This window comes from Macaca fascicularis, chromosome 7, assembly GCF_037993035.2.
Source record: "Macaca fascicularis isolate 582-1 chromosome 7, T2T-MFA8v1.1".
NCBI classification, from domain to species: domain Eukaryota; kingdom Metazoa; phylum Chordata; class Mammalia; order Primates; family Cercopithecidae; genus Macaca; species Macaca fascicularis.
This window is the reverse complement of record NC_088381.1, coordinates 22,109,580-22,253,758: the sequence shown is the minus strand read 5'-3', so window position 1 is coordinate 22,253,758 and position 144,179 is coordinate 22,109,580. Positions and strand designations below refer to the sequence as shown.

The window sequence follows — 144,179 nt, the reverse complement described above, 5'->3', positions numbered from 1 at the left end:
TTGCTGCCCCATTAGCACACGGCCGTCTCAATGCCCCATGGGTACAGATTTGCGGTGGACACACAAAGCATCAGCAAGACTCAAGGTGGGAAGCAGACGAGCGTGCCAGGTCTACCACTCAGTATGCAGTGTGCTGACAGCTCCAAGAGGCCACACTTCCCTTCAAACCAGAGTTTGCTTTGAACACAGAAGAGAGGCAACGATGTTATAGGAAACATAAATGACCAAGGAACTCTCTCGTATTCTTGTGTCACTTACTTGTGTTACTGTCCGAGACCAGCCTGGCCAACATGGTGAAACCCCGTCTCTACTAAAAATACAAAAATTAGCCAGGCATGATGGCGCACACCTGTAATCCCAGCTACTCGGAGGCTGAGGCAGGAGAATTCCTTGAACCCGGGAGGCAGAGGTTGCAGTGAACGGAGATTGCGCCACTGCACTCCAGCCTGGGCGACAGAGCGAGACTCCGTCTCAAGAAAAAAAAAAAAGATGACATAAAAGAAAAGGAAGAGAGCAGGCAATCCATATTTCCTTTCCTTTCCATCCTTTTTTACTCCTCAGGAAAGCAAAGGTAGAGAGAGTCAGTGAAATGTGCACATATTACAAAGTGAAATAAAAAGTTGAGTTAGTTGTGTGCAGCATGTCTACTGTTCTGGTAAGAACAAAACATACATGTATTCATGAGCTACGAAATACAAATTGTGTAATTTCAGTGATTCTGCATATGACTTGAGTGCTTCTTATATTTGCATTTAAAACTAGCATTGCACAATACTAAGTTGCACAGTATAATTCAAGCTAATAATTTAAAATCTCAATTTTTCTTTACTTAGAAACACATTAAATAGCAAATAAAAATGACCATGACAAGTTGTGGGAGAGACCATGGAAGAAAGGAAAAAGCTTTACAGTTTAGTACTTTGCACATCACTTTTTTGGGTTTGGTTTGGTTTTGTTTTTTGTTTTTGTTTTGTTTTGTTTTTGAGCAACAGGCCCAGAATTTTCATTTTACACTAGGCCCCACAAATTACATGCTTGGGATCCGGCTAGTTGGGCAAGCTGAGAATAACCTCCTCAGGCAGCCCAGACTTCAGGAGGGCCGTCTGCGGCAGCCTGCTTCTCCAAGCCTGTGTGCTCATCTCCACATCTGCATCTTCCTTCTGGGCCCCCAGTGCTGTGGTTCCTCTGCCTCTGGGTTCCCAACTCTGGTCTGATAGGCTGACCTTGAGTCCTTACATGGCTGACTGGTTTGGCACAATTTTAACCTGAATCCTAACCTCCAGGCCACTAATGCCTGAGACCAAGCCCACACCCCTTCTCCACCACTGCTCACCCACTCATCACCCTGTTCTTCTACATCCTCCACCCTGCCGACTTTACTCTGTAGCTTTGCCTCCCCCAAACAACCCTGCCCTCTCAGAGGGCCCTCATCCAAGCATTAGAACAAGTTCCTGGCCACATGACACTCTCTATTGGTTCAATTCCTCTCTTGGGTCTCCTGTCACCAGGGATATGCCACTTGGCACTACCTGGCCCTCTGTCAAACTGCTGACCTCTGCGGATGATCAGATGTTGGAGGACAGGGGGCCAATGCCAGCTGGGGCCAGCTACCACAGCAAAGGGATGGCGGCTCAGCCCCATGGGAGCAGCGTTATTGTCCCTCAGACATTACCAGGTTGTCTTTGATAGGAACAAAGTCCAATTGCTCAAGGCAGGTTACATCAGCGGCTCTCCTCATTAGAAACACCTGAGGAGCTTTTATAATAATAAAAAACTGGCCGGGTTTGGTGGCTCATGCCTGTATTCCCAGCAATTTGGGAGGCCGAGGCGGGTGGATCATGAGGTCAGGAGATCGAGACCATCCTGGCTAACATGATGAAACCCTGTCTCTACTAAAAATACAAAAAATTAGCCGGGCGAGGTGGTGGGCGCCTGTAGTCCCAGCTAATTGGGAGGCTGAGGCAGGAGAACGGCGTGAACCTGGGAGGCAGAGCTTGCAGTGAGCCGAGATCGCGCACTGCACTCCAGCCTGGGCGATAGAGTGAGACCTCATCTCAAAAAAGAAAGAAAGAAAGAAAGAAAGAAAGAAAGAAAGAAAGAAAGAAAGAAAGAAAGAAAGAAAGAAAGAAAGAAAGAAAGAAAGAAAGAAAGAAAGAAAGAAAGAAAGAAAGAAAGAAAGAAAGAAAGAAAGAAAGAAAGAAAGAAAGAAAGAAAGAAAGAAAGAAAGAAAGAAAGAAAGAAAGAAAGAAAGAAAGAAAGAAAGAAAGAAAGAAAGAAAGAAAGAAAGAAAGAAAGAAAGAAAGAAAGAAAGGAAGGAAGAAAGGAAGGAAGAAAGGAAGGAAGAAAGGAAGAAAGGAAGAAAGGAAGAAAGGAAGAAAGGAAGAAAGGAAGAAAGGAAGGAAGGAAGGAAGGAAGGAAGGAAGGAAGGAAGGAAGGAAGGAAGGAAGGAAGGAAGAAGAAAGAAAGGAAGAAAGAAAGGAAGAAAGAAAGGAAGAAAGGAAGAAAGGAAGAAAGGAAGAAAGAAAGAAAGAAAGAGAAAAAGAAAAAAAATAAAATAAAAAACCGATGCTGGGGTCCCATCCCCAGAGTTCTGGTTGAATTGATCTGGGGTGGGGCCTGACACTGGTATTTTTGTACATCCCGCTCAAAGAACTCCAGTGCACACCGAAGGCTGAGAACTAATCATAACATAAAGAGCTGAGCCGGGGCTGAGGAGCAGGGCTCAGCATGGAAGATGGGACCGATATGGCTCCCTCAGATCACTGCCTGCTTCTACCTCTTGTGTGGCAATGAACCTGTAACACAGAAATAATGTTTGATCCTGCCATCCACACCGTAAAACAGGATTACAGCAAGACATGCCTCACATTTGCCTAGTAACTGTAGTGTGCCCCAGGATTGCCCACTCTTTTCCTGTCCTGACCAAGAAATACAGCATACCATCAATGCTCTGTTACCTGGGCAGCTGCATTTTTTCCCTGTAGGCTTGAACCCAGGCATTGAGCCCTGAACATTCCCAGGCACTCAAAAAGGCATTTAGTTGCTGCCCAAAACGTGAAAGAAACTAGCCTCAGCCCTGAGCCAAATTCCTTAAACCCTCATGTGAGCTCCATACCCCACTCCCCGGCTGGAACATACCTCAGTGGAGCAGCCCTTTCTCACTGTCTGTGGCGAGGGCTGCTGCAGGACTCCACTAGTCCCCCTGATGAATGCTTTCGACTGATCACCCTGCCACTGAGGGCCTCTTTCTTTGGAATCCTAACCGACTCCACTTGGGCACAGATTGGGGCACTCCCTTGTGGGAACTCCCCTGACGCCACTTGTGGGGTGACTGCAGCCATGGGTTCGGTGGAATGAAACAGTAACAAATATTTTTATAAATGAGTATGTTACTAAGACACAAACCCAAATTTGTCTGCAATTATTTGTTTCCTATTTTATTTATATATTCACTTTTTTGTTCATAGAGAGTTGCTTCTATCAAAGTATAATCATCCCTTAACTGAGCGAACTGCCCGATCCTGTTCTTTAATTGGAAACATTCTTGTCCAAAACTTTAAGGAGACTGGTACATCTTCTATCTTGTCACCAGGGTCTCGCTTTTTCTCTTTTTTCTTTCCTCCTCCTCCCTCCCCTCCCTTTCTCCTGCTTCGGCTTCCTTTCATTTTCTCCGAGTGACTCACATTACAGGAGGCTCGTCTCAAGGTATCTATCCAATTCCTGGGCTGATTCCGCTATTAAGTGACTCTGCTGAAAGTGATGAGTTGGCCATCTCCTGGGGCAATCCTATCGCTCAGCCTGCTCACGAGTCCTGGGGAGCCTCAGACTATCCAACACAACATTTTCCCTGCAGCACCTATTATTTTGGCTTCTCTTTCTTCCTTGAAAATAATTAGGTTCCAGCCTACTTATAATATCCCATTTGATATCTACAGAAAGTTTTCCAATTTCCTCTCATCCCATTCTTACTGACTAAACCTTACTTCTTTGCAAAGTAGGCAGTTTTCTTCAAGACCCTTACATGCTGTTTGTGTGTAGCATGTAGAGGCAGGTGGTTAGCCTAAGGATTGAAGTCAAGGGCAGAGAGCCTCAGGGCAGGCTTGGGCCTGCACAGGCAGTTAATGGGGTCAGAAGAACCCTTTTCTCTCAGAGGCAGTGCATCCCCAGTCAGCCCAGATTGCCCTTAGGGCAAGGAGCAAAGAGCGACTCCTTCCCTTTCAAGACTGCAGTTGAAAATGCAAAAGGTTGTTAGCAGAAAAGGCCACAAGAAGGGTATTTGTTTTTCTTACTATAGCTTTTTCCTAATTCACAAGCAGACAGGCACATGCATATGTTCCAGATTCACACACTCTATATTTATCTCTTTAAAATTGTACTCTCTCAATTTGCTCTATGGCTTTTCCTTCCCATCTCCCACCTTCCTTTAGAAACAATCACTGATTTTAGCAGAAATGGAGTGTATACACTCTTTATTTTTAAAGTAATAGTTGAAACATTTTGAGATCATTAATTTGTGATCACTGAGGAAAATAAAAACACCCCTGTCAGGATCCACCCTCGTTTTGTTGTGGTGGTTGTTTTTTAGACAGAGTCCTGCTCTGCTGCATGGCCTGGAGTGCAGTGGCGCAATCCTGGCTCACTGCAACCGCCACCTCCCAGGGTCAAGCGATTCTCGTGCCTCAGCCTCCTGAGTACCTGGGATTACAGGCATGTGCCACTACACCCCACTAATTTTTGTATTCTTATTAGAGATGGGGTTCAAATGATCTGCCCGCCTCGGCCTCCCAAAGTGCTGGGAATTATGGCATGAGCCACTGCACCTGGCCCCACTCTCTTTTTTTTAAACAGACTTTATTTATTAGGAGCAGTTTTAGGTTCACAGCAAAATTGAGCAACAGGTCCAGAGATTTTTCCAGCACTCCCTGCCCCTACATATGCACAGCAACATCTCTCCACCAAAGCAGTACATTAGCACTTATAGGAACTAGTTGGGTATGTGGATGGGGCACATACCCTTTGCAACATCTCTCTACCAAAGCAGTACATTTCTTATGACTGATGAGCCTTCACGGACACATCACAACCACCCAGAGTTCACAGTTGACATTAGGGTTCACTCTCGGTGCTATACACTCCAGGGGTGTGGACAAATATACAATGACACGTATCCACCATTACAGTATCACACAGTAGCTTCACTGGTCTAAATTCTCCATGCTCCATCTATTCATTCCTCCCTCTCCCCTATCCCTGGCAAGCACTGACCTTTTCACTGTCTCCATAGTTTTGCCTTTTCCAGAGTATCATATATTTGGAATCATACAATGTGCAGCCTTTTCAGATTGGCTTCTTTCACTTACTAATAGGCATTTGAGGGTCCTCTGTGTCTTTCATGGCCACAGGTTTACCTGTGATGGGAGGTGTGCACTGCCTGGGCACTGAGAGCTCTAAACGTTTGACTGGTCCTGGGAGACACTGTATGAGTGAAGAATATAGACTCTGGATCACAGACAACCATGTTGTGTGACCTTAGACAAGCCTCAGTTTTCTCATCTGTAAAACAGGGGAGGAAGAGTAGAGGGTAACACAAAAATAAACTTCTACAATTCATGGACAGGGTACTGACACTGGAAAAGTTTGATGTTTGCTGTATGCTTGAAAACAAAATACATACTGTTTTTAATGTGAAAAAATAAAACAAAATAAACTTCTTCACAGTTTGTTAAATGAAGTGAAGTATATAAAGTATCAAATATCTCCTGGGACTTAATAAGTTCTCAGCAAATGTCTGGGAAGCAGCTCCCTAAAATAACTCTTTAATCACAAAGGAGAAAATAGTAACTTGTAGAAAAACCTGATAGATGCCACCGTAACCAAGTTAATACCACAACCAATAATGAGACAATCTGACATCAAGTGACTCCTGATGTGATGTACTTCTATTATATTCCTGCCAAAAATGCATGAAAATCTAATTGTGAAGAAACATCAAACAAACCCAGATTGAGGGACACTCTACAAAATAACTGCCTTGTACTCTTCAAAAATGTCAGTGTCATAAAAGACAAAGAAAGACTGAGGGGCTGTCCCAAGCTAAAGGATTAAGAAGACACGATAACTAAGTGTGATGCATGATCCTGGGTTAAATCCTGGACCGCAGAAAATAATAACTATAAATGACATCATTGGAACAATTGGTGAAATTTGAATATGGAAAGCGTATTAGATAATAGCATTATTGCAATGTCAAATTTTCTGCATTTGGTCTTTGTACTGTGGTTATGTAAAGAACATCCTTAGGAAGGATGTTCTTAGGAAGTCCATGTTGAAGCATTTGTAGGTAAAGGAGCAGCAGGTCTGCAGCTTACTATCAAATGGTTCAGAAAAAATAATAGCTTCATATAAACAGGGAGATTGAAAGAGAGCAAAAGCCAAGGTGGCAAAATACTAACTGGTGAGTCTGGATGTACTCAGAAGCTCTTCGTGTGATGGTTGCAACTTTTGCTTGAAAATATTTAATTATTTCAATAATTGCATATTATCTTTAAATTTCAATTTATCCATCATATCTCCAACCTGGAACCTTGTCAAGTCATCCTAACTGGTCTCCTATCTGCAGTCTTTTCCCTTCTTCAACTTATCCTTTATACCATCTCCAGAGTATCAATAACATAAAAATGTGATCACATCATTCACTTGCTTAAAAACCTTTAATGTTCCCCAAATGCTGAGGAAGTCCCTTTTCTTTACTTTTCTCCAACAATCTCCAACACAAGGCAGCTGTGTGTGGAGTACTTCTCCTGCAACCTTATTAAACAAACCATAACAATCCTTCAAATTAGATATTATTATCTCCATTTTATAGATGATGAAACTGAGGCTCCGAAAAAGAAGTGATACACTCCAGGTGATGTCCTAGTAAGTGATTATGCTCAGATTCATCTAACTCCCAAGTTTTTGTTACTTCTACTATCCCCTCCCATGACACCTCATGCTTGTTTAGCATATAGACTCAAAGGAGGTAAAATCTTCAAGGTTTCTTTGGTTACATAATCCTCAGATCCTGCAAGCGATTAACAAGTTCTGCTTGCAGCTTGTATATTCCTTAGAACGAAAATCAGAAACAATCCTTGGATGCAGACACTATTATCGATAACCCTAACCACCAAGACCGAGTGTCCCAGTGCATCATTCCTGCCTAACCCCGCTCTTCACATGACTGGGCAGAGGAAAGAGTCTGAGACAGATTGCTTCTGAATGTTTGAGTGGCTAGTTCTCAAATAGAAGGGATGATGGGTGTCCTAAAAATGTGCAGAACCATGTGGAAATTCATGAGATATCATGTGAAACTTGATATCTCCAAGTTATCATGTGCTCCAAGTCTAAACTGTGAGTTACAAAATTAGTAGGCTACCGTTGATTGTCCAGGTAATCTGTTAATGTTGGTAGCTTTGGATAAAATTCATTATTCTCAATGTGCTTCAGATGCTTGTCTGTAAACACTTTGTCACCTCAGCACGCAAGGGACACACGGCCATGACTGATGCTGTGAAGGTTGTTGGCTATCAGAGTCTCATGAGCACTAAACGTAAAATAGTAAAGCTGTCCAAAGATTAATTCACACCTGTGAATATCCTTGCACTTGACAGTAGCTTATATCACTAACGAGGAGAGGCAGGATAAAACATGCCACCCTACTAAGGCCTTGCAATAACTACTCTTCAATGAAGGTAAACAAGTGTATCTGCATTAGTTATCTATCATCTATTGCTGCATAACAAACTGTTTCAAAATTTGACAGCTTAAAAAAGCACATATTTGGCTGGGCGCGCTGGCTCACGCCTGTAATCCCAGCTCTTTGCGAGGCTAAGGCAGGTGGATCATGAGCTCAAGAGATCGAGACCATCCTGGCCAACATGGTGAAACCCCATCTCTACTAAAAATACAAAAATTAGCCGGGCGGGGTGGCATGCACCTGTAATCCCAGCTACTCAGGAGGCTGTGGCAGGAGAATTGCTTGAACCCGGGAGGCAGAGGTTGCAGTGAGCCAAGATCACGCCAGTGCACTCCAGCCTGATGACAGAGTGAGACTGTCTCAAAAAAAAAAAAAAGAAAGAAAGAAAGAAAGAAAGAAAAGCACATATTTTGCCTAGTTTCTGTGGATCAGAAATCCAGGAGCAGCTTAAGTGAAGACCCTAGCTCAGGGTCTCTCACAAGGGTGCAGTCATCTCAGAGCTCAACCGGGGCAAGATCCACTTCCAAGCTCAGTCACATGGCTGTCACCAGGATTCAGTTCCTTGAGGGCTGTTGGACTAAGGGCCTCAGCTCCTCTCTGGCTGCTGGTCCAAAGCCTCCCTTGGTTATACACTGTGTGGGCCTCTCCACAGAGAAGCTCCCAACACGGCAGCTGGCTTCCCTCAAACGAAAAAAGCAAGAGAACAAGAAAGAGCAAGGAAGACAGGAAGCCAGTCTTTTTGTAAACTAACCTCAGAAGTGACATCTCCTCAGTTTTGCCACATTCTATTCATTAGAAGCAAGTCACTAGGTCCAGCCACACTCAAGGGGAAGGGATTGCACGAAGACATGAATATGGGCATTAGGGCTGACAGGAAACCAACTTAGAAGCTGCTACCACGGTGACACTGGACTTCATGCAACAGAAGGATTCAGGTCAGCACCGCAGGCCTCAGTGCTCACCCCTGCCCACTCTCTCCATCAACAGCAGCTGCTCAGTCCTGGATGACGCATTGGTACACTACCAGGACCTGCTCCAGACGAGGTGGGCTTTTGTTTCTGTGGGGTTGATTCCACTTGGCAATATTCCCTGAGATCTCAGTTCATCCTAATAGAGCAACACTACAGAAAAACACACCCACACATTTGGGGTGAGCAGATAGGACAAAATGACAACATCGTTTTCATCCTTTTGAATGCAAATACATACCTAGGTATGTAACATCTCAAAGAATGAACTCCACAAAAGTGGTGAAAACAAAAAGACACTTGAAATATCAGATGAAAGTCTTGAGTGCTAGCATTGCCTAAAACAGAAACTAATTGTACAAACTTTGGCACATTATTTAACCTTTCCTCACCCACTAAAAGAAGAAGCAGAAAAAGACTTATCTAGTCCAACTTCCTCAAAGACTCCCTCCAGCTCCTTCTCAAGGAGAAAAGGTTCTCTCAACCCCTCCCTTAGGGAACCAATGTCAAAAGAGGTCATTTTCCCTCTTCCCACATACTCCCAGGGCATCCTGGAACCCTGGTTAACAAATGCATTTGAATTCCCACCGTAGCCAAAGGCTTTTTTGTTGGAGCCAGGTTATTCTGGATCAATACATGTACCAGGACATGTTTAAGCCATTTAATTGGTATTCAAATCGATGGCCCAGATTCCTTATCCTTCACAGAAATAGATGCTGGATGGTTCACAGGATGCTGAGATATTCCTGTGGAGGGTATGCTTTGAAAAAGCTCTTGCAGTCTCATCCCTCCCAGCAGTCTCACATATAAAATGTTTGATAGGTGACAATTTAACACATCCAACCAGAAACAAATCATCATTGTTATGCATCACTGATAGGCCATCCACTAAGCAGATGTATGAGAATTTGTGTTGTAATTACCTACAGAAGAGTTGCCAGCAGCTATTGCCCCCGAAAATTTTTTCAGGCACACAGGCGTATTTTATATCTATTGTCTAATATGCTGGGAATCAAAGGTACTTTGGCAGCAGTATTAGCAAGCCAACTATCGGTAGTAACCTATTTGGTGTCCTGAGTCTCAAACCAGTACTCTTCCTAATTACTCTTAACTCCTTAATTTTCACTGTTTGTCTTAGTCTATTTTCTGTTGCTATAACAGAATACCTGAGACTGGGCAATTCATAAGGAAAAGAGGTTTAATTGGCTCACAATTCTGGAGCCTGGAAAGTCCAATATCTGGTGGCCACATCTGGTGAGGACCTCATGCTGTTTCAACTCATGGTGGAAAACAAAGGGAAAGTGGTAGTGCATAAAGAGACCAAACACGAGAAGCAGCCTCCCTTTACAACAACCCACTCTCGAAGTAACGAATCTAGTCCCACAAGAGCAAAACCCACTCACTCCTGTGAGATAGCATTAATCCCTTCAGGAGGGCAGACTCCTCATGACCTACATAGCTCTTACAGGTCTCACCACCTCTCATCACCCTTACGCTGGGGACCAAGACAACATGACTTCTGCTAGGGTCAAACAATATTCAAACCAAAGACTGTTTAATCTTAGGTTGCAACTATATTTGTGTGTGTGGTTTTGATTTTTTGTTTGTTTGTTTTTTGTGTTTTGTGTTTTTTTGAGACAGAGTTTGGCTCTTGTTGCCCAGGCTGGAATGCAATGGCATGATCTCGGCTCACTGCAACCTCTGCCTCCCAGGTTCAAGCGATTCTCCTGCCTCAGCCTCCCAGGTAGCTGGGATTACAGGTATGCGCCACCACACCCCACTAATTTTGTATTTTTAGTAGAGACGGGGTTTCTCCATGTTGGTCAGGCTGGTCTCGAACTCCCAACCTCAGGTGATCCACCCGCCTCAGCCTCCCAGAGTGCTGGAATTACAGGCGCCCAGCCACAACTCTATTTGTAAACCACCATAACTTGGAAGCAGTTATTAAATGGCCCACCTCCTGGCCTCTACCAGTAGCACCCATGCCTTCACCCCCACAAAAAAAAAAAAAAATAGAAACCCCTGCCTTTGGATTACTAGTATATGCAGTGCACATAGAATCCTTAGTGTTTATATCAAAACTTGGAATGTGATAAGCTACACTAAACTGTCCAATGGTAAATAAACTCCTCTCAACACTCCCGACACTTCTATCCCTCCCCACCACACTATCAACACCTATCTCTTTGCCCCAGTGACCCACAATTGCTTTCGTAGATTCAAATAACTCTGCACATTCTCTTTTTAGACTCCTTTTGTCTCTAATCCACTCTACTCTCTCCCTCCCCAGGCTCAATCAAGTCTTCTCTTTTCTTCAGCCATGCTCATATCAGAAGAAAGATTGTTTGAGTCCATCTGCCTCTCAGATCCTACCTCCTCTCCCCTTCCACTTCGTCTCCTAAACCGCAACCTACTTTTCCCCTTTCCCATGCCATCCAAGGAAGACCGCTGCTTCTCCTACTCACTCCAGTTCAATAAACCAGAAGGAAAAATCCACATATTTCTCCCTCCTTAGTCTACTTCACCACCTCCTCTTGTATCCTCTTGAATCAATTATTCCACCTGACCTCTCACCTACATTCTTCAGAACTTCCCAACCTTTGCTCCCATCATCGTTGCCAATATACCCTTCCTTCATCCTCAGAGATGTGAATATCATTCATGGTCCTGAAACACCCCAGTGGTCTCCCTTGCCTGCAAACACCCTCATGTATTGTGTGAGCATGGGCCTGTTTTATCTCCAAAACATCAAAGTGTAAGCTCTTGCTCTGAAACTCCTATCCAACTGCGACCTCTCCCTAGGGCCACAATCCCCTCTCTTACTGAGACTGTTTTGAAGCAGGTATTCAGCCCCTTTCTCCACTCAACCAGTCCCCCTCTGGCCTGGCTAGTCCCCAAGATCAACCACGTCTGATCAACCGCCACTTAATTCTGCTTTTACTAATAACCCAGGATTCGAATTGCTCCTGGCTTTCCACCCACTAGGACCGTACTTTGTAAGAGAACCAGCATTGAAGGGTGATTTTGCCTGGCAACATTAGACAAAGTCAGGCTGTCCAGTCACAGCTGGGTCCCAACTAGGGGTGAAGGATTGGGTTACAAGGCATTTCCCCACCCCTCAGTTGCACCCAATCATTTTCATTCTACTCATCCTCGGTCTCACCCTCTCACCCTCAGAAAATGACCTCAACTCCCGTTTCACTGAGAAGAGCTACCTGTTATTCCTCCCTCGGTCTACTCTGATCTCTCTCCATCTCCACCTTCACCAACTCTCAACCCCAAACCTATCCCCCATCTCCCTGCCAACTTTTCCTTCCTTCTCTGAAGAACATATTACTTTCCCGTGTGGTTTTTGCCCAAGATGTTTGCATAGTTTGGGCTGGCAACTGCTTGTGCCAGAACCTCCAACCCCAGCTGGTTGAGTTACAGAGGAACCATCCTTTCACCACTGCAAAAGAAAGTAGTGGAAGCAGAGACTGCAAGCTTCTAGGCAAAAAGTAAGGGCATCTCATAGCATGCCTGGCCTCTTTCATCTTGCCATAACTGCCATTGCTACTACAACAGGGGACTTTCCTGTGCGGGGATCAAGGCCCAGGCTGGGGATTTGCAACAAATAGATGCTGGTTTTGAAGGTGTTGGGTATTTGCTTACCAGGGAAACATTCTGGGTTTTCTACTTGTTTTTGGGGGGTTTTTTTTTTAGCTTTTTTTCTTTGTGATTATTGCTGAGAATTTTATCTTGGTTTGTGCTCATTTAAATTTTCCTTTCCTTTACCTGGGTTGATTTTTATCTATTTTTCTAAATTCAAGCTTCTTTTATTTTCTTTTTAAAATATTTCTCTCTTAATCCTCTTTGTTAAAGTATTAACACCAGAAAGAGCATTCTTAATTCCTTAATCTTGTACTTAAGCTTCAAAACCATCTACTTTTATGTTTTTATCAGTTTTCCCCATGGGGTTTAGTCCGTTATCCTCTTAATCTTTTATCTCTTTCACTTTGATGTATTTAACCTTTTACCTTGTTGGTTTATATTATTTCATCTTTTATCTTAAATCTGATTTATTTATTATCTTGTCATAACTTTTTAGTTCTTAGTTTTTATTTTGCTTTTTAACTTTTATTCACAGTTTCTTAATTTTTTAACTTGGATTTAATTTTAGCCTTATTTTTTCACTCCTCTCATTTTCTTTTAGTAATGTCACTCTTCTGTATTCTTATCTTAAAACGTATTTATTTTATCTCTCACTGTGGCTTTATGTCTTAACCTTTTATCTGCACTGGGCTTTTATTCTGTGATTGTAATATTTATCCTGCTCCTTTTCCTTCACCTTTCTCTTACCAAGTATCAATGCTTTATTTTTAATACTCTCTTAAACTTCTACCCTTCCCTTGTTATTTTGCTTAAGTTTTCTCTCCTTCCTTTTTTCTCTTATGTTTGTATTTATTTTATGACTTGGTTTAAAAATCACTAGCAAGAGTAAGGTGAGAAAAATCTCATTTCCCTCATGCAGAAATTGGAAAGCTTCTCTCTCAGGGTGTTTGTTCTCCCTTACTGCTGCCCCTGTGGCCCCACACATCATGCACTGGTAGATTCCACAGCCCTTTTAAGGAGACTTGAGATACCCTCATCTCCAAGGTCAACATTCTTAGTGAATGGGGTAGGGCAGTGGACGTGACGTGTTTACTCAAGGACAGTGCTTCCTGACATCTTACACTATCCCATATATGTTTTAAATTTAGGTTTGTGGACATATTTTTTGGATTGGGGGGCTGCCCCAAGCCTCAGCCTACACTAAAGCATATTAAAAGAAATAGCCCTAGAAAAACCAAACAGTGAGGGTTGTTGAGGACGAGCCTTGTTACATTTTTGAGGGCCCATGATAGGAACATTATCCTGAACTTGGCATCAGGAATAGGAATAGTGACATGGGTTCCTCTCTCTTGCATTAACTGCTCATGTTTCTCTTGTTGTATTGGCTACTAAACATCTTAAAGGTTGGGCATGGTGGCTCATGCTGGTAATCCCAGCACTTTGGAAGGCTGAAGTGGGTGGATCACTAGATGTCAGGAGTTCAAGACTAGCCTGGCCAACGTGGTGAAACCTTGTCTCTACTAAAAATGCAAAAAATTAAATGGGTGTGGTGGCATGCACCTGTAGTCCCAGCTACTAAGGAGGCTGAGGCAGGAGAATTGCTTGAGCCCAGGAGGTGGAAATTGTAGTGAGCCAAGATCACACCACTGCATTCTAGCCTGGGCAAGACAGCAAGACTCTATCTCAAAAAATAATATAAGATAAGATAAGATAAGTATAATATCAACATCTTAAAGCCGAATGTATGCCCAAGCCCCAGGCAAGTTCCCTCGGACAAGGCAGGCAATGCACGGCTAACTTCCCATCCCACTTCATCCCACCTTTCTCTCAGCTGCAGATTTCTTGTTTGTTTGTTTGTTTGTTTGCTTTTTGAGACAGGGTCTCACTTTGTTGCCCAGGCCAGAGTGCAGTGGCACAACCATGGCTCACTGCAACCTCATCCTCCCCAGGTTTAGGTGACTGTCCCACCTCAGCCTCCAAAGTAGCTGGGACTACAGACGTGTACCACTGCACCTGGCTTTTTTGTAGAGATGGGGTTTTGTCATGTTGCCCAGGCTGGTCTCAAACTCCTGGGCTCAAGCAATCCTCCCACTTTGGCCTCCCAAAGTGCTGGGACTACAGGCATGAGCTGCCACACCTGGCCTTCAGCTACAATTTTCTGACCTACTTGTATTTTACTTTACTTCATAGTGTTATGTGTATTTTTAAGCAACATAAATCCTTTTCAAGACAAAGCTGGTTTGACTTACTACTTGCGTGACCTTATGCAAGATCACCGTTCTCTCCCTACTTCATCTTCCTCATCTGTGAGGTGGAGATGATGATTATATTCACGGGCAATTGTGAGGATTAAATAAGATTACACATGTCAAACACTTAGCATGATGCCTGGCACACACCAAGTGCATTATAAATTATAGCTGGAGTCCAGAAGTTGGAGACCAGCCTGGGCAACATGGCAAAACCCCATCTCTACAAAAAAATTAAAAATTAGCCAGGCCTGGTGGCACATGCCTGTGGTCCCAGCTATTTGGGAGGCTGATGTGGGATAATCGCTTGAGCCTGAGAGGTAGAGGTTGCAGTGAGCCGAGATCTCACCACTGAACTCCAGCCTGAGCAACAGAGCAAGACCCTGTCTCAAAACAAACAAACAAAAATGGTAGCTAAAATCAAGAGAGAGGTCTTGAGAAAGAACTGGAGCCACCTAAAAAGCTAAACAAAGCCAGGGTCCTGATTGATACATTCTCATTTCAAACATTCAGCCTCACTAGGATCTTTAGATAGAATACATCCCTAATTTAAGTTTTAAAAATAAGGTCATCGTGTGCATTATGGGCTTCAAGAAGTACTGATCACTCAGTGACCAACTTAACCACAGCTCTATAACCCAGCTTTCAAGACATACATGAGCAAACCCCAAATCATTAATTATGCATAAAGATGATAAATGGGGTCTCATTTCATGTGTTAACATGAATTAGTGGGAAGGGGCTACATAGAACAGAGTACTGAGAAGAATTGTAGGGCTATATCTGGGCTCTGCAGAAATAAATTCTGTGATCAACTAGACATGCCTGCACAGAATGAGGAGTAGCAGCATTTGAAACACATGTGTCTTTTCAGGATATGGTTTTACTATTACTGCTGTATCACCAAATGCCACTGGTGCCTTCCATAAATACCTTTTTCAAACATTAACACATGAAGACCTACGATGACTCTTGCACTTTGTGCAAATCTATTTCCTTGAGTCAGAGAGTTTTTCAGATCAACTAGAAAATCAAGGAACTGAGCTGACCTGAGGCTTATGATCTTGAAGCCATCAATACAGAGCTCTGGCGAATCAAACTAAACTTCAAGCTCCAAGAACTTCATACACTCATAAAATCTGTATTTCTTTTACTATGGAACCACCAGAGTGATTTTAAAATTTTCTTTAGCAACAGAACTCTTCATTTAAATTAAATCTCACACAAAACCATACACAGATAAAAGTAGATTTGTTCTGATTAAAGAGAGAAAAGCCAGCAGCCCATCTTGCCTTTGACCTCCACCTCAAGCATCTCATCAGGTCTCTGAGATCTGGAGGGCTGTTTGAACACTAAGAGGAAACCTCTTAAGTTGCTTGGAGCCCTATGTAATTGTACTACTATAATATTGCGATCAGTTAACCAACTCTTTCACCTTGATATCCTCAGTTATGTTGTACGAGTCAACCCCATTCATGCATCCAAACAGGAGGCATCCAATGCCTAAAGGAGGATTCATCCCATGGAACTGCAGAGCCAAATGGTCACATGATTAGCTTTTGTTTTCAAAGGCAAGGTCCAGATTGAGTTGGTCTGCCTGATGAATGCCGGGCTATACTACAGCAAAACTGAACCAGAAATATCAGGGGATTGGCACAAGAAAAGTTATTTGGGTTGGGCCTCCCCATTCTAGCTTTTAGCAACATCATCTGGAATACAGATGCCCTGAAGGTCAATAAGAGAGGAAGAGAGAATGGAGAACTCACACCCACTGTTAAATTCCTCGGCCTGTACATCAGTCAGTTAGGGCTGCCATCATAAAATGCTCTAGACTGGGTGGCTCAAACAACAGAAATTTATTTCTCACAGCTCTGGAGGCTGGAAGTCCAAGATCAAGGTGTTAGAGATTTGATTTCTCCTAAGGCTTCTCTCCATGGCTTGCCGATGGCCACCTACTCTCTGTGTGTTCACACGAAGTGTGCAGACCCCTACTGTTTCTTCCTCTTCTTATAAGGACACCAGTCAATTGGATTAGGGCCTCACCATTATAACCTTAATTACTTGTTTAAAGACTCTGTCTCCAAATACAGTCATATTGGAAGTTAGGGCTTCAACATATAAATTGGGGTTGAGGGGATGGGGTGAGACAATTCAGTCCCTAACAGCCTGGAAATATGAAATACTATTCCCATTCAAATTGTATTGGCTAGAACAGGTCACATGGCTCCACTAATTACAAGATGGGCTGGAAAGCTTCATCTTCACTTGTGCCGGGGAGGAAAGGAGAACCAAGTATGAGTGAGCACTAGCAGTTTTTACCTCACAAGAATATGGTGAAATGATTTAAGAATATGTGTGATTGGTCACAGTTTTCCCACTCCTAGAATGAAAGCAGTGAAAGAAAAGTGAAGAGGGGAATTGACAAAGGGCCTTATTTGGAGAGACCGTGTGGACAGAAGCACAAACAGACAGCATCCAGAGACATACCCCCATAACCTACCTCATCTAAGCAGCAACCCCCAGCACCAGGCAGACAAACAGAACCTGAGTCAGTGCTACAGACAGTCAGATACTCCAGACTCCATTAGTGCTCTACGTGGCCAGAGCTGAGGAGTCACACTAGTCATCCTTCCCTCCGGCATCTGGGCAGGACCTTTGATCAACAGCAGCCAGCACACTGCCCGGTGACCATCCACACGACTGATGCCCACAGGAGCCCCCAGACTTGTCATTATCTGACGACTCCAGTGGACAATCCCCCTCCACACACATTCACATCTTCTTAGAGATCCAGAGGCAGACAGTAGGGATGGTGTAGGAGGGTGGTACCCAGTTCATGGTACTCTGTTAGAGCAACAGAAAATAGATGAAGACAGGTCAGTACTCTAAATCTTTCTAGGTGGAGGGAAAGAACCTTCATCAGCCATCCTCCTCTCCTGTGGGATTGAAAAAGGTAGCTCAAGATTTCCCCTTAGGCCAGGGCAAAACTGAACTAACCTTCTACTTTGAGAGGCACCAAACTAACTCCTGTTAACTCAAGGAAAGCCATACAGCCATCTACTGGTCACAAGTAAAAGGAGGAAGTCATCTAGACACAACAGAAAAAAGTAAAAATATTCATATTCATCTCTAATAACTTCACTAGAGAAATGTGATAGGAAGCATCCTCTCGTTCCCTTCAATATAAATACATGAGAATATTTTCTTAAATATAAGAAAATACAAGAGACACCTGAAGTCAGACATGCCTTTAGTAAATGTGTTTAGGGAATTAGCATGGTAATATACTAGGAGGTCATCTAGTCCAGAATTCTTAGGTGCTCTTCAGTTCTCTCAATTCTACATGTTCAAATTCTGTAAAAATGAGACACGAAGACATAAATTCATTTTTTTAAACCTGAAACCTGCAAGTTTAATTAAGGAATTCGAGATCCTCCAGTTTGGCTGACAAATGATCCACTCAGCACCCAATATTCTCCTATTAGGTGATCTGCAGTGCACAATCACAGAGCCTCTATGCCAGTGTAAGGCCAATTTTCCTGAGTAGTCATAAAGGTTTTTAACAAAGAAAGAGCTCCAAAAACTCGGGAATGGGATCGGGGCAATAAAGACTTCATTCAACCAGGGGCCCACTTTAAAGGGCAATATTGGATTGAAAAATTGAGCTACATCCGTGAAAGCACCAAACGGCCTTGCTGCTTAAAGATAGCTGATGAGTCATGTTCAACTCAACCTCCCCCCAGCCTCCAGAGACCTAGCATGTGACCCTAATGTAATTTGTGCTTCCAAATACAAAATCCAGAAACGACGCCCCGGCAAAGGCTCGGAAGAAACACCTTAGGGTCATTTTCACAGCCTATGAGCATCATTCCAACGCCCAGCCCAGGACATCATGCAGGGTACGGTGAATGCTACATTCGAGCACAGAACGGCTGACCTTCCATTTAGGGTCAGAAATTGGCTAATCTGTTTCTCAGACTTGCTCCACAGAAACTAAACCGATAGATCACGTTTAACTAAAATGATGCCAGACGCCATCCGTTCTCCAAAGAAATCTTCGAGACACACTGGCCACATGCATCAAGTACACAGCGCCACCTACAGCATTATTGGTGCAATTCACCATCGCCTTCTTCACCGGTCGCGCTGGAATCGCAGATACAACCTGAGAGAAAAGCTACATCAGGCAGAAAGTATCTGACCTAGACTTTAAACGTCACAGGTATTATGCTGATTTGGGGATTAAAAAAAAAGAAAAGAAAAGAACGCGCGATAGCAGGGAGGAGGCTGCGCTGATTGGTTATATGCCTGTCTGCTTTCTTGCTTGTTTCAGGCTAACATCATTGAATTCTAACACGGCAGTTCTTTTTTTCCAAGATCTGCTGCAGGGCAAATCATCATGGCACATGTTTACCTATGCAACAAACCTGTACAGCCTGCACATGTACCCTAGGAACTTAAAATATAAAATAAAAAATAAACTTCATAAAAGACTGCTGCAGGAATTCACCAGGGTGTAAAATCAATCAGAAATAACCATCAAGAGCAGTTGACATGAAAATATGATGTGAAACTGGCATTCAGTCATCTGCCATCTATGAAATTAGAAAATAAAACCCTAGCTGTAAATCCTCAAACGCAGAAGATGGCAGTTGGGTGAGATCATAGACGAAGATTCTAGAAAAAGTTGTTACAGGCCGGGCGCAGGGGCTCAAGCCTGTAATCCCAGCACTTTGGGAGGCCAAGGCAAGCAGATCACGAGGTCAGGAAATCGAGACCATCCTGGCTAACACGGTGAAACTCCGTCTCTACTAAAAAAATACAAAAGATTAGCCAGGCGAGGTGGCGGACGTCTGTAGTCCCAGCTACTAGGGAGGCTGAAGCAGGAGAATGGCGTAAACCTGGGAGGCGGAGTTTGCAGTGAGCCGAGATCGCGTCACTGCACTCCAGCCTGGGCAACAGACCGAGACTCCTTCTCAAAAAAAAAAAAAGAAAGAAAAAGAAAAAGTTGTTTCAATCATCTTTTCCCTAACTTCTAAAAGTCTGCCATCTTTCCCATCTCTCTCATCTTCGCAGGTCCTTCTATTTATATATTATTTATATAAAATTATAATGCTTGGCAGTATAACTTTATCACTTCAATATAACGTGCTCTAATATACAGACCCATGTTTTCTACTTGCTCTTTGCTGCTGTTGTTCAGAGAAGGATCACTGGGTCTGGGGCAATCAGAGGAGACCTCATGAGGATTGGAAAATCGTATTTCTTCAAGTTTAAGCTCAAGTGTCAACAAGGAACAGCATGCCAAATAGAAGGAATGATATGAGCAAAGGTGGTGTGGAGGTAGGGAAGTTCTAGATGTGCTCTATGTAAAATATCACTTGTGCATCCACACACACAAGTAGAGAGACAGAAACGCCCACAATCACGAAACATTCACTCTATCCCCTCACTCTGCTTTATTCTTTCTCACAACATTTATATTACCTGATTCATATGTATTTGTGTGATTACTGTCTCTTTCCAGGGCAAGCTCCATGACAGCAAGAACTTCATTTCATTCACTGCTGTGTCCTTAGTGCCTGGTTTGGTGCCTGGCACATTGCAGCTTCTAGATAAGCATGGATGGATGGATGGATGGACGGATGGATGGATGGATGGATGGATGGAAGGAAAGAAGGAAGGAAGGAAGGAAGGAAGGAAGGAAGGAAGGAAGGAAGGAAGGAAGGAAGGAAAAGGAAGGAAGGGGAAGGAAGGAGAAGGAAGGAAGGGGAAGGAAGGAAAGAAGGAAGAGAAAGGAAGGAGAAGGAAGGAAGGGGAAGGAAGGAAGGAAAGGAAAGGAAAAGAAAGGAAAGGAAAAGAAAGGAGGATGAGAGGATGAGGAGGTGCTCAGAACATCCATGGAGAAACACATCAGGGAGTCTTGAGAAATTGAAGGTCAAGGCCGATGGGGACAAAGTGTGGAGCATCTGGAATGCTGGATGAGAAGCTTGGGTTTTTTCCTGCTTCTTCAAAGATGCCAGAATGGTCAAAAAATAAGGACAGTAGCTATGCTTTTAGAAGATTAATCTGGTGCAAATATTGGATGAATTTTAGGGAAAAGAGACTACAGGTAAAATTAGCAGTTACTTTAAAATAGATAATGATAGTGATGGGTTACAGCCATTGAATAAAATGGGAATCAATGAGACCTTAGCACATAAATAATTAAATAAATAAGTACAAAGTATAAGGTGGATTTGGAATATCTTGTTTCAGAAAGTAAAGAAGTGTTCGAAGATTGATAAGGACGTGTCAAAAGGACTTAGGAGCCAGCTTGAAGGGAGTTTCACTAGCCAAATTTGGAAAATTTGAACTTTGAAATAAATAATGATAGTGATGATTTATAATCCATTGGATAAAATGAGAATCTATGAGGCCTTAAATATATAAATAAACAAGTGGGTGAGAAGGCAAAGCCCTTCCTTACAGTGAATGCCAACTAATAAAGGTAGATAGGATGATAGAAATGGGAGATTATAGATCTTCTTCTATGATGTGGCAACCATGATAGAGGAAGGTGTCAATAATTGCTAAGGATGATGGGTAAAAGTTCAATGAGGAACAGGATATTGGTACAATGCCAGAATATCTCCCTACAAAATACTCATTAATCACAATGGAATAAAGACAGTGGCTTTTTGGAGGAGAAATATGGCAGAAACCAACTTGGCAAAGTGGTCAAGGTAACACCAGGGGAAGAATGTAGCATCCTGCGCCTCCCGATGTGATGCACCAAGAAGAGCACAGCATCGTTTTCTGGAATTCTTCCGGGAATGCATGGCTTGAGTCTGGCCACGAGGACACATTGGACAGACCCAGCTCAGCCTTCAAACTCAAAGGTCATGCTGTGGTTTGAATGTGTCCCCAGAAGTTTATGTGTTGAAAATAGAATCCCCAGTGGGATTATATCTAGACATAGGTTTTTAGGCGGTAACTAAAGTTAAATGAGATCATAAGGATGAGGCCCTAATTCAGTAGGTCTGGTGGCTCTATAAGAAGAGCAAGAGAGACCTGAGATGGTATCTACTGGCCCTCTCACCATGTAAATGCCTTCTACCTACATCAAATGGGGGCCCTAGACCTCGAACTTCTCAAGACAATGAACCCAAGACATTTCACTATGATTTGTCAGGAGTGAAGATTAAAGAAAAAAGCAGGGGCCGGGCGCGGGAGCTCATGCCTGTAATCTCAGCACTCTGGGAAGCCGAGGTAGGTGGATCACTTGAGGTCAGGAGTTCGAGACCAGCCTGACCAACACGGAGAAACCCCATCTCTACTAAAAATACAAAATTAGCTGGGCATAGTGGTGCATGCCTGTAATCCCAGACACTCGGGAGGCTGAGGCAGGAGAATTGCTTGAACCCGGGAGGCGGAGGTTGCAGTGAGCTGAGATCTCACCATTGCACTCCAGCCTGGGCAACAAGAGCAAAACTCTGTCTCAAAAAAAGAAAAAAGAAAAAAAAGAAAAAGAAAAGGAAAGAAAAGAGAAGGGCCAGGAAGTTAGTAACATTTGCAGATAATCAGTGTTTATCAGTGGCTTCACTGATTTGTTTACAGCCCACCTCCCTCAAACTAAAACTTGAGGACTTCTCAGGCAAAGCACTGCTCTCATGGAGACAGCATAGGGCATTTAGACAAAACCTTGGATTCTAGCCTCAGCGCCAATGCTTGCCATGTGGCATTACTGTAGTTGCCCCCCAAGCCTCAGTTTCCTTATTTGTAAAATGGATATTTTACAAATAGTTGCAACTTCAGAGATAAAATATGCATAAACCAGTCCCATCTATTTTATAATTAGTGAGTGCCATTGTTCAGAAATCAAACATTTTAGCACTGAAACGTGCAGCTGGCTGTAATCGTGGAATGACATTGCTCTGCCTGGTTTTACTGGCTTGAACTTCTGACAGTGCTTCCAGCTGCCTAGTTTTCCATTCGTCCAGTCGTATTGTTTACATGGAATGACACCCAAGATTTCCTGAAGCTTATGGCTTTATTTGCACTTCTGGCTTTGCTGACTCCCTCTCCGGTGCTGTCAGGAAAGTGAGCCAGAGCAGCCCTGGGCTCATCAGCCACCAGCACTCTTGCCTTACTAGGAATGGTGGCCCTGCACAACAGCACCCATGGCGGCCGAGAACGCACAACCTGCTTGCAAGGGAACACCAGACAGATGTAACATGAGGAATGTCCTATTAAAACAATAGGGGGAAGGGAATTAAAACATTATTAACCTTCAATAATGTCAAGGTTATAAAAGACAAAGAAAGGCTGTGGAAATGTTCCAGATGAAGGAAAGCTGAAGAAACAGGGCAACTAAATGCAGCCTGACCCTACATGGGATTCTGTGCCAGAGGGAAAAATGCTGGAAAAAACATCATTAGACCAACAGATAAAATTGATATATGAACAGTAGATCAAATAACATATCGTATCAGTGTAAATGTGTGAGGCTGACAACTGTGCTGTGGTTATAGAAGAGATCATCCTTTGTGTAGTATTTAGTACTCCTGGTATTATAGTTTAGTATTTGGTATGATGTAGTATTGAGGATTAAAAGCCATGATGTCACTCACCTTTAATTCCAAAAAAAAAAATGGGAATGCATATATAATATGTGATAGTATAAATAAATATTTATATATGGATATACATCTATATCTGTATATATAAATATGTTTGTATATATATTCCACAAATTTAGAGAGATAGGAAGAAAGATAAAGAACATGAACAATAGGGCCAGGCATGGTGTCTCACGCCTGTAATCCCAGCACTTTGGGAGGCTGAGGTGGGTGGATCACGAAGTCAAGAGATTGAGACCAACCTGGCCAACATGGTGAAAGCCCATCTCTACTAGAAATACAAAAAATTAGCCAGGCGTGGTGGCAAGCGCCTGTAATCCCAGCTACTTGGGAGGCTAAGGCAGAAGAATCACTAGAACCTGGGAGGCAGAGGTTGCAGCAAGCTGAGATTGCACCATTGCACTCCAGCCTGGGCAAAAAGAGCGAAACTCCATCTCAAAAGAAAAAAAAAAGAAAAGAACATGAACAATAAAGCAAACGGGAGTAAAATGTTCCAATGTGTGAATCTGAGTAAAAGGTATATAAATGCTCCTTGCACTATTTTATGCTTGCAATTTTTGTAAGTTTGAAATTATTTCCAAATAAAAAGTGGAGAGGAAAAAGGAAAGCAAGAAATGGTCATCCTGCTGCCTGTTGCTGGGTTCTCAAGGAGCCAATGGACAGGAAGAATGAGGCGTTTTTGGCCCTCATCAGTGACTCCTCTGTATCTCAACCTCTGTTAACAGTAACAATTACTAGCAAAAAAACAGCCAATCCTTTTATAGTGCCCTTGTGCAACTGAGGCACTGTTTTACACACCTTATGCATATTAACTCATTTAACAATGGTTCACACACGGCAATCCTAGCTGATATGTTGATCACAGTTCTAATGAGAAGAGTATAAATGAGTAAGTCAGTAACTGTGATCCTCACCTCAGCCTGTGACAAAGGGAGGTCACCTTGGGCAAGTGATGGCACCAGGACTCACACCCAGCTCTTCCTCCTCCATGTTTCATCCTCTTTCCACCCCCTGGTGGTTCTTGACCCTAGGAGAGTACCTGACGTGCCTTAAGAGCCCTTAATAATACAGATTCCCACTCTGAGACCTCTAGTGTCCCACTGCACACACACTACCAGGCCTGACCTCCTGCTCCCTCTGGCCTCCTGTTCTCTATGGAAATACCTGCATTCAGAGTCCCTGGATGTCTCTAGGGGCTCTATCTAAGGGACATCTACCACAAGCTGATTCCACCTGAGGGGTCGAAGGCCCACCGGCCATTGCATCCTCCTTTAGGCTGCCAGGCCATGTGGTGTGTGGTGGGTCCAGAGGACCCCATGCTGGCTGCCAGTATCACATCTTCTCCACTGTGAAATGGGCCTCTCACCTGAAAAGCTGTTACATGGAACCCCGTGTTGGTAAATCCTTGGATGATACCAGCAGAGGCATTGGAAGGGCAACCTGATGGTATCTGACGGAATCAATTCCAAAACAGAATGAATCACTGTCCCCTGCAGGGTGAGAAAGGCCTGATGGAATCAACTTTCCTGCAAATGTCTAGCTAGACTCTCCAAGAAGTAGGACCATACTGAGGGGTCGTCTTCGGTCTCCACCATCAACAGGTCGGGTATTCAGCAGTGGCAGTAACTGGACCAGATTTGGTCAGAGGGGGCCCTTGCTGTTGGTCCTCTGCAGAGCCTCTATCCCCACTACCGTAGCTCCTCCAGCCATGAGCCCAGGTGTGAGTGTCAGAGGTGTTTGAGCCAGAGCAACTCCATCTTGAATAGGGGCTGGGTAAGATAAGGCTGAGACCTACTGGGCTGCATTCCCAGGAGGTTAGGCATTCTAAGTCACAGGATGAGACAGGAGGTCCACACAAGGTACAGGTCATAAAGACCTTGCTGATACAACAGATTGCAGTAGCAAAGCTGGTCAAAACCCACCAAAACCAAGATGGCAACAAAAGTGACCTGCTCATTTTTTGCTAATTATAATGCATTAGCATGCTAAAAGACACTCCCACCAGTGCCAAGACAGTTTACAGATGCCATGGCAACATCAGGAAGTTACCCTATATGGTCTAGAAAGGGGAGGAACCCTCAGTTCTGGGAATTGCCCACGCCCTTCTTGGAAGACTCATGAATAATCCACCCCTAGTTTAGCATATAATAAAGAAAGAACCATAAAAATAGCCAACCAGCAGCCCTCAGGCTGCTCTGCCTATGGAGTAACCATTCTTTATTCCTTTACTTTCCTAATATACTTGCTTTCATTTTACAGATTAGCCTCCAATTCTTTCTTGTGCAAGATCCAAGAACCCTGTCTTGGGATCTGGATCAGGACCACTTTCCGGTAACAGGAGCGCTGGAGTGACCAAGGGCAGAGGCTGGCAGGCGTCTACGAGACAAGTCGTCTGTCCACCCGGGTGTTGAGCGACTCCTCTGCTGTGCTCCCCATCAGCTGGGTATTGATGGCCAGCAGGGAGATCTGAGTGCTCTCTGCCCACTCCTGAAGGTTCATCCACGCCTCACCCAGGCTCCTGCTCTCAGATCTTCCACTCCTGCTCCTTCCAGACTTCCAACCAAATCATTCACCACTCCCCAAGAGTCCATGTGAGCGACCTCGGGCCCCTTCTCCTTCCATACAAGATGGACAAACAAGGGTACTGCTCACAGCTCTGCTCATTAGGAAGACTCCCTCCCCGCTGTCTTTTAAAGCCACTCTGGAGAGGGCAGCAGTCCATTTTCCACTCCTACCAGCAGACCCAAGCTTTTCTGCAAGCGTCACAGGAACACCCTCTGGCCCCATGCAGCCATGATGTGAGCTGGGGAAGGCATCAGTGCAGCAGAGGCAGATGCCCCAGGGATGGAGACCAACTGTTCATGTAGCACAGTTGCCAGGCTTCATCCCAAACACCTCTAGACAGAATCTCCAGGTGAAGGTCCAGAAAACCCTTTTTTGAAAAAGCTGATTGGGATGTGCAACCAGGTTTGGTTATCAGAATCGCGCAGTTACCCAGCATCAAGGCCCAGTAAGGATACACAGAAAGGCTTTCACACATAACGTAGACAGAGTCTGCCCTTCAGAAGCCTAAACTCTGGCAGGAAGGATCAATGGATACAAAATGCCTCAGTGAAGATCTGACAACTATCACTTTTTAAATCAATTGACAATTCAAAACTAGATTGTTTACTTACAGACGGGGCAGTCAGAAACAGCCAGTACTACTCCTCCATAAAGAATAAGTAGAATTTTGGCCAGGTGCAGTGGCTCACACCTGCAATCTCAGCACTTTGGAAAGCTGAGGGGGGCGGATCACTTGAGGCCAGGAGTTCAAGACCAGCCTGGTCAACAAAGTGAAACCCCATCTCTACTAAAAATAAAAAATAAAAAAATTAAGCCAGACACGGTGGCTCATGCCTGTAATCTCAGCACTTTGGGAGGCCAAGCGGGGGCGGATCACAAGGTCAGGAGTTCAAGACCAGCCTGGCCAATATAGTGAAACCCCATCTCTACTAAAAATACAAAAAAGTTACCCGGGCATGGTGGCGCGCACCTGTAGTCCCAGCTACTCGGGAGACTGAGGCAGAAGAATCGCTTGAACCCAGGAGGCAGAGGTTGTAGTGAGCCAAGATCGCGCCACTGCACTCCAGCCTGGGCGACAGAGCAAGATTCTGTCTGAAAAGAAAAGAAAAGAAAAGAAAAGATTAGCCCCACTTGGTGGTGCGCACCTGTAATCCCAGCTACTCGGGAGGCTGAGGCAGGAGAACCACTTGAACCCAGGAGACGGAGATTGCAGTGAGCCGAGATTGCACCCCTGCACTCCAGCCTGGGCAGCAGAGCAAGACTCTGTCTCAAAAAAAAATAAAAAATAAAAAAGAGGTAGAATTTAGTTAAACATGCGGAGAGACTGCAGAAATTAACACCAGTGACAGGAAAAGCATGAGCAAATACACAGAGGTGAAGGAGACTTCAATCCTAAGTGTAATCAGGGAAAGGGAGAACCCAGGAGTAACCTGGAGGAAGCCCCAGGGAAGCTCGCAAGTGCATGTGTTCATACACACCCCTCGTGGCTTCCCAGCCACAACTCACCACGGCCGCTCATAGCTTTACAGTTTCCTCCCATGTGATACTGATGACCAACATCTAGATTTTACAAGACTCTCACATTCAAAAATGTTGCTTCCCGTTAGACCAGATGTAGCATAATTTTCAGTTCCAGAAATGTTCTCTTCCTACCTACAGCCCATATTCCCAAGGTTGCCCTTCCCCTGAAATAGATAAATAAACAGAAAACAAGGAGGAAGAGAAAGATAAAAAAACAAGTAAGGAAAGCGAGAGAGAAACTGAGAGGAGAGAGACAGACTGAGAGGAGAGAGAGAGAGACTGGGGAGGAGGAGGAAGAGAGAGAAACAAGGTGTTTATGTGGGGTTTTTACATTTGTGGAAGGCTCCCCTGAGGAAAAAATGGAAACTATAGACAACAGAGAACAGAAAGGGAAAGAGCGCCCTCTTGTGGCTCTGACCTGACCTTGTCGCTTCCTAGCCACGAGACCTGGGCAAGTTACTGCTCCTTAAGCGTCAGTCGCGGTAAAACACGGGTCAAAAGCACCCCCTTAAGGTGGTCGTGAGGATTAAATTAGAAATTGGAGGCAAAATGCCTAACCCGATGTCCGCCTCAAAGAGCTCGATCAATGGTAGTTATTAATTTTTATTACGATTGTGATTATGGCAATGGCGAGCAAACTCACCTCAGCAGGAAATGGTATTGCCCTCCTCCCAAAACCCGTTGAATTTAACCAAAAAGCCCATATTTAACTTCGAATTACTTTTGTTTCCTACTCTTACCCTTATGTACATTAAATCTCACCTACCGAAAACATAACCCCACGTCTCATTAACGGCTTGTCTCCCAAGCGTCATGTCTCACACTAGAAATTAGAAATCAACGTTCATCAGCTTTGCTCACAAATGCTTTATAATTAAATATGGGGCTGAAGTAAAACAATATCATCTTCCTTTCTGTACATTTGTATAATGGTAAGCACTTTGTTATCTCACGCACTCCTTTAAGAGATTTTTATTGAGCACCTCAATAGATTCACTTGCCTTTGTTTAAGAGACGTTTATTGAGCACCTCAGCCGGAAAAGCAAAGCCCCTGCTCTCCCAGGCTCGGCGAGGAGGGGACCGAGAGCCTTCGGGGGACTGGGTGCCGTAGCGGGGGGCAGGGAGGGACTGGGAGCCGTGGCGGAGGCGGGGGACCGGGTGGCCGTGAGGGGACTGGGTGCCATGGCGGAGCGGGGGGACTGATGCTGGGGGGGTGGGGCGGTGCTGGGTGCGAGGGACTGGGTGCTGTTGGGGCGGAGGTGAGGGCGGGGAACTGGGTGCCGAGGAGAGAGAACTGGGTGCCGTAGAGGACCGGGGTACTGGGTGCGTGGAGGGGCCGGGTGCAGTGAAGAGGGAGCCCAGTGCAGTGGGGAGACCCAGTGCGGTGGAGGGGACTGGGCGCGAGGCTGCAGCACAGCAGAGTGAGCTGCACTTTAAGGACTGTTGTTCCCTGAGGGCGCAGAAGAAGAAATCTTTCAGGTCTGTAGTTAGCTCTGGGAAGGAGTCTAGAAGGATGAATAGGAGTTCGCCGAGCAGAAGGGGTGGAGCACTCCGGCAGAGGGAACGCGCCTGGAAAGAGAGCGCGCGGCGCCTCTGGAAGCTGTGGTCCTTGTGCGTTGTGGGCTGGTGGGAAGGTAGCTGGAGAGAGGAGCAGGGGCTCCTGGAACCGGGGGTTCGGGCCCCCTTACCCAGCGCTGACAGTGCACAGGTAGTAAACATTCACAGCCTGGCGTTACTTCTAACTGGTCAAGCCAAGCGTTTCTAAGCATGGCCTATAAAAGGCCAGGAAGTGAGGAAAGAGAGAGACCCTCTCATATTGTTTTATATTGTTTTACACTCAGTACCTGCTTTAAGAAAAAAACAAGGAAGTAAAACCAAAGACAGGCAGCCCTGCGCCAGGCCCAAAACCAGGCCTGGGCCTGCCTGGCCTAAACCCACTAGTTAAAAATCAACTCGTGACTTCGAAACCGATGTTATTCATAGATTCCCGACATTGTATAGAAGAACATTGTGAAAGTCCCTGCCCTGTTCTATTTCTCGCTGACCACCGGTGCATGCAGCCCCTGTCACATACCCCCTGCTTGCTCAAATCAATCACGACCCTTTCATATGAAATCTTTAGTGTTGTGAGCCCTTAAAAGGGACAGAAATTGTGCACTCGGGGAGCTCGGATTTTGAGACGGTAGCTTGCGGCTGCTCCCAGTTGAATAAAGCCCTTCCTTCTACAATTCGGTGTCTGAGAGGTGTGTCTGCGGCCCCTCCTGCTATGGGAGGACCGGGACCCCTCAGGTTTCCGGGCACGCAGTGGGCGGCCGCAGCCCGGGCTCCAGGAAGGAGCCAGGTGCATTCGCGCGCCCTCCCCGCGTGCCATTACTGGCGCGGTTCTGTCACAGAACCCACCGACAGGCCCTGCGACGTTGAAAGGGCTGTGGTAAGCAGGTGCTGGCAGGAACCATGGTGTCCTCTGGCAAAACAAACAAACAAACAAACAAAACCTATCGACCCCGGAGGAGCAGCAGTTCCCTTCCTGGCCAGCAGGATGCCGCGCCAGTGTCCCAGGGGACCCTCTCTGGGAACTCTGGCTGCCTTAGACTGGAAGCTCCTCCAAGGCTGGAGCCCGTCTTACTCACCTGAGGAATCCCGGCAGCCGGCCAGGCCCCATGCGGTTGCTGATTGTAGAATGAATGAATACATTAACACTGTGAATGGAAAAGGGAGGATGTGTCCACCTTCCTATCCTTGTAGTAAATGCGGGTTTTTAAACCCCACACCTACACTCATTCTCGGTCCGTGTGGCTCACACACAGCTGACCTAATCCTCTCCTTCAAGGGTGAGCACCTGGTTGGTTCTGGGAAGCTCACAAACCCAGCTTGAATCCTCAAAGTTCTCACCAGATTTTTACCGTTAACAGAAAAGAGGCATTGTCTCTGGGCCTGTGGGCTCTAGACCAGGAAAGTCCAACCCCGCCCAGGCCCACTTGGTCAACATGTGAAGTGAGTCTACCTGAGAAAGAACCCAACACAAAGAAAGTCAGAGCTGAAAAATCAAGAAATTAAGAAATTAAGCTTCTTGATCCACCCATGCTTGATCTCCTTCCCAGACTTCCTAGATACTTAAACCAATGAATGTTTTATTTTTATTTATTTATTTCTACTTGGCAAATGAAAGAATTTAGACAAATGCATCTCTCCCCTTTCCTTTACTTCCTAAGCAGAAATAGGACAGTGCTGGACAGGAAAAGAACTCCAAAGTAATCCTGACGTCGACAAGATCCCCCGAGACACTGGGAGGACAGACTGAGGTTCATATCTCGGTTCTAATTCTCTGTCGCCTCGTCATCTCGCACATGTGTCAGGCCTTTTGACAATGAACGTGTTGTTGCTAATCACAAATGACAGCCCTTTTCTAAATTTGTAAATTGAATTCCAGAAAAGTTTCATCTTAACCACAACCATGCAAATACTTTTTTAATCAGCTTGAGCTACTATAACAAAATACCACAGACTGGGGTGGATTAAAGAACAGAAGTTTATTTTCTTGCAGTTCTGGAGGTTGAAAGTCCAAGATCAGGTGCCAGCATGATTGAATTCTGGTGAGGGCCCTCTTCTTAGTTTGTAGACAGCAACCTTCTTACTGTATTCTTACATGGCAGTGAGAGTGCGCTCTGTGGTTCCTCTCATTATAAGGACGCTATTCCTTTTGGATCAGGGCCCTACCCTTGTGGACTCATTTAACCTTAATTACTTCTGTAAATGCTCTATCTGCAACTACAGCCACGTTGGGGTTGAGGGCTTCAACATATGAATTTGGGAGAAATACAAATATTCAGGCTATAGCAATTACCATATTGTTTGTACCATTATTGATATTTAAGCACCTGCAGTATTGTATTTGCACATAAAAGTGATTGGAAGGCATTCCTCGTTTAGAAGACAATCGCTAACTAGTAGGATATAACATGGATTAGGGATTAGTAGGCTGTAAGGATGGATTTGTGAGCTGGATTACTACCAAATTGGGGGAAGTAAAGCTAATAAAACCAACTTTGCTGAAGTGAAAAGTCACACACCTGAGGTCCTTGAGTCTCTGCCCAGAGAAAGATATAGGATGGGGACGAGTTTTCTGCCAAATCTTGCTAAATTTCACAGCACAGTCCCCAGTCAACAGCAGGGAGCCTGCTCTGGAGGAAGCTGAAGCTCTGACTGACAATAAGCCAGGTGGAGGCAGAGGCCTGGGCTGGTCAGCACCTGCGGTCCCAGCACCCTTTCCCCACATCCTCCATTGCTCCTCCCTCCACGGGCATTAGGTGACCTCTCACCTCAGTAATGAGGCTCCTCCCCAGGGCTTCCTTGCTCTCCTCTCCACCCCTTTACCTCTCACCTCCTCTCCCTCCAGTCTACTCTCCTCACTTGGTGACTTTGCTTCAGGCCTCTCTGGCATTCACAAGACCATGCATGCCAACAGGGCCCCAGGCCAAACAAATTGCCAACGCTTTCCAATTCCTGGAAGGTCTCCTTGAAACCTACCAAAGGAAGATTTATAACTGTGTTAGCTTGTGAGCTAGATATCCATCAGCCATGGCAAAACCTGTTCATCCTGGGCTCAGAATACCAATGTTTTATGTCAAAAGTACTTTATGGTTTTACTCCATGAATCAATCTAAGTACAGCCCCACTGGGGCAGGTGGCTGTGACTCTACTCCACAGTTGGCAGGGGTTTGGGAACCTAACCTCCCAATAGAGCCTCCCCTCCTGTCTAGAATCTTCTTCTTTTCTTCTTCTCTTCCTCTCTGTGGGTATCACAATTCATCACTGTCACCAAAGCCTGGGAGTCCTCCCAGTCTCCGAATTCCTACCCTCTCTAGTCATCCCAAAGCCCCGGGCTTCCCTATCCCTGCCCCTTCTACGCTCACCACTGTATCAAGAGGAAAAGCTGGACAAGTACATCAGGTTTACTTCGTGCCAGCCAATGAGGGGCACTCGTGACAGATGGGAAGGCAGAAGAGAAGAGCCCTTCCTCCTGTGGTGTTGGTGGGCGTCTCCATCTACAGACATGAGGCCAGCATAGGCTTCCAGGTGGTCTCCTGCAATCACCTACTTTGATGTGGCTGATCCACAGCCAAGATCACTGGGACCAGTATTCCCGCAGTTTATTCAGCCCCCTGATCTGAAAACCAACAGTAGTTTTCCACGATTCTTGCTTGTTCCCCTAGAGGTCTGTCTGTAAACATTGCCGTCCCAGTATTCCAGGAGTCAGCAAGCCCTTTCTGTAAAGGGCCAGAGAGTAAATATTTTAGCCTTTGCAGATTATATATATGGTCTCTGTCACAACTGCTCAACTCTGCCTTTGTAGCGGAAAAGCACCCCAAACATCACATAAATAAATAAGCATGATCATGTTCCAATAAAACTTTATTTATAAAAACAGGCCACTGGTTGCATCCGGCTCAAAAGTCATAGTTTGCCACACTCTACAATATTTAATTCCTTTCTCCTTAAGCTTAATGGGACCCAAATCGTAGAGCTTAATGGGACCCAAATCTAAACAGGTTTCTGTTTTCCTGACAGGATATCTTCAATATCTATATATTTTTTCCTGCCCTTAGTACCACTGCCTTAGTTCAAGCCCTCAGCATTTTAAAGTAAGTTGGCCCTGGCATTGGTCACTCTGTCTGGTGTCTCCTCCCTAGTCCATACCTCACTCATGTGGCTACAATCTCCTGTCATTCCTCCATAAACTCTCTCAGTAGCTCTGCGTCATTTTTAGGTTGCCTTGTGTCCATTGGGGTCCCAACAGGAAGCAGATGGCACAGTCAAATTAAGATAATTCAACATGGGCTTGTTTACAAACGAGGGGCCCAGGTGTAGGGGAACGACAGGCACAGAGTAGGCGCTCGGGTTGACAGCAGTGAAGCTCTTTCCCCTCCAAGCCCACCAGGATAAGGGCAGGGAGCAATTTCCAGAACCCAAAAGAGTGATGGAGAGTCAGGCTTCTCTAATGATCTGTGCTGAAGGACCGGGTTTGGGTTTCTGTCCTCATCGTGTTTGATTCTTTTTTAATCCTATTCTCCTCAGACTAGTGCTTTGGTAACTTACAATTAAAAATTATTAGGAGACAATGAGATGAGAAAACCCACAGAGAGTACCAGCCCATATGTTTTTCATTACAAATTAAGTGTCCCTTATCTGAAATGCTTGGGACCAGAAGTGTTTTGGATTTCAGATTTTTTTCAGACTTTGGAATATTTGCATCTACTGTGCATAATGAGATAGCCTGGGGATGGGATCCGAATCTAACATGAAATTCATTGTATTAGGTATACCATTACCCATAGCCTGAAGATAATTTTGTACCATATTTTAAATAATTTTGCTCATGAAATAAAATTTTGACTACAACCTATCACATGAGGTCAGGTATGGAGTTTTCCATTTGTGGCATCATGTCAACCCTCAAAAAGTTTCAGGTTTTGGGGCATTTAGGATTTCAGATTTTCAGATTAGGGATCCTCAACCCATATTAGATTCAAAAGATAAAATTCTCCATCAAATTGCTATAAGAATTTTTAAATGTATATTCTTTTTTTCTTTTTCTTTCTTTTTTTTTTTTTTTTTTTTGAAACGGAGTCTTGCTTTGTCGTTCAGGCTGGAGCGTAGTGGTGCAATCTTGGCTCATGGCAACCTCTACCTCCTGGGTTCAAGTGATTCTCCTGCCTCAGCCTCCCAAGTAGCTGGGATTACAGGCACCCATCACCACATCCAGCTAATTTTTTGTATTTTTAGTAGAGACGGGGTTTTGCTATGCTGGCCAGACTGTTCTTGAACTCCTGACTTCAAGAGATCCACCCGCCTCAACCTCCCAAAGTGCTGGGATTACAGGAGTGAGCCGCTGCGCCCGGCCGTAAATGTATAGTCTTAATTTCCGTTCTGCCCTCATCATGGGGCCAAGACAGCCCTGCAGGGAGGGAGCCAGAGTAATAAAAAAGCCAGTCTCACTCTCCTCCCTCTCTCCCGTCTCCTACCAACACCCTCCACTGGCCAAACCCAACCCGAAACCAGATAATCAGGAGAGGACATTGATACCACGCCTGTTAGCCTCCTGGGGCACAGGGCAATGTGCACAAAGTGGAGGGTGGAGCTGAAGGAACAAAAGCAACAGAAAAAAAAGCATCCCAAGGGACTTCAAAAGACCACTTCCCAGCCTGTCTTCAAGTGGTCCAGTAGGCCACCCCTACCAAACTAACTCTAGGTCCTACATCCCCTCACCTCTACCCCTTTACATATACTGTTCCCTGTGCCTGGGAACTTTCCACTCCTGTTTGGCCAAGTCTTGCTCTTGGTTCAGGACCATAGAGATAATAATGGTCTGGCACTGCTCAGAACATTTTTCTTCCAATGTCCTTCTCTGGGTAGCAAACCACTCCCCTAGATATGAAGTGGGCAATGACCAAAATTTAGCTAATTTGTTCAGTTATTCAACAAATATTTACTGAGTACTTAATGTGTGCCATATTTACTATTCTAGGTCCTACTAATACAGCACTGAACAAAAGATGACAAATTCCTGTACTCATTCTGATAAGGAAAACACATTTATTTATCAGGTGATAATGATAATCCTCACCTAAAATTGATCTATGAACACTTAGAAAGCAAAGTTTGTTGCTTTCCTCCAAAGAGACAAATCTGGGAGGCCATGAACATAGCCCTCTCCCCTGGCCACACTAAGAAAATGTGTCTATAGTAGAAGAGTGACTCAGAGATGGCCAGGGGTGGTGGCTCACACCTGTAATCCCAACACTTTGGGAGCCTAGAGGTGGGTGGATCACTTGAAGTCAGGAGTTCAAGACCAGCCTGACCAACATGGTGAAACACCATCTCTACTAAAAATACAAACATTAGCCGGGCTTGGTGATACATGCCTGTAATGCCAGCTACTCCAGAGGCTGAGGCATGAGAATCACTTGAACCTGGGAGGCGGTTGCAATGAGTCGAGATGACACCACCACCTTCAGCCTGGGTGACAGAGTGAGACTCTGTCTCAAAAAAAAAAAAAGTGCTTTAGAGGGAAAAATAATTGGGAGATGAAAAGAGAGAGCACTGTAACTATATTATTTGACTCCTGGATCCAGCCACACCTGAAGTCTACCCTTAGATTTCCCAGTTACACAAGCCAATAAATTCCCTCTTTTGCACAGGCTTATTTGGATTGGATTTCTGTCACTTACAATCAAATGAGCTCTGACTAGTATAGGAATTCAGCTCAAACTTCCTCTTCTTTTCCCTGAATGTCTGATATAAGCCAGTGGGATATTCTAAAATATGCTATCAGAACATATACCTGGGACGTCTATCTTGGCAATTCACATGATAGACACATAAGTAATTAAACAGATCTCATTGAGGGCAAAGGCTTTCATCTATGAATCCCCAGAGCCCTACATATATTAGATGCACTAGAAGTGAAATGTTTATGGGAGTGACTAGTAAGAAATTTTTCCTTCATTGGTCCTCTATAGCAAATAGCATTTCTAATAGTATGTCTCTATGGTATGTATGTTTTCTGAGGGTTTTTTTTGAGACAGTCTCACTCTGTCACCCAGGGTGGAGTGCAGTGGCATGATCTCGGCTCACTGCAACCTCCGCCTCCCAGGTTCAAGTGATTCTCCTGCCTCAGCCTCCCAAGTAGCTGGGACTACAGGCTCGCACCAGGACGCCAGCTCTTTTTTTGCATTTTTAGTAGAGACGGGGTTTTGCCATGTTGGCCAGGTTGGTCTCAAACTCCTGACCTCAACTGATCTGCCCTCCTCAGTGTCCCAAAGTGCTGGGATTACAGGCATGAAGCCCCTGCACCCGGCCTCTATGGTATGTATTTATATACCCTGTAGAGAGGAATTGATTTGAGATAAAGATAGGTTGAATACGAAGAGCCTTCCATAAGCTAAACCTGTCAGAATCCACACACCTTGGGTCAGACGGATTTCACTCCAGGAAAGGAGCCATCTGTTTCTATGGGATATCTCATTACAAGTCACGAGGAAGCAGCCAGTCAATTTTCATTGACTTGAGGCAATTAATAATAGCTTGTAACTAGAACGGTACTTGGTATTTGATTAGCATCATGTAAGAAGTATTTGACATATTTAATCTCCATAACAACTCAGCAAGGTAGATGCTATTTTAGTCCCCAATTTATAGATAAGAAAACTGTCATGCCTGTAATCCCAGCACTTTTTGAGACCAAGGTGGGGGAATTGCTTGAGCCCAGGAGTTTGAGACCAGCCTGGGCAACAGAGACCTTGTCTCTACAAAAAGTAAAATTATCCAGGCATGGTGGTGTGCACTTGTGTTCCCAGCTACACGGGAGGCTGAGCCTGGAGGATCACTTGAGCCCCAGGAGGCGGAGGTTGCAGTGAGTCAAAATCACACTACTGCACTTCAGTCTAGGCAACAGTGAGACCCTGTCTTGAAAAAGGAAGAAAGAAGAAAAACAAAGTAAGAAAGGAGAAGAAAGGGAGGAAGGGAAGGAAGGGAAGAAAGGAGGAAGTGAAGGAAGAAAGGAAATGAAAAAGAAAGAAAGAAAGGAAAGGAGAAAGAAAGAGAGGAAGGAAGGAAGGAAGGAAGGAAGGAAGGAAGGAAGGAAGGAAGGAAGGAAGGAAAAGGGAAGGGAAGGGAAGAAAGAAAGAAAGAGGGAAGGAAGGGAGGGAGGGAGGGAGGGAGGGAGGGGAGGAGGAGGAGGAGAAGAAGAGGAGGAGGAGGGAAGGAAGGAAGGGAGGGAAGAAATGAAGGAAAAAGAGAAAGAAGGGAAGGAGAGAAAGAGAGTGAGAAAGAAAGAAAAAGAGTGAGAAAGGAACTGGATCACTTGAGGTGAGGAGTTCAAGACCAGCCTGGCCAACATGAGGAAACCTCATCTCTACTAAAAATACAAACATTAGCCAGGCATGGCGGTGGCCTGTAGTTCCAGCTACTCTGGAGGCTGAGGCGGAAGGATCGCTTGAATCTCAGAGGCAGAGGTTGCAGGAAGCCAAGATCTCTCCATTACACTCCAACCCGGGCTACAGAGCAAGACCCTGACTCAAAAAAAAAAAAAAAAAAAAAAGAGTGGAAGGGAGGAAGGCAGGAAGAAAGGCAGGAAAGCAAGAAGGCAGGGAGGCAGGAAGGCAAGAAGGCAGGCAGGAATGAACGGAGGGAGGGAGGCAGGCAGGCCGGCAGGGAGGCAAAAAAAAATTAGGTAGGTGTAGTGGTCCCCCCCTGTAGTCCCGGCTACCGGTAAGGCTGAGGCAGGAGGATCAGTTGAACCTGGAGGGCGGAGGTTGCAGTGACCCAAAATGGTGCCCCTGCATTCCAGCTTTGGCAACAGAGTGAGACCCCGTCTCCAAAAAAAAAAAAAGAAAGAAAGAGAGAAAACTGGGGCCCAGAGAGTTGAAATGACTTCCCCTAGACAGTACACTCAGTGAGAAGCAGATCTAGGATTCAAACCCAGAGGCGGGATCCACACCTGCACTTTTACCCACTACCCGACATTGGCAAATCTGTAACACTGGGAATTTCCCAATGCTGAAAGTCTGAAATGAGGCAGAGAGATGTAAGGGAGGCAAGTAACAGAATCTGCACTCTCTTTGACTAGTGCAAGGATGCTGGAAACCCCTGTCATGATCCCATTTCTGCAGGACTGATAGAAATTTCTAGTTTCAGGGGGGAGTTATACTTCTGAATGCTTTGTTGGACTCCTAGAGTTAACAACAGTAGCTACTGTCTAGGTGCCAAACTGCTCAGAGCTTTCCCTTGATTTACTTAATCCTCATATGAACTCTGTGGAAATGGTATTATTACCCATCCTGCAGGTGAGGAAATGCTGACTAATATGCTCGAGCTGGACACTCTCAGGCAGGAGTCGGTGGGAGAGCCAGGATCCAAATCCAGGTCTGGGGCTCCTAGTCCTCTGTTCTATCGGCTGCTCTTCAAGAAAACCCGACCCAGCTGGTCCCTAGTATACACCAGAGGATCTGCCCTTCCGCAGCCTCTGTTCTGCTGTAGGCCTCGGAGTGGCCCCAAATTGTCCCTGAGAGATGCAATCACAGGAGTTTTACTTCATGCAAATATGGAAAGTTATGACCTCATTTAGGGTTGTTCATAGCATGCTATACTCCAGGGAAATTACTTTTAGAAAATCAATACTGAGGGAGAAAACTGCCTAGTATTTCACCATCCGTCTTCTTCTCAATTGCTTCTTGTGACCTTTCCACCTATCTATTGCCAAATGTTAACCTTGACTTCTTCCAGCATATAGACAAGCAATTTTCTTAGGTATTTGACAGTTAACCTAACTGGAGAAATATAGTTTGCCTTAATCCATTCAAAAGGCTTCATCTTATCCAAAGCATTTCTTCCCTCCCTGAGATGATCACAGGGGGGCCATCCTGAATGAAAACTCTGTGGTCTTAGGATGCGAAGGGGGAACTTTGTTTTAATGTCGGAACAGTTAACCACTACATTTAAACCCAAAAAATCCGGAGGAGCTACTTTTATACGTTGCATTGCAAAAGCCACCTTTCTCAAAAGGAATAATATTCCATGACTTTGATAATTTCTCCTGCAAGGTTGTTGTAAGAATTACATGAGAAAAAGACCAGGCGTGGTGGCTCACGCCTGTAATCCCAGCACTTTGGGAGGCTGAGGCGAGTGGATCATTTGAGGTCAGGAGTTTGAGACCAGCCTGGCCAACACGGTGAAACCCTGTCTCTACTAAAAATAAAAAAATAAAAATAAATAAAAATTAGCTGGGTGTGGCAGCACAGACCTGTAATCCCAGCTACTCGGGAGGCTGAACCTGTGAGGCAGAGGTTGCAGCAAGCAGAGATCATGCCACTGCACTCCAGTCTGGGCAACAGAGTAAGACTCTGTCTTAAAATAAAAAAAAAAAAAAGAATTACATGAGAAAAATACCTAATGCTGACTATGTACCAATACCCTACTTAGCACATGACATATATATGTTACATTAATTGGTTAATGAGCAGTTTTCTCAGCAGGCACAAATGCCTTCTCTCTTTGAGAGATTGCCCACTGATTACCTCCTCTCCACAACCAACCACTGGGTCTTCAATGTCTATTAAGCATAAAATGCAGGCCACAGAACACTACTTACAATATCATCCTGTTTTAGTTTTCAGAAACTTGATATGTAATCATATTAGGTCACTTGAGAGACACCAACATGTTACTAGTTATTATAACTGGGTGGCAAATGTGGAAGTGATTTTTATTCCTTTTGTTTACACCTGTTCTCTAAATTTTCTGTAAAATTTATACAAAAAAAAGCTTTTAAAATGTTAATATCGATTTTCCATTCCAAGATGGCTGAATAGGAACAGCTCTGGTCTGCAACTCCGAGCATGATCGACACAGATGACGGGTGATTTCTGCATTTCCGACTGAGGTACCTGGTTCATCTCACTGGGACTGGTTGGACAGTGGGTGCAGCCCACTGAGGGCAAGCCAAAGCAGGTGGGACATTGCCTCACCTGGGAAGCGCAAGGAGTCGGGGGATTTCCCTTTCCTAGCCAAAGGAAGCCGAGACAGATGATGGTACCTGGAAAAACAAGACACTCCCACCCAAATACTGTGCTTTTCCAATGGTCTTAGCAAATGGCACACCAGGAGATTATATCCTGTGCCCAGCTCAGCGGGTCCCACGCCCATGGAGCTTTGCTCACTGTTAGCACAACAGTCTGAGATCAACCTGTAAGACAGCAGCCTGGCAGGAGGAGGGGCGTTTGCCATTGCTGAGGCTTGAGTAGGTAAACAAAGCAGCTCGGGAAGCTCAAACTGGGTGAAGCCCTCTGCAGCTCAGCAAGGCCTGTTGCCTCTGTAGACTCCACCTCTGGGGGCATGGCATAGGTAAACAAAAGGCAGCAGACACTTCTACAGACTTAAATGTCTCTGTCTGACAGCTCTGAAGAGAGCAGTGGTTCTCCCAGCATGATGTTAGAGCTCAGAGAATGGAGAGACTGCCTCCTCAGGTGGGTCCCTGACCCCCGTGTAGCCAAACTGGGAGACACCTCCCAGTAGGGGCTGACTGACACCTCATATAGGTGGGTGCCCCTCTGGGACAAAGCGTCCAGAGGAAGGATCAGGCAGCAATATTTGCTGTTCTACAATATTTGCTGTTCTGCAGCCTCTGCTGGTGATATCCAGGAAAACAGGTTCTGGAGTGGACCTCCAGTGACCTCCAACAAACCTGCAGCTCAGTGTCCTGACTGTTAGCAGGGAAACGAACTAACAGAAAGGAATAGCATCAACATTAACAAAAAGGACATCCACACCAAAACCCCAACTGTAGGTCAACAACATCAAAGACCAAAGGTAGATTAAACCACAAAGATGGGGAGAAACCAGAGCAGAAAAGCTGAAAACCAGAGTGCCTCTTCTCCTCCAAAGGATCGCAGCTCCTCACCAGCAATGGAACAAAGATGGTCAGAGAATGACTTTGATGAGCTGACAGAAGTAGTCTTCAGAAGGTCAGTAATAACAAACTTCTCCAAGCTAAAGGAGGATGTTCAATCCATCACAAGGAAGCTAAAAACCTTTTTAAAAAAAAGTTTAGATGAATGGCTAACTAGATTAAACAGTGTAGAGAAGAACTTAAATGACCTGATGGAGCTGAAAACCATGGCACGAGAACGTGACACATGCACAAGCTTCAATAGCCAATTCGATCAAGTGGAAGAAAGGATATCAGTGATTGAAGATCAAATTAATGAAATAAAGCAAGAAGGCAAGATTAAAAGGAAAAGAAATGAACAAAGCCTCCAAGAAATATGGGACTGTGTGAAAAGACCAAATCTACATTTGATTGGTGTACCTGAAAGTGACAGGGAGAATGGAACCAAGTTAGAAAACACTCTTCAGGATATTATCCAGGAGAACTTTCACAACCTAGCAAGGCAGGCCAACATTCAAATTCAGGAAATACAGAGAACACCACAAAGATACTCCTCGAGAAGAGCAACCCCAAGACACATACTTGTCAGATTCACCAAGGTTGAAATGAAGGAAAAAATGTTAAGGGCAGCCAGGGAGAAAGGTCAGGTACACCCACAAAGGGAAGCCCATCAGACTAACAGCAGATCTCTTGGCAGAAACTACAAGCCAAAAGAGAGTAGGGGCCAATATTCAATATTCTTAAAGAAAAGAATTTTCAATCCAGAATTTCATATCAAGCCAAACTAAGCTTCATAAGTGAAGGAGAAATAAAATCCTTTACAGATAAGCAAATGCTGAAAGATTTTGTCACCACCAGGCCTGCCTTACAAGAGCTCCTGAAGGAAGCACTAAACATGGAAAGGAACAATGGGTACCAGTCATTGCAAAACATGACAAATTGTAAAGACCATTGCTGCTAGGAAGAAACTGCATCAACTAATGGGCAAAATAACCAGCTAACATCATAATGACAGGATCAAATTCACACATAAGAATATTAACCTTAAATGTAAATGGGCTAAATGCCCCAATTAAAAGACACAGACTGGCAAATCGGATAAACAGCCAAGACCCATCAGTGTACTGTATTCAGGTGACCCATCTCATGTGCAGAGACACACATAGGCTCAAAATACAGGGATGCAGGAAGACCTAACAAGAAAATGGAGCAGAAAAAAAAAAAAAAAATGCAGGGGTTGCAATCCTAGTGTCTGATAAAACAGACTTTAAACCAACAAAGATCAAAAGAGACAAAGAAGGCCATTACATAATGGTAAAGAGATCAATTCAACAAGAAGAGCTAACTATCCTAAATATATATGCACCCAATACAGGAACACACAGATTCATAAAGTAAGTACTTAGAGACCTACAAAGAGACTTAGACTCCCAAACAATAATAATGGGAGACTTTAACACCCCACTGTCGATATTGGAAAGATCAACCAGGCAGAAGGTTAACAAGGATATTCAGGACTTGAACTTATCTCTGCACCAAGCAGAACTAATAGACATCTACAGAACTCTCCACCCCAAATCAACAGAATATATATCCTTCTCAGCACCACATTGCACTTATTCCAAAATTGACCACATAGTTGGAAGTAAAGCACTCTTCAGCAAATGTAAAAGAACAGAAATCACAACAAACTGTCTCTCAGACCACAGGGCAATCAAATTAGAACTCAGGATTAAGAAACTCACTCAAAACCACACAACTACATGGAAACTGAACAACCTGCTCCTGAATGACTACTGGGTAAATAACAAAATGAAGGCAGAAATAAAGATGTTCTTTGAAAACAATGGGAACAAAGACACAACGCACTAGAATCTCACGAACATATTGAAAGCAGTTTGTAGAGGGAAATTTATAGCACTAAATGTCCACAAGAGAAAGCAGGAAAGATCTAAAATTGACGCACTAACATCACAATTAAAAGAACTGGAGAAGCAAGAGCAAACACATTCAAAAGCTAGCAGAAGGCAAGAAATAACTAAGATCAGAGCAGAACTGAAGGAGATAAAGACAGAAAAAAAATGCTTCAAAACATCAATGAATCCAGGAGCTGGTTTTTTGAAAAGATCAACAAAATTGATAGACCAATAGCAAGATTAATAAAGAAGAAAAGACAGAAGAATCAAATAGATGCAATAAAAAATGATAAAGGGTATATCACCACCAATCCCACAGAAATACAAACTACCATCAGAGAACACTATAAACACCTCTACGCAAATAAAAAAAAAAGTCCAGGACCAGAAGAATTCACAGCCAAATTCTACCAGAGGTACAAACAGGAGCTGGTACCATTCCTTCTGAAACTATTCCAATCAATAGAAAAAGAGGGAATCCTCCGTAACTCATTTTATGAGGCCAGCATCATCCTGATACCAAAGCCTGGCAGAGACACAAAAAAAAAAAAAAAGAGAGAATTTTAGGCCAATATCCCTGATGAACATTGAGGCGAAAATCCGCAATAAAATACTGGCAAACCGAATCCAGCAGCACATCAAAAAGTTTATCCACCACGATCGAATTGGCTTCATCCCTGAGATGCAAGGCTGGTTCAACATATGCAAATCAATAAACATAATCCATCATGTAAACAGAACCAATGACAAAAACCACATAATTATCTCAATAGATGCAGAAAAGGCCTTCAACAAAATTCAACAGCCCATCATGCTAAAAACTCTCAATAAACTAGGTATTGATGGAACGTATCTCAATAAGAGTTATTTATGACAATCCCACAGCCAATATCATACTGAATGGGCAAAACGTGGAAGCATTCCCTTTGAAAACTGGCACAAGACAGAGATGCCCTCTCTTACCACTCCTATTCAACATAGTGTTAGAATTCTGGTCAGGGCAATCAACCAAGAGAAAGAAATAAAGGGTATTCAATTAGGAAAAGAGGAAGTCAAATAGTCCCTGTTTGCAGATAACATGAGTGTATATTTAGAAAACCCCACTGTCTCAGCCCAAAATCTCCTTAAGCTGATAAGCAACTTCAGCAAAGTCTCAGGATACAAAATCAATGTGCAAAAATCACAAACATTCCAAAACACCAATAACAGACAAACAGAGAGCCAAATCATGAGTGAACTCCCATTCACAATTGCTACAAAGAGAATAAAATAGGAATCCAACTTACATGGGATGTGAAGGATCTCTTCAAGGAGAACTACAAACCACTGCTCAATGAAATAAAGGAGGACACAAACAAATGGAAGAACATTCCATGCTCATGGATATGAAGAATCAATATTGTGAAAATGTCCATGCTGCCCAAAGTAATTTATAGATTCAATACCATCCCCATCAAGCTACCAATGACTTTCTTCACAGAATTGGAAAAAACTAAAGTTCATATGAAACCAAAAAGAGCCTGTATTGCCAAGATAATCCTAAGCAAAAAGAACAAAGCTGGAGGCATCACTCTACCTGACTTCAAACTATACTACAAGGCTACAGTAACTCACACAGCACGGTACTGGTACCAAAACAGATATATTGACCAACGGAACAGAACAGAGGCCTCAGAAATAACACCACACATCTACAACCATCTGATCTTTGACAAACCTGACAAAAACAAGAAATGGGGAAAGGATTCCCTATTTAATAAAGGGTACTGGGAAACCTGGCCAGCCACATGTAGAAAGCTGAAACTGGATCCCTTCCTTACACCTTATACAAAAATTAACTCAAGATCGATTAAAGACTTAAATGTTAGACCTAAAACCATAAAAACACTAGAAGAAAATCTAGGCAATACCATTCAGGACACAGGCATGGGCAAGGACTTCATGAATACAACACCAAAAGCAATGGCAACAAAAGCCAAAATAGACAAGTGGGATCTAATTAAACTAAAGAGCTTCTGCACAGCAAAAGAAACTGCCATCAGAGTGAACAGGCAACCTACAGAATGGGAGAAAATTTTTGCAATCTACTCATCTGACAAAGGGCCAATATCCAGAATCTACAAAGAACTTAAACAAATTTACAAGAAAAAAACAACCCCATCAAAAAGTGGGCAAAGGATATGAACAGACACTTCTCAGAAGAAGACATTTATGCAGGCAACAGACATATGAAAAAATGCTCACCATCAGTGGTCATCAGAGAAATGCAAATCAAAACCACAATGAGATACCATCTCACACCAGTTAGAATGGCAATCATTAAAAAGTCAGGAAACAACAGGTGCTGGAGAGGGTGTGGAGAAGTAGAAACACTTTTACACTGTTGGTGGGAGTGTAAGTTAGATCAACCATTGTGAAAGACAGTGTGGCGATTCCTCAAGGATCTAGAACTAGAAATACCATTTGATCCAGCCATCCCATTACTGGGGATATACCCAAAGGATTATAAATCATGCTACTATAAAGACACATGCACACGTATGTTTATTGTGGCACTATTCACAATAGCAAACACTTGGAACTAACCCAAATGTCCATCAATGATAGATCATATTAAGAAAATGTGGCACATAAACACCATGGAATACTATGCAGTCATAAAAAATGATGAGTTCATGTCCTTTGCAGGGACATGGATGAAGCTGGAAACCATCATTCTGAGCAAGCTATCACAAGGACAGAAAAACCAAACACTGCATGTTCTCAATCATAGGTGGGAATTGAACAATGAGAACACTTGGACACAGGGCAGGGAACATCACACCCCAGAGCCTGTCGTGGAGTGGGGGGATGGGGGAGGGATAGCATTAGGAGAAATACCTAATGTAAATGACAAGTTAATGGGTGGAGCAAACCAACATGGTACATGTATACCTATGTAACAAACCTGCACATTGTACATATGTACCCTAAAACTTAAAGTATACTAATAAAAACAAAATGTTACTATCAGCCAGGCATGGTGGCTTACACCTGTAGTCCCAGCACTTTGGGAAGCCAAGGTGGGCCAATCACCTGAGGTCAAGAGTTCAAGACCAGCCTGGCCAACATGGAAAAACCCCATCTTTACTAAAAATACAAAAATGAGCCAGGCGTGGTGGCGTGAACCTGTAGTCCCAGGTACTTGGGAGGGTGAGGCAGGAACATCACTTGAACCTGGAAGGCAGAAGTTCCAGTGAGCCAAGATCGAGCTACTGCACTCCAGCTTGGATGACAGAGCAAGACTCCCTCTCAAAAAAAAAAAAAAAAAAAAAATTAATACCAAAAAAATTATATTAAATCTCAAATGGTATGATCCCCAAGTCAACTTAAGCCTAGCCTACCTTCCTGTACCCCAGTGGTCCCTAAACTACAACCTCAGCTCTGTTATTACACCCACAGCTCACCCAGGGCTGACACCAAAGCAGGAATTGAGAAGGAAGAAGCTCTAGAGGAAAGGGGTGGAGGGTTTCAAGAGATTCCCCAAGTTGGCAGTCTCAGCACCATGTCAGTTATGGACTCTGAAGGCCTGAGTTTGGAACCTTCTGCAGGGTGGGACCTACAACCTCCTCCCCACCCCAAGGTAACACCCTTGGAGAAATCACTACCGTTATCCCTACCCTGGTCTTACCTCCTCTTCCTGCTGCCCACTCCTAAATATGGAGGCAGTGCCAAGGGAAGCCCTCTCCCTTGGCACCCCACATTTGTGGATAAGCTTTCAAAGGCTCAGCTTTTCTAGAATTCAGCACGTTTTGTCTTTCCCAGCCAGGGGAAGGAAAACTGTCCAGTCATGGTCACTGCTGTCTCCAGCCTTGGCAATACATCCTACCCAGCATAATGTGAACCCGGAATCAATTCCCTGATGCTTGAAGGTTTCATTCAGAATGCATCATCTAAAACAGACCCAGGAGGCTCGAGGTAACTCCGCAAGGGATTTCAAAGTTACTCCACCTGGAGTCTCAACCATTCCCAGGAATCACAGCCCCATTCTCTGAAAATGCAGAAACCTGCTTTGCCAGCACTTTTGTCTACATCCAGGGAGAGAGTCCTAACTGGATTATCCCCAAGCCTTCCTAGATCCTGCAGGGGAGAACCATTAGAGGCGAACAGCTCCCAGCCCTCCCTGACTTCCATGCCTGAGAGAGCGAGCAGCCCACCGGGAGCCAGGCGGCAGCAATCTTGGGCAGGAACTTCATAAAGGGATGGAGTTTCTTTGCCAGGACTCAGAGAACAAGGCGGACTAATCCTACTCCTGCTTGTCTCATGAGCACCATGGGAAGGCCAATGAGGTGACAAGTCCTGTCTTAGCACCATTCATAGCACTGCTCTCCCATTCTGGGACTGGGGGGTCGGGGGTGATCCCCAGAGTGCTCGTAAATCTATTGTCTAAATTGCGACATCTTGGAGAGCTAAAGGGGACACTATTTAGTTATGCCAGGACAATAGGTGTTAAACAGGACTATCCCAGGCAAACTAGGATGTGTGGACACCCTAGAGAACATCTTCCAGCCCTGTCACCAGGGTAGGGGCCTGCTGCTAGAGCAGTTAGTTCCCTGCCCTGCCCCAGAATGTATGCCCCTGAAGAAGGTCTACTTCCCTAATCAAGCCAGGACCTCACTCAACAAGCTCCCTTGGCATCCCAAGAAAAGAAAAGGAAACTCTCACAGGCACCACAAAAATGTGGACAAGGCCTTATTTGTCTGTTCAACACAGGATGCCCTGGGCCAAGAATAGTACTTGTAGTACTAGCAGGTAGCATCTGCTCAATAAATGTTTGTTGAATGAGTGAGTGAATGCCCAAAGTCTCTAACATCATCGAGAGAACTCTAGGAAAACGGACTTGGCCGTCTAGTAACACATAAAAGGGTTTGAACTCTAAACTTATAAAAATTTAAGGCACTGTGGTGGGCCGCGGTGGCTCACGCCTGTAATCCCAGCATTTTGGGAGGCTGAGGCGGGCAGAGCACAAGGTCAGGAGATCGAGACCATCCTGGCTAACATGGTGAAACCCCGTCTCTACTAAAAATACAAAAAATTAGCCGGGCGTGGTGGCAGGCACCTGCAGTCCCAGTTACTCGGGAGACTGAGGCAAGAGAATGGCATGAACCTGGGAAGCAGAGCTTTCAGTGAGCCAAGATCGTGCCACTGCACTCCAGCCTGGGTGACAGGGCAAGACTCCGTCTCAAAAATAAAAAAAAGAAAAAAGAAAAAAGAAATCTAAGGCATTGTATAGACTGCCATGCCTTTCCCTTTGGGGGAGTTTATAAATATGAAATGTACACAGCTTTAAAATGCCAGATTGAACTGAAACTATGAACTTCTACAATAAACTAATAGAAAACAAATTATTTTTAAGCCACTGCTGAACTTCAAATAAACTGGAACTATTTCCTGCAATATCTCTCGTACAAACTCATTCAAAACTTTGTTGGCAAAATTGGGACTGCATCTAGCAAGTGCTTGCTCTACACATCAGGATTCCTCTAACCCCAGTCTCACTGTGTGTAGGTTCCCTGAGAAACAGGTGCCTGGGGAGAGCTAGATTTGCAGGAGACTTAGTGGGGGAAATGGCTGGGAAGAATAAAGGAGAAGGAACAGGAGAAGGCAAGGCGGGCCTTCACACCACAGTGCAAGATGGACACCTATGAAAACAGAGGGGGAAGGAAGGAGGACTGGATAGAAGAACCTCAGACGCAGCGCAGTTCTAAGGAAGTTTCAGACAGGTTGATGGGGGGTCCTGGAGCTAAAGTTGTCCAGTAGAGAAGTCCCACATTCCAAAGAATGGGCCAGCACTGGTGCCCCACCATGTTCAGTCACTGGCTTGAAGAAAGTATGGCCTCAGCACAAACAGGGTGGTGGAACCAGAGGGGTGGCAGCTGGGCTCTTACTCCACTGTGCTCCCGCGGCAGGAGTTCTAAGCAGCACGTGTTCAGGGCTACTGCACACTATGTTTGAAACAATATTGTCCCTGGAATGACCCTTTTCAGTGAATCCAAATAGGCTGTTTGAAATCATGCCATCTGTCAGCTGAATACTCACAGTAGATAACACATAAGCTAGCTCACCACCACCATGGTTTTCTCCCAAGTGCTGGAACTTTTCATCCCTACCAGCCAAGATAAAATTTTCTCATAGAACACAATCAGTGACATTGTTATTCAGAAAATAAAAGCATTATTTTGTTTTATTATTCCCAAAGAATCAAGCCCGTCATGAGCAGCCCACATGGTTGCTGTTCAAAGGTACTGAAAAGGGAGGCATTTAGTCACCATTATCCATCAAGAAACTCTTTACAAGGATAGGTTCCAAGTCGTTCGTGCTGCTCTTGGTCATTCAGTGACTGCAGTTTTGGCCCAGAAGCCATCCAAATGAGCAAGTGCTGAGCCATCCTCAACTCATACCCAGATGAAACAACTTGCGCAGAATTGCTGGTCCGCCCCAGTAACCCCTGTAAGAAATAACACAAAAAAAATGTACTTGCAGCAAGAGAGATGGGGCGACTTCAGTCAGGAGGATGCTGAAAGGGAAGCCGGGCTGCATACAGAGCACGTTTGTCAGCACATGAAGCAAGATTGTCTAGTGAGTTGGAAAGATCCCATGACTAGTAGGGGACAACCTACTTTCAGTCCTAGCTTTGAAACTGACTTGCTGTGTGAGCCTGGACGTGCTGACTCAATTTGGCAAACGTGTCTAAAGCCTCTACTACATGCAAGCTGCTACTCTTTCTGCTTTCCAACAGCTCATAATTAACTGTAGTTCAGCATTTCACAATCTCCGCCCTATTGACATTTTGGACCAGATAATTCTCTGCTGTTGGGGGCTGACGGGGCATTATAGGATGTTTAGCAGTATCCCTGGCCTCTGCTCACTAGAAGCACCCCTCCAGTTGTAACAACCAAAAAACGTCTCCGGAAATTATCAAATGTCCCCAGGGCAGCAAGGGATAGGAAGATCACTCTTGGTTCAGGACCACTGGTGTAGACACCTTGATTTCTCTCTCATATGAGTTTGGAAAAGTAAAATGAGGTCATCAGCTTTTAGAATGAAGAGTGGCTGGGTGCACTGGGAGGCTGAGGCAGGTGCATCATTTGAGGCCAGGAGTTTGAGACCAGCCTGGCCAACATGGCAAAACGCTTTCTCTACTAAAAATACAAAAATTAGCTGGGCGTGGTGGCACATTCCTGTAATCCCAGCTACTTGAGAGGCTGAGGCAGGAGAATCATTTGAACCCAGGAGGTAGAGGTTGCAGTGAGCTGAGATCGCACCACTGCACTCCAGCCTGGGTGACAGGGCAACACCTTGCCTTAAAAAAAAAAAAATGAAGAAGAGGAATTTTTATTCCTCTGTTTACTTATTGAATCCCTACTATGTACCTGCCTCTTTATGTGTTATCTCATTAACCTCCATCTTGTGAGGTAGGCAATGTTACTTTCATTTTGCAGATGAGAAATGTAAACAAAGAGAGTGTTTAAATTAAATTAAAGAGAACTTTCCCTGGGACAACAGCTATGTATGTCCTGCTAACAGCATGACACTGCTGATGACTTCTGTCATGCTAATGACAGAAGTATGACTCAAATACAGGTCTAACTCCAAAGTCTGTGCTCTTACTGTTTGGTTTTTCCTATAACATAATAAAAACAAAGGTAAGGGACCGGGCGTGGTGGCTCACGCCTGTAATCCCAACACTTTGGGAGGCCGAGGTGGGTGGATCACTTGAGATCACGAGTTTGAGACCAGCCTGGCCAACATGGTGAAACCCCGTCTCTACTAAAAATACAAAAATTAGCCAGGCATGGTGGCAGGCACCTGTAATCCCAGCTACTCAGGAGGCTGAGGCAGGAAAATTGCATGAACCCCAGAAGTGGAGGTGACAGTGAGCCAAGATCGTGCCACTGCACTCCAACCTGAGCAACAGAGCAAGACTCCATCTCAAAAAAAAAAAAAAAGTAAGGTAGCAGATGACAGAGTACTTGATATGTGAAAGTGATTTACTATTATTATTTATCCTGCAGCAAAAGAGGGCCTAGAGTATGGAAGACAGAACACTTGGTCACTGCTAACAATGAAGAAAAGAGGCTACATCCCGTGCGGGTGGAGATGTGCTATAAATCCCTTTCCTCATCCAGGAACCAGACAGCACACTTACCTTAGCATCATATTCCAATACAGGAAGGGCATCAGGTCAGCTTTCATGACATACATGGAAAGGCGCTCTTTGCTTTGATCAAAGGGGAAGGTTTCTAGCGGCTCTGCTTTGTAGTCAAACTCGGCAAGAATCACACGGTTGTAGCCGGTCACCAGTGGACATGATGTGTAGCCATCATACTAAAATTGTAAATCAGACTGAGTTGGAAAGTAGATTTTTTTTCATGGTCCTATATGAACACTTTAGAATTTATTATTTGCTGTGAGTGATTATGTATTTTTTTCTTTTCTGTATATTCTTTTTGTACTGTGAAAAATGCAAATTATATTACAAAAAAATAGTACTAATGGCAAAAACAGTAGTACCCACACTGGAGACACTAATCAAGAAAGTGCAAAACTGTGGGAAAACATGACTTTCACACAGAATAGAAGATGCTCATTGAGACAGTGATTCTTATAAGGCATACAAACCTTCTTTGTTGGTGTTTGATTCTTCATAATCAGAGAAATTGTTCTATCAAGTATTCCTGACTGGGCAGCTATAAGAGAAATGGGAAAGTCGGAAAAATGTAAGCATCTAGGTTTTCCATGAAAACTAATTTGCAAATAACTTTAATGTAAACAAGTTAAGAAGATTCCATTTCCCATCCCTCGAAACGGTGACTAGAACATGAGCTTCTTACTAATTGAAATTGACTACCAGAGGGGATTCTTTAATTCGTGAAAGGCCTGCACATGTGTTTCCATGGGTTTGAAACTAAAGAGCCGACTCTCTCCAGTGTGGCTATAAGGATGGACCTACCCCAAAACCACTGCCTCTCCTCCTGGGGTTGAGGCTGTCAATTTAGTCTGTGTGTCAACTTAGTCAGTGTTCTTGGCCATGCGGGTTATCCCTGTGTCCCCGTTCACAGGCAGTCTGGATTGGTAGCCCCCAGGCATTTCCAGTAAGACAAAGCATGCCTTCCTCTCTCCTGCACTGTCCTGGCTGAGGCAGGACCAGGTGGATATAGATATACATATAGAGATATGCCTGTATTTCCATCTCTCTGTCTCTTTCCTAGATAACCAGATGGACACAGACAGATACATACATACATCAGGATTTTTTTGTTTTGTTTTTCTTTGGCAAGAGTGGGGAGACTGCCTTTTTTATTAGGAAAAAGTTCAAATTCCATCATTTTGTTTAATCCATCTCATCACACATGCTATTTTTTTTCCTGCTGTATTTTTAGAGCAGATATCACATCAATTCACTCATAAATCTTCCTGTCTGTATCTCTCTGATGGGGAATTTTCTTCACACAAACCCACAGTATTTTCACACCCCAAATATTAGTAATAGTTTCTTCATATAATCTAAACCCAGTTTGTGTTCAATTTTGAATAATTAAGACTGCCCAGATGGGCACTGTGGCTCATGCCTGTAATCCCAACACTTTGGGAGGCCGAGGAAAGTGGATCATTTGAGGTCAGGAGTTCAAGACCAACCTGGCCAATATAATGAAACCCCATCTCTACTAAAAATACAAAAATTAGTCAGGTATGATGGTACATGCCTGTAATCCCAGCTACTCAGGAGGCTGAGGCAGGAGAATTGCGTGAACCCAGGAGGTGGAGGTTGCAGGGAGCTGAGATCGTACCACTGCACTCCACTCTTGGCGATAAAGTGAGACATCATCTCAGAAAAAAAATAAAAAGACTGACCTTTTAAGGAGACAGCAGTTTGTGGCCGAGCATGGTGGCTTACGCCTGTAATCTCAGCAGTTTGGGGGACCAAGGTGTGCAGATTACTTGAGGCCAGGACTTTGAGACCAGCCTGGCCAACATGGTGAAACCTGTCTCTACTAAAAATACACAAAATTAGCCAGGCATGGTGCTGCTCCTGCAATTCCAGCTACTCAGGATGCTGAGGCACAATAATTGCTTGAATTCAGAGGCAGAGGTTGCAATGAACTGAGATCGCACCACTGCACTCCAGCCTGCATGAGGGAGTGAGACTCTGTCTCAAAAATAAAATAAAGATACAGCAGTTTGTGTCTCTAGAAGTAGAACATGGGATTCACTTTTGAGGAAAGATGGGTTACCTTTGTATTATAAAATGCTTATTGGAGTGGTTATTTTGTAATCTCCCAAATCAGGGGTTAGCAAACTTTTTCTGTAAAGAAAAATTGCAGGCCTTGTGGGCCAATGGCAAATCAAAGATATTATGTAATGACAAAAAACAAAATTTCCACTATACAAAAACAGGCAGTGGACTGCACTGGCCCATAAACTATAGTTTGCTGATGCCCAAATCGAAGAAGCAATGATATTTTTTCTGGAATGGGTGGGGGTCAAAAAAATGAAGAGTAAACAACTCTGCTTAAAAATATTAAATAAGGCTGGGCGTGGTGGCTCACACCTGTAATCCCAGCACTTTGGGAGGCTGAGGTGGGTGGATCACTTGAGTTCAGGAGTTCAAGAACAGCCTGACCAATGTGGTAAAACCACATCTCTACAAAAAATAGAAAAATTAGCCAGGTCTGGTGGCAGGTGCCTGTAATCCCAGCTGCTCAGGAGGCTAAGGCAAGAGAATTGCTTGAACCCAGGAGGCAGAGGTTGCAGTGACCCAAGATCATGACACTGCACTCCAGCCTGGGCAACAAAGCAAGACTCCATCTAAAAATATATATATATTAAATGAGGCCAAGCATGGTGGTTAATGCCTATAATCCCAACATTTTGGGAGGCCAAGGCAGAAGGATTGCTTGAGCCCAGGAGTTTGAGACCAGCCTGGGCAATATAGGGAGACCCTATCTCTACAGATATTTTAAAAATTAGCTGGGTATGGTGACACATGCCTACAGTTCCAGCTACTTGGGGGTGTTGAAGTGGAGGGATCACTCGAGCGCAAGAGGTCAAGGCTGCAGTGAGCCATGATTGCTCCACTACACTCCACCCTGAGCAAAAGAGCGAGACCCTGTCTCTAAAAAAAGAAAAAAAATGAAATGGCTATATTCACTGTGGGCAAAGCAACATCTCTAAAGATCATATTTCCCTTTTGGAAAACTGTGTTCCTCTTTGAGGGCCATAAAGAGTTTGGAATCTGAACTGAGAACACCTGAGGAGGCCACAGCAGCAGGACATCAAGGCCAATAGAAAAGGAGCAGAGACATCCACTGGGTGCCACTGCAGACAGGTGAGGCCTGTGAAGCCAGGCAGCAGTCACTCAACATCTAGGCTTAAAGCGTGCATGGGTGCAGGTGTGCGGGAGTTGGGTTTTGCCCTGTATTAATCCCCTTCTATCATGCCCAGGCCTTCAGTTAACTTTGGTTAAATGCCACATCCTGATCTCAGCTGTGTTGAGAGTGATTAAAGGAGCATCCTGGGGCAGAGAGAAGCAGAGAAGGGGACATGAGCTCAGGAAAGCCAGATTCAACACGGCAAGATGGGTCTTGCTCACAACAGCGTAGGGGTCTGGACGGAGGCTTGGTGGCAAGTAAACCCAAGGACAGATTTGTGGAAAAAGTGTGGCATTGCCTTGGGATACTCAGAGGATTTGGGGAAGGGAATCTAAGAAGAAATGAAGATCTGCTTGGGAAAAGCTAGTACTATTGTAATTTGGGCATTGAAGAGAAGAGTAAACAGACTTTTACACAGGTGAACTATTAGGTTGGTGCAAAAGTAATTGCGGTTAATGGCATTACGCTTAATGGCAAAAACTGCAATTACTTTTGCACCAACCTAAATAACAGGTAAAGAGCACTCATTATGGTACTGTTTGAATAAAAATGGGTTGGACACAATCCAGATATAATTAAGAGTGGACTCATTATATAAGCTCTAGAGCAACCATAGAATAGGTTGCAGATTGTAAGACACAAATGTAAAAACAATGGGGACAAGCCCTCTGTGGTTGGGGGACCGTGGAAGCCACGCAGATGCACTGCAGGACTGGGAGCAAAAGACTTTCCACTTAGAATATTTTTGTTCAGTCATATTCAGTCTTATCTATCTGGAACATCGAGTTAAATATTTGTTTGAAGAAGGCTAAAAGCTGGGTAATCTGGGCCTCATATCACAGGTAGTTTCACCACATAAATTCAGCAGGCTTACATTAAATGAATGTCATTTCAAAGTATCACCCCACAGACTACCTATAAATTACAAAGAGAGAGAGTACTTTTACAATGAAAGAGAGAGAGAGAGAGAGAAAGAACACCCCTTAACCCAGTGAGAAAGTCAAGCTTCACCAAAGACAAGACAAACTAACATGACAGGCTCCTGAGGTGCTGCAGAGGGAGGTACACAGCCTCAGGCACGGAGATTTTTGCCAAAACATATAACCCGAATCGAACCATAAGAAAGCAACTAGACAATTCTAAATTGTGGGGTATTCTACAAGGTAACTGGCCTGGAATCTTCAAAAATGTCAATGTCATGAAAGTAAAGAAACAAATGTCAGAAGGCCTGCTGTATATTAAAGGGGACCAAAGAAGCATTTCGCCCAATGCAGTGTGTGATCCTTGACTGGCTGGTGGATTTAAGGAGGGGCTGGGATGACAAAGGACATCTTTAGGAAAATATACATAAATACAGGCTGGGTGCCGTGGCTCACACCTATAATCCTAGCACTTTGGGAGGCCAAGGGGGACAGATCACCTGACTCCAGGAGTTTGAGACCAGCCTGGCCAAGTTGGTGAAACCCCATCTCTACTAAAAATACAAAAACTAGCCAGGTGTGGTGGTGGGTGCCTGTAATCTCAGCTACTTGGGAGGCTGAGGAAGGAGAATAGCTTGAACCTGGGAGACAGAGGTTGCAGTGAGCTAAGACTGTGCCACTGCACTCCAGCCCAGGCAACAAGAGTGAAATTCTGTCCCCCCACCAAAAAAAAATATATATACATACACACACACATTATATATATATACATAATATAAATAATATACATATATACATAAATATGATGAAGCAAATGTCACAAAATATTAATAATTGGTTAATACCTGAAAGGTATATGAGTATTATAATTTATTTCAAATTTGTATAGGTTTGAGATTTTTTTAAATAAAAAGTTGGGAGGAAGTTAACATGAATAATGAAAAAGACATTCAGTGAGTTTCCTAGATAGTCTACCTTGAGGTTGAAATAGTCAGCAAAAGCACCACAATCTGTTCCACAGGTGTCTCATTCACAGAAAACACTACTGTACTGGAGGTCTTGTGTTTTATAGCATCCAGAAAAGACAGTCCTGTCAGTAGAGGACAGAATCTAAAAGGCAATTCTCCCCATCACTGCTGGTGCAGAACATTGAGGTGAAGAATTTAGTTTTCCAGGCTGAGGCCTTAATCATGTACTACTCAGGACATGCTCCACTGTATTTGTCTTAACAGGACAATTTTCTGGTCTGCAAGTTTCATTGACTTGCATGTGTTTTCTGGGAAAACAAATGCTTCCCGAGCTTTATGGTGTTTCAGGCAGAAGAAAAATAGCCAACCTGCCGGGTGGCAGAGGCAAAGAATACCAGGGATGCCAGTATGGCAGTATGAGAAGTAACAGAATTCAAGAGAGCTGGAAAAGTGATGCACTCCCTCTAAGTCCCCTTCTTCTGACAACAACCCCTCGGACCTAGAAAAGGTAGATAAGATCATGCTATTCTGGGGCAAAACACTCAAAAGGCACTTTTTGCTTTCTATGACACTGGGTTCATTGACAACTTGCTTCTGTCTTAGGAAGGTCAAAGTCATTTTTAGGACACAGAACTTTCTTCATTATTTGGAATGCTGTTGGTGCCAAGTCTTTTTTTTTTTTTTGAGATGAAGCCTTGCTCTGTCATCCAGGTTGGAATGCAGTGGTGCGATCTTGGTTCACTGCAACCTCCACCTCCCAGATTCAAGCAATCTTCTGCCTCAGCCTCCTGAGTAGCTGGGATTGCAGGCACCTGCCACATGCCTGACTAATTTTTGTATTTTTAGTAGAGATGGGGTTGCACCATGTTGGCCAGGCTGATCTCAAACTCCTGGCCTCAAACGACCTGCCTGCCTGAGCATCCCAAAGTGCTGGGATTACAGGCAGGAACCACCATCTCTGGTCGATGCCAAGTTTTTGTTTTTGTTACAGTAGTGCCTCAAGGTGACATCTTTTTGAGAAAGAGAGAAATAGAGCTGGTTATTTTACCTACTGCAGCAGCGGTCTTTGACGTAGGAAGGTTGGTGCAGTCCCCAATCCCAAACACATTTGGGTACCTCTTGTGTTGCAAAGTTTCTTTATCCACATCCACCCAACCAGCAGCATCAGCCACAGGACTGGTCTTGAGGACATCTGGTGGGCCCATTGGTGGTGTGACATGAAGCATTTCATACTACACACAAGGAGAGAATTCACATTTTCATTTATTCAATATTTCCACAGCTCCACAAGCTCTCCCCTGACCTTCCTTACTCCATACACTGCGCTATGGCTGCACGAAGCATTATACAATCAGCACTTGTATCAGTCCACACCCTCTCCAAGACCTTATGTGTTCTCCTGGGGGATGGTGATAAGCTAAATAACCATTCTCTCAGTTGACATGATCTCCCCTTACAGAGACCAAGAGATCCCTGTGGCCACACACATAGGGGTACATGAGATATTGGAGTAAAGCTTACTAATAACTCTGAAAGAATCCACTGATGTTTTTATTAATACTAAAATAAAGGGGTGGTATATTTCAGTTGCAGTCTCTCTGACCCTCAGCTGTCAACTTGTAAAGTTTAGCACCTCAGTGTTATTCTGTAAGGTGATGCTCAGCGTCCATTAAACTTGTAAAGGACGTGTTAGGAGCTGGTAAGGAAGCATCATTCCCAAATATGTGTCAACTTCAAAACACATAAAGGAAACTGTCAGAACACCAATTTAAGATGAAAAGGGGTGGTAAAAATATTAGCTAGCTCTTTGGAAAAGGAGCCACGGGTCTGATTCAGTACTGGATTTACTTTTCAGTGCAGAAGGCAGAGGTGAATTTTTTTCCAAAACACCGTTATCAAAGCTACCCTTGGTAGTGGTGCACTGACCCATCCTAATCACTTTTCAGGGTTCATTTAATTTTTTTGTTTATGTAATATTCTTTCACATTTTGTAGTTGGTTCTTATTATGCTTTTTATTTATTTTTAACAAACTCCATCCAGCAACTTCATCAATTTGCTAGTGGGTGCAGTTAAGGACACACTGATTGAAATGTTCACGACATGTCATTAGGGTAAAAATGTAAGCATTTCAAGACAATTTCAACCTTGTGAGATAGTCAATAGCCCTCCATTTCCACAAGGAGTCCAATGGTCCCATGCCCTCAGAAAGGCTCAGCAGTCACTGATGGCAATGGGAATTAGGAAGATGACTTGTACTTATTACAACTCTCAGACAAATATAAGCTTAATTAACCTCAGGGAAGGAGCACTGCAAATGGCTGCTGCTCGTCTGCAGGATAATCTTGGGTGGAGGGTGGCTCTTGGGGACATGGGTCCCTGAGGCCAGGTCTGTTAATGAACATTAAAACTGAATGCATGTTTGCAGGATAATGGATGAAATGTCAACAACTATCATCCACCAAATTATTAATGCCCTGTCTGCATTTCTGCAGTCAACTAGAACTACTTTTGAGACAGTGTTTCATTCTGTTGCCAGACTGGAGGGGAGTGGCTTGATCATAGCTCACCATAACCTCTAACTACTGGGCTCAAGCAATCCTCCTGCCTCAGCCTCCTAAATACCTGGGACTACAGGCATGTACCACCACATCCAGCTAGTTTGTTGTTGTTGTTGTTGTTGTTGTTGTTTTTCTTTTAGTAGAGACTGAGTCTTGCTGTGTTGTCCAGGCTGGTCTCGAACTCCTGGGCTCAAGCAACCCACCTGTCTCAGCCTCTCAAAGTGCTGGGATTACAGATGCAAGCTACCATACCTGACCTAGAACTACATTTCTGAACTGAGGTCTAAACCTTACTAGCGTCATCTTGGTGGAGTTAATGTGTTTGAATTTCACAAGTACACATAAATTCCACACCTCTTTTCTAAAAGAAAAGCTAAATACTTTCACATAATCATCATAAAGGTATGGAGTTTGACCTAACACTCTACAAAAGAAGAAATACTAGGGTCTACTTTATGGATTTATTAGAAATTAATGGCCAGGTGCAGTGGCTCATGCCTGTAATCCCAACACTTTGGAGGCCAAGGTGGCCAGATGGCTTGAGCTCAGGAGTTCGAGACCAGCCTAGGTAATGTAATATGTACCAGCCTAGGTAATATACCAAAAATACAAAAAGTTAGCTGGGCGTGGTAGTACATGCCTGTTGTCCCAGCTCCTCAGGAGGTTGAGATAGGAGGATGGCTTGCTTGAGGCCGGGAGGTGGGGATCGTAGTGAGCCAAGATCACACCACTACACTCCAGCCTGGGTGACAGAGCAAGATCCTGCCTCCAAAAGAAAAAAAAGAAAGAAAAAGAAATTAACACTGGGTCGGGTATGGTGACTCACACCTGTAATTCCAACACTTTGGGAGGCCAAGGCAGGCAGATCACTTGAGCCCAGGAGTTTGAGACCAGCCTTGGCAACATAGTAAAACCCAGTCTTTACAAAAAATACAAAAATTACCCGTGCATGGTGGTGCATGCCTATAGACCCAGCTACTCAGGAGGCTGAGGTAGGAGGATTGCCTGAGCCTGGGAAGTAGAGGCTGCAGTGAGCCATGAGCCATGGTTGTCCACTGCACTCCAACCTGGGTGACAGAGTGAGACCCTGTCTCAAAAAGAGAGAGAGAGAGAGAGAGAGAGAGAGAGAGAGAGAGAGAGAGAGAGAGAAAGAAAGAAAGAAAGAAAGAAAGAAAGAAAGAAAGAAAGAAAGAAAGAAAGAAAGAAAGAAAGAGAAAGAAAGAAAGGGAAAGAAAGAAAGAGAGAGAGAGAAAGAAAGAAAGAAAGAAAGAAAGAAAGAAAGAAAGAAAGAAAGAAAGAAAGGAAGGAAAGAAAGAAAGAAAGAAAGGAAGGAAGGAAGGAAGGAAAGAAAGAAAGAAAGAAAGAAAGAAAGAAAGAAAGAAAGAAAGAAAGAAAGAAAGAAAGAAAGAAAGAAAGAAAGAAAGAAAGAAAGAAAGGAGGGAGGGAGGGAGGGAAACAAACATTGGCACTTAGTTGTAACTTGTTCATTATCCATCATTTATTTCTGTAACTATATAGGATAAATAACTTGGTTCTCCTTTGTTAACATACATAGTCCATTCAGTGTGGTGGTTTTCAAACTTTAATGTTTATTAGCAGCATTTGGGAGACTTGTGGAAAATACAGGTTCCCAGGCTGTACCATGCTGAGATCCCAATCTAGTAGATCTGGGTAAAGCACAGGAATCTATACTTTAACAAAATCTGCTAGTGATTCTGACATGTAAAATCTGTGGATCACATTCCTACAATCTCGAAGGAACAGGTTCATTTACAAAGAAAAATAGAATGCTATTACTTGGACAAGTCACTTCACCTCTTTGGTCTTTAATTTGCTTATCCATAAAGAAATGTACTAGACTAGACAATCTCCAAAGTCTCTTCTAGTTCTTGGACTCTGTGGTGTAAAACAAGTTTAGATTTTTTTAAACTTAGGGGACTGGGATCAATTCACAAGTTCTCTAATAAAGATTCAAAATTATAAACTTTGGGTTACATTTACTTTTTTTTTTTTTTTTTTTTTTTTGAGACTGAGCTTCCATCTGTCACCCAGGCTGGAGTGCAGTTGCACAATCTCAGCTCACTGCAACCTCCGCCTCCCGGGTTCAAGCAATTCTCTGCCTCAGCCTCCCGAGTAGCTGGGATTACAGGCTCCCGCCACCACACCCGGCTAATTTTTGTATTTTCAGTAGAGACAGGGTTTCACCATCTTGGCCAGGCTGGTCTTAAAACTCCTGACCTTGTGATCCACCTGCCTGGGCCTCCCAAAGTGCTGGGATTACAGACGTGAGCCACCACACCTGGCACAATTCTTTCCATCAGTTGTTCTCAATCCTGGTTGAACATGAGAGTCATTAGGGGAGTTTTTGAAATTTCCCATCCTCAATCTGTATCCCAAACCAATTAACTAAAACCTCTGGTAGGGAGACCAGGCATCAGCACATTTTAAAAGCTCCCTAATGTGTAGCCAGGGTTAAGAGCCACAGCTTTAAATCTTTCTGGTGGATTTTTTGAAATTCAGATTTTAAGAGTGGAACTAACTGTCTGACCTGAAATCCTATAATTCAAAAGGGACACAAATATCTTCTTTCATTACAAACTCTTTAGAAGAATAATAACCATTCATTTATCCACACCCCTACCTATAACCTCAGCTATCCAGAGGACAGTTGAGAACCAAAGTACTGACAAAATTAAGTTCATGCACTCAAGTTCATACACTTTGCTCATAAAAACTTGCTTCGGGCTCTCACTCATAGCCCATTTTAGTGAAAGCCCAACTTGGGCTCACTCAAATGGGCTCCTTTGTGAAGTAAAACTGAGCTCACTCATATGAGCTCTCGCTCACAGCCCATTTGAGTGAGCCCATTTGAGGAGCAGCAATTTAAAAGAGCTAAAGCTGGAGGGACTGTCCAAAGTCACTTACAACTGCCTGACAGCCAGGAAAAAGGAAAACTACACAAAGGACACACATAAAAACAAAGAGCAGTAATTTGAGACCCTTCCATAAAGTGATAACTAGCTCCAAACATTCCGGTAGCCTCTGTGTGCATAACTACACAGGAGCTATTCAAAACGATGACCCTGAGCTGCTGCAGAGAGCTGCTAGATGAGCCTGGGACAACCTGTGACACCAGAAAGTAAAGGAAGTGCCCAAACACATGATGGGGCACAAGAGCCAGCTGGAAGGGGCACCTACTGACCAAATCCAGAACAATTTGAGCACCAAAATAATCAAAAACAATAATGAATGATACACCATCGGAAAAAAATAGGAACCCATGAGTTCATAGCAATAGTAAATTAACTAAGAGAGAAGCAAAGACTCTTGCTGAAAGAATGCCAAGAGCTTGCTGGCAAATGTGCAGGAAATATTACGGTTAGAAAATCATCATTTTGCAACCACCCATAGTAAAGATTTGATTAGGCAAGGATCATCAATGGATGCTAACTCTAGTGGGGAGACTTGAACGAGTAGATTATTTGCATGGCTTTAAAGTGTCTTCCCACAGACTTCTTATTAGTAGCAAGGGAGAAAACAAATTGCAATTATTCAATGGAAAAACTGGACCACATCTTGTCTGCTGATCAAAATTAACATCACCAATGAAGGGCAGATGAACATTGTATGCTTGCAAATGTGATACCTTAGAAGGGCACAATGCTTTCGCGAATGTTCCAGTCTAAAAAACAGAGCCCACGGCCGGGCGCGGTGGCTCAAGCCTGTAATCCCAGCACTTTGGGAGGCCGAGACGGGCGGATCACAAGGTCAGGAGATCGAGACCATCCTGGCTAACACGGTGAAACCCCGTCTCTACTAAAAAATACAAAAACCTAGCCGGGCGAGGTGGCGGGCGCCTGTAGTCCCAGCTACTGGGGAGGCTGAGGCAGGAGAATGGCGTAAACCCGGGAGGCGGAGCTTGCAGTGAGCTGAGATCCGACCACTGCACTCCAGCCTGGGCGACAGAGCGAGACTCCGTCTCAAAAAAAAAAAAAAAAAAAAAAAAAACAGAGCCTGAGGCCGGACGCAATGGCTCATGCCTGTAATCCCAGCATCAGGAGGCCGAGCAGGCGGATGGCTTGCAATCAGGAGTTTGAGACCAGCCTGGCCAACATGGTGAAACCCTGTCACTACTAAAAATAAAAATAAAAAAATTAGCCAGGCATGGTGGTGCACACCTGTAGTCCCAGCTACTCCTGAGGCTGAGGCAGGAGAATCACTTGAACCTGGGAAGCAGAGGCTGCAGTGAGCTGAGATTGTGCCACTGCACTCCAGCCTGGGTAACACAGCAAGACTTTGTCTCAAAAATAAATAAATAAATAGCAGAGCCTGAAACTAATCACAAGAAAACATAGACAAACCCAAAATGAGGAACATTCTACTGAAAGAAAAGTGGTGGCAAGAGGGCTGTATTATTTCAAAATATCAACATCATAGAAGACAAAGAAAAGCTATAGAAATGTCCCAGATTAAAGGAGGCTAAATAGACCTCACAATTGAATGCAGTACCTGACTGTAGCCTGAGTCCTGCACTGGAGGAAAAAATGCTATAAACACAGTTGGGCCACTCAACTAAACTGGAATACAAATAGTAAGTTAAAAACTTAGGCCGGGCGTGGTGGCTCACGCCTGTAATCCCAGCACTTTGGGAGGCCGAGGTGGGCGGATCACAAGGTCAGGAGATCGAGACCATGGTGAAACCCCGTCTCTACTAAAAATAGAAAAAAAAATTAGCCAGGCGCAGGGGCGGGCGCCTGTAGTCCCAGCTACTCAGGAGGCTGAGGCAGGAGAATGGCGTGAACCCGGGAGGCGGAGCTTGCAGTGAGCCGAGATTGCGCCACTGCACTCCAGCCTGGGCGACAGAGCGAGACTCCGTCTCAAAAAAAAAAAAAAAAAAAAAACAAAACTTGTATCTGTGCTAAATTTACTGAGTTGATAATTGTACTGTGGTTATGTAAGAGAACACTCCTATTTTAGAAAATTAACACTAAAGTATTTGGGGCTAAAGAGACCTGATGCATGATATATGTAAATTTCCTTTGGAAAAACTAGATATGGATGGATGGATGGATGGATGGATGGATGGATGGATGGATGGATAGATGGATGGATGACAGAAAGATATAGATAGACAAAGACAGAAGAAAGAAAGAAAGAAAGAAACAAAGAAAGAAAGAAAGAAAGAGAAAGAAAGAAAGAAAGAGAGAAAGAAAGAAAAGAGAGAGAGAAAGGAAGGAAGGAAGGAAATCAAATGATAAAGCTAAAGCAAATGGGGTAAAATTCTATAAGTGAATCTAGGTAAAAGCTACATACAATTTTCTTTGTACTATTTTTATTTTGCAACTTCTCTAAGTGAGATTCTTTCTTTTTTTTTTTTTTTTTTTTTTTTGAGATGGAGTCTCACTCTGTCGCCCAGGCTGGAGTGCGGTGGCACAATCTCGGCTCACTGCAGCCTCTGCCTCCTGGGTTCCAGCGATTCTCCTGCCTCAGCCTCCTGGGTAGCTGAGATTACAGGGACGTGCCACCACACCCAGCTAATTTTTGTATTTTTAGTAGAGATGGGGCTTCACCATGTTGGCCAGGCTGGTCTCGAACCCCTGACCACAAGTGATCCGCCTGCCTCAGCCTCCCAAAGTGCTAGAATTATAAGCAAGAGCCACAGTGCCTGGCCTGAGATTATTTCCAACCAAAAGTTTTTTAAATTATGACCCTGAATCATCAGTAACATTTCAAGTGATATTTAGTACACTATTTTAAAAAGGAAAGATGTATCAATAAGTTTTAGGAAGAGCAGAGCTAAAAAGCTTAAAATTTGAAGTTTTGAAGTTTCAAAGAAGTCTAGTCTTTGGTTCACTTCAAAATTCCTTTTTATGGAACCCTTCATTTCTTGAAAACTTCTGAATGAATAAAATGTGACTGTAACATTTTCTCATCGCCAACAGCTTTTGCCAAAATGATGTAAACAAATATTCTTCCATGCATGCTTCTCCAGATGCTTTTACATCTTGTTCTTAACCTCATAACACCTCCAGAAAGTACTATTCCCGCTTCACAGAAGAAGAAACTCAGACACCAAGACCAACCCCATGCAACAAAGGCCAAATCTTTCCAAGAAGCATGGTAGCTCTGGCCAGATCCTTCAAGGGGAAATATTTTTATATTTTTAAAGATAGCCTCTTCCACAGGTGAAAGACATCCCTGTTGTTCTTTTTTCTTTTTTTTTTTTTTTTTTTTTTTTTTTTTTTTTTTTGAAATGCAGTGTCGCTCTGTTGCCCAAGCTGGAGTGCAATAGCATGATCTCGGCTCACTGCAACCTCCACTTCCTGGCTTCAAGCGATTCTCCTGCCTCAACCTCCCCAGTAGCTGGGACTACAGGCACCCACCATCACGCCCAGCTAATTTTCGTATTTTTAGTAGAAACAGGGTTTCACCATGTTGGCCAGCCTGGTCTCGAACTCCTGACTTCAAGTGATCCACCTGCCTTGGCCTTCCAAAGTGCTGGGATTACAGGCGTGGGCCACCATGCCCAGCCAATCCCTGTTTTCTTGAACTACCCACAGGGTTACTTCCTGCTCACAAGCAGGACTGTTTCTCACATGCTGCCAATTGAGACAATCACCAGGTCTTGCATGCGAGGAAGCCCTCCCTTACCTCTAAGCAGTAACCGAAGTTGTGGAATATTTTTGGCTACCTCAAGTCACTCGATGCCAGGAAAAGTTGAGTCAAAGGAATAGGACAAAAATTCCCTTGGCACCAGTTAAAAACACCTTCTCACCTCCCACTGACACAGCCTCTTACATCTTTCTCTTCCCCACCCATTTTGGCCTACTTTCTTGCCCTATCACTTCCCTAAGATGCTCATTTCACCCGGTCTTCCCCAGCACACAATGATGGCAGACAGGGTGGTGCGAGCCCCCATGTGTCTATGGCACGTTTCAGGAGACAACGCTGCAGACTGACAGCTTAGCCTCACCACTCACTGAAATCACTTGGGTCTCTCCAGGTTTGTCCAGGTTCTCAAATACAGCCTCTTGTTTATCGGCTCGGACTTCAGTGAGGTTTTGCTTGTAGTTAACAGTGAGGTTCCACTCCCGGATGATCTCCTGCAGGGCATCTGCATACTTCTTAACCCCAAAAATGGCTCCAAGAGAAGTATTGAAAATGATATTGGCCTTGGATCGCTTCCCTGTCTGAGAAAAAAAAAACCATTAACACCAAAGCATGACTCCAGCTGCCTTCTTTTAAAAAAAAAAAAATCTAGACAAGAATTAAAACCCTCAGCAGAGACTTGGCTAGTTTTTGCCACCATTATGTCCTGGCAGGGCAACGGGTAGACCAATCCACTGCCTCCTCCTTACGTTCTGCCCATGACATACAACTAAGTATACACTTGAGTTGGGGGCTGAGGTGGGCACTGTTCAGCTGAAGGCCAGAGGTGAAGGTTAGGTCCAGGTCAAGATAGAATAGAGCAGAATGGAATGTTTATTCATATGTTCATCTATTCATTCACTCAATAAATATTTAACAAAGTTCTAGAGTTGGCCAGATACTATCCTAGGTGCTGAGGGAACAGCAGTGAGCAAAACTGAGTTCCAGCCAGGCGCAGTGCCTCACACCTGTAATCCTAGCATTTTGGGAGGCCGAGGTGGGCAGACCACCTGAGGTCAGGAGTTCCAGACCAAACTGGCCAACATGGTTCAAGATCAGCCTGTCTCTACTAAAAATACAAAAATTAGCTGGGCGTGGTGGCAGGTGCCTGTAATCTCAGCTACTCAGGAGGCTGAGGCAGGAGAATCGCTTGAACCCCAGAAGCAGAGTTTGCAGTGAGCTGAGATCGCACCATTGCACTCCAGCCTGGGTGACAGAGCAAAACTCTGTCTCAAAAAATAAAACTAAACTAAAAAGCAACAACAACAAAACCTTGATTTCCTACCTTCCTGATATTGTTCAGAGAGGCCAATATTCTCCCAAATGCCGAAGATCTTATGGTACACAAAAGAGAACTTTCCTCTTAGGTCATCCAAGACTTGGGAGAAAAGAATTACACAAAGGAAGTTTCCAGGATGGAAGAAACAGCTAGTTTCTTATTCTTTCCTTTGCTTGGCTCCTTTCAGGACTTGCTCACCCGGATCTCACCATTTGAAGAAGTTAGGTGAGTAAGTGCCTCAAAAGGTTATGCCAACCCCTTAGGACCCAGGATGAACTTTCTTGGAGTCAGAAATGATTACTGGAACTGTCTTTAATTCCCTACCTCACAGGGCTGTTGCAGTTTAAAGAATTCAGGGGATGGTCTTGCCCAGTCCCAGCCTCCACGCACACATTCAACCACTCCCCAGCCCATTCTTCCCCACCCTTCTTCCTGTGTGTTCCCGTACATGACTATGGGCTGCTTGGAACCCTGCCACGGTCTCAAGCCAAACCACACTTTGATAAACTAAATGTCACACCCCAGGCAAGAGCAGGGAGGGCAAGAGCAGCTTCCCTCACAAGATTAAGCCAGGTGTACTGGAGCTGCAGACACCTGCTCTTACACAGAGAGCATTTGGAGAATGCTGAGAAAGTCTCTTCCTGCCCAAATATCTCTTTCCATGAAGGTTTAAAGTTACATGAGAACATTTTTTTGCTTTCAAAGTTGGCATTTTGCCTATCCTTTTTTTAAATGTATACCCAAAGGACAGAAAATATTCATCAGCTTAAGCTTGAGTGGAAGTAGCTGATAGCATTATGGATAAAAATGAACAATCTGCAACTCATTGTCTAACTATATGGAAATATTTAAACAATCTCTCCAGTAGACTTTTTTTTTTGAAGACGGAGTTTCGCTTTTGTTGCCCAGGCTGGAGTGTGATGGCCCGATCTGGGCTCACCACAACCTCCACCTCCCAGGTTCGAGCAATTCTCCTGCCTCAGCCTCCCAAGTAGCTGGAATTACAGGCATGTACCACCACGCTCAGCTAATTTTTTTTGTATTTTTAGTAGAGATGGGATTTCTCCATGTTGGTCAGGCTGGTCTTGAACTCCGAACCTCAGGTGATCCACCCACCTCGGCATCCCAAAGTGCTGGGATTACAAGTGTGAGCCACCACACCCAGCATCCAGTAGACTTGTACACACATATTTTAAAAGTATGTAACAAAGACTATTTAATATTACATAATACATCTAAATTTTTCATGTACACTATGACTGTAACCCTATTTAAGTATACAGAAAAGAAGCTAGAAAGCCATGTCAAATTGAAAACTGCAGCTTTATTAAAGCAATTGGGTCATGAGTGATTTTCTCCTCTTTTCTATTTTATAAACTTCCAGTTATCTAATTTTGTACATATGTAACAAAAATGTAGAGATAAAAAAGGGATTACGATAGAGATAAAATGGAATTCCTGCAATGAGTGAATGAGCACCGTCTTCCCTGCTCATCTCTGTCCCCGGAAAGGAAGCACACCTTCCTGAAGTAGGCTTCTGATAAATACATGATCTTCTGGGGGGCTCCAGCACACTTCACTGGAGTATTTGGGAAGGTGAAGATGGCATTGCCCTCCTTGAAGTCCTGCAGAGCTTTCCATGTCTTCTCTACAGTCTTAACTGAATAATTCGACCCTATTTTGGGATGAGCAAAACCTTCAGGTAGGCCTTTAATCTGCAACAAAGTACACAAAAATCATTTTAAACAAAAGCGCCAATGTCCTTAGAGTCCTTGTTCTTTGCCATTTCTACAGCCTTTCAAATATTTCAGTACTATGATTATCCACCAGTACCCACATGCCTACAGCAGGCAGGTGGGTGAGGGTTCCAAGACCAGAGCTGTGGCACCTGCAGTCACCTGTCAAACTGCAGCATGGGCTCAGCTCAGAGGAACCCTCCAACTCCCTGGCCTTGAGAACATAATTTGAATACAACTTTTCCCACCATCAGAGTGAGGACAAGACGCCAGCCAGCCATCCTTTTAGGAGAACCAGTTGACTTACTGGAAAGAACAATTGGCAGGACCAAGAGCCATTTATATCGTCAAGAATTTAAATCACCCTTTATCAGGTTGTACCAGACCAAACTCTAGGTAAAGGCATAAAGCCAGGTACCTACAAACATGGACTTTAGGATCCCACATGCCAGTCTGAGTCCTGGCTCTTCCACTTACCAGCATTGTGACCCTGCATAAATTACGTAATACTTCTAAGCCAGTAGGTCTCCGAGTGTGGTGCTCAGACCAGCAACACAAGCACCACCTGGGAACTTGCTAGAAATGCGGATTATCAGGCCCCACCCTAGACCTACTGAATCAGAAACTCTGGGAGCAGGCCCAGCAATCTGTGTTCGAACAGGCCCTCTAGGTGATTCAGATGCACACTCAGGTTTGAGAATCTTAACGTTCACCATCTGTGAAATAGGGATAAGGTATCTGCTTCAGAGGGTTGTGGGCAGAAGCAAACGAGGCCATGCATGTAAAGGACACATGCACATGGCAAATATCCTGTAAATGTTAGCTGATTATTGCCAGTAAGATCAACTGGATACCTATTATAAATGTTAGAAGGCTCATAGAGTGCAATGAAGATGTCACCGACTCAATTAGAGACTTAAGCCCCAGTTCTTAGCAAGAACAGGTTCAACTTCAATCATCAAGAAACAGTCATCCAGCCAGGCGCTGTGGCTCATGCCTGTAATCCCAGCACTTTGGGAGGCCGAGGCAGGCAGATCACGAAGTCAGGAGATTGACACCATCCTGGCTGACACAGTGAAACCCCATCTCTACTAAAAATACAAAAAATTAGCTGGACATAGTGGCGGGCACCTGTAGTCCCAGCTACTTGGGAGGGTGAGGCAGGAGAATGGCGCGAACTCGGGAGGCGGAGCTTGCAGTGAGCCAAGATGGTGCCACTGCACTCTAACCTGGGCAACAGAGCGAGACTCCATCTCAAAAAAAAGAAAAAAGAAAAAAAGAAACAGTCATCAAGATGAGCCGGTCCTTCAGAGCCTCCCCAGGCCATTCTCTGGGACACCTCCAAAATTACGCCAGACACCCATCCCTGAGGTCTCAAGGAAACAAAGTCCTCTCATCTCCTCAGTGGCCTGGGTTCATTACTTATCCACACTCAATGTTAAAAGCAACTATTTCTTTGTTACTGTTCACCCCGTTCCAGTTAGATAGTAGTGACATTGGCAATCTCAATAATAATAACTCTATCATAAAATCACCTTGCATGTTAATGTTTTCAAAGTTTCAATCAATGCCAACACTGGACAGTCACTATGTACCTCTGAGGGAGGCAGGGGAATATTATTAGCCCATAGAATGGATGGAGCCCTGCCCAGAATCTTAACGAACCAGACACCAAGGCCTCTGCCCACCTGCCTGGGGGTCTTCCCACAGGACCGCCATACCTTCTAGTTCCCAAAGCAAATCTCATTATCCAAGAGATAAACAAGCAGTTGATGTCTTATCACCTTCATTATTTTTCCCTAGTTTTAAGAAAGTGTCGTTGATAGAAAAGGTGCCATAAAGTGGTGACCAAGCTCCTTTCAGGAAAACCTGTGTCAAAAACGGTGGTTTTGACCCCTCATCCAGTCAGAGTTGCTTCCCTGGGAATTCTGAAGCAGAGAGAGCTAGAGAGGAGGGGAGAGAGGAAAAGGGAGAATCGGGGAGAGAGGAAAAGAGAGAATCAGGAAGAGATGAGATGTGACTTCTCCTTTGGCTTCCAGCAACAGGCTATGCACTGGGGAGCTGAGGACTATCCTATCACAGAGAGTAGACCGGCAGGCAAGATGGCCTGCTGCAGAGACCCTGTGAAGCCGGCCTGAGAAAGAGGCCCAGAGAGATGGACAAAGAGACACTGCCTGAGTCCAACAGAACTCACAGTGGAAATCCAGTCCTGCCAGAGGCCCACCTACATTCCTGCCCTAGTGTTCCAGAAACATCTCAGTATTTTCATCAATGATCTCCAGTTTTTATTTACACCAACCTGAGTAGTTTCCTTGAATTTGCCATCAAAGAGTCCCAAGTAGCACAGCGACTATGGTTAAGTTACTACATTTCCTTAGCCTCAGTTTCCTATCTATTAAGTGAAGATAAAAATGCCTCCCTCAAAGTAGTTGTAAAGAATCAATTTTTGATTCCTGGCTGGGTGCAGTGGCTCATGCCTGTAATCCCTGCACTTTGAGAGGCTGAGGCAGGTAGATCACTTGAGGCCAGGAGTTTGAGACCAGCCTGACCAACACAGTGAAACCCCGTCTCTACTAAAAAAAAAAAAATACAAAAATTAGCCAGGCATGGTGGTGGGCACCTGTAATCCCAGCTACTCTGGAGGCTGAGGCAGGAGAATTGCTTTAACCTGGGAAATGGAAGTTGCAAGTGAACTGAGATCATGCCACTGCACTCCAGCCTAGGTGACAAAACTCCATCTCAAAATAAAAAAGAAACAACACTTGATTCCTAGCATGGTTCCTGGTATGTAATAGAGATTCCATAATAATAGCTACTTTTAAATTCTCTGTGACTTGGTTTGCTACGAGAGGCTGCTATGAACTCTGAGCACTGGCCTCTGCAGTCCTTCTCACATGACACTGGGACTTTGGAAAGACAGCACCATGGAGATGCAATGCCTTTGCTAGGTCAACACTGTGGGGGCTTTTTTTGGAAGGTATGCCCCTCTTGAAAGTAGTTGTAATAGGCACCTTTCTCCATATCGTCTACTTCATAGCTTGCCTGTCATTCTAACAGACTCATGGCCCATTGCACCATGACTCAAAGCCATCTTACAACATACACAACAACTTGTAGCTTCTCTGAACTTTCCCACAACACATCCCAAGACATTCTCACTACCCTTCCTCTGGACATGTCACAGTTCAGGTTTCTTTACACAGAAGCACACTTCAAAGATGCTTACTGGGCCAACTCGGATGAAACCCTTCACATTCCTGAAGCTTGTTACCCAGTTAGCACAGATGTTTCCTGTACTCCAACTATTTACCCGTGGTCCCCAACAAGCTTCTGGAAATGATAGTATTTACCGATTTACTCTGCTATGTTTTAGAAAAATAAGCTTGAATCTCACAACTTTCAGATAGCATCTGGCTCCCCAGCTCACTGAGAAGGGAGCTCTGAGGAACTTCTGGGTGGCATTTCCATTGCAGCGGTTACTTCACACTAAAACCCTGGCATCTACACAACAAAACCCAGATGGCCCTCCAGCAACTGAGGAGCTAACTGCTGGTGTTCCATCCCTTAAAGTCTGTTTTAAAATTTATAATCTAAACCCTCCTTCCAAAGTGGAATTTAATCTTCAATACAGCCAATTCAGTCCCACATAGAAAGACAGGTTTCTTACAAATGTAAAAGAAAACTGCTGTTTTGCAGGAATTATCATTAAGGCATGAGCATGCTGAACTCTAATTAAAGCTTAAAGCTAGAACATATTATTATTGACAGAAACTTAGAGAAGACTTCCTTCAAACTATAAAAGGACTGCCAAGAAATAAAACCAGAAGAGATTTTCTTAGAACCCCTTTCTTGTCAAAATGAATACAATAAAGCAACTAAACGCAGCATTTGCTCTTGGCATAGATAAGCCAGCATAACACAGAAACAGTTTCACACAGTACCTTCTCATAGTGCAGCTGGATTCCGAGAGCAATAATAAGATATCGGTAGGAGATCTGTAACACAAAAAGACATTATTTTAGACCAGGACCCAAGAAGCAGCAGCTCAAGCACTGACTCAGGCCCCAGATGTGGTTCCGTGTGGTCTGCGGGAGGCAGGGAAATATTACTAGCCCACAGAACAGATGAGAAAACCAAAGCAGAACAAGGTTGGGAGTCCTGCTCAGGTTCCCATTTTTTAATCTGAATGTCCTGGGGCTGGGGGAGGTGGGCCGACAGGCCAGGAGGGATGCGCGTCCACTCCCATCATGCCCTCTGCCATCTATGCCTCATACCTCACTGCTTCACAAGTATTCTGTAAGCTGCCTAGATCCAGAAAGCTTGAGACAGCTATGTGTCTACACAGTGAGAGGCCACAATTATTTGTACAGTGCTTGTATTAACACTTTTTCATATTGAGAGGTAAGAAAGGGCTTCCTAATCTTAAAAGACAATCCACTGTCTAAAATCTATGGGGCAGGCCAGGCACAGTGGCTCACACCTGTAATCCCAGCACCTTGGGAGGCCGAGGCAGGTGGATCACTTGAGCTCAGGAGTTGGAGACCAGCCTGGGCAACATGGCAAAACCCTGTTCTCTGCAAAAAATACAAAGATTACCCAGATGTGGTGGCATGCACCTGTAGTCTACAGGGGGGTTGAGGTGGGAGAATCGCTTGAGCCTGGGAGGTGGAGGTTGCAGTGAGAAGAGATCACACCACTGCACTCTAGCCTCGGTGATAGAGTGAGACCTGTCTCAAATATACATATAAATACATTATATGTTAAAAAACTAAAATCTACTGGGTAATATGTGAATCCCAAGCAAGTCTGACCTGTCATGTGGATTGGACCAATATCGTAATCGGGAGATTGCTCTTTTGAAGGTCATTGAAAGGCTATGACATAGTTCACCTGATCTTATTTAATGACCTGTATGGGGTGAAAAATGTCCCTTCTTCAAATGTGGGTATTGTATCCATAAGTAGCATGATGGAAATCTGGGTTTAGGACAAAGAGGAAGACAAGTTTAGGCCAAAAAGTGTAAGCAAAGTAGCCTTAAAGTACAAGAACTTGCCTGGAAAACTGGAGTTGAAGAATGATTGCAATGAGACTCAGGAGCCCAGAAAGAAGAAACAGGTGGTGATTACTACGATCCTGTACTAAATGGCGGAGAAGAGCAAGCAACCTGAGAGAATCGTAGTTGGAGAGAGAGGACTCCAAGACCTGAGAGTGCTTGGCTCTGGCTGAGGAGCCAAGGGAAGTAACGTGCAGAATAGGTCCTGCCCTGGCATCCGGGAGCTTCAGCCCCAGGGGCACCTCCGCAGCAGGCTTTCCCATTATGACACGATCACCCTCACCACTGGCCCCTCCCAGGAGTTCCCCAGCACAGTGTGCATGAGGCTTCCTAGCACGTGTTCTCCCCACCACGATGACCACTCCTAGAGCATAAAAGTTACGTCTTATTCCTTATATTCCTAGAATCTAGCACAGTCACTAAAGTGAGGAACTCTGTAATGTTTGTTGGGTGAATGGATAGATGAATGATTTCAGTTGCTTGTGAAAAATACAATTTCCCTAAGTGGATACATAATATAAGCATTTTCATCTGTATGTTTTCCTTAACCATAGAAAGATGATGTCTCGGCCAGGCACAGTGGCTCATGCTTGTAATCCCAGCACTTTGGGAGGCCGAGGTGGGTGGATCACGAGGTCAGGAGTTCGAGACCAGCCTGACCAACACAGTGAAACCCCGTCTCTACTAAAAGTACAAAAAATTAGCTGGGCATGGTGGCGGGCGCCTGTAATCCCAGTTACTCGGGAGGCTGAGGCAGACGTTTGCTTGAATCCAGGAGGTGGAGGTCACAGTGAGCCAAGATCGCGCCACTGTACTCCAGCATGGGCGACAGTGCGAGACTCTATCTCAAAAAAAAAAAAAAAGAAAAGAAAAAAGAAAGAAAGATGATGTCTTGAAATTCCATCTTCTGCAGGAAAGGGCACTGGGCCCGTTAAGTGGCTGGCCAAACCGTGTTGAGCAATCCGGGCACGTTAGGTGAGAGCTAGCACGGCGTCTGGCAGTGATGATCTACAGGTGAAACACATGACCACTGCCAACAGAGGAGCTTTTGGTTTGTGCAGGCCACCACCAAGCATAATGCAACATAATATTGATTATGCTCTGTTTTATTCGAGCATAATATTCGTTATTTCTAAGGACTAAAACCACGCCAGCTTAAGATTATGGGGAAAAAAATCATTAAGAGAGAATAAACCCTCCATAGCAACAGAGCAAGAAAAAAACCTCAAGCCTTTTAAATGAGTTCAAGTTTTCAGGTTAGATGACCTGAACCCTCAGGAACAGCAAAAGATTATAGATAAGACTTTAGAGCAGTTATGCACAACAGTATAGACCTTGCCAGAAGGCTGAGTATCTGCAAGTATTCTCATATTACACAGGGGTCAGACGACATAAATTCTGACATGAACGCCTTAGTAAATAGGCTATTAATCCTTTGCAAAAGTCTAGGCTCAACCACTAAATAGACATTTCATAGTACTTTTTTAAAAGATTAGCTGGGCATGGTAGTGTGTGCCTGTAAGTCCCAGCTTCTCGGGAGGCTGAGGCAGATCGTTTGAGCCCAAGAGTTCAAGTAACTTGAGCTGTGATCTCACCACTGCACTCCAGCCTGAGCAACAGAGCAAGGCTGAAGGGAGGGGAGGGGAGGGGAGGGGAGGGGAGGGGAGGGGAGGGGAGGGGAGGGGAGGGGAGGGGAGGGAAGGGAGAAAGAGGGAGGAAGGAGACAAAGAGAGGAAGGAAGGGAAGGAGAAAGAAAGGAAGGAAGGAAGAAGGAAGGAAGGAAAGGAGGGAGGGAGGGAGGGGAAGGAAGAAAGAGGGGGAGGGGAGGAGAGGGGAGAGGAGAGGAGAGGAGGAGAGGAGGAGAGGAGAGGAAAATGAGCACCAACATAGGTTCACAGATGATAAGCCAGCTGCTTTCAATCAGCAATCCAGAACTGCTGGCATATAGTAGATACTCAGCAAATAAATCCTTTTCCTTTTCATGTATTCTTTTAAAAATAACAGCAACATTTATCGAGCATTTGCTCTGTGCAAGGTGCTGTTCTAAGTGCTTCATATGGTTTCATTCATGTAACACTCACAACAACTTCATAAGGTATCTAAGTACTATTATTATTATTATTTTACAAATGAAGAAACAGACACAATTTCCTCACAAATATTTACTAAGCACCTTCTATGTTCCAGATATTGTGCTAGGTCCTGGGCATAAAACAATGGACAAGAAAAATACACTTCCTGCCCCTCAGGAACTCCATCTAGTGCGTGAGATGGGCATTACCAGATAATGACACAAATAATTACTAAATCACAGAATGCTGTGATAGCACATCAAGGGGTAACCTGACCTAGTCTGGGAAGTCAAGGAAGCCTTGCCTGAAGGAGTCATATCAAAGCGAAAGATGAGTAGGAGATAGCTAGGGATAGAGGTGGAAATAGCATGTGCAAATGTCCTGGGGTAAGAAAAAGGCTGAGGCATTTGAGGAAATAAGAGGCCAGTGTGGCAGGAGTAGGAACAAGGGGAGAATAGAACTGGGTTAAGCCTGGAGAAGGAGCAACGGCCAGTCTACATGGGGCCTTGAGATGTGTTTCAGACAAACACACCCTTGGAACAGGGAAGAGTCAGAGACACACTGAGTCTGGGTTTCAGCAGTGCCTCCAGCTCAGTCTTTCACCAATAAGCTGGGAAAGTATAAACTAAGAATAGAATGGGCCGGGCACAGTGGCTCATGCCTGTAATCCCAACACTTTGGGAGGCCGACGTGGGCAGATCATCTGAAGTCAGGAGTTCGAGACCAGCCTGCCCAACATGGCGAAACCCTGTCTCTACTAAAAACACCAAAATTAGCTGGGCGTGGTGGCACATGCCTGTAATCCCAGCTACTCAGGAGGCTGGGGCAGGAGAATCACTTGAACCCTGGAGGCAGAGGTTGCAGTGAGCCAAGATCGCAGCACTGCACTCCAGCCTGGGCAACAGAGTGAGCCTCCATCTCAAAAAAAAAAAAAAAAAAAACAGAATGGAATGATTTGGTCAATTGAATAATATTTGCTAAAGAATATTGACTAATTTTATGCAATCTAAAAAAGCTCTCTAGCGACATGTTACAGAATTAAAACCTTGAACTTATATGAAACCACCTGTGAATAACAGGAAAAACTGCTAATGGAGTGAGAGTCATAAATCCAAAAGACCCAGATGGGTTGGGAGGATGAACTAAAACCAGCAGGATGATTTCTCACATGAGATGTCGAGTGTATTTCTGATTTCTGGATATGAAGTAGTTTTGCTTCATAAAATATTGGAAGAAAGTCCCACTACAGTGCACCAACTTCTCTAGCCCTAAAACAAGACACTACAGCTTTCCTAAGTGTCTAACCTTAGGAGTAATAGGTAGGACTCAGCAGTGAGAACAGCTACGAGTGCCTGTCATTCCCAAGAGATGAGTAAAGTACCTGCTCCTTGAGATGAGCATGAACCCAACCACAGAGGGCTCCGAACTGTAGCTTGAAGGGGTCCAAACAATAAGGCAGGCCCTGACGCACCAAAGAGATGCTGTGTGTGATATGAGAGAGGTCTCCTGGCCCTGTATGCAGAAGACTGGCAAGGTAAAAGAGCCACCAAGCTCAACCTTGTGAATTGAGAACAATCTTGACTGTAATTCAGTCCGGTCTTCTGGAGACATTGAGAAAAATTAAAGTTCTGAACTATTAACAGGGCAAAAGCCATATATAAAATTTTTAATTAAAATAAATATATATGCATATAGGTATTTGCTTATATATATTCATTCCTGCCTTTAGGTAAAATCAGTAACAACTGTACTTTTTCTGGATGGGGAAAGCCTGACTCGATTGTGGGTCGTATGAAAAGGGCCCAGAAATTTGCACCGACCTCAAGCCCAGCATGAATCAGCACCATGGTAACTATCACAAAAAAGGTAAATGCTAACTTAGGCAGCATGAGCTCCTGGGAGAGAATGGCTCCACTCTATTCCGGGCTGTTCTAGAAAGTTGCCTTCTCTTCCAGGCACCTCTTTCATGGGGCACTAACAAGCCAGATGGTGTTTAAAGCAGAATAAAGAGGGGGCTGGGGGGACCGGAAACCATGAAATGTGAGGAAGAATTGAGGGACATGAGGACAGGGGGGACACATCTACCTAAACAGAAAATTTATATAAAACGTAAGAGCCATCTTCAAATAGCTGAAGGGTTTCTCCACAGAAAAGAGAGAAGACATTCTTCTCTCATACACAACAGGACAAAACAAGGAATAAAAGTATTAAGAAAGGTATTAAGTGTATTAAAAGCAATAACATCCTGGGTGTCCAAGAAAGAATACAAAAAAGGTTACAGGAAGGTGGATTCTGGCTCAGTAAAGACAGAACTTTCATATAACCCACCTGTCTGAAAAAATGAAGTTAACTTATCAGAGAACTCCTTGGCCATGGACTATGTAAATACCAACCTATTTTAAATTCAATCCCCCACCTCCATGTGCCCCAATACCAGTTAGCTCCAAATCAGCTCTATTTTTTCCATGAATAACCATCATATTCTAACATAGTATATAAGTCTATTGTTGATTGTATGTTCTCACTGACTAGAATATAATATCCAATTCAGTAAGAATTTTTGTCTGTTTTTGTTCACTCATGTATCCTTAATACCTAAAACTGCACCTGGCTTATAGTAGATGCTTAATAAATATTTGTAGAATGAATGAATGAATGGAGGCCAGAAAGCCAAGGATCATAAATGCTATATGGCAGGTACTCTTTTTTTTTGTTTTTGTGTTTGTTTGTTTGTTTGTTTCTTTTTTTGGAGACAGCTCTGTCACTCAAGATGGAGTGCGGTGGTGCACTCACGGCTCACCACAGCCTTGAACTCCTGGGCTCAAGTGATCCTCCCACCTTAGCCTCGCAAGTAGCCGGAAACACAGGCACACACACTACACCTAGCTAATTTATTAAATTTTTTTTTTTTTGTAGTGACAGGGTCTCACTATGTTGCCCAGGCTGGCCTCGACCTCGTGGGCTCAAGTGATCTTCCTACCTCAGCCTACCAAAGTGTTGGGGTTACAGGTGTGAACCACCATGCTCGGCCAAAGTAGGTTCTCTTGATCAGGGTCCAGGGAAAAGCTACAGAAAGTCTCTGAACTCCCTAAAAGCAAATGCAAAATCTGGTACATAGGTGCATTTTTCTAGAGAGGGCTTTCGTCTGGTACCCAGAAAGATCCATGACCTCAAAAAGCCTTAAGAATGCCTCAACAGGCTGGGCGCGATAGCTCACCCCTATAATCCCAACACTTTGGGAGACTGAGGCAGATGTATCACTTGAGGTCAGGAGTTCAAGCCAGCCTGGCCAACATGGTAAAACCCCATCTCTACCAAAAAGTACAAAAATTATCTGGGCATGGTGACACAAGCCTGTAATCCCAGCTACAGGGGAGGTAGAGGTGGGAGAACCACTTGAACCCAGGAGGTGGAGGTTGCAATGAGCCAAGATTGTGCCACTGCACTCCAGCCTGGGCGACAAAGTGAGACCCTGTCTCAAAAAAAAAAAAAGAATGCCTCAGCAGATGAATCTCTGTTGGAGGGAAGGGTTGGACTTGAAAACATTTTAGGATCCTCACCAACTCTGATTCTACAATTCCGTGAAAATGCTGGAGTCTCCAGTTGAAGGGGGAAGAGGCAGAGGATTAAGACCAATAACACTCTGGGAGCCCCAAAACCACAGGAACCTGGAACAGGTCAGAGCACGGTGGCTGCACTGCCTGCCCCTGTCCTGGGCTCAGCAGCAGGTGGGGGAAAGAAAGCTGCAGATGGCTTCCGAGCAGCCCTTCCACCATCCTGCTCTTATCACCTCAGTTAAACATGGGGCAGCCACTGCTGAAAAGCTTTGACCCCCGAGTGGTGAGAGTGGGTGACTTCTAAAAGGTGCTGAGCAGTTACGAGCTGCAGCAACAATTCTCCTTAGCGCTGGCATGAACCTCAGAGTCACAGGATTCCCCTACAGTTCTGGCAGAGTGCCCCCTAGGGTGGCTGGATGGATACTTTCCAGTATCCTATTGCTCTGGGAAGCTAGGCGTCAGGTAGAAAATCTGATTGCTTCAGAAAAAGAGAAAGAGGAAGGTGCTTGCTATTTTAACATGTAGCAACATATAAACAAATGGTTTGATAAACATTCAGGTGCCAGATACTATACTAAGCAATAGGGTGCATGGTGGGTGTTCAACAAATACTTACCTTAGTTGTTTATTAACTCAATATCACTCAGTCCTTCCATCTATCCTCCACTTACCACATACCCTGCCATCTTGTGCAGTATTCAACACACATACGTTCATGCACACTCATGCATATATACTGCTCTTTCAACACAAAGCTATCCAGTTTAAGATGGTTGCGTATTAATACAAGCCATCAGATTAACAAAAAATCCAAAGGCCCCAGTGGTTACCTGCTCGTCGTTGTCTGTGTGAATGCAGTTCTTGTCTGGGTTCAGCTCAGTCACTCTAGCTTTGATCCATTCCACACCAGACGGAATCACACTCGCCATGGGACGACCCGATGAGGACAATTGTTTGGCACCAGCACCCACCAGTGTCCAGATTGGCTGGTAGAAATGTCTCTGAGAAACAAAGTATTTGAAGATTTATTACAATTTGACACTGATCAAAAGGGTGTCATAGCTAACAGTATGAGCTAGATTCCCTCAGTTACTCCCTCCTGACTCTTAGAGCATTGTATGGAAAGGTCTCCACAAAGTTAGCTCCCTCTATTAGGCGTCTCCTATTATGGTAAGTTCTGAAGGACAGTCATTCAACACAAGAATCTTCCAAGATCATCAAAAAAAGCTATAAACTATCTTTAGTGACCACTGCATTATTTATTGCTGAAAGTTGATTTGGTGTTTAATATGTACATGTTATATACACATGCATATCTACACATATATTATGGATACTTCATGTGAACAAATATTTTAAAAATTAAGCCCAGCAGCCTAAATATGGTCCCTCAGGAGCATGTAGAGACAGTGGTAAGCCTGGAAAGTTTACAGCCACTTCCAGGGGTCCTCTAAACTTCATTCACTTCCAACTGTGTTTCCCAAGCCCAGTGAGGGCTGTGTTTCCTGATCAGCCTTTCTTCTACTTTCTCAGACCCTCAGAGACTTTACACCCAAAGACAGTAAGTACTAGATCCTACTCCACAATGCAATGCATGCCCAAACTTTCACTATCTTCTGGAGTTTTCTTGCTTCAGATGGTCCATTCCTTTTTTTTTTTTTTTTTTTAAGACAATCTCACCCAGTCACCCAGGCTGGAGTGCAGTGGCATGATCTCAGCTCACTGCAACCTCCACCTCCTGGGTTCAGGTGATGCTTCTGCCTCAGCCTTCCGAGTAGCTGGGACTACAGGCATGTACCACCACACCTGGCTAATTTTTGCATTTTTAGCAGAGAGGGGTTTCACCAGGTTGCCTAGGCTGGTCTTGAACTCCTGACCTCAGGTGATCTGCCTGCCTCAGCCTCCCAAAGTGCTGGGATTACAGGATGAACCACTGTGCCTGGCAACAGATAGTCCATTCTTGATCTAAGTTAGTTGTGAAAGTTCTGGACATGGGGCAAAGGGCAGATTTGTATAATGGCCTCTAAGAATTCCAATCCACTTAGAGTAGACCGTGGACCAAGAACTCTCAATATTGCCAAAATGCCTCAAAGTGGCGGGCCAGCACTGCCAAAACCCACAGAGAGGTGAAGAGGACACCAGGAATGACTCTGCAGTCTCCCTACAACCAATAATGTGATCCAAGAGGAGGAAGACAGTGGTCTCCATTTAAGAGAGCTCATCAATGGCCAGTCCATCTTGAACAGTAAGAGGAGCAAAAATACAAGGTCAGATTTTATTTTTAGACTATGAACATCAGCTCCAGCTATCACTAAACCAGACTCAGCAGGCAAAGTACCAAGCCTGGGGCTCTGGCAGCTCCTTCCAGAAATTCCTGCCCTGTACTTCCTCACAGGGCAAGACAAACTGGATTCTGGCCACCTGAATTGTGCCCAGGTCCCAGAAGAGCCAGTCTCCTTACAAAGAGAAGCCCGACTGGGAGACCCACCCATGCATTAGCTAAAATACAACATATACCAGAAAGAGTGGCCACCTGACACAGCTCTCAGACCACTGTCATTTAAAGTAAGGTTCCTGAATTGAAGAGATGCCACTTTACAAAGGCAATTGATAGAGACTGCCCCCTAGTTTCCTGTCAAATCATGGCCCTAGGTAACATCATTCCCTTGAATGGGACAAATCTTGAAAAGGAGTATGTCTTCCTTGTCCTGTGCTCCCCCTGAAACAGGCACCTGATCCATTTTGCTTTTTTCTCCCAAGGATGCAGCTCCCAACTGGTACATGCCTAGTTCCGCAGGAAACATTAGGCAAGCCACCAAAAATCTTGAATATTTTTCTGAAGCTTTTGGACAATCTTAATATGTTTTTTGCGAGACAGTGCCTTACTCAGTCTTCCCTCCTAGTGTCAGCTACCTTTTCTCCCTTATAATCTGCCCTTGCATTTAAGTTTGTAAGCCCACTGACAGCTTTCCAGAGGCTCCCTGTGCCCCAATGCATCATCCCTTCTCCAGACAGGAATGGATAAGAAGGTGCAGTGGCCATTGATTTTCCTCTGGGCAGGAGGTTGGCATCGGGAGAGTGTCGTGGGTTGAATTGTGTCTCTCTCAAAGAAGGATGTTGACATTCTAACCCCAGTACCTGGGAATGTGACCTTATTTGGAAATAGGGTCTTTGCAAATGTAATCAAATTAAGATGAGGTCATTCTTGAAGAGTGTGCCATAAGTCCAACGACTTTGGATTTCTAGGAGGGTCATGTAAAGACACAGGGACACAGAGACACACAGAGGACATTCTGTGAAGATGGAAGCAGAGAAGGGAGTGGCACAACCGCAAGCCAGGGAGTGGCAAGGATTTCAGGGTAACCACCAGAAGCTGGGAGAGAGGCCTGAGACAAAGCCGCCTCCCATCCCTCTCACCCAGGCTGCAGGGGGAGCATGGCCTTGCCCATAGCTTGGTTTCAGGCTTCTAGCCTCCAGAACTGTGAGGGAATAGACGTTTGCTGTTTTAAGCTACCCAATTTGTAGTAATTAGTTACGGCAGCCCTAAGAAACTAATACAGAGGAGAACAGTAAAAGCCAAGAGATCTGTCCTCCCTCTCTTTCCGTCCACTTCCTCCCAGTCCTTTTGGATAGGCTGCTTTCTGTGCCCAGGAGAAGCCCTAGCCTGGACACATGAAGACCCATTGCTTGATAGTCATACCCAACCCCAGAACACACACACACACTCACACACACACACATATACACACACGTACACACACACCCAGGCCCTCAAAAGGGGAGGCTTACCTCACTGGGCTCAACAACGGCCACATTCTCTGCACCCACTTTCCTCTTCATGCGGGCGGCCATGGTGATCCCACCACTGCCCCCACCCAGCACCAGCACCTCATAATGGTTCCTGGCTGCATGGCTGGCCCCGGTGTGCAGCTGAAGGGGGCCGGCCTGCTGAGTGCCCAGCCTGAGCAGGCAGGCAAAGAGCTGGGCACGGGGCCCCGATACCACAGCCACCAGTGGCACCATCTTCAGGCAGGATCAGTCTGGAAGGGAAGAGACAGGGCTATGAGTGCCAAGGTAGAAACCATCATGGGACTGAAGCGTTTTCTTCCCAGGAGGAACGGAGGCCAGCATCTGGCCCACTCCCACTGGTCCCCATCATCTCTCAGGACCACTTTCCCCACTGGCTATGGTCCCAAGGCCTCCTGAGAGCACCCAATTGGTAGCTATCAACTGACTATACTTTCCATTTCTCCCCTTCCTCCTACGCTCAGGCTATAGAGGACTTTGAACCAAATTCCCCAATTCTTTAATTCTTTCCTAATAACCTGTCTGTACCCATCCTTGTCCATCCATAAGATCCAGGGCACCATCTGGTTGCATCCAGCTGTTGGCCCATTCTCCACTGAGGTACACTCCCCAATGCTTTCTTTGGGTTTTCAGTCCATGAAAACTGATATACGAGTCCACAATCAGAGACCTACAACATTCCTTGCAGTAAAAAGCACCTGAGACCTTGCTGAAACAGAAACCAACTAGAAGAAACCCACCTTCTGCAACTCAGAGTACCCACCAAGGCCATCAAGGCCGCAGCCCCCCTCCAGAGGCCTCCTGGCTCTGCTTGCCCAGGGAAATACAATGTAATTAAATCACCGGCCACAGACACACAAGTGTAGGCCCTCCACACCTCTAGCAATTTCAACCAGATGATTTCAGAAAGCCATAAAAGGAGCCCTACCTGGTATCATAAAGTTTTATTTTACTGAAGGAATCTGCACATGCTGCTGACCAGTCTTTTATTACATCCAATTCAGTAAACATTTCTCCTTAACAGTTCCTCCGAGAGACTCACTTTACCTTTAAGAAAACCTGTTTCTGCTCTGAGCAGTGAGGAAAGTAAGGCTTCTCAGGGACTGACCTTTGCTTCACCCCACGCACAAAGCTGGCCCGACATCCAGGACCCCATCCACCTGTAAACCTTGAGTGACCCCGACTCATATCTCCCTCCCTGGGTATGACAGTGCCCCAAATCCTACCGTCAAGTCCAGTGCTTAGGGTTCAACACTGCTCCAAGAACCCCTTATTAAAATGCAAGTGTCCAGCTGGGGATTAACACTTACAGCTGCTAAGGTTACTAACTTCTTAATGAAATGACTTCATTATATCATTTCCCCCCTCCCGACTGGAGAAGAGGAAGTCTGCACAAGGGGATTAGAGAAAGCTGAGAGGGCAAAGGGGTTATAAAAAGAAAGGCCTTGGAGAGGCGGAAAAATAATAGGGAATGGGAAGGAGGAGCCGAGGGGCTGTGAAGATTAACTCTATTCCAGAGTTTTGGTGCCCCAACAACTTCTCCAATATTTCAGATCTGAGAAGCAACCTAGAGCTGTACGAAGGGGACTTGGAGGCCCACGGTAAGTAGAACAGGCACATACAGTGTTTCCAGGAGTCTAGAGTCAATACGACCCTTCTGGAAACTTACACTTTGACCCTGCATTTCCATTTCTAGGAATCTAATCTAAGGAAATAACCTCTAATACTGAAGAAGAAAAACCACTACAAAGATTTTTTCACAAATGTATTCATAATCTGATCACCCCTCTGTTAATTGGCTTGTGGATTAGGGCTAATTATGTCCTGGGGACAGAAAAAAAAAACTGCAGGCTCCACACAGGCCGGGAAAGGCTCAGGTCACCACTTTAATATGGGGGCAGAGAGCAAACCAAATATCAAAACACTGGGGAAGGGTTAACTAAAACATGGAACCCAAGGTGATTTCTGTAGTCTTTTAAAATTATGTTCATAAAAAATACATAGGCCAGGTGTGGTGGTTCACACCTGTAATCCCAGCACTTTGGGAGGCCAAGGCAGGTGGATCACCTGAGGTCAGCAGTTCAAGACCACCCTGGCCAACATGGCGAAACCCTGTCTCTAGTAAAAATACAAAAATTTTTAGCCAGGCGTGGTGGTGTGCACCTGTAATCCCAGCTACTAGGGAGGCTGAGCCATGAGAATTGCTTGAACCCAGGAGGCAGAGGTTGCAATGAGCTGAGATCACGCCACTGCACTCCAACCTGGGTGACAGAGTGAGACTCTGTCTCAAAATATATATATATAAAATATATATAATATATAATATATATTATATATAATATATGTGTAAAATGTATATAATATATATAAAATATATATTATATGTAAAATATATATATTTTATATATATATAATATTTACATCATGATCAGGAAACAAATTAGAAATGCAATATTCTCTCAACTATGTAAGAGAAAATGTATTAGAAAAAACAAAGCCAAAATCTTAACACTGGTAAGTGGTTTTCTCTGGGTTTTAGAATAATGAGTGATTTTGATTTCTTCGGCTTTTACATATTTTATAAAATTCTCTACTATACACATACATCAATATTGGCTGGGCATGGTGGTTCACACCTGTAACCCCAGCACTTTAGGAGGCCGAGAGTGGGGGATCACCCAGAAGTTTGAGACCAGCATGGAAAACATAGGGAAACCCCATCTCTATTAAAAAAAAAAAAAAAAAATTAGCCAGGCATGTTGGTGCATCCAGCTACTAGAGAGGCTGAAGTGGAAGGATCACTCAAGCCCAGGAGGTCAAGGCCACAGTGATCTGTGATTTCTCCACTGTACTCGAGCCTGGGGACAGAGGGAGACCTTGTCTCAAAATAAATAAATAAAATTAATATTAATAAAATATTCCTTTAGATGATAATTAACATTTACTAAGTCCTTTACATAAGCATTTAACTTGTGAGTTGGCTACCACTATCATTCCCATTTAACAGATGGTACAACTAAGGCAGATAGCAGTTAAGTGACTGTCAAGGTTATACAGCCCATGGGTGGACTGTGATTTGTACCCAGGTATTTTGGTATCAGAGCCTCTACTTTAAACTACTACACCATACTATCTCTATGACCTTTAGAACAATATGTCTCAACAGCAACAAAACAATGCTTGTGTGATAACGTTAAATGGGAAAAAAAAAAAAAGGTATACTTTCTACAACTTCCCAGAAAAGGGAAACCATTTTTCAAGGTACTGATACCTAAATATTAGCAATGGTTTTAATATGATTATAATTATTTTTCCTCTTCTTTGTGTGTACTTTTCTCAAATTTTCTTTAATACATTATACATTTAAAATTTCTTAAATTACTCAAACAGATTTTTTTTAGATTGAAGAGAAGAAGAAATCACCAAGTAAGATATGGATGTTTCATACAGAAGGAAGAAGATATTTCATGGTGCATACCCAGTCATCGCATCCTGCCTTTCTTTCTTAATGTCCACAGAATGATAGAATCACAGCGCAAAAATTCTCACTTTCCAGAAAATAAAAATCATGTTTTCATGGTCCTGACACTATATCTATCCCCATGGAAAAAGCCCCATAGAAAGAACCCCATGGGGCAGGGGCAGGAGGAGGCCTGGCTAAGTTTCTGATTTCCAGCCACCCCATCTGAGGTTGTTTGGCCTCCTAGTGATACAAGAGTTAAGAAAAAATTATTTAGGCAGATAGTGAGGGTATGGAAGTCCTCGGTAAGGTTTTCATTTTAATGAAAAGCAGCCCCAAGTCATTTTCCTGTCTAACAAAGAGCAGCCTGTAAAATCGAGCTGCAGACATAGATGCTGGCAGTTGTGCCAATCATGTTCAAGATGGAGGCTCCATTTTCCCTCTGTCAGCCATGTGTACAGTAAGAAGCAGACAAGATGGCCCCAACTAAGGGAACGTTCATTTGCATAATAAGATTAGGGTGGGGAGGCCAGCCTTCCTGACGCACTATGTAAATATCATACCTGATCAAACCAATCTGTGAGCCCTATGTAAATCAGACACGGCCTCCACCAACCTGACTATAAAATCTGACACATCCACCACCGGCCGGGTCTTTCCACTCAGAACACCCCTCTCTCTCAATAGAGTTGTTTTTCTTTCTCTTTTCTTCTGCCTATTAAACCTCCACTCCTAAACTCCTTGTGTGTGTCCGTGTCCTAAATTTTCCTGGCGCAAGACAATAAACCATGGGTATACACCCCAGTCAATGTAGCCACTTCACTAGCTCCCTTCCAGGCTAACACCTCATGGTTCCTCTCTTGAAAATGTACACAAATATTTCTCTCACTCAGCCAAGAAGGCTACTTCTGCTTTATTTCATTACTTATCCATAGCCTATTCCTGGATTCAGTATTTATAAACAAAAAGTCCTCTGAACCAGTTTTATTGACATCATTGACAGTCACATAGCAGAATGTCCTGACCTTTGCAGTCAAATTTCACTTTCAAACTATAAGCAACAACTTCAAAAACACAACAGAATATGTTAGAGGGAATGTCCAAGTTTCAAAATGCTGAAAAATCTCAATTACTCTCTAATTCTAACAATGTAACTTCACCCAAACTTCCAAATCAGAAAACCCAGAACCATGATCCAGCCCTGCCTGTGGAGAAGGTGGAGCATGATGCAATGTCAAAGAAACAAACCAGGGCAGGAATCATAATTTTTTAATGCCACTTCTTTTTTTTTTTTTCTTTCTTTTTTGAGTCTGGCTCTGTCACCCAGGCTGGAGGGCAGTGAAGAGATCTCAGCTCACTACAACCTCCACTTCCCGAGTTCAAGCGATTTTCCTGTCTCAGCCTCCTGAGTAGCTGGGATTACAGGCACGCACCCCCATGCCCAGCTAATTTGTTGTATTTTTAGTAGACACGGGGTTTCACCATTTTAGCCAGGCTGGCCTCATGTAATCTGCCCACCTCGCCGTCCCAAAGTGCTGGATTACAGGCATAAACCACCCCACCCAGCCTAAATGCCACTTTTAAACCATGGTGTAATATAAAACATATTCTGTCTTTGTTCCTGGTTCCTAGCTCAAAGTTCCTAAAACCTTTGGGATTACCTGAGTGATGGAAGTGTCATTTGTTTTTCATAATGAGTCCCTGAGTTTATGCTAGTAAGGTGACTCAAGGTGGGATCCCTAGATGGCTTCAGGATGGGGCTGGTCACCAGAAAAACCAAACATGTGACTGTGATTAGAGGGCTGGAACTCTCAGCCCCGCCTCCAACCTTGGGAAGGGGAGTGAGGCTGGAAATTGAGCTCTATAAAAACTCTTCAACAATAAGACAAGAGCTTCTGGGTTGGTGAACTCACTGATGTGCTGGATGGTGGTGTGACCGGAGAGGGCCTGGAAGCTCTGCACCACCCTGCTACCTTGCCCTGTATGTCTCTTCCATATGGCAATTCCTGAGCTGTATCCCTTATACTAAACCAGTAAACTCAGGTAGAGTGTTCCCCTGAGTTCTTTGAGTAGTTCTAGCTGATTATCAAACCTGAGGAGGATGGATCATGGGAGCCTTGGAATTTGTAGTTGGCCAGACACAGGTGTGGGTCCCCTTGGGGCCAGCAGCAGATGCCCTGCCTGTCTGGCATCTGAAGTGAGGGCAGTCTTGCAGGACTGAGCTTTAAACTACGGGGCCTCCACTAACTCCGGAAGCTAATGCCACAATTGAATTGAATTACTGGGCAGCTAGTTGGTATTGATTGGTATTGAAAAAGATAACAGGCCGGGCGCGGTGGCTCAAGCCTGTAATCCCAGCACTTTGGGAGGCCGAGACGGCGGATCACAAGGTCAGGAGATCGAGACCATCCTGGCTAACACGGTGAAACCCCGTCTCTACTAAAAAAAAATACAAAAAACTAGCCGGGCGTGGTGGTGGGCGCCTGTAGTCCCAGCTACTCGGGAGGCTGAGGCAGGAGAATGGCGTAAACCCGGGAGGCGGAGCTTGCAGTGAGCTGAAATCCGGCCACTGCACTCCAGCCTGGGCGATAGAGCGAGACTCCGTCTCAAAAAAAAAAAAAAAGAAAAGAAAAAGATAACATATATTTGATATTAGAATATTAGAAGTGGCATCAGAAAACATCACTTAGGAACCAACAGGAATTACTGACATTGACCTAAACTAAGTCTATAGCAACAAGCAGAGAAAGATACAGTTGAAGGAAGCAACAGCCACACAATCTTTCTTTCTTTCTTTTTTTTTTTTTTTTTTTTTTTTTTTTTGAGGCGGAATCTTGCTCTGTCGCCCAGGCTGGATCTCGGCTCACTGCATCCTCCACCTCCCGGGTTCAAGCGATTCTCCTGCCTCGGCACCCACGAGTAGCTGGGATTACAGGTGCCTGCCACCACACCCAGCTAAGTTTGTATTATTAGTAGAGATGGGGTTTCACCATGTTGGCAAGGCTGGTCTCGAACTCCTGACCTCAAGTAATCTACCTGCCTCGGCCTCCCAAAATGCTGGGATTACAGGTGTGAGCCACCCTGCCCGGCCAGCCACACAATCTTAACCAGAAGGCACACACACAAAAAAAAGGAGGCTTATGCCTGTAATCCCAACACTTTAGGGAGGCTGAAGTGGGTGGGTCACTTAAGATCAGGACTTTCAGAACAGCCTGGCAATGTGGTGAAACCTGGTCTCTTCAAAAATTAGAAAAAATTAGCTGGACCTGGGGGGCATGGTTGCCGGCGCCTGTAATCCCAGCTACTCTGAAAGCTGAGGTACAAGAATTGCTAGAACCCGGAAGGCAGAGGTGACTGTGAGCTGAGATCACACCACTGCACTCCAGCCTGGGCAACAGAGTGGGACTCTGTCTCAAAAAAAAAAAAAAAAGAAGACGACCAAACTGGACCCTAAAGTCAGCAGAGCAGAAATAGAAAACTGAAAACTTCTGTCAGCAAGGAGCATAAATCTGATATGATTTCCTAGTCTCCTCAGAAGATAGCCTGAAACACTTAACTTTTTTAAGAAATAAGAATTAACTATTAGCCGGACGTGGTGGCTCATGCCTGTAATCCCAGCACTTCAGGAGGCCAAGGTGGGCAGATCACTTGAGGTCAAGAATTTAAGACTAGCCTGGCCAACATACCGCAACCCCCTCTCTACTAAAAGTACAAAAATTAGCCAGGCGTGGTGGCACACACTTGTAATCCCAGCTGCTTGAGAGGCTGAGGCACAAGAATTGCTTAAACCCAGGAGGCAGGGGTTGCAGTGAGCCGAGATCATGCCACTGCACTCCAGCCTGGGCAACAGAATGAGACTCTGAAAAAAAAAAAAAGAAAGAAAGAAAGAAAAAGAAAAAAATCAATAAAGTAAATTTAACTTTCACGTACCAAATGGCACATGCAATACATATTTTATAATCAAATAGTATTATGCTTTTAAGTTAGACTAATATTCCTCTATTCTAAATTGATTGCATCCCTCCTTCAAAGAATCGGAATGAATGCTTTGATATGACCGCAGTCTAACTGGAAAAGTAAAGTCCCTGTTGATTGAAAGATAAGACAGCTGACTGGGCACCCCCACCTTCCATCACTGGCCCCTGGGTCCAGACCTGGTCTGGACAAGTCTTTGGGACTTCATACCTTTCCACTACAGCTCTTCCTGGACAAGCAATACGGACTGCCTGTGTCAAAAGTTTCCTAATCTTACGTCACACGACATGGTTTGTGAGCAGCCAGGGCACCTGGCAGAGTTCAAACAGAGCTGCTGGCTAAGCAAGAATTACTCAGAGCATTCTTAATGAAAGATCCACCAAGCCAAGGACTGTCATCAACTCTTCAGCTATTTTTGCTTTTGAGGACACAGTGGGTCTTTGACTTACAATTGTCTCCTCTCAAGCCTAGGCCAGGCTGGGCCCACTCTGCTTTGGGTTTCAATAACCACAGGGTCAACCTTTAACAGATCACTTTGCAGAACACTTCCAAAATCAAAGAGGAAAACAGACAACAAACAGGCTCCAGCTCTTGTCGCCTACCCTGTTCCTCCCGCCAGACCCGAGCCAAGCTTACTGTGAGCTGTCAGTCTGGATCTCTGTAGCTTCCTGTCTCAGGGCACCAGTGAGCACTGTGTACACAGCACGGATCAGGCTTACACCTGGTGCCCAGGTGGAGTGACTGCTGGAAAACTCCTCCTCCTCCTCAACTAAATCCTCCCACCTGGGCTTTCTGGGCCTATTTAATTAATTAAGTCAGCCCTAATGCTATTATCCGTTATTTACACCTCTTAACCAAATGTTTTCTTATTTCACATCCAGAAGGCAGGATTTGGTAGGAAAATAACCTATTTTGGCCGGGTGTGGTGGCTCATGCCTGTAATCTCAGCACTTTGGGAGGCCAAGGCAGGTGGATCATGAGGTCAGGAGATCGAGACCATCCTGGCCAACATGGTGAATCCCTGTCTCTCCTAAAAATACGAAAATTATCTGGATGTGGTGGCGCATGCCTGTTATCCCAGCTACTGGGAAGGCTGAAGCATGAGAATCGCTTGAACCCAGAAGGCAGAGGTTGCAGTGAGCCAAGATCGCGCCACTGCACTCCAGTCTGGCAACAGCGCAAGATTCCGTCTCAAAGAAAAAAAACTATCATCGAAATAATAACTAACATTTCTTGTTTACCAGTTGTGCTTGTGCTGTCTCAAAGACTCCTCATAACCTTATAAATAGAATTCCCATTTTACAGATGATAAAATTGAGGGTTTGAGTAGAGATAGAGAACTTGCCTAAGGTCACATGACTAAGCAACAGAACTTAATTCAAACTAATAATTCAGGAAAAATGCCTATTGGCTGAAATTATTTTATTTTGTTTTTGAGACAGTCTCGCTCTGTTGCCCAGGCTGGAGTGCAGCAGCATGATCTCCACTCACTGCAGCCTCCGCCTCCTGGGCTTAAGCGATTCTCATGCCTCAAGTCTCTGGAGTAGCTGGGATTACAGGCACCCACAACAATGCCCAGCTAATTTTTCTACTTTTAGTCCAGCTAATTTTTCTACTTTTAGTAGAGACAGGATTGCGCCACGTTGGCCAGGCTGGTCTCAAACTCCTGGCCTCAAGAGATCCACCCGCCTCGGCCTCCCAAAGTACTGCGATTGACAGGCCTGAGCCACCAGGCCTGGCCCAAGCTACTTTAAATTTGAGTGAAAATAAAATAATCCCAGCACTTTGGGAGGCCGAGGCGGGTGCATTGCTTGAGCTCAGGAGTTTGAGACCAGCCTGGGCAACAGGGAAAAACCCTGTCTCTACTAAAAATACAAAAATTAGCCAGGTGTGGTGGTGTGCTCCTATAATCCCAGCTACTAGGGAGGCTGAGGCAGGAGAATCACTTGAATCCAGGAAGAGGAGGTTGCAGTGAGTGGAGATTGCCTCACTGCACTCAAGCCTGGGCCACAGACCAAGACTCTATCTCAAAAAAAAAAAAAAAAGTTAAAGTAGCTTGGTTGAATCCCATGGAGTGAGGTGGGAGATGAGAGTGAATATATGTTTTATTTTGTTTTTTTCTAACAGAGTTTCACTCTGTTGTCCAGGCTGGAGTGCAGTGGCATGATCTCGGCTCACTGCAACCTCCTCCTTCCGGATTCAAGCGATTCTCCTATCTCAGCCTCCTGAGTAGCTGGGATTACAGGCGCCCACCACAACACCCAGCTGATTTTTATATTTTTAATAGAAACAGAGTTTCACCACGTTGGCCAGGCTGGTGTCGAACTCCCGACCTCAGGTGATTCACCTGCGTCAGCCTCCCTGTTATTAAATTTTAGCTTACTAAATAAACTGAAAAGAAGGAAATTAAGTTTTTTGGCAGAGAAGGGCAAGGTACAATAATAGTACTGATTTAATTTTTTAAGAGTCTTTATCTTTGAGAAATATACACTGAGATTCTTATAGCTGAAATGACTCAGAATGTGCTTGAAAATATTTTAGGAGGTATAAGTGGGTAGGGGTGTAGATGAAACAAAATGGGCCATGAGTTGGCAATAATTTGAAATCAGTGGATGGATATATATGGGCGTTCCTTGTGGCAGTCTATTTTTGTACATGTTTGATGAAAGTTTACACAATAAAAATTTAAAATGAGTGAATGAATGGAAAATAAAAAAAACAGTATGTCAGAGTGAACACTGGTTTTGCTCTTTAGTCACTGAAATGTTAAGGTTTGGACATATTTCAATAATAGCAAGATATTAGCAATACAAGTAATAGCAACACAACTTATAATCATACATCCTCCCATGTGCATAGAGCTTTACAATTCAGAGGGCCCAAACCAGAGCCCACACTGGAAGTATTGATATCACTTTACAAATGGGGAAACTGAGGTTCTAAGAGGCGAGGTCACTCAAGGGTTTCACACACTGCATCAGCAGCAGGGCCAGAGCTAGCATGAATTCTTTTTCAGACGAGGAACTTTTTCTGAATATCCTTTGCAGCAGCAATGCAGGCATTAGCAGGAGCTAGCAATTCAGAGAGAGAGCAATTCCCAGTCTGCACCTTCCAGCTCCAGGGATGGCCCCTCTGCTGCGATGGGGCAGAACAGAAGAGTCCGGCATCCCTGGGTGGCCCCACATGCTGTCTCCTAGAGGGGCAGGCTTCTAAGAAGGGGCAGATCTGGGTTTTATGGGCATTGAAGCCTATATAATTTGGTGCTTCAAATTTGGGGTTTCATAACCCAAAATTACAAATACAAAATTAGATACCATATCTAATATGTATTTTGAATAAGAAAGTAAATCACAACAAATACCTGGATCCTTGGTGAGTCAGGACCCTTTGTTCTGAGATCTCTTTTAGAAAATTTATCAGAAATACAAACATAGCAATGCTTGCTAGTTACAGCCTGGCTACCTCCTGGAACATGGGAAAGCTCCCTGCGCCCACAGCCAATGAAGGGTCAAAACAAGATTTAACTAGAGGAGGTGAAAGGAACAAGGGAGGCAACCAAAACAAACATCATCATTTCCCTATTACATGAAGGACATTCCTGGAAACTGACTCACAAGATTATGGAAGCTAAGTCCCAGATCTGTAGTCAGCAAGCTGAAGACCCGGGAGAGCCTATGGTACAGTTTCAGTCTCAACACCAGCTCAAGACACAGGACAAGCCATGTTTCAGTTGAGTCTCCAGGCAGGAGAACATCCAATGTCCCAGCTCCAAGATACCCAGGCAGGGAGGGCTGATTGTCTCTCATTCATGGGAATGTTAGCCTTTTTGTTCTATTCAGGCTTTCAGCTGATTGCATAAGGCCAACCCACATTGGGGAAGACAATCTGCTTTGCTCAATCTACCCATTCAAATGTTACTCTCATCCAGAAACACCCTCACAGGCACACCCAGAATACGGTTTCACCAAATTTCTCGGCACCCCATAGCCTACTCAAACTGGAACATAAAATTAACCATCACACCCTCTGACTTAAACTCTAAGAAGGCAGGTCTAAATCTGGAAATATCTCAGAAAGGAAATTGTTACTGTCACCTGATTAGCACAACTTCAGGCGCCAAGAAAATGCTGAACAGCCCATAAATGAGATTCTTAGTGTGATCTCATCTTAATCTGAAATACATGCAAGTAATGGGTCCAGTAATATTTACAGCACATATCAATGGCACTGCATTAGATACTTCATGAAACCGGGAAGGCAACTGACTGTTTCCCCTTGCTGTAAATATTCTGAGTCCTGCTGTATTAATTCTGTTTTTCATTGCCTGTATTTTTTTTATGGTTTGACATTTGGGGGCCTCGCTAATCCCAGAGAGACTGCCCCTCCCACAACTAACTCATTCTGAGAGATGGTAAAAGGCTTGCCTGACTTGCCTATGACCACACCTTTGATGTGTAAACCAACCAATCCAGAGCCATATTCTGAACCAGCTCCTCTATCTGGCTTTTACACTCCAGGAGGCAATTTTCCTCTGCCCTGATTATTCCAGGGCCAGGCATCAGACAAATACGACTACAGGCAGCTCATGCACCCTGGAGCACTCTAAAATTATTCAAACTAGCCCATCTCAAACCTGGTCAGCCCTTTCTCCGGCCTCCCAATACCGTCTTTCGCCTGTTCTTTCCCGTCACTTTTTCTGCCCCCTGACCTACACAGGTGCTTTCCCCTATGGCCCCATGTGGGGTGTTATGCCTCCTGATTCTAGGGAACTGTGAGTAAGAGCTTCTTCCTTCATGGCAGTCACCTCCTGATCTGTTGGCCTCACCATACTTGATTAAAACAAATCCCAGGTACATTTTAATATATCTAGATTAAAATGCATGTGCTAACTATTCAGTCAGACAGAAGCTTTTACATGTTTAACAAATTTTTGCTCAGCTCCTTCTCCTCACATATGCACTAAACTGTCAGGTGGCATTTAAAATGCAATTTAAGCCAGGCGCGGTGGCTTATGCAGGTAAAAATTCTCCTAATAAAAATTCTCCTAATCCCAGCACTTTGGGAGGCCAAGGCAGGTGGATCACTTGAGGTCAGGAGTTCAAGACCGGCCTGGCCAACATGGTGAAACCTTCTCTCTAAAAAATACAAAAACTAGCCAGGCATGATGGTAGGTGCCTGTAACCCCAGCTACTCAGGAGGCTGAGTCAGGAGACACACTTGAACCCGGGAGGCGGAGCTTGCAGTGAGCCAAGATCCTGCCACTGCACTCCAGCCTGGGCAACAGAGCAAGACTCTGTCTTAAAAAGGAAAAAAAAAAAAAAAAGACGCCACCTCTAAAATGCAATTTAATTACATATTACCGAAGAATGTTACAATTATGTGGGTGATTGAGCTAAATTTTTGCAACTAAATAACATAGTTACAGTTTGAGTTTTTAATGCAGTAACCGCTCTAGAAGCAGCAGCACGTGGCCTTCCTTTCCTTTGTCATATACTATCCTCCATTCTATTGAAACTTAAGATATCTTCTCTACCAAGAAAAATCTTCACATCTGTTTTATCCATTTAACCTTGATAAAGGAGGGCATCCGCCAGAAGTGCTGGGAGAGGAAGGTAAGAAACAGGTTTTCTGCAGCATATAAGTCTGTGCAAATTCAGGTTTATACCTACACTGAATTTGTCTCAATCGCACAGTGGCTAAATTTGCAGAAGTGAAAATCAGGAAACATAATCTAAGCTGAATTTTTCTTAGGAGAATTTTTACCTGCACAAATGATATAGGATTAAATTACTTACATTTAGCTATGCTAAATATATAAGTGCATCTTTACGAAACAGACTTACATGAAATCCGCATAGTCACAATTCTGCTGCTATTTAAGAATGTTTCCAGCCTGGGCGCGGTGGCTCACACCTGTAATCCCAACACTTTGGGAGGCTGAGGCAGGTGGATCATGAGGTCAGGAGATTGAGACCATCCTGGCTAACACAGTGAAACTCCGTCTCTACTAAAAATACAAAAAATTAGCCGGGCGTGGTGGCACGCACTTGTAGTCCCAGCTACTCGGGAGGCTGAGGCAGAAGAATTGCCTGAACCTGGGAGGCAGAGGTTGCAGTGAGCCGAGATCGCACCACAGCACTCCAGCCTGGGCGACAGAGTGAGACTCTGTCTCAAAAAAAGAAGAATGTTTCCACAAGTATTCATTTAGCGCCTACTATATATAAGGATGCATGCTGAGAGACAGCAATTTCTCCAGGCCTGGCCCCCTCCCACTCTTTTCGCTAGGGCATTGAGGCTTTACACCGGAAAACAAAGTTCTGGAAAGTGATCGCACAAAGGAGCAGCTTTGAGTAGGAGAAACTTCTGGTGTTGGAACAAATTAACCCTGCTGTTGGAGGAGAAACAAAACCAGTTTGACACAGGCTGATTTTCACAAACAGTTAGGAGACTATTGGAGTGGTCCAGGTGTGAGCATTAGAAATGCAAATAAACATTCAGATAAGATAGAGGCTGGGAAGAGAGAAAAATTTCAGCAGATGTGGGAAAGGTTTCTGGAAGAAAAAAAAAAGCCAAAGCTGACATCTAGGCAGCTGAAGAAAAAGGAATTATATGAGCAGAAAAAGGGAAGTTATGGCAGGGACCTGTTTGGGCTACTTTTGGACAGTTGGGTTCAAGATTTTGAAAGTAGAATCACTTGCAATGAGAATCTCCTAACTGTGGATATAAAGGAGAGCAGTCGAGCGCACTGGGAAGAGGGAGAAAGAAGATTGGCTAGGCATGTGTTACTAAAGTTTACGTCTGAGAGCTTAATCCCAGACAATGGCAATTTGATCTAGGGGTCACAAAGCAGCAACCTGCAAGCCAAGTGCAGGCCGGAGCCGTGTTTTACTTGGCTCACAGTGCTTTCCTTGAATTTTTAATTCAGCATCAACATTAAAAAATTTGGAAATCTCGCCAAAAATATTCCAGATTCTTGGCCTCTAACACTAAGCCCACATTCTCACATGGAAACTCTTGGCTGGAGCTGAGCAGTCATTGGTCTTCTCCACCCTGCACAAGGTTTCAGTTCACTCCAGCCCCACTCAGCCTATGTTGTTCATTTGTTACCTACTCAGCCCTGGTGTGCATTTAAGCCTGTGGTTACCGCTAATGGCAGTGAGAGCCCTTGGAAGGTTTTAATAAAGCTGGGTTTAGGCCGGGCGCAGTGGCTCAAGCCTGTAATCCCAGCACTTTGGGAGGCCGAGACGGGCGGATCACGAGGTCAGAAGATCGAGACCATCCTGGCCAATACGGTGAAACCCCGTCTCTACTAAAAAATGCAAAAAACTAGCCAGGCGAGGTGGCGGGCGCCTGTAGTCCCAGCTACTCGGGAGGCTGAGGCAGGAGAATGGCGTGAACCCGGGAGGCGGAGCTTGCAGTGAGCTGAGATCCGGCCACTGCACTCCAGCCTGGGCGACAGAGCGAGACTCTGTCTCAAAAATAAATAAATAAATAAATAAATAAAGCTGGGTTTTGAAAGACTTAGAAAGAGTCCCCAGGAGAAGTTGAGAGGATGAATTGGAGCAATTCAGTTGAGTTCAGCATTTTTGAGTGTTTACTAGATGCCAGGCATTGTGCTAGGCACTGCAGAGTCAATGACGGGTAAGAAGAGTCTATCTGTTATAAAAGGAAAGACCAGGAATATGAAGATCCATTAAGTGGCTGTTTCAGAAATTCAGGCACCAGTGAGGCCGGGCTCTGGGCAAAGGGAACAGAGATGAAGGGTGTGAATGTGAGACACACATTGACATTTTTGCGACAATCAGCTCTAGGGGATAAAGAAGAAGGAAGAATGTGAACTATGACATTATATCCACTTGTTCAGGTGAATATAATGAAGACAGGACGTAAGTAGCCATACTAGAATTATTCAAAGTGGAGTAAAGGTCCAAGGCACTGTGAGAGAGAAGAAAAGCACACCCCTTGAAAACTGAATGAGTGCTGTTCCGAGAAAGGATAGCAGCTGTGCTCTTCCTCTTGGCACACCTCCTCTTGAGTAATGACAGTGTTATTATTCTTGCCTGTGTGTTCAGGAACTGTATTAGTATATTGTTAACAAATAAAGAAAATGGAGCAATCTTCACTTAGCCCTGCAGGGCCATGTTGAAACTCTCCCTCTGTAGCTGTTATAAATCCAAACATTTGTTTAAATATTAAGCTGTGAAGCAAGTACACCAGTAGTGGGCCAGGACTGAGTCATCGGGAAACAGGAACAATCTATATAGCTCTCTGATGATTCAAGAACTGGAGCCGCACTGGGGTTCTTTAGTTCCCTCACTCTTCAGGGCAAAACTGTAGGAATTTTCCTTACAGAGTTACTGATTAAGAGTTGCTAATGAGGACTTTACAATGAAACAGTGGCTCCCTTTGCTCCTGAGAAATGTCCTACACATTTCCCTGGCCTATGCTTCTTTTACAATCAGAGAATGCATTATAACAAGAGAACTGACAATTTCACCAAACCAATACAATTGCTAAGCAGAAAACAAGAATTATATTTACACAAGGAAAATGCTTGCATTCAGATTCCAGGAAAGAAAACACATGTCAGTCAATTGGATTATTGCAACTGAAAGTTAAGAGTTTTGACTGAATTATACAGAAAAAAAAAAGAACACCTTGTTTTTCTGCTTGCTGTAGCCAGTGGGAGCCTGACTTCTCACGTTCTAGTACATAAATAAGCACAACTTAGCTCTACTTCAACCCCACCACTCATAGTTGGCCTCTGGTCAGGTAATTTTCAGGTTTCCTTCCCTAGTCTGTATATGCCTGTGTGTGCCCATCTGCAGACTGTAGGACACGACTCACTGGAAAAAGAAGTCTGATGTGGAATCAATGTACTCCCAGTCACACAACAGGGATCAACTTGTTTTCCTGAGTTTGTTAAATCACCACATTAAAACTACTCATCAGCCTCAGGAGCATTGGGATTTCCACTCAGAATCTGACATGCAAGAAGTTCACTGTAAACCGGACTGGCCATTTCATTCAGGCATATCATTCCTTGGAATCCAGTGTGTGTGGTCTTACCATAATGAGAAAACACTCTTTAATTACAAGGTATACATCTGCTATTTGAACATAGTTGGAGAGACTCTAAACTCAATCCTTTAATAGTTGGGATAGAATGAGGTGTAGACAGCTCACATGTCTCCTGTGGCCAGCTAGATGACACTGACCCATTCCCAGTGAAGCTTTGTCTGAGGGCATATCAAAAGTCAAAAGACCGAGGACCACAGCCCAGGGAGTGCTAGGTACAGCTCATCCTGACCCATTTGGGGCCATGTTTTCTTCATCAATGGAATAAAGGAGCAGGCTGGGTGGCATCAAACTTTGCTATCCCCTAAAACTTTGCTATCTTCTAAACGACAAAAGGAAAATAGAAGTTCACAAGCAGGCTTTCAAATGGGGACACTTGTTCTAATAACTCCTTAGATTGACCCGAGATGTGAATTTTTGTGACAAAGAATAACAAGGCTTTAATAAGCAGGCCTGGAACATAATTAGAACGGAAACCATTCCTCCCAATCTCTCCCCCCAAGTCCCCAAATCATTTGTGGAAGTCTTGATATGTGACAGGCATTGTGCTATGCACTTTACATAATTACTCACAAAAACCAGAGAGCTGGGAATTACTATTCCCATTTTATATAAGTGAGGAAATGGAGATTGTGAGACCATGAGATAGTCATTTAGCCATTTTGAGTCCATTCCCTGAGTATAAAATAAGTGGAGGTGTCTAGTTGCCATTAAAGACCTTTCTTATTCAATGATTCAAAACAAGCTTGGATTTCATCACCTAGACCTTGAAAGGCTCATGACTTTCCTCCAAACTCAGATGCCCCTCATCCATCTCAAGCATCATTTATGTGCTCACAAAAACATGAAACCACATTTACTAGACCAGCACTGTCTTGAAAAGCTCTCACAATCTATACTGCAAACACGGTGGTTGTTAAAACGCATCATTTTCCTATAAAGACATCATGGGCTACCTTAGAACAAATAGCCAAAGATATAAAAAAGTTATCATAGAGTGAAATCACCACAATCCCCACTTCCAGAAGCAGCCCTCCCTCCCAGAAGTCAGAAATTGGTCCCAGGATAAAGACAAGCCATTTTCTCTCCATTCACGTAGCTAGGGTCAGAGCTGCTGGTTCCCAGCTGGGCAGAATGAAAATTCCCTGAGGACTGGGCTAGAGCCAAAACATGGAGATTCATTATGATCAGAAGGGAGTCACCCCATGGTATTCAAGGATGATCATCAACATCATCACCCATCACCCACCATGCATTTATAAAGTACTTACTATGTACATGGCACAACAACTAACCTGCATCACTTACTGAAGAGGCCAAGTTTCTCTCTTCCTAACAACCAAAATCATGAAGGTGAATATGACTTTAACAACCTCAGGCAGGATCCTAGGGACTACACAGGGTGTCTGTAGAAGGAAAGTACATGGGAGACTCTTCTGCCTAGGTGGGGTAAGGGATCCTAAGAGCAAGTGATGGACATGTCGGGATCATGACTTAAAAGAGATGTGCCCAGTTGTAGCCATTTTTTTAAACCAATTGTCCATTTGGTAGAACCAGTTGTATTAATTTGCTAGGGCTGCCATAACAAAACACTATAGACTAGATGAAGTCTAGAACAAAAATTTATTTTCTCAAAGTTCTGGAGATTGAAAGTCCAAGACCTCGGTGCTGACGAGACTGGTTTCTCCTGGGACCTCTCTCCCCAGTCTGCAGAGGGCCACCTTCTCACTGTGCCTTTGCATGGCCTTTTCTCTATGCACATGTGCTCCTGACGAGTCTTCTTCTTATAAGGATACTATTCATATTTGATTAGGACCCCACTCTAATGATCTAAATTTAATTATTCTTTTTTTTTTTTTTTTTTTGAGACAGAGTCTTGCTCTGTTGCCCAGGCTAGAATGCAGTGGTGTGATGATCTTGGCTCAATGCAACCTCCTCCTCTCGGGTTCAAGCGATTCTCATGCCTCAACCCCCTGAGTAGTTGGAATCACAGATGCACACTACCCCCCGCCACCAGCTAATTTTTTGAATTTTTAGTAGAGGTGGGGTTCCCCTATGTTGGCTAGGCTAGTCTCAAACTCCCAGCCTCAAGTGATCTGATCACCTCGGCCTCCCAAAGTGCTGGGATTACAGGCGTGAGCCACCATGCCTGGCTAATTATTCTTTTATTGAGACAAGGTCTTGCTATGTTGCCCAGGCTAGCCTCAAACTTCTGAGCTCAAGCAGTTCTCCCACCTCAGCCTCCCAAGTAGCTGGGACTACAGGTGCTCACCACCACTTCTGACTAAGGCACTATCTCCTAATACAGTCACATTCTAAGATACTGGGGATTAGGGTTTCAATATATGAATTTGGTGAGTCCATAACACCAGTATTTGCCCTTCCCAAAGTTATAGACATAGATAGTCCCAGTGTGCTCTAAATTTCCGGGGGTTTTTTTGTGGTGGTTGTTCTGTTTTGTTTTTTCCACAAAGTTCTCTACCTCCTGTCCCAATTTAGCACTTTCTCAATGTAAATCACAGGGATGATTGGCTAGATCTACTTTTCTTTATTATTATTACCATCCACATCTGGGGATTACAAAGATTTTTAAGGTTGGGATTAAGAAGCTACTGGTTGCCCAGCGCAGTGGCTCACGCCTGTAATCCCAGCACTTTGGGAGGCTGAGGTGGGTGGATCACGAGGTCAGGAGTTCAAGACCAGCCTGGCCAACATGGTGAAACCCCGTCTCTACTAAAAATACAAAAATTAGCCGAGTGTGGTGGTCCCAGCTACTCAGGAGGCTGACGTAGGGGAATCACTTGAACCCAGGAGGTGGAGGTTGCAGTGAGCTGAGATCATGCCACTGCACTCCAGCCTGGGTAACAGAGTGAGACTCCATCTCAAAAAACAAAACAAAACAAAACAAAAAAGCAACTGGTTGGCTTCAAGCCAGGTCTGGGCAGCTTTTCATAAACTACCCAAACTGCTCCTATTTACCAAGTCTTCAGAGTCAACGAGGAGTTATATAGTAGACAGTGGAGCAAGGAAAGGTGAAAGGAGAAGAAAAAAGTACATCTATGCCCAGAAATGCCTTGTCATGGATCTGTCTCCATTCTTTATAAGACATTTCCTGTGTTACAACACATCGGATTAACAAAGCTAGACACAGGCAACATGGGGGAGAAACTGTTCTGCAAAGGAATCCAGTTTCCTTTCAACATTCAATTTCATTTTCACTGGCAGAACACCAGCCACGCAGACACGCACACACAGACCCTGGGCCCTGACTGACATTTCAAGCACCCCCGTTCCAGATGTGTTTATATATTTGTCCAGCCAGAAAAAAAAAAAAAAAAAAAAAAAAGCCCCAAATTTAAACAAAGTCATTTCCCAAACCACGAGCTGTCTCCTTAACGAATTTGGTTTTTTGGACTTAGTCACAAGCAACCCTTTCCAACCCAACTATTCATTCAATAAATATTGAGTACCTCCCCAGGCTTGGGGATATAAGGCCATAAGCTTGGGAAGGGATACAGATAAGTTCTGATAAATGGTACCTACTTCAGCCCTCTATACCAAGTGCAGTGCTGGGTGCCTTAAATTCTTGGGAAGGTGTTATTATCTCCACTGTACAATGAAGAAGCCGAGGCTCAAAGAAATTCAAAAGCCAAGGTTAGGTTGGGCGTGGTGGCTGCTTTGGGAAGCAGGGAAGGGCAGATCGCTTGAAGTCAGCAATTCAAGACCAGTCTCCCCAACATGGTAAAACCCTGTCTCTACCAAAAAATACAAAAATTAGCCAGGTGTGGTGGTGGGCAGCTGGTGTAATCCCAGCTACTAGGGATACTGAGGCAGGCGAATCACTGGAACCCACAAGGAGGCTGCAGTGAGCGGAGATTGCCTCACTGCACTCCAGCGTAGGTGATAGAGCAAAACAATCTCTAAAAAAAAAAAAAAAAAAAAAAAAAAAAAAAAGCCAAGGTTACAATGGACCTTGGAAATATCAATGGAAGTGTCAAGCCCAGAAGCCAAGTCATCTGGTCAGAGCCCTTTCTACTATCAGAGGATCCTAACCTGTACCCAAGAACGTAGAGGGAAAATTTTTTTACATCTTTATTTTTACGGATATTTAATATGTACATCTTTTATTTCTCTAGTATCTAACTGAAATTTAACATTTACTTCAATTATGTATGTAGCCAACAAACTACAGCAGTATTGGCAGTACTAAGACTTTGTCACCAATAGAAATCACAGATATTGGCCAGGCACAGTGGCTCATGCCTGTAATCCCAGCACTTTGGGAGGCCAAGGCGGGCATATCACGAGGTCAAGAGATCGAGAGACCATCCTGGCCAATATGGTGAAACCCCATCTCGACTAAAAATACAAAAATTAGCTGGGCATGGTGGCACGCGCCTGTAGTCCCATCTATTCTGGAGGCTGAGGCAGCAGAATCGCTTGAACCCGGGAGGCGGAGCTTGTGGCAAGCCAAGACCACGCCACTGCACTCCAGCCTGGTTACAGAGAAAGACTCCGTCTCAAATAAATAAATAAATAACAGATATTTTCTTATATTACAAGTGTTACCTATATCTTGAAATATTGTTTATTTTCTTTACTACTTCAAAATTATGGTAACTGATCCACTGCTAGATCTTGTTATTTAATAACCTTGTTTTAAAGACATATATATTACTATAGCATAAATTCTTTTAACGTTTTGACAAGTGTTTTGCAATTGGTTTCCTTTATAATACTCCTCCTTTTGTTTTATATCTTTAAAAAAGCATTGTTCTGGTCCGGCCTAGTGGCTCACTCGTGTAATCCCAGCATTTTGGGAGGCCAAAGTGTGCGGATCACTTGAGGCCAGGAGTTCGAGACCAGCTGGACAACACGATGAAACCCGCCTCTACTAAAAATATCAAAATTAGCCAGGTTTGCTGGCCTGGGCCTGTAGTCCCAGCTACTCGGGAGGCTGAGGCAGGAGAATCGCTTGAACCAGGGAGATGGAGGTTGCAGTGAGCCAAGATCGCGCCACTGCACTCCAGCCTAGGCGACAGAGCGAGACTCTGTCTCAAAAAAAAAGTATTATTCTGAGAAAGAGTCTTTAACCTTCCCAGAAATGCCAAAGGGGTACACAGCACAAAAATGGACCAGAGCCCTGCATTATAGCAACGGGCAGCCCAGGCAAAGCCAGGGGCTCTGCACAGTGTCTTTGAGCAAAAAGCCAGGTTAGAATTACCATAAATAAAAGAGACAGATGAAGAGGAAAGGAAATGAGCCCAGATTCCACCAGAAGACCCTTTCTCCCTTTCCGCCAATTCCTGTTCAGCAGGTGCCCTAAATCCTCTCCCCTTCAGGTTTCAGCTGCAGCCGACCCCTCGAGCGCCCCTCTGTCCCACGCGCAGTGTCGGTGGATGACTGTCAGTCCCTGGTCCCCGGATGCCGAGCACTGGTGCCGAGTGACAATCAACAGGTGGAAGGCGCCAGAAATGTCCACACACCAAGACCACGGATACTTCGGTTTTTAAGAACCCCTCTCGGCTTGGCCTCTCCGCGGCCCTGAGGCTCTGACACTCCGAGAAGGAAGCGAGTCCCAAGACCCGGGTTCTGGACAAGGGCAGCAAGAGCTGCGGGTGTCCGGAGTTGAGGAAGCAAAGTTTGGGGCGCGGCGCACCGGGTCTGCTGAGCCCCAGCTGCGGAAACCGAGTTAAGCCAACAAACAGCCTCAGTGGTAGGCACTGTCCCTCCCCAGTCTCCCTCCACTGGCCCAGGGCCAGAGATCGGCCGCCGATGCCTCTTACCCAGGCGTGAGCGGAGCCTTCCGTCACTGCGTTGGCGCAGCAAAAACCGCCGCTCCCTTCTGGGTCTCAAGGCCTGTACCCGGGCCCCGCCCGCCCGCCCTCCAGGCGGAGGCTGGAGGCGGGGAAAGAGAGGCTCCCCCCAGGAAAGGTCCCGAAAGGTCCCGCCGTGCCCCGCCTGGCGCCGCAGCCCTGGCACCATGGTCAGTGCACACATCAGGGCTTTGAGCGCTCACGGGGCACAGAACCAGGAACAAGCGTCCATCTGGCCTTGGGCGCTGCTGGCTGTGCAGACTCGCCCCTTGCGCGCCCTGAAGGGCGGCCCTGCAGCCTCGGGCGCACAGGCGAGGACACCGAGGCCACCTGACGCTTCCGCCCCCTGGGTGCCAACAGCGTTTTGTAATCAGGGCAGGCAAAAGCGCAGGCGGGGCGCTGGGCAGAGAGGCCCTGGCTGTTCCCACTGGGTCCTCCTATGTGCCCTGGGCTTCTCACCAGGTTCCCACAGCTGCCCAGAAACACAGGTATTCCCGCGCTCATTCCACAGAGAAGGTGACCGAGGTTCAGCTTTGGTATGCGCTGGAGCCCTTCCCTCAAAACGCGCAGGCAGGGGTAAGCTGGCTTCCAGCCACTGGCCTCCACAGTGTCCCGTCCCATATTCATGACTGGACATTTTCAATTGGTGGCTCTTTCCAGGTGGATGTAAAGTGTCAGTGAGTGGTTCTCCCCCATACCAGATTCAGTAACCCTTTTTACAATAAATACAGGGTGTCCCAAAAGTCTCGTAACCTAAGAAGTGCAAGTGCTAGAAGCTTTCAAAAAAACAACCCTTGAAAGTTTGAGTTTCTTTTAGGCTTACTTGGTTTTATGAATTTTGAATAATATATATATATATATATATATATATATATATATATATATATTTTTTTTTTTTTTTTTTTTTTTTGAAACAGAGTCTCACTGTGTGGCCCAGGCTGGAGTGCAGTGAGCAGAGCAATCTCGGCTCACTGCAACCTCTGCCTCATGGGTTCAACCAACTCTCGTGCCTCAGCCTCCCGAGTAGCTGGGACTACAGGTGTGCGCCACCATGCCCGGCTAATTTTTGTATGTTTCAGTAGAGATGAGATTTCACCATCTTGGCCGAGCTGGTCTCAAACTCCTGGCCTCAAGCGATCTGCCCTCCTGGGCCTCCCAAAGTGCTGGGATTACAGGCGTGAACCACCATGCCTGGCTTGAATTATTTTTAAAAATGTTTTCAACTGATGCTTTCTATCTTTAATCAAAGGAACTGACTGTGTCTAGGCAAAATCATCATGAACAATATAATACAAACACAGACTGTAGACTTTTATTGGTAACTCAATTCCATCTGCAGCATTGCTTCTGTGACATGATTTCCTTTTCTTTTTTTTTTTTTTTTTTTTTTTTGAGACGAAGTCTCACTCCCTTGTTCAGGCTGGAGTGCAGTGGCATGATCTCAGCTCACTGCAACCTCCGCCTCCCAGATTCAAGTGATTCTCCTGCCTCAGCCTCCCGAGTAGCTGGGACTACAGGCATCCACCACTACCCATGGCTAATTTTTGTATTTTTAATAGAGACAGGGTTTCATCATGTTGGCCAGGCTGGTCTTGAACTCCTGACCAAGTGATCCACCCACCTTGGTCTCCTAAAGTGCTGGGATCACAGGTGTGAGCCATCACACCCAGCCAACATGATTTTTTGAAATGGCAAATAACTCTGGTAAAGAAGCTCTGAACAAAACAAAGTATACTCTTTCCTTCCTTTATTCCAATGTAACCATTCCTGGAAATTTTAGTATATTAAAGCCATGCAAAATACCTAATGTTTATAATTATCTGAACTAGAACCTAAATAACTTTACCAAAAAAAATTGATTTTGCATACTTGAATGTTGGCACAAGGCACAGGATACCAGAAATTGTGCAGGACTCTGGACAGTTAACTGGGTTTTTGGTATTTTTGTTTTTTTGGGTTTTTTTTCATTGAGACAGGGTCTTACTCTGCTACCCAGATTTGAGTGCAATGGTGCAATAACAGCTTACTGCAGCCTTGACCTCTGGAGCTCAAACAGTCCTCCCACCTCAGCCTCCCAAGTAACTGAGACCACAGGCATGTGCCACCATGCCCAACTAATTTTTTTCTGAATTTATTTATATTTTGTAGAGATGGGGGCCTCACTATATTGCCCAGGCTGGTCTTGAACTCCTGGGCTCAAGCCATCCTCCTGCCTCAGCCTCTCAAGATGCTAGGATTAGAGGAGTGGGCCACCATGTCCGGCCAGGACAGTTCATTGTTACATGGCACTGTTCACATAGCACGGGAGGTTGGCTTCCTTGGTTCCCGCTCTCTAAATGCCAATAGACTCTGTCCCAAATTTATGACAAATAAAAAGTCCCCTCCCATATTTCCAAAATGCTTCACCCCACGTCCCAGTCCCATCACCCTCCACATCCAAGCCAAGAAGCCCTGGTTTAAATGGGAAGGATGCAGGCAGGAAGGAGTCACAGGGGATGTGCTGCCTGCTGGGTGGTTTGAGACTAATGGCTGCAGAATCAGATTCAGAGTTAAGAAACATGTCCTGGGCCGAGTGCGGTGGCTCATGCTTGTAATCCTAGCACTTTGGGAGGCTGTGGCGGGCGGATCACGAGGTCAGGAGCTCGAGACCAGCCTAGCCAGCATGGTGAAACTCTGTCTCTACTAAAAATACAAAAAAATTAGCTGGGCATTGTGGCACGTGCCTGTAGTCCCAGCTACTCAGGAGGCTGAGGCAGGAGAATTGCTTGAACCCAGCAGGCGAAGGTTGCAGTGAGCCAAGATCGTGCCACTGCACTCTAGCCTGGGTAACAGACTGAGATTCCATTAAAAAAGAAAGGAAGGAAGGGAGGGAGGGAGGGAGGGAGGGAGGGAAGGAGGGAGGGAGGGAGGGAGGGAAGGAGGGAGAGAGGGAGGGAGGGAAGGAGGGAGGGAAGGAAGGGGAGGAAGAGAGGGAGGGAGATGTCCTGACCATATCCCACATGCTGAGAGCCTCCAGTGTATTTGTTCTACTATCTCACTCAACAACCCTCCTTCCAGTGCAAAAGAGAACACTTCAAAGGAGAACAGAAGTTGTAACTTGCCCATCAGAAAAGGAAGGGGACTGAGAGTTGACTCACTCACTCTTGCAGTCATTCTTTCATCTGATGGATATTCTCTGAGTCCTCGCCTTCTGTGTCCAACTAGCCCTGTGCCTGCTGTCTAGGCATACACTGTTGAAAAAAATCAGACTTGATTCCTACCCATGTGAAGTTTGCAGAGGAATGAAAGTGCAGTTGGGGATATGGGAAACTGAAAGAAGAATCATTAAAGGGTGGGAAGTGATAGGAGGAGCTAGCACTAAGAGGAACACACCCCAATTCAAGAACATCCGGGAGAAGGAACACAAATCCAAACCAGGGCTCTGGGAAGATCTGCAGGCACATGGGCAGAAAGGGCTGGCAACAGGAACGGGTGGAAATAGCGAACGGAAGAGTGAAAGGGATCCTTATCACAAGAAAGGGAAGGCTCAGGAGGAAGATCAGAGCAAAGAGGCTGATCCTCCTGTACTGTCCTTCCTGCCTGATCAGCAAGCCCCACCCTCATCCCTTCCCTGCAGCAAACACTTCCTGGGTGAGTAGCTAGAGAAACAGCTCATACCCTAGCCTCCCCAGCAAACCCTCCCTAGCTGGGACAGTAACCTAGCCAAGGCTTCACAGCTGCAATGAGACTTGTGGGAGAGCTGGGAATGAGTTCCTGCTATGCATCAGGGAGCAAGCATCACATGGTGTTTCATCCTGCCAAACCATAAGGCAGCCTCAGAACCAGATAGGCAGATGAACAGGGTGTGTTAGTTTGTTTTCACACTGCTGATAAAGACATACCCAAGACTGGGAAGAAAAAGAGGTTTAATTGGACTTACAGTTCCACGTGGCTGGGGAGGCCTCAGAATCATGGAGGGAGGCAAAAGGTACTTCTTACATGGTGGCAGCAAGAGAAAATGAGGAAGAAGCAAAAGCAGAAACCCCTGATAAACCCATCAGATCTCATGAGACTAACTCACAATCATGAGAATAGCATGGGAGAGACCAGCACCCATGATTCAATTATCTCACCCTGAGTCCCTCCCATAACACGTGGGAATTCTGGGAGCTACAATTCAAGTTAATATTTGGATGTGGACACAGCCAAACCATATTACATCATAATACTTGTGTTTTATGCCTTGCTTTTAACAGACATCCCCAACACCTCCCAAACATGCTGTTTTCCTCACAGCTAATCTGCTTATCAAATAATAACCAAAACTGCCATGGAGTTTCCTCATCTGTGTCATTGAAGGTCAAGTTATTGTTGTTGTTGTTGTTGTTGTTGTTGTTTTCAGACAAGAAGCACTAATGTATATGGAGGTTCTATCTCAATCAGCATTCTCGGTTGCAAGAAAGAAACCAGCTCTGGATGCTTTAAGTAGAAAAGGGACATTAGGCTGGGCACGGTGGCTCACGCCTGTAATCCCAGCACTTTGGGAGGCCGAGGCGGGTGGATCACGAGGTCAGGAGATCAAAACCAGCTTGGCCAAGATGGTGAAACTCTGTCTCCACTAAAAATACAAAAATTAGCCAGGCGTGGTAGCAGGTGCCTATAATCCCAGCTGCTCAGGAGGCTGAGGCAGAGAATTGCTTGCACCCTGAGGTGGAGTTTGCGGTGAGCCAAAATCACGCCACTGCACTCCAGACTGGGCGACAGAGCGAGACTCCGTCTCAAAAAAAAAGGAAAAATGGGGGGACATTAAAAGGCTCTCAAGGATTCACAGAACCATCAAAATGATGGGTAATGATGGGAGGAGAAGTACACAGGAATGAGGACAGCTCTGGAGAATCAAAAAGCAGAAAGTACACCTTGTTTTAGCAGAAACAGCCCGGCTACCCACAGGATGCTCCCACGTCATCACAAATTACTCTAGAATGATTGACACAAATATAAAGAGAGTGAAAGTGAAAGTTCTCAGTGGGAGTTTCCAGTTGACCAACTGTATGTCAAAGGCCAGCATTGTAGCTGTCAGAGCAGGGAGAGAATGTACTTGGCCCTCTTACTTCTGCCAGAACTATTATGATGGGTATTCCTTCAAAAAATGGAAAGGGAGATTGAATACTAGCAGCAGCGGATTGGGGGAGAAAGCTGTCTACTATAGGCTCCACAAATATAAGATCTTCTTATCATATACTGTTTTCTACATATATAAACAAAGTGGTATAATAGTGAAAATTGGCCGGGCACAGTGGCTCATGCCTGTAATCCCAGCACTTTGGGAGGCCAAGGTAGGCAGATCACTTGAGGCCAGGAGTTCAAGACCAGCCTGAGCAACATGATGAAACCCCACTCTACTAAAAATACAAAAAAAGAAAAAGAAAGAAAGAAAAAATTGCCAGGTGTGCTGGCACATGCCTGTAATCCCAGCTACTCAGGAGGCTGAGACATGAGAATCACTTGAGTCTGGGAGGCACAGGTTGCAGTAAGCCGAGATCATGCCACTGCACTCCAGCCTGGGCAACAGAGCTAGACCTTGTCTCAAGAATAATAATAATAATACTCAGTCCTAGTGCCACAAAAGGTTCTGCTAAATACATGTATTATTAGAGTACTGGAGAGCAGGGAGGGGTGTGGTTCAGGCAAGCTTAGACTCCACCCAGAAAGGTCTCCTAGGACATAAGAAAAGTACTGGATCTAAAATCAAGTCTTTCTCAGAAATCTAGTCTCAAATTGGGTTTGGGGCAATTCTTTACACCTAAATTTTGTCGTTGTTAAAATGGAGATAAGGCCATCATCATGGTTGCTCTTGTGCTACAACAGCTGAGCTGAGCGGTTGCCACAAAAAGCATATGACTTGCAAAGTCTGAAATATTTAGCCCTTTACCTGAACAGTTTGTTGACCCCGTCATAGATGCTAAAAGCATCCTTGTTGACTGTCTGCCTATTTTGCTTCTAAGTTCAAAAGAGACACTATGCTCCATTAACCATTTCCACAACCCCCTGCTGGTAAAGCCCAGTGATTGCCCCTCAAACCCTGCCTTTTGGTGGGTAAGGCAATTAAAGCCTCCTGGCTTCTGGCAGTTAAGTGCCACCTCCTGGCCCCATCATGCCCACAGATGCTGACAAGCTCAGATTGTAACCGCCACTCTTACCATCGTCCCAGCCTGCAGAACTTCTTAGCGATGTTGGTGCCCTTCTCATCAGTACATTTTGATGGCTGGGAGAATGGTGTATCTTGTGTGCCTTCTCATGGGACATATTCTCTGGTAGGTCTTTTGGCCTTATATATTTTTGAATTTTAAAATAAATATAATATCTTATTACAAAACTAGAGATGGGGATTCACTGTGTTGCCCAGGCTGGTCTCGAACTCCTGATGAGCTCAGGCAGTCCACCAGTCGCAGACTCTCAAAGTGCTGGGATTACATGTGTAAGCCGCTGTGCCTGGCCCGGCCTTATATAATATAGCCCTTCGAACACGTCCACTTCCTTCAGCCTCTTTATTCTTATCTGTACTATCTGCCTGAGTGAAGAAGAAAAGGAGGGTTGGGGAAAAGCATTAAACTACCAAGCAGAGCTTCAGGAAAGCTAATACAGAGTCCTTCAACCAAAGTCAGAGAAGCCCCGTGTCTTCCAGGAATGGGCCTGTCTTAGTATCCCTGCCAGCCTTAACTATTTGCTCGGAGTGGCCTGTGTAGGAAGCATGCCTGGGTGCAAATGCAGGTAGGTCTCAGAGTACAGCACCGGAGCCCTTAGGCCATTTTGCTCCCTGTGGCTGGAGGTGTGTGAGGCACATTCTCCTGGCCACCATAGGAGCCCAGGATGGGTGTGACACAGCCTGATTTAAACACCAGTCTGCATCTTTAATAACAGGTCTGACTGGTAAAGTAGCACAAGCTGCTGCTCAGGATAGCACTGCTTTCAGGAGTGTCTTTTGAGTCAGTAGAATAAGAGCGCTCCCAGGCAGACTGCATGGAGACAAAGTGATCTGTGTGTGCCTCACCTCCTCTCTCCCTGCTATTATACTTGTAATCCAAACAGGAAAGAAGTACTTGCCCTGACTCAGAGGCAGTCTGTTCCCTGTTCCTCCATTCTGAGAGGGTGAATTTACAGATCTTAGGATTCCTCACTTGAGGCCTAGGCTGTGAGGTGGTTAAAGGCCAAAAACAACCCACCTGCAATGAGTGCATTGTGCCTGGAAGCTGCAACTGCAGCAAGAGCCATTGATGTCGCAGTACGTAATGCCAGTAAGAGTCTTAGGGATCACCTCCTGTCTGTACATTTTTCTCTAAGGGAAACGAACTTTCTCCAGTGATAAAAATTTGGCTTCTAGTACTAGCTATGCTCTTTCTTCAAAGCGATAACGGTGCAAAATAGATGGAGCTGAGTGGTAGGTTACAGACCCAGAAATGCAGGCCCAGGAAGGCAGCATCAAAGGTAGATTTCTGCAGATGGTGGTGGGGATGAAATGTTTCAAAATAGCCCCGCCTTAACGGGAATGTCCTAACCATCCCGGAGTTGTTAATTTCTCCTAGCAGCTTTGCCTTCCTTCTATCAGCAGCATTGTTATCTCAAGGAGACGCTCCTGCGCCAAATCTCACCCAGTTCCAGTCTCACTGTTGCTCATTTCTATCCCTAGAGGTGTGGAGTTTTAGTGGTTGTCTAGAATTAAAGCAACCTTGCAGGAAAATAACAGTTCTGTGTATCCTCACCACTAGGCTCTCTCGTAACAGAGAAACTCATGCCTCCTTCACTTTTGTTCTTCCAATATTATCAGACTGGATAAAGAAAAACAGCAGATAGATTGGTGCGGCCCCATAATTCCCCATTATGGATAGAGTTTTATCAAGATATTTAAAGTAAAACTCCTAAGGTCAATTTCTCTCTCTACTCCTAGGGTCTCCCACTTAAGAAAACTCACCTCTTTCCAGAAATCAAATCCCAGCCCCACCACTTATACCCGTGTGATCCTGGGCAGTTATCAGATGCAACGTGTCTCAGCTTTCTCATCTGTAAAATGGTAATAACAGTAGTTACCTCCTAAGGTTGCTGTTATGAGATAACATGTATAAAGCAACTGGAATACAATAGCTGCTCAACAGAGCTGGGGCTCTGAATTTTAGGTTTAAGAAGGAGCTGATGTAGATCTGGTATTAGAAATCCAGCCAAATATGAGAATAAGAAAAGAAATTGGACAAAATAAGGGAAACACCCAGCAACGAAATAAGGGAAACACTCAGGTGTGTGGCCGAGAGCAAGATTACATCTCTGTGCTGGTCATTGATATCTTCGTCCTTGAATTCCTGGATCAGCAGACATGGAAATATATAAACTGCTAAGTAGGATCCTTATTATTAAAGTCAATAATATACATTAAAACATTTTGAAAAATATAACTTACTAGAATAACCTAAAAGACAGTGATATGCTTATAGTTACAGTATGGTAAAAATGTTTGTGAAAATGTGGAAAACAAGAACCTTAGCCTAGGAATCAAATCCCATGGGAACCCAAGAAAAGTCTAGTGCTCAAGTCTCAAAGAGCCCATACAGGCAAATTGGCTCAGGATCCAAGGCATTTTGAGGGAGCTGATTACTTTGTCCCCTTTCAGAATCAGAAGTTCATCGATCCCCTACTCATCTCCACTTAATACTCATCCAGTCTCTGTTAGTATCTGTGTGCCCTCTCACTTGTTTAATTACTAAAGGGCTGACTCTCTCTAACTATTCTAGTGCATATTCCCAAGACAGTAACTGACTAAGCCATTGAGATTCCCTGCAGTCTCCATCTAGGCAGAGTTTCTCCGGCCAGACCAGTTCATCACTGACTAGCCCATGGGTTGGCTACTCTTGGGCCAGGTATCCACCCCATATCCAATCAGCTAAGGCCTGACATCACAGGCTCAGATGAATAAAAGCATGGAAATACATGGGATCCCAAAGATCCCAGCAAGATCTTTGGACCAGAATGTTTTTCTTAAATGACAATTCTGAGCATGACTGTTAATAGATGACAGATGAATTGATCATTAATTGATCAAAACCTCAAGCCTAACATCAAACTAGGAGACTCAAAAAGTTAGAAAATATCTTAAATCCTATAAAATGTTTCAGATAGATTGCTTTCAAGCATCTCACTGTTTAAACAAAGCTCAGACAATACAGAAAATCCTAACTTGCCTAAAAAGCTATAGTTAAAAAGGCTTAGGCCAGCCAGGAGCAGTGGCTCACACCTGTAATCCCAGCACTTTGGGAGGCTGAGGCCGGTGGATCACTTGAGGCCAGGAATTCGAGACCAGCCTGGCCAACATGGCAAAACCCCATCTCTACTAAAAATACAAAAAATTAGCTGGGGATGGTGGTGGGCATCTGTAGTCCCAGCTGCTTTGGAGCCTGAGGCACAAGAGTCACTTGAACCTGGGAGACAGAGGTTGCAGTGAGCCAAGATCGCGCCACTGCATTCTAGTGTGGGCAACAGAGCAAGACTGTCTCAAAAAAGAAAAAAGGCCTAGGCCGGCTGAACTTCATCAGATCAATTGAGACAATACTAGAATTTGTAGAACTAGGGGAACAATACCACAAGATGGCAGCATTACCCCTTTTGTGCCTTGTCGTGTTAAAACGTCTGAGAGCCGGATTATCTGTTGAGCCTACTCTCAATTTGCCCACCTCTTTCTGAAGCTATTTTTAAAAGACCTGAGCAGCCCCTAGTTGATGGAGAAGATATAAATCTAAACAGATATGGCATCTATTTTTGTGTCCTCCAGTTCACTCATTATCTCTGAGCTCATTTTATTTCTAAAATCTCAGGACCTGTTATCATTATTTTTTAGTCTAACTAAATACATAATTAGGCATGGAAGCAGTGGCTTATATTATCCAAGGATTACAAGCTCCTTAGCAATGTCTGAATTGCAGGAATTCAATTTTTTAATTGTAATATTCTTTATTTGGCATTTATATAATCCAGTTTTTCATTATAGCTTTTTAAAATCTATGTATATCACAGGCCGGGTGCGGTGGCTCACGCCTGTAATCCCAGCACTTTGGGAGGCCGAGGCGGGCGGATCACAAGGTCAGGAGATCGAGACCACAGTGAAACCCCGTCCCTACTAAAAATACAAAAAATGAGCCAGGCACGGTGGCGGGCGCCTGTAGTCCCAGCTACTCGGGAGGCTGAGGCAGGAGAATGGCGTGAACCCAGGAGGCGGAGCTTGCAGTGAGCCAGGATCGCGCCACTGCACTCCAGCTTGGGCGACAGAGCGAGACTCCGTCTCAAAAAAAAAAAAAAAAAAAAAAAAAAAAAAAATCTATGTATATCTCTTTGCTACAAGATTCAATGCAAGCCCAAAATACATATTGAAAACCAACTATGAATGTTAATTTTATGTGGGAACTTGGATAGGCCATGGTGCCCAGTATCTGGCCAACTACCAGTCTAGATGTTGCTGTGAAAGTATTTTTAAATGAGATTAAATTTAATTCAGTAGACTTAGAGTGAAGGAGATTGTCCTCCATAATAGTGGGGGCCTCATCCAAGCAGTTGAAGGCTTTAAGAGAAAAAGACTGAGATCCCCAGGGAAGAGGAAATTCTGCCTCCAGACCGCCTTTGGACTCAAACTACAACATCGACTCCTCCCTGGGTTTTCAGCTGTTGGCTTGCCCTACAAATTTCAGACTTGCCAGCCCTCACAATAAACTATAGATAGACCAGGCACCACACCATGGAATACAAAGATAATTAAGAAATATCTTGGGCTGCGTGCCTGTAATCCCAGCTACTCAGGAGGCTGAGGCAGGAAAATCGCTTGAACCCAGGAGGCAGAGGTTGCGGTGAGCCAAGATCGAGCCACTGCACTCCAGCCTGGTGACAGAGCAAGACTCCATCTCCAAAAAAAAAAAAAAGAAAAAGAAAAAGAAATATCTTTGATCATATGTTAGGAAAACTCCCTACTGGAACCAATAATGGCCTCCATAAGCGGAGGGCAAGCTCAGACCAAAGAAAGAAGCAGACCACTCCAGGTTGGTAGGTAGCCAAAAATTTATTCAGGGGAAACTTACATAGTAGGCAGTCTTGGGCAGCAGCAAGACAAGGTACATCTCAGGACTTGCGATATACACCTTACCTTTTATACCATGAAAATGAAAGTGCACAGAAAGTCTCTGATGACATGTTAAGCCATCTGGTTGCTTTCTTAATCTATTTACTCTAGTTACCTTCTATCTATTTACCTCCTACTTACAGGGATTGTTTGGGTTCCCTACAATCAACTTTCCTAAGCATGCTGGGCAGAGGGTAGGACTGCAGGGGAATGGGGTTGGGGTAGGTTCCAGGCAGCAGCAGTTCACTGCTTCCTACGACTCACTTCAGTCATACCCAGAACACATCTGAAAAACACATGAACACATAACTAATACTGTTTAAGTGTTAAGGCAATGTATTATGAAAGTACTGTGGGAACACAGAAAAATGAATTCTTTGGGTGGCAGTGAGAAAAACCATAAAGAGGTGCCATTTGACTTGCAAAGAATAAACAGGTGTCCAACAGGCAGACATTATAGGCAGTGAAAACTCCGATGAGCAAAAATAGATGTGCAAAAGGTGGCAAAATAAATAGTCCCCCATGTAGATATGTGACTTCAAGGTACTAAGATATAATATCCAACATTTGAGCTCTTACTATTTTGTTAATAAGGGCTTTTATATAGATATCATGAAACTTTACATCCTTATCAAGCTACAAGCTCTTAGTATCCTAACTTCACGGTTTTAGAAACTTAGGGACACAGAATTTAAGCAATTTGTCTAATGCCCCAAATCAAGCAGGAACATGAATCAAAGCAGTCTGACTTTATTTATTTATTTATGTAGTGACAGAGTCATGTTCTATCACCAGGCTGGAGTGCAGTGGTGGGATCATGGCTCACTGCCTCAACCTCCTGTGTTCAAGTGATCCACCCACCTCAGCCTCCCAAGTAGCTGGGACCACAGGCATGTGCCACCACACCTGTCTAATTTTCTCTTCTTCTTCTTCTTCTTTTTTTTTTTTGGTAGAGATGGGGTTTCACTATGTTGCCCAGGCTGGTCTCAAACTCCTGAGCTCAAGTGATCCTCCTGCTTCAGCTTCCAAAAGTGCTGGGATTATAGGTGTGAGTCATCATGCTCGGTTTCAATCTGACTTGAGTTCATAATCCTAACCACTATATTACTAAGGCAACTACATGCTTTAAAATTTTTAACTTTATAATCAAAGGGAAGGCTAAGAACCTTCAGGTTTATAGACATATTTTTGTTTCTTAGTATTCCCTTGTCTTTTTTTTTTTTTGAGATGGAGTCTCACCGTCACCCGGGCTGGAGTGCAATGGGACGATCTTGGCTCACTGCAACCTCCGCCTCCCAGGTTCAAGCGATTCTCCTGCCTCAGCCTCCCCAGTAGCTGGGATTACAGGCACGCACCACCACGCCTGGCTAATGTTTTGTATCTTTAGTAGAGATGGGGTTTCACCATATTGGCCAGGCTGGTCTCGAACTCCTGACCTTGTGATCCACCCGCTTCGGCCTCCCAAAGTGCTGTGTTTACAGGCATGAGCCACCGCGCCAAGCCTGTAGTCCCTTGTACTGTTTAACTGTCTCCTCTAATGGACTAATAAAAGTCAGACCAAAAATAAGAGCGAAAATCATTCTCAGAGTGATTTTCAGCCCATCCTTATCAGGATTTGAACATTGCAGGCTTCCTAGAGCTCATTAGGAATATATTTATGGTTTAAACCAGGATGAACAGCTACAAACTTTTCCTCCATTTACAATAAAGTGACAGTAGGGGGCGACTTTTTGTTACTTTTAACCAAAAATAGGTGGCTTCTGTTTATTGTTCTTTACATGCCTGCAAGCCTCCCTTATTCAGGGTACATACATGAAGCATAAATTACCTTGACCTTCTACGTTGGTCTAGGCCTGTTGTTTTCTCTTTCTCAATCACCACCCCCATCCCATCCCAAATTTTACCCACCTTCTCTTTGATTGCCCTTCTTTTACATTGTGTTTCTTTGGAATTTTTGCTTTAAGTGCTTTTCAAATTGCAGTCATTAGAACTGTCTCTCTTGATTACTCACTTCATTCTCTTACAGGTTTTGAAAATAAACCTAGTCTCACTCAAATGCTAACCTGAAGACTAAATGACCTCATACATACGAACTGAGCTAAAACAGTAGGAATAAACTTGTAATCCCAGCACTTTGGGAGGCCGAGGCAGGCGGATCACGAGATCAGGAGATCAAGACCACCCTGGCTAACATGGTGAAACCCGTCTCTACTAAAAATACAAAAAATTAGCCGGGCGTGGTGGCGGGCACCTGTAGTTCTAGCTACTACGGAGGCTGAGGCAGGAGAATGGTGTGAACCCGGGAGGTGGAGCTTGTAGTGAGCTGAGATCACGCCACTGCACTTCAGCCTGGGCGACAGAGCAAGACTCCGTGTCGGAAAAAAAAAAAAAAAATAGTAGGAATCAACTAGCAACAGAACAAATCTTAAATATCTGATTAATCTGAACGAACCTATATGGGAACTATCTTCATCAAAATAAATATTTAGAAACGAAGTAACTTTTTAAATATGTGCACAATGAGGCTTGGAGGTTTACTGATCAAGAATCACCGCTTTGTAGGAAATTTTACAGATTCATCATATGAATCTGATGAAATCTGGAGACCCAATCCTGGGAAATACACATACACAAAATTCTGTGGTACAATTATAAGGGTTTGTGTCCCCTCCAAAAGCCATTCACAGAAGTTCCTCCCTCAGGGATCCAAAAACTCCAAGGTTAAAAAAACTAAAAATCTGGATGAAGGGGTCCTAGCATACCACAATCACGTCTATTATGTCCTATAATGGAGGGCCTGTCATGGCCATGAAGGGGAAGAACTGTGTGGCTATCGCCACAGACAGATGCTTCAGGATCCAGGCCCAGATGGTGACCACGGACTTCCAGAAGATGTTGTTCATGGTTGACTGGCCATACACCGGGCTAGCTGGGCTTGCCACAGACGTCCAGACAGTTGCCCAGTGCCTGAAGTTCCAGCTGAACCTGTATGAGTTGAAGAAATGTTGGCAGACCAAACCTTATACTCTCATGAGCATAATGGCCAACCTCTTGTATGAGAAACAGTTTGGCCCCTACTATACTGAGCCAGTCATTTCTGGGTTGGACCCAAAGAGCTTTAAGCCCTTCATTTGCTCTCTCAATCTCATCGGCTGCCCCATGGCAACTGATGACTTTGTGGTCAGTGGCACCTGCGCCAAACAAATGTACAGAATGTGCAAGTCCCTCTGGGAGCCCAGCATGGATCCAGAATACCTGTTTGGAAGCATCTCGGCCAGGCGCAGTGGCTCACCCCTGTAATCCCAGCACTTCCGGAGGCTGAGGCGGGCAGATCACGAGATCAGGAGATCGAGGCCATGGTGAAACCCCATCTCTACTAACAATACAAAAAATCAGCCAGGCGCAGTGGCGGGTGCCTGTAGTCCCAGCTACTTGGGAGGCTGAGGCAGGAGAATGGTGTGAACCCGGGAGGCAGAGCTTACAGTGAGGGATCGCGCCACTGCACTCCAGCCTGGGCGAGAGAGCAAAACTCCCTCTCAAAAAAAAGAAAAAAAAAGCATCTCTCAAGCCATGCTGAATGCGGTTGACCGGGTTGCAGTGTCAGGCGTGGAGTTGTTGTCCACATCATTGAAAAGGACAAAATCACCACTAGGATTGAAGGCCTGAATGGACTAACCCTGTTCCCAGAGCCCACTTTTTTTTTTTTTAATAAAATATCCTTAAAAAAAAAAAAAGTTAAAAAATCTGACCTAAAATATTCTATAAGTTGGAAATTTTCATTTTTTATAAGTCATACCTGCAGGGATCCTTTTGAAGCACTTTCTACCTATCAAACTACTAATAGTAGGTATTATTTTTGTTCTCAAAGAAAAGTGAAAAACTTTATGAAATTGGTTTGACTAGAATCTTTTCACACTATTTTTTTTGCAGGGGTGGGGGATGGAGTCTTGCTCTCGCTCTGTCACCCAGGCTGGAGTGCAGTGGCATGATCTCAGCTCACTGCAACCTCCACCTCCTGGGTTCAAGAGATTCTCCTGCCTCAGCCTCCCAAGTAGCTGGGATTACAAGCACACCACCACACCCTGCTGATTTTTGTATTTTTAGTAGAGACAAGGTTTCACCATGTTGGCCAGGCTGGAGGCTGGTCTCGAGCTCCTGACCTCCAGTGATCCAACTGCCTCCCAAAGTGTTAGGATTACAGGCATGAGCCACTGTGCCCAATCTCTATCCTTTTTTTTTTTTTTTTTTTTTTTTGGATACAGCATCTCACTCTGTCACCCAGGCTGGAGTGCAGTGGCGTGACCTTGGCTCACTGCAACCTCTGCCTCCCATTTCAAGTGATTCTCCTGCCTCAGCCTCCTGAGTAGTAGCTGGGATTACAGGCATGCACCACAACACCCGGCTAATTTTTGTAATTTTTGTAGAGACAGGGTTTTACCATGTTGGCCGCGCTGGTCTTGAACTCCTAGCCTCAAGTGATCTGCCCGCCTTGCCCTTCCAAAGCGCTGAGATTACAGGCATAAGCCACCGCGCCTCCCTTTTTTATCACCTTTCTAAAATAAATTTCATGAGTGGACCCATAATTTTGTGACACAATAGATGGAGAACATTAAGAGAAAGATAACAGGTGAGAAGAGAAGATAGTAGAATGTTTGAAATAATGTACATGAAGGGGAGTATATAGTGCTATGCACAGAAGGATGCTTGCTAAATGATATCAGATAATTCAGAGACTTTTTTTATTAAATGTGTAAAAAGCAGTTCTCATGTTACAAGCTCAAAATCAGACGAATGTATGAGGGTATATAATTGGTATATTTATAAACTGTATCACCCAAAAACTCAATGAGGACACAATCTACATTACATTCAACATTTGCATATTTACATGATATATACTGCAAAGTAAATACAAAATGAACTCCCATCATTTTAGTTCAGAACACAGGTGATATAATTTGAAAACAAAAGCAATTTTTTCAACAAAAAACAGAAGTCTCCCAAGTACCAATTCACTATTTTGTGGAAAAATACAAGACTAATTATGAGTTCCATTCCAGTTTAGTCAGTAAGATACCTTGTTTGTTTGTTTGTTTTGGTTTTAGAAACAGGGTCTCTCTCTGTCATCCGGGCTGAAGTTCAGTGGTGCGATCAGAGTTCACTGCAGCCTTGAACTCCTGGGCTCAAAGAATCTTCCCACCTCAGCCTCCCAAAGCACTGGGATTACAGGTGTGAGCCATCGCACTCAGTCTAGTAAGATATGTTTTTGTTACTGAAATACAGCTAAAGTTTTGGATTTTAATCACCAAAATAACAGTACTTCTGGTTTACAATTGACTTTAAAATAGAGGATACTAATATATATTCATTTTCACTTTTTAAAAAATCTTCAAAACTTAAATACAATTCTGAAAGTATTTGTGCCTTGCCATTTGTTCAATAAATATGATTTGTTTTTAAATACATCACAAAAGTTCAATTAACTAACCAGAATTCTATATCTATAGCCTGTCTACTGGGGTTCAGTCTTAAGTCTGACTATCAAAAGCAGCAGCTCAGAATTTATTTCATAAAATTAATCCCAAGAGTTACTGGGTAGCTTTTAAAGTATCTCATTGCTTATAACACAACTCACTAGATAGATAGTCTATACTAGTGACTCCTGACATCAAAATTATCTGGGGAACTTTTAAAAAAATACATGGGATCCACACCATAACTACACTAAGAATCGAGAATGTCTGTATTTTTTTTTAACATTCCCAGGTGATAATGCCATGCAGCCTAGTGTGGGAAACCCCGACCTACCACTAAGCCTGTGGTTCTCAACTTTTCAGGTGCACTGGAATCACTGAGGGAAACTTTAAACACAAAAAGCAAAGCAAAACACAGAAAAGAGCTGTGCTTCAGTAGATGGAGAGTCATGTGCAGGAATCAGCATTTTAAACAACCACGCAGTTGGTCCCAAATGACTCAGAAACACTGTACCACCTTTGTCAGATATCATATTATAATGAGTACATTCAGCAATTAGGTGACATTGTCCACAAGCCCCAATGAATCCTGCCCTAGGCAGTTTTAGCAAGTGTTTGAGGGCAACACTCAGCCTTTTCAAGTAAAATATATTTATATTCTTAAATATTAGGTCAAAGTCAACTGAATTCTGAGACCATCATTCATTAAAGGAGGCAAATGCTCTTTCCAACAATTTAAACCTTTAAACAAACCAGTTCTTAGCCCTCAACTTAAACCTAATGCTTTCTCCATCATTAGTCTGATATATGTGATCAGAGGTAGTGATTCCATCTTACCAAAAATGTATTGTGGACTATAAAAGATACACATTCATACATCTTCACAGGCTCTGTACAGTCCCTATGTAATGGAGATTGGAGACCACTTGGATATTAAATAATAGTGTGAAACAGTAAACAATACACTCTTGATTTTAAACAATGAAACCTCATAATATTTCCCTCAAACAATAAGTTCTTACATACAATATACAAAAAAAAATTCTAGAAAACACTAAACGTATCATGCTGCCTCTTTTGTGAAGTTATTTACTAGTTTTTCACCATCCCTGTAATTATCTATAAAGTCAGTAGTTGGTGTACATCATTCCACTTCAAGAAATTTTCTGGCTTTTTTTTTTTTTGAGACAGAGTCTTGCCCTGTCACCAAGGCTGGAGTGCAGTGGCGCATCTTGGCTCACTGCAACCTCTGCCTCCCGGGTTCAAGCGATTCTCCTGCCTCAGCCTCCTAAGTAGCTGGAACTACAGGTGCCCGCCACCACACCCAGCCAATTTTTGTATTTCTCGTAGAGACGGTGTTTTACCATGTTGGCCAGGATGGTCTCAATCTTTTGACCTCGTGATCCGCCCACCTTGGCCTCCCAAAGTGCTGGGATCACAGGCGTGAGCCACCACGCCCGGCCTCACTTCAAGAATTTTTTTTTTTTTTTTTTTTGAGACGGAGTCTCACTCTGTCGCCCAGGCTGAAGTACAGTGGCCGGATCTCAGCTCACTGCAAGCTCCGCCTCCCGGGTTTACGCCATTCTCCTGCCTCAGCCTCCTGAGTAGCTGGGACTACAGGCGCCCGCCACCTCGCCCGGCTAGTTTTTTTGTATTTTTTAGTAGAGATGGGGTTTCACCGGGTTAGCCAGGATGGTCTCGATCTCCTGACCTCGTGATCCGCCCGTCTCGGCCTCCCAAAGTGCTGGGATTACAGGCTTGAGCCACTGCGCCCAGCCAAGAATTTTTTACAAGCACAGAAACTATATCTCAGTGTATGATAACTGTTATTATAATACTATATTGTATGATAAATATACAAGCTCATTTGAGTGTGTGATAGCTCCACCACCTCCACCAAGCTTTAGGAATAGATATAATCTACTCTGAACCCAAAAGCTGCAGAAAGCAGTGACAACGACACTAAGAAGCAGGGAGAGTATATGGTTAGTAGAATCTATCAGGCATCTTGCTCACCTGAACTACACCTAAAGTGCTGTTATTTCTCATGCATGCACTTCTCCATTATGTTCTTCACAAAAGCTCATCTCTTCTCCATAAGCCACCATGGCCAGTCCACAAACCAAACTATTTTTAATGTTCAACAGAAAAGAAAGGTAGCAACAAGTTCCTTATTTTTGTTAATTCCTTGTTTCTTATAATAAAGAGTATCACTTCCTCTCACCAAAAAGCTATAGAGCTTCTGATGAAATTCAACTGTTCAAAAGGCTCACTCACCTCTTTTCCAGGGGTAGGTGTGATTAAACAGCTGGCATTTCTTCTTAACTAAGCAATGAAAAGGCAATTACTAAAAAATCAGCATTGTATTACCAGAAAGGCAAGTCATTTCATAAAATAAGAACTGGAGAGTTTTAAATCTGTATTCATCAAGAAGCTAAAAAATTCATACTAATTTTTAACCACTTAGAGTTTTGACTCACAATAATCAAACCATTTTCCGGTTTATAAATAATTCAAGATCAAAATAATAAATTTTAAAATTAAACAAAATTTGAAAAACTTACATATAAATATCAAAAACCAAGCAACATGACGTCTGCTACTTGGAAAAAAGGCATGGAGACACAGTAATACCGGAATAAGGATTTCAACATATGACATAATGGCATAAGGCACTACCTCAACTTCAGTCTACATTAAGTCATCATAACGCAAATATGGGACAGGAGAAGAAAACACACAAACACAACTTTTCACGTCCTTTTGGCTGGTCTGGCAGTTAACTGCTTTTCTCTTTCAAACTCCTTCTCTCGTTGCTGCTCCCTTTCCAACTCTTCTTTTTGCCTCTTCTGCTGCAGTTTAAGGGCTCTTTTCTGTGTTAAAAAAAAAAATTAAAAACCAAGAGAGCAATCCGGGGTTACAGGTATGGTCTAATTTGAAAATAATAGTGCTCTGCTTTGAGGTAATTCATTCACACTAATAAATTTCATCTTGGACATTTAAATTTGGGATAATTTAAGGTCCTTCTGATTCAAAAAAAATTTGTTGCTCTAAGCTGTTATTAAATGAGAACTGTAGTGCATATCCAGAGAATCTAAGCCTATCAACCCAGCTATTAGTAAAAAAGCTCAGTGTGCAGTTCAAAAAAAATGACATTTTTTAGGCTGCATGCGGTGGCTCATGTCTATAATCCTAGAACTTAGGGAGGTCGAGGCCAGGGGAGCTTGAGCTCAGGAGTTTAAGACCAGCCTCAGCAACATAGTGAGACCCTGTCTCTAATATTTCATAAACAATGACATTTTTTAAAAGAAAACAATGTACCATTAATTAATTATGCTATTGTAAATGAGGGTATAAAAGTCAAAATAAGAATACTGGCTGGGCCAGGCGCGGTGGCTCAAGCCTGTGATCCTAGCACTTTGGGAGGCCGAGACGGGCGGATCACGAGGTCAGGAGATCGAGACCATCCTGGCTAACCCGGTGAAACACCGTCTCTACTAAAAAATATGGAACACTGGCAGGGCGAGGGGGCGGGCGCCTGTAGTGCCAGCTACTCGGGAGGCTGAGGCAGGAGAATGGCGTGAACCCGAAGGGCGGAGCTTGCAGTGAGCTGAGATCTGGCCACTGCACTCCAGTTTGGGCAACAGAGCGAGACTCCGTCTCAAAAAAAATAAAAATAAAAGAATACTGGCTGGACACAGTGGCTCACGCCTATAATCCCAGCACTTTGGGAGGCCAAGGCGGGCGTTACCACCTGAGGTCAGGAGTTTGAGAACAGCCTGGCCAACATGATGAAACCACGTCTCTACTAAAAATACAAAAATTAGGTCGGTGTGGTGGCGGGCACCTGTAATCCCAGCTACTTCGGGGGCTGAGGCAGGAGAATCACTTGAACCCAGGAGGCAGAGGTTGCAGTGAGCCGAGATCGCACCATTGCACTCCGGCCTGGGCGGCAAGAGCAAAATTCTGTCTCAAAAAAAAAAAAAAAAAAAAAAAAAACACAACAATTAAACCTCTACTTTTGTAAAGAATGTGAAAGAATTTTCAACTCACTTTTAACTTTGATGTTTTTTCATGAAGCATCAGCATCTCTTTTCTTATATTCACCAACTTGGCATGATAGTGTTTAGCCTCAGCAAACTTAACGTGGAAAAATAAATGAAAAGTCAAGTTAAAATAGACTAAAATATCAAAATGAATAAATAAGTCAATATATAAATGACAGTTCGTGCTTCCTAAATCGGTCAAAATTTTTACAACCTTATCTCAACATTTTAATTCCAAAATAAAGATTTCCTTATATCATTAGTAGGATTTGAAAGACATTTGATTTAGTTGGGATAGACAAAAGTATTACTAAATATAAAATAGACATATTAAGATGGGAATAGACAAGATTTTGCTTTAAAAACCTGTAATTATAAAATTTCAGGTAAGACTGTCTAACAATGCTATCAGTTTCATTGAAGAGAAGTAAAGCATTCTCTCTGCCTTTAAAGAGAGAGACTGAGCCAGAGCACATGAAATAGTTTAAGTGAAGTGTCTGCCCATATGGAAAACCCAAGCTGTGGCCACAGAGCCCTGAACAGAGAAGACTGTGGACAAGTTTAATCCTATTCCTTGGGCTCTTTTAGTCAGATTAAGCAGAATGATCTCTGTGAGGACACTTTCATTCTCGAGGAATTGTAAGTACAGACTTTACAACTCAGCCAACCTGCATAATCTAAAATGAAGTCTTATGTCAGGAGAAGATGGGAGGATAATGCAAGCCTAGAGATGTCACAGAGAAGGAGAAAAGCACCCTATTTTCAGACAAGGTTACAGAAAGAGAAGAAATGAAGGACATGTCAGTAGAGAGATTCACAGCCTTAATGTAGCTGCAAGTAAAGTCACTGTCTGATTATCTCAGAAGTTACAGTCCCTTTTTACATATCCTGGGCCTTCCAGTTTTCAGTTCCCAGATGATAATAAAAACTACTCTTGACTAAGAGAAGAAAAAAGAGGAAGACTCCATCCTGCCCCTTCAGACCAAAGCAACAGTATTACATCTGCTTGGTTAATTCATTCAACATTCATTCATTCAACAAATATTCCTTCTGTTGCAACAGGATCTCAGTGGGGAACACAAAAGTAGGTCAGTGTAGCCTTGCCCACCTCCCTCACAAGAAACCAGGAACTACCGGGCAGATGACTCTGTATTTACTTCCGCAGGCCTCTGTCTAATGCCAGAGAATATGAATTTTGTTTTTAATTGTTATAAATGGAAAACATTAGTAAACCATCTTTGTCCAAAGAAAAGTCCATTTTTTGAGGTATGCATGAATGGCTACAGTCATGCAAACCCAGCTTCTTTTCTTCTTAATAGAGATGGGGTCTTGCTATGTTGGCCGGGTTGGTCCTAAACACCAGGCCTCAAGCCACCCTCCTACTTCAGCCTCCCAAAGTGCTGGGATTACAGTCATAAGTCACCATGCCCTGCCCACAAACGAAACTATTTTTAATGTTCATCAGAAAATAAAGGTAGCAACAAGTTCCCTTTTTGTTAATTCCTTGTTTCTTATAATAAAGAGTATCACTTCCTCTCATCAAAAAGCTATAGAACTTCTGATGAAATTTAACTGTTCAACTATTTATATTGAAAGCTATAATTGATCGTTCTCAAAGTGGCCACTTCAGCCTATGGCATTAATTTATTATAGCATTATGAATATGCCATATAATTAAATAAAATGCTAATTTAAGAAACCATGTAATTGGTAAAGAGAAATACACTTTCTTTAAAGAAAAAAAAATGGTACCCCAAAGGTTCTTTACTTCCAGTTAGTTTTGTTTTTTGTTTTTTTTTTTGAAACAGGGTCTCCCTTTGTCACCCAGGCTGGAGTACAGTGGCACAATCACAGCTCACTTGTGGCCTCGACCTCCTAGGCTCAAGCAATCCTTCTACCTCAGCTCCTGGAATAGCTGAGACTACAGGCATTTGCCACCATACCAGGCTATTTTTTTAAATTACTTTTTGTAGAGATGAGTTCTCACTATGTTGCCCAGGCTGGTCTTGAACTGCTGGGCTCAAGCAATCCTCCAGCCTCAGCCTCCCAAAGTGCTGGGATTACAGGCATGAGCCGTTGTGCCCAGTCTCAGTCCTCTTTTCTAAGTCTTCAATTATGAGCAGGTCTATTCCAAATGCACAAATAAGTTCAACTTCTACAAATTACTACAATTTCTAAATTACTACAACTACTAAATTTCGTAGTTGAATTACTACAAATTCAACATTTGAAAGATAACAATTCAACACAATAGAAGTTCAATCAAGGTTTCTTGTTAAAAAGACAAATTCTAAACTTAAAATCTAGCTATTGCTAAGATGTCATTAAGTTACATCAACTAAATCATACTTACCAAAGCATTAATATCCAACATAGAATGACATTCTTTAAATTTTGAAATCTCTTGTTCCAGTGTGTCTAACAATACAACTTGGTTCTGTCTGAAACAAAAACACACAGCCAAGACAAACTCTACATATTTAAAATACTGGCCCATTAAAAGGAATCATATTCATCTTGGTTAATCGTAACAGAAATTAAGTAGGAAACGTATTAACTCTCCAAGGTTTATTTAATATAGAATAGGATTTTTCAAAATAATATTCTAAAGCCACATTCTGATAACTTTTTGTGTCTTTTATTCTTGCTTCAATTTCTAATAACTAAAATAATCCAATCATTTAAAAGTATTTTATTACCTGTTACTTTTAACAACTCTCTGTATTATTCCAAAAAAGAAGTTTTTTGTAGTATTTTGCCCAAGAAATTCAATGTTTTGTATATCTTAAAATTGCAACATTCCCATAAAGGAAATGAGGAACAATGGTTTTCAGATTAGAGTTGAGAAAGATGCAGTATCAAGGGATAGTAAGTCAAAAAGGATAATTAAGCAGCAAGATGAAAAAAGCATAGGACTGGAAATCATAGCTTTCCCCAGCCAACAGCCAGTTATGTGATCTCAGAAATTCAGTTTATTTCTCTGGCCTAAATCTCCTCTTTTACAAAGTGAGAAGGTCAGACCAGATAATTTCTAATGTTTCTCTTTAAAATTAGGATTCAAAACTCATTGAGGAAGAGAAGCCAACTTCCTTGATATTTCTTTCCACATCAATCAATGTTAGGATCACAGGAATAAGTGACATTAAAAGGGTCACCTACCTGAATATTTTAAAGAATGCTACAAAGAAAAATATGATGTGATTTGCTTGTAAAACTGTGCTATCTAGAGAATAATGATAAAAAAAGAAATAGCAACGAAGAGGCTGACGGCAATTACAACATCTCTACTATCCAGCACTGAGTCTGGCATAAATTTGTCTCTTGGCCAGACACAATGGTTCATGCCTATAATCCCAGCATTTTGGGAGGCCAAGGAAGGAGGATTGCTTGAAGCCAGGAATTTGAGACCAGCACGGACAACAAAGCGAGACCCTCTACAAAAACTAAAAAAAAAAAAAAAAAAAATTAGCTGGGTGTGGTGGCACACACCTGTGGTCCGAGCTACTTGGGAGGCTGAGGCAGAAGGATTGCTTGAACCCAGGAGTTAGAAGCTGCAGTGAGTTATAATCACACCACTGTACTACAGCCCATGTGACAGAGTGAGACCCCATCTCTACAAATATAAATAAATAAATAAATAAATAAATAAATAAATAAATAACGTTGTCCCTCCAGCTTGGACTAGAGATCACAGAAAGTGAAATACAGAATGGATGAGAGGAAAACCCAGCAAGTCAACCATCCGAGATAAGCAGAACAGCAAAAATAGGCTGTTAGAACTAGAAAACAATAGAAGGGGGAAAACAAAAAAATCAATGAAACGAAAAGATCGTTCTTTAAAAGATCAATAAAATTGATAAACCTCTAGTGAGACAATCGAGAAAAAAAAAGACCCAAAGTATTAGTATTATTCATGAAAGAGCAATAATCACCACTGATCCCAAGACATTAAAAGGATAATAAATGAATACTTTCAACAATTCGGTGCTCATAAACGTGATAATGTGGATGGAATGGACTAATTCTTTGAAAGATACAAACTACCAAAACTTATACAAGGAGAAACAGAAAGTTTATATAGGCCTATATTTATCAGACAAATTCAATCAGTAAGTAATAACCTTCCAAAAAAGACAGTGCCAGGACCAAATGGCTTCACTGGTAATTTTTACCAAACATTTAAGGAAGAAATGATACCAATTCCCCACAGTCTCTTCCAGAAAATACATCAGCCCTCCTTTATCTGCAGTTTTGCTTTCTTCAGTTTGAAGAGGGGTCTCACAATTCCTATTCAACATCATACATTAAGTCCAAACTAATACAGTAAGACGAGAAAAAGAAATAAAAGATATACAAACTGAGAAGAAAGAAATAATACTGTCTTTGTTCCCAGATGATTTCCTAGTGGGAATTCCCAAAGATTCAACAAGAAACCTCCTGAAACTAATATGCAAGTATAGTAAGATTTCAGGATACAAGGTTAATATACAGAAGTCAATTTCTTTCCTGTGTACCAGCAATTAATTTGAAATTTAAAAACAATACCTTTACAGTAGTTCTGCATCCCCAGTGAAATACTGTGGTACAAATATAACAAAATATGTACAGGATCTAAATGTAAAAATTATAAAACTCTAACAAAAAATATCAAAGAAAATCTAAATAATAGAGAGACATTCCAAGTACATAGATTAAAAGACTCAACTGTTGTTGTTCAGATAGGGTCTGACTCTGTCATCCAGGCTGGACTGCAGTGGCATGATCATCACTCACGGCAGCCTAGAACTCCTGGTTCAAGGGATCCTCTGCCTCAGCCTCCCAAGTAGCTATCACTACAGGTGTACACCACCATGCCAGGTTGACTTTTTAAATATTTTTGTAGAGACAGGGTCTCATTACATTACCCAGGCTGGTCTCCAACTCCTGGCCTCAAGAGATCCTTCTGCCCCAGGCTCCCAAAGTGCTTGGATTACCAGTGTCAACCACCACGCCCAGCCCATCAATATTTTTTAAGATGTAAATTCTTCTCAACTTAATCTAAGGATTCAATGCAATGCCAATCAAAATCCCAGCAAGTTATTGTATAGATATCAACAAACTGTTTGAAAGTTCATATGGAAAGGCAAAGACATAGAAAAGCCAATACAATATTGAAGAACAAAACTGGAAGACTCACAGTACCCAATTTCAATACTTACTATAAAGCTACAGAAATCTGGGCAGGCACAGTGACTCACTCCTGTAATCCCAGCACTTTGGGAGCCCAAGGCAGGTGATCACCTGAGGTCAGGAGTTCAAGATCAGCCTGGCCAACACGGTGAAACCCCATCTCTACGAAAAATACAAAAATTAGCCCAGTGTGGTGGCACACACCTGTCACTCCAGCTACTTGGGAGGCTGAGGTGCAAGAATCAACCTCCCAGAGGCAGAGGTTGCAGTGAGCTGAGATCGTGCTACTGCATTTCAGCCCAGGCAACAGAGTGAGACCCTGTCTCAAAAAAAAAAAAAAAAAAAAACAATAACAACAAAAAGCTACAGAAATCAAGACAGCATGGTACTGGCAAAAGAACAAACATATTGATCAATGGAACAGAACAGAAAACCTTTAAATAAATCTACACAGAAACAATCAACTTCTCTTTGACAAAGTTGCAAAGGCAATGCAGTGGAGAAAGGATAGTCTTTTCAACAAATAGTGGCTGGGTACAGTGGCTCATAGTTGTAATCCCAGCACTTTGGGAGGCCAAGGCAGGAGGATCACTTGAGCCTAGGAATTCAAGACCAGCCAGGGCAACATGGTGAAACCTTGTCTCTACAAAAAATACAAAAATTGGCCAGGTGTGGTGTTGTGCGCCTGTAGTCCCAGCTACTTGGGAGGCTGAGATGGGAGGATCACTGAGCCAGGAAATCAAGGCTGCAGTGAGCTGAGGCTGTGCCACTGCACTCCAGCCTGGGCAACACAGTGAGACCCTGTCTCAAACAACAACAACAACAAATGGTGCTGAAGCAACTGGCTATCCATGCGCAAAGAAATGAATCTATTAATAAACACAGACCTTACAGCCTCCATAAAAACTCAAAATAGGCTGGGCGCGGAGGTTCACGCCTGCAATCCCAACACTTTGGGAGGCCGAGGCGGGCGGATCACCTGAGGTCCGAGACCAGCCTGACCAACATGGAGAAATCCCATCTCCACTAAAACTACAAAAAGTAGACAGGCGTGGTGGCGCACGCCTGTAATCCCAGCAGCTCAGGAGGCTGAGGCAGGAGAATCGCTTGAACCCAGGATGTGCATGTTGCGGTGAGATGAGATCGCGCTATTGTACTACAGCCTGGGCAACAAGAGCGAAACTCCGTCTCAAAACAAAAAAAAAAAAACTAACTCAAAATAAATCACAGGTCTAAATGTAAAATGCAAAACTAGAACTTCTAGAAGAAAACACAGGAGAAAATCTAGGTGACCTTGGTTTGGTGATGAGTTTTTAGATACAATACCAAAAGCACAATTCATAAAAGAAAAAACTGATTTAATTTTTTCTTATTTATTAAATAAATTTATTAAAGTTAAAAACTCCTGCTCTGCCAAAGACACTGTAAAGAGAGTAATAAGACAAACCACAGTCTCAGAGAAAATATTTGCAAAACTCATAAAGGACTCATATCAAAAATATACAAAGAACTCTTAAAACTCAACGATAAGAAAAATAATCCAATTTTAAAATAAGCAAAAGATCTGAACAGACATCTGTTATCTAACAAAGAATTTGTCTGATCTTTGTCCCAGGTTTCTGGCACAGAGCTTCTAAAATTCTTGGAATTTTCCAAGTGACAGAAGTGTCTTTGTTATCCATGAGCTCCCTGGATCACACGTGAGTTTACACTAATAAAGTGACTCATGATGGGCCCCTAGAGCTTCGAGATGGGAGACTAATGAAAAATAACAAAGAACATCTAAATAATAGAGACATTCCAAGTACACAGATTAAAAGACTGAATTTCTGTTGTGAAGATACGGTCTCACTCCGTCACCCAGGCTAGGGAGCAGTGGCGTGACCACAGTTCACTGCAGGCTCGAACGCCAAGCTGCTGAACACACTGATGTGCTGGCAGCAGGGGTTTCCTCTCACTGGGAGAGGAAACAGAAGTTTTGTGTTCAGGAACCTCCCAGGCAGTACCCTGTGTATCTCTTCATTGGCTAGTCCTGATGTGTACCCTTTATAATAAAACTGTAATTTTAAGTATAGTGCTTTCCTGACCCGTAAGTCTGGCCACTCTCAAAGAAGGTTCCAGAGAATGTGGCTGGGCACAGTGGCTCACACCTGTAATCCTAGCACTTTGGGAGGCCAAGGTGGGCAGATCAGTTGAGGTCGGGAGTTCAAAACCAGCCTGGCCAACATGGTGAAACCCGTCTCTACTAAAAATACAAAAAAAAATAGCTGGGTGCGATGGTGTGCCACTTGTAATCCCATCTACTTGGGAGGCTGAGGCAAGAGAATCTCTTGAACCCAGGAGGCGGAGGTTGCAGTGAGCCGAGATCCTTTCATATGCATTTAGCACCTTAACACCAAGGATTATAACATTACTTATAATTATAAAATTAGCACAGTTATTATTCCTCTCCTTTTGCCCTAATAAAGGCCTCTTAAGTAAGTTTTCAAAGGGTAGGTCTCAGAGCAGCAGCAGTTCGTGGCCAGTGTAAACATGACCACCACAGAAAGAAATGACAGGCCAGCCTGGGCTATCCAGAGAGGCTCTGACCCAGGAGGAGGCAGAAGCTGAGTCTGTTGTCTGTGGATGGGAGCTGATAAAGCCTGAGTATATGTTTTTGTATACTGATCCCACTCTATGGGTTCTGTTCTATCTTATCCGTTTTCTTAACATAACCTCCAATCTTTTTTTTTTCTTTTTTTTTTTTGTGAGACGGAGTCTCGCTCTGTTGCCCAGGCTGGAGTACAGTGGCATGATCTCGGCTCACTGCAAGCTCCCCATCGCGGGTTCACAACATTCTCTGCCTCAGCCTCCCGAGCAGCTAGGACTAGAGGCGCCCGTCAACACGCCCAGCTAATTTTTTGTATTTTTAGTAGAGACAGAGTCTCACTGTGTTAGCCAGGATGGTCTCAATCTCCTTACTTCGTGATCCACCCGCCTTGATCTCCCAAAGTGCTGGGATTACAGACATGAGCCACCACGCCCTGCCCCATCTTTACTTACTAGTAAAGTTATCTACTGGGAATGAAACAGATCATCTCAGGAAAGATACTTACAGATCTCTGGCAACTCATTTGAACTAGCAACTGAAAACAAGTGTGACTTTTATGGAGGCAGTTTTTCAACTCTACTCGGAAACAGGTATATATCCACCTGAACAATCCCCAACGGGTAATACTTTAATAAAATAATGATAAAACACCAAACCTAATCACAGAGGCTAGGTAAGATTTAGGAGGACTTCTTAGAAGAGATCAAACACCCTAGGAGTATTCATTTCACTTTTTACATTTAGACTACGTACTCCTCTATTCCCATCTGCTATCAATAAAGATATAGACATACTCAATTATAATTCCATGTTAAAAAATATTATGTCTTAACACAGTATACAAGTATACAAATTATGACTATGCCACAGAGGAAATTAGTGTATATCTGGTTTTTTATTAGCTTACGTGAGTTCCTGGAGGGCTTGTTTTGATCTCTGCAGATCTGGCAAATAATGAGAAAGCAATCCTTCTGCCAGTTGCTCCACAGCTTTGTCTTCTACAGTCAAGTCCTCTATTAACCCTTCATCTGGAGAAGTGTCACTTAAACCTGTCCCCAGCAAAAATCAAATTTAGGAACCTTTTATTTATTTTATTTATTTATTTATTTATTTATTTATTTTTTAGGCTAGTCAACTGAAGCAGTGGGATTAGAGAAGGAACAAAGAAATCTGTAACTGGTTGTGATCAATTAGTTGTAAACACCACTGCACTCTGACCAGTCGGAACCTTTCAAATTGACACAGATAATAAAAGGAGGCTGGGGAGTAGCAGGTAGAAAGGAAGCCCACAAATGGGGTTGAGAGCACACACACACACACTCCCAACCACAGGTATCCTTCTTTTCTTTTTAAACTTTTATCTCTGAGCTTCCTCTAAAAAATGAGTTATGAATGCTCAAAAAATGTTTTTAAGTTACTACTATAAGGTAAAGCCTATGATAAATGAACATTTACACAAAATTCTGTATCTTTATATATTTTTCAGGGCAGAGGACTTATAGTTGTCACAGGATTATCAAAGGAGTCTGAAGGCCAGGAGCAGTGGCTCACACCTGTAATCCTAGCACTTTGGGAGGCCAAGGGAGGAGAATTGCTTGAGCCCAGAATGGCTGGGCATGGTGGCACACACCGGTGGTCCCAGCTATTCAGGAGGCTGAGGTGGAAGGGTAACTTGAGCCCAGAAGTTCATAGCTACAGCGAGCTATGATCATACCACTGCACTCCAGCCTGGGCAACAGAGTGAGACCCTGTCTCAAAAAAATAAATAAATATAAAAATAAAAATAAAATAAAGGAGACTGAGGCCAAAACGTGGGTAACAGTCACTGAACTAAAGCATTCTTGCTTTCAAAAGCATGAAAAAATTATATAAACAGAAATGCAATGCCTAAAAAAGTATGTTTTCAATTCTGTGGAAACAAAACTATAGGTCAACATTGATTTTGCATATAGTTTGATGTGTTATTTACATGTAAAAGGGGGGTTGTTGTGTTATTTGTTAGGGAGGAAAAGAGGGATTTTCTAAGAATTTCTTCTCTCTTAAGATTCAGCACCTTAATTTACCCTAGAAAATAGTGTATCATCATAGTCTTGTGTATAAATCTAGACCTGATGCTGGGATCAGTGCCTCATCACTTTCCTTTGAATAATAAAAGTGTAAGCATTGTGCCAGGTATTCAAAAACATCTAAGATGAATAACTATCAATCACCATTCCTACCAAGAAAAATACAATTTCTAAATAGGGTTTAATGGTTTGTAAGATGGAATCACTGATTTATAATCAGAGGAAAAAAAGTAAGATAGTCACTTTACTAAAATTATACACTAAAATTATGATTAATATTAAACTCTGAAACATCTTTCTTCAATTATAGTCTAGTAACCATCAGTAACATCAAATTAGATCACTCTACAGAATACAGTTATCACGACACATTACTTGTGACACATTTCTAAGTATAATTTGTACCACAGATTAAAATTTTGGCAAAACTGAGAAAAACCGGCTCGGCACAGTGGCTCACGCCTGTAATCCCAGCACTTTGGGAGGCTGAGGTGGGCGGATCACTTGAGGTCAGGAGTTTGAGACCAGCCTGGCCAACATGGTGAAACTCCATCTCTACTAAAAATACAAAAATTTCCCGGGCATACTGTTGTATGCCTGTAATCTCAGCTACTCGAGAGGCTAAGGCACAAGAATTGCTTGAACCTGGGAGGCAGAGGCTGCAGTGTGCCAAGATCATGCCACTACACTCCAGCCTGCGTGACAGAGCAAGACTCTGCCTCAAAAAAAAAAAAAAAAAAAAGATTGAGGAAAACAACATGCTATCATATTCAAAGTAAACTTTTTGAAAATCAAAATAAAATTATGTAATTTTTATTTTAACCCTAAGAAACACATGAACAAACATTGGACTTCTCAAAGTTGCAAGGCAACGTTCAAATAGGTAAGAGCTAACTAGAAACTGAAGCACTCCACATATAAAATAAAAATACAAAAACCAACAAAAGAAAAAAATCTATATATATACATATATATATAGAGAGAGAGAGAGAAAAGTGAAGCACTTAGGGATATTAATGTACCAACTGTATAGGAAGTGAATAAATTATATCCACCAATTATGCCATTGCTTAAGGCTTGATGACAATAACAATGCAATCAGCAACTTTAAGTATTAATAAATATAGAAAACAATTTTCAGGCCGGGCGCGGTGGCTCACGCTTGTAATCCCAGCACTTTGGGAGGCCGAGGCAGGTGGATCACCTGAGGTCGAGAGTTCAAGACCAGCCTGACCAACATGGAGAAACCCCGTCTCTACTAAAAATACAAAATTAGCCGGGGTGGTGGCACATGCCTGTAATCCCAGCTACTCGGGAGGCTGAGGCAGGAGAATCGCTTGAACCTGGGAGGCGGAGGTTGCGGTGAGCCGAGATCGCGCCACTGCACTCCAGCTTGGGCAAAAAGAGTGAAACTCTGTCTCAAAAAAAAAAAAAAAAAAGAAAACAATTTTCTTAATGTTTTATGAAAGGAACACCCCAAAAAAGGACATTTCAACTTTAAGGAGTAACAACTAATTCACTTCACTTAAAATATATTCATACATTTTAACTCACAAACCCTCCTCCCACACCAATGTTCTAGTTAATGAGTCTCAGTTACTCATGTTTTTTGTTTGTTTGTTTTGTTTTCCTCTCTTTTACCCTCTGCTTCTAATGGTTAAGAAGCTACTCATGTTTTTATATACATTTAATTACTAAGTTCAAGGTGCTTTATTGTGGGAGAGTAAAGAAGAAGAAAGGGAGAGTCCTTACTCTATTCACACAAGAAAGGTTTGCTGAACATCTATATTATGTACCAGGTTGTGAGGCTACAACAATAAATAAGGCAAGTCCCCTTCCCTGGAAGGGCACAATACAACGAATCACAGAAATGAGAAGTGCCATTAGAGAAACAGAAAATGTTATGAAAATTCAGGGGAGAGCGACTTTCATTAGGGAAGTCTAAGAAAAATTCTAAAGGAAGTGTGGACATTGAGCTAAAGCTCAAAGAATGGATGGAGTTTTCATTTCTCTTTGTCTATTTGAGTGTTACTCACTGTAAAAACTTAAAACACTACAGACGGAGGCACAAACTGAAAAGTAAAAATACTCCTTCTTACTCCAGCAGGAGCTACTCTGGAGTTTCTCACAGAGCCTTCCAGAAATTGTCTTTGCATGCCTATGCATATATTGTTTTTTATCACAAACAAAATATTACTCATACCATTCTGCAACTTTTAAAACATGTATCGTATGTATCTTTCCATACCAACATATAGGGATCTACTACATTCTTTTTAACAGAACAGAATTCTACCATAGTTTGTTTAACCAGTCCCCCATAGATGGATTATTTAGGTTATTTTCACTTTTTGCTATTTCAAACAATGCTGCAGTGAGCTTCCCTGTTTATCTGTATATTTGTGTCACTTTCCGTAGTATAAATTCTTAGAAGTAGACTGTTGGGACAAAGAGTTTATGCATTTTTTAAATAGACATTGCCAAACTGCCCTCCTAAGAAACTGGCACCAATTTGCACTCCCACCAACAATCTGTGAGGACTGTTTCCAAATGGGGAAGAAATCTGTGGCAGGAGTGGAATGGATGCAATATGGGTAAAGAAGGCAGCATGAGGAAAGGCTGGAATACAATACAGGCTTCTTCTGGAGACGCATGGAGCATATGCAGCATAGCAATAGCGAGCTTATTTAAGACCATGTGGAAGGTCAGTAAGGGCCTCTAACTGCCAAGTTAACGGTTTGGAGCTTTGTTAATAAGTAGTGAGGAGCTATTTAAGGTTTCTGAGTACAGGAATGACATGACTGAAGCTTTATCTTGGGACAGTGATGTGATAGCAGTGGGACAGATGCGTTGAAAGAGTAAGACTGGAGGTGAACTAGCCTTTCAACGGCTGTTTTAAGGGTGAAATTACAAGGAGATGGAATTGTATAGGAGAATCCCTTAGAGGTGGAAGGAGAGAAAGGAAAAAGTCCAGAGCATTTTCAAAGTTTCAAGTCAGAGTAACCTACCACCATTAACAGGATGAGACACGTTTTCATTTATGTACATGCCTTACTGTGAGATTAGTGCAAAACAGCCACGTCAAAGTATCCAGCTAGCAGATGGAGAAGCACACAAGAGTAAAAAGAGGCCCAAGTTTCAAATACATACAAGGAAGTCACATTTATAGAAGCGACTTATGAAAGTGTGAAGAGATCTTTGAGGAAAAGCATGAACAGGAAAGTGCTGAGAGCACTATTTGGGGGTAACCCCTATATTTCTGAAACAGGAGGTAAAACAAAAAGCATTTACAAAGCCCTGCAGCCTTTCTCATCTAGGGCCTCATCTGAATCAGAGAACACAGAAAATGCTCTGAGTGACCATTTTCTCACTTCTCCCAAGGATGGTACATAAATAGTACCATTTTGGGTGCACAGCAAGTTAATTCATTCCATTCAATGGATGCCTTAGGGCATTAGAGCTTAAATCCCTCCTGGAACTCGGTCGAGAAGACTGCTGCAGGAATAGGGATGAAGCGATTATCACCAAGCTGACCACGCATTTCATGAGTGGTCAATATTATAGGATACGTCACCTCTCTGAATTATAAGCTGATCATCTTTCTGGTAAATCCATCCCCCACCACTGCCGTATGAAAAATAACTAATGACGTATCGGAGTCAGAAACTCAGAATGGCTTCACCATCATCCGCCTCCAATTGCAGCCCAATACAAAGCTTGCCCTCGGGACTTCAGTTCTGCCCATTGCGCTGGGTAGAGGGGCCAGCGCGGTTCCCCATTTCTGCACTAGGGGCAGAGCCCGGCGGCCGTAGCTGCCAAAAGCCGCCTACTCCCTCACGGTTTCTCCGGAGTCCTACCCATTCCGGTCCCGGCCCCTCACACCCAGCCCGGGCCGCGCTTCCTACCCGACAGTACGTACCAGGGGTCGGCTCCCCGGCCTCCAGGCAGTAGGGTGGCCGTGTCAGGGCCCCGTCCGGAGACGACGGCCCAGGGACACTCATGTCCCTCCAGCTGGGAACAGAGAGAAGGGGCAAACGTGTGGCCCGTCAGAAGCAAGGAGGCACCTAACGACTCCAGTGTCTGGCCGGACAGAAGAGATTGTCGCACCCGGAAGTGACGGAAGCTAAAAACTGCAGGCTTCGGTCACGCGCTCGAGAGTTGGCTCTGCCCCATGGCGTTGTGGGGACCCCGCGCTGATGTCGTCGTCTGGCCCCGGACGCAGTGTCAACGGACTCAGCAGTGCAGGGCTCGAGGCCCTGCGACCCGATTGGTGGGAGCTGAGGGAGGACGGTGGCGGGTTTGGGCTGCTCACCGGGTGGGTCACGAAGACCGGAAGAGCGTTGTCTTTGTTGGACGCGGGCGAGCAGTCAGGCTTTGTTCACTGAAGCTAGGGAGAAAACAGGACTTTCAGCCTTCACGCGGGACAGCTTTTTAGTGTTATCTCCCTGTTTAGGGAAAAACTTAAGAACAGGGAGTGCGCGCTTTCCCTGCGGTTTGGACCATTAAAAAATTCGATGCCTAGGTCTCTGCGAGCCTCAGCCTTGCTAACTACGGTTTTGCCACTATTCCGGTCTCCCCTTGTTAAGTGTAGATGAAAGATTTAAGCCCTCCGTTGCAGCAGCTACTGAACAAATTCGACCAAATTATCAGAAACTGCACTTGCTGAGATCCTGTGGAATGATCTCATGAATTCTGTTGGAAAACACTTAGAAAAGGGCATATAGACAGCTTTGGACCAAAGAAAACGATTTAGCTCTGCCACCTCTAGCTTATACCCTCTCATCTCAACTGTAATGGTGGCCTCCTGATGTTGCTCCCCAACTATGCCTGTTCAGTTTTCTCAGCTGCAACCAAAGCTTACTTCAAAAAAATAAGAATTTGCAAGCCTCAGAAACGTGCACTGGCTCCCCATTGCCCTTATCAGTGCATTCACACCCTTTCCTCTTTGGGCCTCTTTTCCTCTTAGTATTAGCTCCTCCTTATTACCCATGGTAGGCAGAATAATAGCCCCTCAAAGATGTCCACAGCCTAAACACCAGAAGCTGTGATTGTGTTAGCTTGCATAGCAAATGGGAATTAAGGTTGTTAATTACCTGGTGTTGAAATAGATTATCCTGGAATCGCTTTAACCAGGGAGGCAGAGGTTGCAATGAGCTCCACTGCACTCCAGCCTGGGCAACAGGGCGAGACTCCATCTCAAAAAAAAAAACACATTATCCTGGATTATTCCAGTGGGCCAATTGTAATCATAAGGGCCTCCAAAACTGCAAAAGAGAGTCAAGAATGACCAATAACTATGAAGAATGATTAGAGAGATACAACATTGTTGGCTTTGAATATAGAGGAAGGGAGCCTCCAGCGTTGTGGGTGACCTCCGGAAGCTGGAACTGATAAGGAAACATTCCCCCGAAGCCTCTCTAATGCTCTGATGACACCTTGATTTTATCCTCATGCGATCAGTGTTGGACTTCTGACCAACAGAACTGTGAAATAATCTGTGTCTTAAGTTTGTGATAACTTGTTTTAACACCAATAACAATACTACCCTTCAAGACATTCTTTATTCCATCTGAGCATTCTCCTAAAATTATACCCTTTCATGTCTGCAGTGCTCTTGCTTGTGCTTCAACATGAAATATTCTATTATTTTGTAAACCAAAAATAAAATTCTAAACCCCACAACTGACTGATGGACCCCCTTTCCCCCACCTCTTGGCCAAGGGCATTCCAAAGTAAACCTGAAAATCTAGTTTTTCCATCATCTAGATGGAAGTGGGGATTGGGGGTTAGTCGGGGGGATGGGTCGGACATGCCTCATTACACCCCCCTCCCTTTGGAATTCAGGCTCAGCTGAACAGCATTCACATGAAAACAGATCTTAAGACTGCCAGAACAGACTTTTTCTAGCTTTTCTAGACTTTTATTTTTGACACCAAGCCAGCCTGACTCTAGTATAGCATCACAACAGATAGCAGGCCCTGAAAGAAATTGAATTATTTAACCCCAGAATATATTTCTTTGACATATTTTAAAATGGCCCTGCAAAGCTGTATCTTGTGGTGGGAAACCTACAGTCTGTAGAAAAAGCCCTGTTCCTTTCCAGGTGTTTTCCCTTACCCAGGAGAGAATTAACCAAGTCTGGCACCTTTTTAAGTCTGATAAGAGCTCTACCTGAGGCTTCATCTGCATGATAAAACCTTGATCTCTGCTGGGCTCGGTAGCTCACGCCTGTAATCCCAGCACTTTGGGAGACCAAGGCGAGTGGATCACCTGAGGTCAGGAGTTTGAGACCAGCCTGACCAACATGGTGACTGAAACCCTGTCTCTGCTAAAAATACAAAAAAAAAAAAAAAGAAGCCGGGCATGGTGGCGGGTGCCTGTAATCCCAGCTTCTTGGGAAGCTGAGGCAGGAGAATCACTTGAACGTGGGAGGCAGAGGTTCCAGTGAGCCAAGATCACACCATTGCACTCCAGCCTGGGCAACAAGTGTGAAACTCTGTCTCAAAAGAAAAAAAACCACCTTGGTCTCCACAAACCCTTATCTTAACCCAGACATTCTGCAGACTCCAGGTCTTTAGATAATAACGTAAGTCTTTTTTGTTTATTTCCTAATGTAAAGTCTCCCTATGTTGCCCAGGCTGCTCTGGAACTCTTGGCCTCAGGCAGTCCTCTCACCTCAGCCTCCCAAAGCACTGGGATTACAGGCGTGAGCCACCACACCAGCCTGATAATCTTTCAATTGACTGTGACCCTGGAGTCTCTGCTTCCAGGTGTCCCGCCTTTCAAGACCAAGCCAATGTACATCTTATGTGTTTTGATGAATGTCTTAGGTCTTCCTAAAGTATATAAAACTACACTGTAGTCTTGTCAGAGGCATTTGAACCAGAGCAACTCCATCTTGAATAGGGGCTGGGTAAAATGAGGCTGAGATCTACTGGGCTGCATCCCCAGGAGGTTAGGCATTTTTAGTCACATTATAAGATAGGAGATCGGCACAAGATACAGGTCACAAAGACCTTGCAGTAAAGAAGCCAGCCAAATCCCACCAAAACCAAGATGGTGCCAAAAGTGACCTCTGGTCATCCTCACTGCTCATTATTTGCTAATTATAATGCATTAGCATGCTAAAAGACACACCCACCAGCACCATGACAGTTTACAAATGCCATGGCAACATCAGGAAGTTACCCTATATGGTCTAAAAAGGAGAAGAATCCTCAGTTCCAGAAATTGCCCACCCCTTTTCTGGAAAACTCGTGAATAATCCACCCCTTATTTAGCATATAATCAGGAAATAACTATAAGTGTAATCAGTGAGCAGCCTAAGCCACTGCTCTGCCTATGAGTAGCCATTCTTTATTCCTTTACTTTCTTTTTTTTTTGAGACGGAGTCTCGCTCTGTCGCCCAGGCTGGGGTGCAGTGGCCGGATCTCAGCTCACTGCAAGCTCCGCCTCCCGGGTTCACGCCATTCTCCTGCCTCAGCCTCCCGAGTAGCTGGGACTACAGGCGCCCGCCACCTCGCCCGGCTAGTTTTTTTTTTTTTTTTGTATTTTTTAGTAGAGACGGGGTTTCACCGTGTTAGCCAGGATGGTCTCGATCTCCTGACCTCATGATCCGCCCGTCTCGGCCTCCCAAAGTGCTGGGATTACAGGCGTGAGCCACCGCGCCCGACCTATTCCTTTACTTTCTTAATAAACTTGCTTTCGCTTTATTCTATGGACTCATCAGAATTCTTTCTTGTGCAAGAACCAAGCACTCTCTCCTGGGGTCTGAATCAGTACCCCTTTCTGCTAACAGCCTGACCACCTTGGGCATATGTTCTCAGGATCTCCTGAGGCTGTGTCATGGGCCATTGGCCACTCACATTTGGCTCAAAATAAAAAAGCTCTTCAAACATTTTACAGAGTTTGACTTAATCAACATTTTCAAAGTCCTACTTTTCAGCTGGGTGCGGTGGCTCACACCTATAATCCCTAGCACTTTGGGAGGCCGAGGTGGGCAGATCAACTGAAGTAAGGAGCTTGAGACCAGCCTGGCCAACATGGTGAAGCCCTGTCTCTACTAAAAATACAAAACTTAGCCGGGCGCGGTGGCTCAAGCCTGTAATCCTAGCACTTTGGGAGGCCGAGACGGGCAGATCACGAGGTCAGGAGATCGAGACCATCCTGGCTAACACGGTGAAACCCCGTCTCTACTAAAAAATACAAAAAACTAGCCAGGCGAGGTGGCGGGCGCCTGTAGTCCCAGCTACTCGGGAGGCTGAGGCAGGAGAATGGCGTGAACCCGGGAGGCGGAGCTTGCAGTGAGCTGAGATCCGGCCACAGCACTCCAGCCTGGGTGACAGAGCGAGACTCCGTCTCAAAAAAAAAAAATACAAAACTTAGCTGGGCATGGTGGCATATGCCTGAAATCCCAGATATTCGGGAGGCTGAGGCAGAGAATCGCTTGAACCCAGGAGGTGGAGGTTGCAGTAAGCCGAGATGGCACCACTGCACTCCTGCCTGGGTGACAGAGCAAGACTCTGTCTCAAAAAAAGAAAAAAAGTCCTACTTCTCTTTCAAGGCTCAGTCTTAAAGCCTTTACTTTAAAATCATTCACAGTCCCACTTCTCCTTTCATTCAGAAGTTACAGTAATAACCCTTTATCAACTACAAAGCATCCTGCTATTTTAGCACTTAATCTGTTCTTTTTTCTCCCCCCGTGGTAGAGACGGGTTTTGCTATGTTGCCCAGGCTGGTCTCGAACTCCTGAACTCA

General features: G+C 43.9%; 2 protein-coding genes and 1 pseudogene across 16 annotated transcripts; 1 reads left to right on the top strand and 2 right to left on the bottom strand.

The window, feature by feature from the left end:
• Positions 1 to 48,806: 48,806 nt before the first annotated feature.
• Positions 48,807 to 108,951, bottom strand: SQOR (sulfide quinone oxidoreductase). Of its 9 annotated transcripts, none has more exons than XM_073995752.1 (11): positions 108,869 to 108,951; positions 108,087 to 108,179; positions 82,603 to 82,853; positions 79,644 to 79,814; positions 72,073 to 72,126; positions 67,916 to 68,110; positions 65,449 to 65,658; positions 56,958 to 57,141; positions 51,272 to 51,339; positions 50,799 to 50,977; positions 48,807 to 49,097 (listed from the first exon to the last, which is right to left on the bottom strand). In XM_073995752.1, the coding sequence occupies exons 3-11, from the start codon at positions 82,834 to 82,836 to the stop codon at positions 49,040 to 49,042; spliced, it is 1,353 nt and encodes a 450-aa protein (XP_073851853.1). In that variant the 5' UTR covers positions 82,837 to 82,853; positions 108,087 to 108,179; positions 108,869 to 108,951; the 3' UTR covers positions 48,807 to 49,039. The 9 variants fall into 9 exon arrangements, with proteins under 9 accessions (XP_073851853.1, XP_073851854.1, XP_073851852.1 ...); XM_073995753.1 differs by having other exon boundaries at positions 108,091 to 108,179; XM_073995751.1 differs by lacking the exon at positions 108,087 to 108,179.
• An 8,068-nt stretch (positions 108,952 to 117,019) lies between these two features.
• LOC102141988 (proteasome subunit beta type-3 pseudogene) lies at positions 117,020 to 119,445 on the top strand (annotated as a pseudogene).
• On the bottom strand, positions 119,045 to 139,491 carry BLOC1S6 (biogenesis of lysosomal organelles complex 1 subunit 6). Of its 7 annotated transcripts, none has more exons than XR_006699295.3 (7): positions 139,342 to 139,491; positions 134,264 to 134,405; positions 127,951 to 128,038; positions 125,605 to 125,691; positions 124,302 to 124,424; positions 123,829 to 123,876; positions 119,045 to 119,062 (listed from the first exon to the last, which is right to left on the bottom strand). XR_006699295.3 is itself a non-coding variant. In XM_073995749.1 (6 exons), the coding sequence occupies exons 1-5, from the start codon at positions 139,421 to 139,423 to the stop codon at positions 124,305 to 124,307; spliced, it is 519 nt and encodes a 172-aa protein (XP_073851850.1). In that variant the 5' UTR covers positions 139,424 to 139,491; the 3' UTR covers positions 123,648 to 123,876; positions 124,302 to 124,304. The 7 variants fall into 7 exon arrangements, 2 of the variants coding, with proteins under 2 accessions (XP_065403957.1, XP_073851850.1); XR_001491836.4 differs by lacking the exon at positions 119,045 to 119,062 and adding an exon at positions 120,795 to 121,327; XR_012414958.1 differs by lacking the exon at positions 119,045 to 119,062 and adding an exon at positions 120,795 to 121,327 and having other exon boundaries at positions 123,829 to 124,424.
• Between the last annotated feature and the right edge of the window lie 4,688 nt (positions 139,492 to 144,179).

Excerpts from the sequence above, each read along its gene's own strand:
- SQOR (XM_073995752.1), bottom strand. The coding sequence starts at position 82,836 with ATGGTGCCACTGGTGGCTGTGGTATCGGGGCCCCGTGCCCAGCTCTTT. Across the intron at positions 65,659-67,915 it reads CAGAAGCCTACTTCAGGAAG|ACAGGGAAGCGATCCAAGGC; the intron begins GTGTGCTTCCTT and ends TTTTTTTCTCAG. Across the intron at positions 49,098-50,798 it reads TATTGGAATATGATGCTAAG|GGGTTACTGGGGCGGACCAG; the intron begins GTAAGTGTGCTG and ends TATTTCTTACAG.
- BLOC1S6 (XM_065547885.1), bottom strand. The coding sequence starts at position 139,423 with ATGAGTGTCCCTGGGCCGTCGTCTCCGGACGGGGCCCTGACACGGCCA. Across the intron at positions 134,406-139,341 it reads GGCCGGGGAGCCGACCCCTG|GTTTAAGTGACACTTCTCCA; the intron begins GTACGTACTGTC and ends TGCTGGGGACAG. Across the intron at positions 128,039-134,263 it reads CAAGCCCTCCAGGAACTCAC|ACAGAACCAAGTTGTATTGT; the intron begins GTAAGCTAATAA and ends TTTTTGTTTCAG.